This window comes from Oncorhynchus tshawytscha, linkage group LG05, assembly GCF_018296145.1.
Source record: "Oncorhynchus tshawytscha isolate Ot180627B linkage group LG05, Otsh_v2.0, whole genome shotgun sequence".
NCBI classification, from domain to species: Eukaryota; Metazoa; Chordata; class Actinopteri; order Salmoniformes; family Salmonidae; genus Oncorhynchus; species Oncorhynchus tshawytscha.
The window spans coordinates 25,655,977-25,799,414 of NC_056433.1; the positions used below are offsets into that span (position 1 = coordinate 25,655,977).

The 143,438-nt window shown below is 40.5% G+C and overlaps 8 protein-coding genes, 1 non-coding gene and 1 pseudogene across 11 annotated transcripts in view; 4 read left to right on the top strand and 6 right to left on the bottom strand.

The window, feature by feature from the left end:
- Positions 1–10,950, top strand: part of LOC112251496 — a 30,150-nt gene extending 19,200 nt beyond the window's left edge. The window contains exons 56-79 of the mRNA XM_042322696.1: positions 151–213; positions 579–656; positions 885–947; positions 1,315–1,392; positions 1,621–1,683; positions 2,049–2,126; positions 2,471–2,548; positions 2,767–2,817; positions 2,916–2,990; positions 3,181–3,255; positions 3,706–3,846; positions 5,110–5,219; positions 6,155–6,216; positions 6,304–6,446; positions 6,565–6,792; positions 7,064–7,264; positions 7,388–7,528; positions 7,606–7,781; positions 8,033–8,197; positions 8,478–9,851; positions 10,058–10,099; positions 10,192–10,251; positions 10,508–10,577; positions 10,708–10,950. Of these exons, the coding sequence (XP_042178630.1) occupies positions 151–213; positions 579–656; positions 885–947; positions 1,315–1,392; positions 1,621–1,683; positions 2,049–2,126; positions 2,471–2,548; positions 2,767–2,817; positions 2,916–2,990; positions 3,181–3,255; positions 3,706–3,846; positions 5,110–5,219; positions 6,155–6,216; positions 6,304–6,446; positions 6,565–6,792; positions 7,064–7,264; positions 7,388–7,528; positions 7,606–7,781; positions 8,033–8,197; positions 8,478–9,851; positions 10,058–10,099; positions 10,192–10,251; positions 10,508–10,577; positions 10,708–10,781 (3,689 nt within the window). The 3' untranslated portion in view covers positions 10,782–10,950. The remainder of the gene's footprint in view (positions 1–150; positions 214–578; positions 657–884; positions 948–1,314; positions 1,393–1,620; positions 1,684–2,048; positions 2,127–2,470; positions 2,549–2,766; positions 2,818–2,915; positions 2,991–3,180; positions 3,256–3,705; positions 3,847–5,109; positions 5,220–6,154; positions 6,217–6,303; positions 6,447–6,564; positions 6,793–7,063; positions 7,265–7,387; positions 7,529–7,605; positions 7,782–8,032; positions 8,198–8,477; positions 9,852–10,057; positions 10,100–10,191; positions 10,252–10,507; positions 10,578–10,707) is intronic.
- A 20,124-nt stretch (positions 10,951–31,074) lies between these two features.
- LOC112250367 (adhesion G-protein coupled receptor F3) lies at positions 31,075–50,615 on the top strand. The gene is made up of 18 exons (XM_024420452.2): positions 31,075–31,208; positions 42,395–42,455; positions 42,920–42,932; positions 43,132–43,260; positions 43,374–43,526; positions 43,757–43,821; positions 43,973–44,031; positions 44,174–44,295; positions 44,682–44,909; positions 45,099–45,335; positions 45,542–45,682; positions 45,862–46,058; positions 46,348–46,518; positions 46,601–47,923; positions 48,031–48,072; positions 48,225–48,260; positions 49,240–49,316; positions 49,503–50,615. Exons 1-17 carry the CDS (start codon positions 31,186–31,188, stop codon positions 49,303–49,305), a joined length of 3,066 nt encoding a protein of 1,021 aa, XP_024276220.1. The 5' UTR covers positions 31,075–31,185; the 3' UTR covers positions 49,306–49,316; positions 49,503–50,615.
- Positions 50,616–50,913: 298 nt separating this feature from the next.
- Positions 50,914–60,167, bottom strand: mep1a.2 (meprin A, alpha (PABA peptide hydrolase), tandem duplicate 2). The gene is made up of 14 exons (XM_024420454.2): positions 60,076–60,167; positions 59,945–59,969; positions 59,804–59,857; positions 59,628–59,668; positions 59,462–59,537; positions 59,254–59,371; positions 57,463–57,638; positions 56,981–57,202; positions 56,650–56,796; positions 54,776–54,991; positions 54,176–54,625; positions 53,762–53,938; positions 51,821–52,034; positions 50,914–51,298 (listed from the first exon to the last, which is right to left on the bottom strand). The coding sequence occupies exons 1-14, from the start codon at positions 60,136–60,138 to the stop codon at positions 51,148–51,150; spliced, it is 2,130 nt and encodes a 709-aa protein (XP_024276222.1). The 5' UTR covers positions 60,139–60,167; the 3' UTR covers positions 50,914–51,147.
- Positions 60,168–62,223: 2,056 nt separating this feature from the next.
- LOC112250371 (meprin A subunit alpha-like) lies at positions 62,224–66,391 on the bottom strand. Its single transcript, XM_024420458.2, has 14 exons — positions 66,281–66,391; positions 66,178–66,202; positions 65,910–65,966; positions 65,765–65,805; positions 65,443–65,518; positions 65,162–65,279; positions 64,783–64,958; positions 64,471–64,692; positions 64,164–64,310; positions 63,774–63,989; positions 63,486–63,620; positions 63,052–63,378; positions 62,649–62,819; positions 62,224–62,553 (listed from the first exon to the last, which is right to left on the bottom strand). The coding sequence occupies exons 1-14, from the start codon at positions 66,341–66,343 to the stop codon at positions 62,486–62,488; spliced, it is 1,842 nt and encodes a 613-aa protein (XP_024276226.1). The 5' UTR covers positions 66,344–66,391; the 3' UTR covers positions 62,224–62,485.
- Positions 66,392–68,380: 1,989 nt separating this feature from the next.
- LOC112250372 (meprin A subunit alpha-like) lies at positions 68,381–72,741 on the bottom strand. The gene is made up of 14 exons (XM_024420459.2): positions 72,571–72,741; positions 72,406–72,430; positions 72,264–72,308; positions 72,092–72,132; positions 71,886–71,961; positions 71,619–71,736; positions 71,214–71,389; positions 70,784–71,005; positions 70,414–70,560; positions 70,070–70,285; positions 69,506–69,970; positions 69,104–69,277; positions 68,784–68,861; positions 68,381–68,620 (listed from the first exon to the last, which is right to left on the bottom strand). The coding sequence occupies exons 1-13, from the start codon at positions 72,628–72,630 to the stop codon at positions 68,812–68,814; spliced, it is 1,815 nt and encodes a 604-aa protein (XP_024276227.1). The 5' UTR covers positions 72,631–72,741; the 3' UTR covers positions 68,381–68,620; positions 68,784–68,811.
- A 2,129-nt stretch (positions 72,742–74,870) lies between these two features.
- On the top strand, positions 74,871–74,952 carry trnas-gcu. Its single transcript has one exon. It is a non-coding gene; the product is annotated as a tRNA-Ser (tRNA).
- Positions 74,953–76,371: 1,419 nt separating this feature from the next.
- On the bottom strand, positions 76,372–78,899 carry LOC112250377 (protein FAM177A1). Of its 2 annotated transcripts, none has more exons than XM_024420467.2 (5): positions 78,263–78,899; positions 77,478–77,582; positions 77,326–77,380; positions 77,072–77,166; positions 76,372–76,711 (listed from the first exon to the last, which is right to left on the bottom strand). In XM_024420467.2, exons 1-5 carry the CDS (start codon positions 78,281–78,283, stop codon positions 76,517–76,519), a joined length of 471 nt encoding a protein of 156 aa, XP_024276235.1. In that variant the 5' UTR covers positions 78,284–78,899; the 3' UTR covers positions 76,372–76,516. The 2 variants fall into 2 exon arrangements, with proteins under 2 accessions (XP_024276235.1, XP_024276234.1); XM_024420466.2 differs by having other exon boundaries at positions 77,478–77,633; positions 78,263–78,890.
- A 211-nt stretch (positions 78,900–79,110) lies between these two features.
- On the bottom strand, positions 79,111–87,101 carry brox (BRO1 domain and CAAX motif containing). Of its 2 annotated transcripts, none has more exons than XM_024420464.2 (13): positions 86,964–87,101; positions 86,299–86,432; positions 86,110–86,216; positions 85,845–85,941; positions 83,531–83,626; positions 83,302–83,374; positions 82,914–83,019; positions 82,485–82,574; positions 82,258–82,343; positions 81,637–81,718; positions 81,370–81,520; positions 81,109–81,268; positions 79,111–80,906 (listed from the first exon to the last, which is right to left on the bottom strand). In XM_024420464.2, exons 2-13 carry the CDS (start codon positions 86,397–86,399, stop codon positions 80,817–80,819), a joined length of 1,239 nt encoding a protein of 412 aa, XP_024276232.1. In that variant the 5' UTR covers positions 86,400–86,432; positions 86,964–87,101; the 3' UTR covers positions 79,111–80,816. The 2 variants fall into 2 exon arrangements, with proteins under 2 accessions (XP_024276232.1, XP_024276233.1); XM_024420465.1 differs by having other exon boundaries at positions 86,299–86,429; positions 86,964–87,050.
- A 3,055-nt stretch (positions 87,102–90,156) lies between these two features.
- LOC112250375 (alpha-1,6-mannosyl-glycoprotein 2-beta-N-acetylglucosaminyltransferase) lies at positions 90,157–92,650 on the bottom strand. Its single transcript, XM_024420462.1, has 2 exons — positions 92,542–92,650; positions 90,157–92,444 (listed from the first exon to the last, which is right to left on the bottom strand). Exon 2 carries the CDS (start codon positions 92,153–92,155, stop codon positions 90,911–90,913), a length of 1,245 nt encoding a protein of 414 aa, XP_024276230.1. The 5' UTR covers positions 92,156–92,444; positions 92,542–92,650; the 3' UTR covers positions 90,157–90,910.
- Positions 92,651–140,153: 47,503 nt separating this feature from the next.
- Positions 140,154–141,247, top strand: LOC112251498 (annotated as a pseudogene).
- The last annotated feature ends 2,191 nt before the right edge of the window (positions 141,248–143,438 follow it).

Below are 143,438 nucleotides of genomic sequence, written 5' to 3' on the forward strand. Positions count from 1 at the left end.
CAGAACAAATTACTACAGCTGACCCCACAACACAACTGACCACAGTTACCAGTAAATACAATCAAGTACTGGTGAAAATAATTTGTTCAGAATTCCAGTTCTTCACACATTTGTCCCATCTCTCTTTCTCTCTCTCTCTCTCTGCTTTAGAGGCCAGCACTACAGAACAAAGTACTACACCTGATCCCACAACACAACTGACCACAGTTACCAGTAAGTGAACACTAATATATTTTAGTTCAGTACAAAGCTGCATTAACAAGTCACTATCTGTCACAATAGAACTGACACTAGTGACCATTAGACTAAGAGCTTCTAAAGGCTGGTAAAAACAATTCTAAACATAGTATGAGTTTATATTAATATGTTTCTTCTTCAATCTATCACTATGTTGCTTATCTCTTGATAGACTTTACTACACCTGCAGCCACAGCAAAACAGACCACTACAGCTGACCCCACAACACAATTTACCACAGTTACCTGGAAATACAGTCATTAACTGCTGAAAATGATTTGTTCTGATCTTCAGTTCATCACGCATTTGTCACAGTCTCTTTCTCTCTCTCTCTGCTTTAGACTCTACAACACCCGAGGCCAGCACTAAAGAACAAATAACCACAGTTGATAACACAACACAACTGATCACAGTTACCAGTAGGTATCATCTGGTTCTGGAGAACAAAATGTGTGTTTCTCCACTGCTGTAGACTCTACAACATCTGCACCCACAACAGAACAAATTACTACAGCTGACCCCACAACACAACTGACCACAGTTACCAGTAAATACAATCAAGTACTGGTGAAAATAATTTGTTCAGAATTCCACTTCTTCACACATTTGTCCCATTCTCTCTTTCTCTCTCTCTCTCTCTGCTTTAGAGGCCAGCACTACAGAACAAAGTACTACACTTGATCCCACAACACAACTGACCACAGTTACCAGTAAGTGAACACTAATATATTTTAGTTCAGTACAAAGCTGCATTAACAAGTCACTATCTGTCACAATAGAACTGACACTAGTGACCATTAGACTAAGAGCTTCTAAAGGCTGGTAAAAACAATTCTAAACATAATATGAGTTTATATTAATATGTTTCTTCTTCAATCTATCACTATGTTGCTTATCTCTTGATAGACTTTACTACACCTGCAGCCACAGCAAAACAGACCACTACAGCTGACCCCACAACACAATTTACCACAGTTACCTGGAAATACAGTCATTAACTGCTGAAAATGATTTGTTCTGATCTTCAGTTCATCACACATTTGTCACAGTCTCTTTCTCTCTCTCTCTCTGCTTTAGACTCTACAACACCCGAGGCCAGCACTAAAGAACAAATAACCACAGTTGATAACACAACACAACTGATCACAGTTACCAGTAGGTATCATCTGGTTCTGGAGAACAAAATGTGTGTTTCTCCACTGCTGTAGACTCTACAACATCTGCACCCACAACAGAACAAATTACTACAGCTGACCCCACAACACAACTGACCACAGTTACCAGTAAATACAATCAAGTACTGGTGAAAATAATTTGTTCAGAATTCCACTTCTTCACACATTTGTCCCATTCTCTCTTTCTCTCTCTCTCTCTCTGCTTTAGAGGCCAGCACTACAGAACAAAGTACTACACTTGATCCCACAACACAACTGACCACAGTTACCAGTAAGTGAACACTAATATATTTTAGTTCAGTACAAAGCTGCATTAACAAGTCACTATCTGTCACAATAGAACTGACACTAGTGACCATTAGACTAAGAGCTTCTAAAGGCTGGTAAAAACAATTCTAAACATAATATGAGTTTATATTAATATGTTTCTTCTTCAATCTATCACTATGTTGCTTATCTCTTGATAGACTTTACTACACCTGCAGCCACAGCAAAACAGACCACTACAGCTGACCCCACAACACAATTTACCACAGTTACCTGGAAATACAGTCATTAACTGCTGAAAATGATTTGTTCTGATCTTCAGTTCATCACATATTTGTCACAGTCTCTTTCTCTCTCTCTCTGCTTTAGACTCTACAACACCCGAGGCCAGCACTACAGAACAAATAACTACAGTTGATAACACAACACAACTGATCACAGTTACCAGTAAATACAATCAAGTACTCGTAAAAATAATTTGTTCTGAAATTCGGGTCTTCACGTTTGTCACAATCTCTCCCTCGCTCCCTCGCTCTCTGTCTGTCTGTCTGTCTGTCTGTCTGTCTGTCTGTCTGTCTGTCTGTCTGTCTGTCTGTCTGTCTGTCTGTCTGTCTGTCTGTCTGTCTGTCTGTCTGTCTGTCTGTCTGTCTGTCTGTCTGTCTGTCTGTCTGTCTGTCTGTCTGTCTGTCTGTCTGTCTCTCTCTCTCTCTCTCTCTCTCTCTCTCTCTCTCTCTCTCTCTCTCTCTCTCTCTCTCTCTCTCTCTCTCTCTCTCTCTCTCTCTCTAATTTAGAATCTACTACACCTGAGGCCAGCACTAGAGAACAAATAACTACAGTTGATAACACAACACAACTGACCACAGTTACCAGTAGGTATCATCATGTTCTGGAGAACAACATTTGTGTTTCTCCCCTGCTGTAGACGCTAAAACAACTGCACCCACAACAGGACAAAGTACTACAGCTGACCTCACAACACAACTGGCCACAGTTACCTGGAAATACAGTCATTAACTGCTGAAAATCATTTATTCTGAACCTCAGTTCCTCACATATTTGTCACAATTTCTGTTTCTCTCTTGTTAAGACTCTACGACACCTGAGGCCAGCACTACAGAACAAATGACCAAAGTTACCAGTAAGTTTCATCAAGTTCTGGAGAACAAAACTTGTCTGAAGCAGAGTTCACCACCAAACGATCTGACATTCAATCACCATGTTTCTTCCCTTCTGTAGACTCTACAACAACTCCCCCCACAACAGGACAAAGTACTACAGCTGACCCCACAACACAACTGACCACAGTTACCAGTATGACTGCTAACATATTTTAGTTCAGAACAAAATGGCATTTTTGTTGTCACTATCTGTCACAACAGAACTGACCACAGTGACCAGGCTAAGTGCTTTTAAAGGCCATCAAATAATACTTTCTGAGTCATTATGAGTTTCTGTTAATCTGCTTCTTTAGTTTATCACTATGTTACTTCTCTCTTGGTAGACTTTACTACACCTGCAGCTACAACAAATCAGACCACTACAGTTGACCCCACAACACAACCGACCACAGACACTGGTAAGTGTCATCAACTTCTGTATAACAAAACCTGTCTAAAGCGGTCTTCACCAAACAGACCTAACAATCTGTTACTTCTCTGCTGTAGACTCTACTGCACCCACAAATACATTAACTACTGAATCAACACCAGCATTAAGTACAAAAACAACACCACCAACTGTGATAATACCATCACCAACCACAATTGCAAAACCTGCCGGTGTGTGTAAGAATAGAGGATGTTTCTGAACACTTCTAAATGAATCCTGACCACATTCACCAGTAGGTGAACCATAGTTCACCAAACAGATCTAACAATGTAGTTTGTCTGTCACTACTGTATATTACCGCTTTGCTGTAGCCTCTGCAACACCTTAGCCCACAACAGAGCAGAGAACAACCACCACAGGTAGGTGGTTTTGTACTGTAGCTTTCACTTACTACTAAGCCATGTGTCTCTCCCAACAGGAACTACAGTAACTACTGAACCACCACTAGCAACTACAAAAACGACACCACCAACAACAATACCACCAACAACAACAATACCACCAACAACAACAATACCACCACCACCAACAACACCACCACCAACTACAAAACCAGCTGGTATGTGTAAGAATAGAAGATGTTTCTGAACACTGCTAGATAAATCCTGATTATGCCGTGATTATGAAAAATCATGAATCAATCATGAACCTTGATGGGTGAGAAGGTTACAGAGGCTACAACAAAACATGTTAACCTCTCAGCATTAGCAATAGCATTTTTGGGGTGTATGATGTGCCTCTGTTAATTTCTCAGTCATTATTATTCACGATTCATTCACGATTGTCCATAATCATGGTAGCATCCACATTCATGTAGAAGTGTTCAGAGACATCTTCTATTCTTACTTACAATAAAAGGGTCTCCAAAATGACACAATGCATTATTCACCATTCAGTTCCTATAGGGAAAAATATCATCTGAAACACAAACAAAATGCAAATGCATTCAATGAGTTTGTTGAGTCACAAGCTTGATTCAGTCGTTGAGTGCAAGGAATATGAGAACAAATACTACACTTGTGACTACTTTACTACACTATAAGTACATTTTTCTTATGACTTTCTCAAATGTGGGGACAAGATACATAAAGTGCTTTAATTTCTTTATTTTTAATTTTTAATTATTTTTTTTTTTTTATAAAAAACAAAAAAACATTTTCTCCCCAATTTCACGGTATCAGTCAGTTCAGTCAGACTCATCACTGCAACACCCGTACGGACTCGTTCGAGGCGAAGGTCAAGAGCTGTGCGTCCTCCGAAACACAACCCAACCAAGCCGTACTGCCTCTGGACACAATGCCCACTTAACCCGGAAGCCAGCCGCACCAATGTGTCGGAGGAAACACCGTACACCTGGCGACCGTGTCAGCGTGCATTGTGCCCGGCCAGCCACAGGAGTCTCTAGTACGCGATGGGACAAGGACATCCCTGCTGGCCAAACCTTCCCCTAACCCGGAAGACGCTGGGACAATTCTGCGCCGCCCCATGGTTCTTCCGGTCTTTGCCGGCTGTGACAGAGCCTGGACTCGAACCCAAAATCTCTAATCTCAGGGCCACTTGGGAGGCCCTGTGGTTTAATTTCTAAACAGTAAAACAGACATGTATGAAAATACCCTCAAATAACAGGACACATTCTGTACTGTTGCCTCATATGAAATATTTGATCTCAATTCCAAAAAGCTGGAGTATAAAACCAAATGTAACACTTTATCTCCACTGTCCAAATCCATATGGAGGGGAGTGAATAATAGGATATACAGTATAGGTAGCAACAATTCCATTCCATTTAAGCACGTTTGTCATTCTTCTTCTTTTGTTTCAGATATTCTGTTGCTGGCGATGTCCTTCAAAATGAATGAAGAGTTCACCAACGAACTAAATGATAAAAATAGTGTCAAATACCAAAAGTACAAAGGCGATATTGAACCAGTTGTAAGTACATGACTCAAGCCTATTGTTGGCCCAAGTAAATTATCAAATGCATTAAATAACTATTCATCCAATTATCTAGCCAGGATACATTTTCATTGTAATGATTATGAATGCTTCGGATGTACACTATATATACAAAAGTATGTGGACACCCCTTCAAATGATTGGATTTGGCTATTTCAATCACACCCGTTACTGACAGGTGTATAAAACCAAGCCATGCGCAATGCTAAGCATCGGCTGGAGTGGTGTAAAGCTCACCGCCATTGGACTCTGGAGCAGTGGAAATGCGTTCTCTGGAGTGATGGATCACGCTTCACCATCTGGCAGTCTGGCAAACTAATCAGGAAAACGCTACCTGCCCAAATGCATAGTTCCAACTGTAAAGTTTGGTGGAGGGGGAATAATGTCTGGGGCTGTTTTTCATGGTTCAGGCTCCTTAGCTCCAGTGAAGGGAAATCTTAACGCTACAGCGTACAATGACATTCTAGATGATTCTGTGCTTCCAACATTGTGGAAACAGTTTGGGGAAGGCCCTTTTCTGTTTCAGCATGACAATGCCCCCGTGCACAAAGCGAGGTCCATACAGAAATGGTTTGTCGAGATCATTGTGGAAAAACTTGACTGGCCTGAACAGAGCCCTGACCTCAACCCCATCGAACACCTTTGGGACGAATTGGAACGCCAACTGCGAGCCAGGCCTAATTGCTCATCATCACCTCACTATTGCTCTTGTGGCTGAAAGGAATCAAGTCCCCACAGCAATGTTCCAACATCTAGTGTAAAGCCTTCCAGAAGAGTGGCTGTTATAGCAGCAAAGGGGGGACCCACTCCATAGTTCGACGAGCAGGTTTACACATACTTTTGGTCATGTAGTGCATTGGAAATATTGCAACATTTTTTTTTTACATGATCAATGTCATTATCTCACACAGATCCAGGCCCAGTATAGGAAGAACATGCCAGGGTTTATTTCAGCAACATTGACAAGTTTCAGGTAGGTATCTACTGTTGTTATGGAAGTAAGCTGTTTCCATTCAACATGTATTTATTTCTGTATTCTCTCTTTGGTTCCTGTTAACAGCCGTGGAAGTGTTATAGCCAACTTTGATGTTAGGACCACAGCTGCAGATCCCACTGCAATTAACAAAGCTAATGCTGGACTTGCAACATCACTTCCAGCTTTGTATCAAGTTGATATTAGCTCTTTCAATATTATTTATAGCAGTAAGTCCTTAAAAACGTTCTCAAATCACATTATTGCAAATTCTTATGACCAAAAAAAAGATGCTTTAAATATCGGTCTAAAAAACTGTTGACCACGAATGTCTCAATCTTTTCCAAGGTAGCACAGTATTAAGGTATAAACCAACTACCATTTACACTGATGGCACCATGACTCTGGAGTGTGGACCACCTCCTGATACTGTAAAGATGGGTACTATTAAAAGCGTTGAGTGGAAACGAAAGGGAAGAGTTTTAACATCGACTGGAAGGTTCACCATCAATACAGATGATTTTGCATCAAAAAAGACAACACTTGGTATCAAAAATGTAATTGCTGATGATAAAGGTAAGTTGAAGAGTGCATTTTTTACGCTTTTTTAAAATACAATTAAACTACCCTGGCAGGAAAGCAGGAGTCTATAATCTAAATATGATCAATTGTGTAATGACAATTTTATTATCTTTTTTTAATCACTGTTACATTTTGGTTTCTATAACATTGAAATCTAAAAACCCAGAGCATACCCACCCAAAGTTAAAGAAGACAAAGGATGAAAAAAAAATTCTGTCCAGATATTGTTTCTTGACTCAACAATGTCAATATTGTTTCATCCCAGGGGAATATGAATGCACTCTGAAGAGTGACGAAATCTATTTCTACCAAAGGGGTCAAATTGACATCAAAGATGCTCCCATTATTCAAACGAAGACAGAAATCAATACCCATTGTTCGGCGGGGAATAGTCAGCCATTGGAGTGTTGTGTGCAGACTCCCTATAAACTAATGTGGAAAGAAGGCGATGTAGAATTGCCCACAAGTAAGTGTTTGTTGAAAATCAGACTTCCTTTTCAATATGACAAGAGACCAAATAAATAAACGCATAAACCATGTTATCTATATTATAACCATCTGACCTTTTTTTTACATGTATCATTTATAGATGAGACTCCTGACAATTGCATTAAATATAACTATCAAATTCAAAACTGTGATGTATCATCCAAAGTTGTCACATTAACATGCCAAGTGAAAGACCCAACAGGATATGAAAAGACTACAAAATTGACTATTTTCGTAGGAGGTAAGTACAGTATTTTCTGTCTTTGAATACAGTATTTGCTGTTTCAAATTTCTAAAAAAATAAATAATGTTTTCTAGATATAATTTGCTACGATCAGGAATATGGTAGTGGCCAAGAGAAAGACACATCAGTGGCACTATGTAAGAAAGGTGAGGATGGAAGAAAGACAGCGATTTGTAAAAGTGGACATTGGATACCTCAGACTGACACTTGTGTCTTGACTGCAATCAATGAGCTACTGATCTCATCTCAGGTAATACTTTTTAATAACACCTACCATGACTGGTAAACCCTAGCAATCGTTGTCTTGACTGTATTTATCATTTGGAGCATGATTTTCTGTTGTTGTTATCCATTTGAAGGAAAACTCATTTGTATGATTTGAGAGTTTTGTGAGCAATTATGATATTTATTTATTTTCAAACATGTTTCTCTTAGATGTCCTAAATGTAAGTGTATGACATTCAGGATAATTGCTAAGTATAATCATATCTTCCTCTGCAGGACTTGAAAGAGGCAACAGTTGAAGAATTTTTAACAAAACTTAATAATACCGCTGTTGATCTAAAAGAGAAAATCGTTAGTTCAAGTGCAACTATTTCGACCATTGTTGATATTCTGAGAATTGTTGCAAGCGTTTCAAAGAATATCAGCCAGTCTGAGATAAAGGTATGTTGAAAACAAACAAAACAAGCACAGATAAACTGTAGAGATCAGTGCAAGAGAAACAAAAATATACAGTATATCAGTTCACTTGGTTTTAGTATACTTTGAATGCATGAAGTTTGGAAAATAGGTTGATGCTTTAAATAAAGTAAAACTAATGAAATAGGCTTAAGTTTATTGATAGTGGTGAGATAAGCATAAGTGCATGTTTTGCTTTAAAAAATAACAACTAAAGTATTAACATTAAGTTTGGACCTAACTCAGATTTCTCATTGACTCCCAGAACATTCTAGAAACAGTGAATGTCCTAGTTTCTGATGAAGCAAAAGAATCCTGGGTCTTTCTCAATGCCGACCAAAATAAGAACACCAGCTCTAGTTTACTGGGCTCCATGGAATTTTTTGCAGGTTCTCTCCCAACGACGTCCTTTAATGTGACAACAAATCTAATTCAGTTAAACCAAGACACATTTGACAACTCATTCAGCACAAACTTAAGTTCAAGTGTGTTAATAGAGATTCCAGAGACTAATTCCAATCACCTCACCATCACCACTCTAACGTTCCGCACCCTCAGAAATGTGTTACCTGCCAGGAATGGCAGCAACCAAAGTGCCAATGACAACACCATCAATGGTGTTGTAGTGATGGTGAAGTTGAATGGAACGACTAAAAATGTCTCATTGAGCTTCGACAAGTTGAACAAGTCGCTCACATTCAATCCTCAGTGTGTTTTCTGGAACTTCAGCCTTTTTAACAGCCTTGGAGGATGGGATGACACAGGATGTAAACTGAAGTCTAATGAGAAGGGCAAGGTCACCTGTCACTGTAACCATCTGACCTCCTTCTCCATTTTGATGTCAACTTCCATTCCGAAAGAGATTCAAGATGCTTTGGATATAATCACTTATGTTGGAGTTGGCATATCGATGGGTAGCTTAGTCATTTGTCTCATCATTGAGGCTTGTGTATGGAAGGCCATGACCAGAAACAACACCTCTTACATGCGCCATGTCTCCATTGTGAACATCGCTGTGTCTCTCCTGATTGCCGACATTTGGTTCATTATTGGTGCATCAATATCAAAAAATACCCTTGAAAACCCAGGCGAAGACACCACAACACCTATACCGGCATGTACTGCAGCTACGTTTTTCATTCACTTTTTCTACCTTGCTCTGTTCTTTTGGATGCTGATCTCAGGCCTTCTCCTTTTCTACCGGACCATCTTGGTTTTCTCCCATATGTCAAAATCAACTATGCTGGCTATTGGCTTCTCAGTAGGCTATGGGGCACCTCTTATCATTGCTGTTGTTACTGTGGCAGCAACAGCTCCTAGTGGTGGATACATCAAGGAAAACCAGGCATGTTGGCTCAACTGGGACAAGACAATGGCTCTCCTTGCTTTTGTGATCCCTGCCCTGACCATAGTGGTCATCAACTTTTTGATCCTGATTGTGGTTCTGTACAAAATGCTGAGGAGAGGGGTGGGGGATGCTACCCAGCCAGATGAGAGAAATGCTGTTGTGGTCATTGCCAGGTGTCTGGCCATTCTGACTCCATTCTTTGGCCTTACCTGGGGACTGGGAGTAGGAACCATGGTTGATCCAACAAATAAGGGAATCCATGTTGTATTTGCCCTCTTCAATTCACTACAGGTAACTGAATACATTGGTGCATTATTTTCCATAATAGTGCCATACACTGAAATCTTTATTTCATTTTTATTTTCCAACTGAAAGTTGCAAGTAATGAGTTCTGATGTAAAATGTCAACATGTTTACAACTACATTTATTTTCATGATGTCGGACAACATTGGCAACATTGTATTATGTACATTAATCTTTAATCTTTCTTGAAAAGGGTTTCTTTGTTTTGGTGTTTGGAACACTTTTAGACGGCAAGGTATGTGTCTGAAAAGTCATAAATTTTTTGTTTATACCTTTTTGCATTTAAGAGTGTTGTGATTTTTTAATTAAATGGTCCTGTGCTTTCAGATCCGGTCAGCTATAGTAGGAACGTTCTCTTCCATCCTCCCAGGCTCTGACCGTACGAGGGTAAGTACATCTCTTCCCACCGTTTCTTCTATATTTACCTCAAATGATTCATGTTAATTACATGTGTACTATGTGCACTGATGATCCTTGTACTTAAACATGTTTTGCAATTTCAGAATTCTCAAGTTAAACCATGAGTTTAATGGGCTGCTTTTGGCCTTCCTCATAGATCCAGTTCTCTCTGATAAGACTTACTACTGTATCAGCAAATATTGATTGCCCAATGAGTGTATATCATTTATTTTGTCCATTCCAGAGTACTAGTGGTGGCGCGGCAACATCATCAACCAGTGCATTAAACTTCATCCGAAGAAGGATAAGGAGGAGTAAGCTCACCATTTTTTTAAATTTGAATTTTGAAATGATCACAGTTCTTTAAATATTTGTTTTCTTAAATAATCACCCTGCCTTGCTTTATATAACAAACCAACTGTTTGACTTCTCTTGCTTTGACAGATGTCTACAATGTTTCGGAAGTTGCAAATTCTTCCAACAGCACTGGTGCTACAGAGTCTTTCATCAACACCTAAAAGTACCCAATGGTCATACTTGAGTTAAAGTATAGATACCTTAATATGAAGTTACTGAAGTAAAAGTCACTCAGTGAAAAACTATTTGAGTAAATTGATTTGTTTTTAAATATACTTAAGTATCAAAAGTAAATGTAATTTATAAAAAATACTTACGTAAGTATCAAAAGTAAAAGTATAAATAATTTAAAATTCTTTCTTTTAAGCAAAGCAGATGGCACCATTTTATTGTTTTTAAAATGTATGTTTAGCCAAGAATTATAGCCTTTGACCTGGACCTGCCATAAAACATGGCTTGGTCCAACACACAATGAATCTATTGATGTGAAGATTTGTGGACTTTTCTGGAATAATGTTGTGAGTTCTACAGTGCCTTGCAAAATGATTCATCCTCATTGGCGTTTTTCCTATTTTGTTGCATTAAAACCTGTAATTTAAATAGATTTTTATTTGGATTTCATGCAATGGACATACACAAAATAATCAAAATTGGTGAAAGGAAATTTCAAAAATAACTTGTTTCAAAAAAATTGAAAAATTATAACACGGAAAAGTGGTGTGTGCATATGTATTCACCCCTTTGCTGTGAAGTCCCCAAATAAGATCTTGTGCAATCAATTAACTTCATAAGTCACATAATTTGTTAAATGAAGTCCACCTGTGTGCAATCTAAGTGTCACATGATCTGTCACATGACCTCAGTATATATACACCTGTTCTGAATGGTCCCAGAGTCTGCAACACCACTAAGCAAGGGGCACCACCAAGCAAGCGGCACCATGAAGACCAAGGAGCTCTCCAAACAGGTCAGGGACAAAGTTGTGGAGAAGTACAAATCATGGTTGGGTTATACAAAATATCAGAACCTTTGAACATCCCACAGAGCACCATTAAATCCATTATTAAAAAATGTAAAGAATATGGCACCATAACAAACCTATCTAGAAGGAAAATAAACGCACACCTATTTAGGCAAGGTGCTGGTTAGCGGAGTAGAAAACTTAAAAATAAAAGAGAGCGTTTATTCCGCACACTCTAGGAGCTCAGATGCAAAAATTTTATTACCAACGTTTCGACAGCCAAGCTGTCTTCATCAGGGTATAATCACAAACACTGCGGGATGACTCGTTTATATAGTGTCAAAAGACACAGGTGTCTGTAATCATGGCCAAGAGTGGCCTAATATAATTGGTTAATTATCAAATATTAAAATGGCATACAAAGAACAGCATACAAACCTGCCAAGAGAGGGCCTCCCATCAAAACTCACAGACCAGGCAAGGAGGGCATTAATCAGAGAGGCAACAAAGAGACCAAAGATAATCCTGAAGGAGCTGCAAAGCTCCACAGCGGAGATCGGAGTATCTGTCCATAGGACCACTTTAAGCCGTACACTCCACAGAGCTGGGCTTTACGGAAGAGTGGCCAGAAAAAAGCCATTGCTTTAAAGAACAAAATAAGCAAACACGTTTGGTGTTCGCCAAAAGGCATGTGGGAGACTCCCCAAACATATGGAACAAGGTACTCTGGTCAGATGAGTCTAAAAGTTTGCTTTTTGGCCATCAAGGAAAATGCTATGTCTGGCGCAAACCCAACACCTCTCATCATCCCGAGAACATCATCCACACAGTGAAGCATGGTGGTGGCAGCATCATGCTGTGGGGATGTTTTTCATCAGCAGGGACTGGGAAACTGGTCAGAATTGAAGGAATGATGGGTGGCGCTAAATACAGGGAAATTCTTGAGGGAAACATGTTTCAGTCTTCCAGAGATTTGAGACTGGGATGGAGGTTCACCTTCTAGCAGGGCAATGACTCTAAGCATACTGCTAAAGCAACACTTGAGTGGTTTAAGGGGAAACATTTAAATGTCTTGGAATGGCTTAGTCAAAGCCCAGACCTCAATCCAATTGAGAATCTGTGGTATGACTTAAAGATCGCTGTACACCAGCGGAACCCAACCAACTTGAAGGAGCTGGAGAAGTTTTGCCTTGAAGAATGGGCAAAAATCCCAGTGGTTAGATGTGCCAAGCTTATAGAGACATACCCCAAGAGACTTGCAGCTGTAATTGCTGAAAAAGGTGTCTCTACAAAGTATTGACCTTGGGGGGATGAGTAGTTATGCACACTCAAGTTTTCTTTTTTGTGTGTCTTATTTCTTGTTTGTTTCACAATAAAAAATCTTCAAAGTGGTAGGCATGTTGAGAAAATCAGATGACACAAACCCCCCAAAAATCTATTTTAATTCCAGGTTGTAAGGCAACAAAATAGGAAAAATGCACAGGGGTGAATACTTTCGCAAGCCACTGTATAAGGGTTCTGTCTGAGAGACTTGCCTCTTTTTTGTTGTACACGTTTATGAGTCTAGACGCTTCAGTAAATGATGGACCAGCTTGAACCAGCTTCTGAACAAGACACAGCACTTTAAATGATGTATGGTATTGAAGTACTTTTTCTTTTTTGCGATTCAGATTTCCAAAGAAACCGCAGCAATATTCAAATATAATAGATGACCAGACAAATACAGGAACTTATGAAGGTCAATTAGCTGCATTGGTACAGACAAGTGCTAACTGCATGACAGAGAATTCGCCTTTTTTAAAATACATTTTTACTTAATTTTTTACTCCATACTTTATATTAAGCTATGGTTTTCCATATTGTTGCCATTACCACTTCTGTGTGTTGTATTAAGTCATGTTATACAGCTGCTATTGACTTTTCTTATGTAATGGGCATATTTTAAATGTGTATAATATATTGTTGAAGATGCTTCTACAGTAGATCATGTTGGATACACAAGTAGTAACAAAGAGTTTTGTCTCGTTGATCCTGTCTCACAGACAGTGTTACTGCAACTCGATTAAAAAAGTCTTGGTTCAACCATCCACCCAATAAAGATGCCGTGTATGCCATATTCACTGTACGATTTCTGCTTTCCCAATGACTTTGCACCACACTGATCAAATTAAATCAAAGTGTATTTGTCACGTGCCCCGAATACAACAGGTGTAGAGACTTTATGGCTAAATGCTTACTTATAGGCCCTTACCAAAGGTGCAATTTTTAAGTAAAAAATAGGTATTAGCAACCCTCTCACAAGCCCAGGACCTGCATTTTGCTCTGATGTTTCCTTTCTTTTTGTTTTCTCCTTTTCGTTAATGCTAAAAAAAAAGGTAATGCTAAAATAGACTAAAAGTCATGTCATGAGTGAGATCAGTTGAACAGAATAGACGTTTTGTTTTGTATGTATATCATTTATATTCTTCTACTGCTTATGTCACTCTTTTCATGACCAACCTGACTTTGCATCAGTTGAAGCTTGTGTGTATGTTCTTATATTTCCTTGAGTTTCTTTTTCCTGATGGCCTTTTTCTCTCTTTCTCTTTCTTTGGGTAAATGGACAAAGGCAGGTTCCTCTAAATTTAGTTTGGTGGGTGCTATCTGGAATCCTTGGGACGTCGCCATGTTGCGAATGCGTTGGATATCATCCAATCACAATCCAACAGCCGTCTCTCAAGCTTTGTACGCGTTACCAAGTTTAGATGGCCAGAGATACAGTACTTAGACAAAGGAGTGGCTGGCTACTAAGAATTTTGCTAGATAGCTAGCTAGTTAGCAGAGCAATGCAGCCAATTATACCACAGACAGAAGGGGTAACCCAGACAGGTCACAGGGGCTATAAAGCTGAAGCGTCTGTTTAGAACATTTTCTCCGCCGTTTGGTGTGACGCAGACCCGGTGGTGACCATGGTGAAACGGAGAACACATTGTCTGTCCTGCTGAGTTTTGATGCAGAGTTTTGCCCAACAAGGTCAAGCTAGGATGTGTCAGTTATCCCGTGAGAGCTTTAATTTATGGGCTTATGTTGCAGCAGTGTGTAGGAGGGAGATTCGTAGATTTGAGAAGTGTGCAGGAGGGCATGAGATGAACGAATGTGTAGTATCAGTGGAGAAAGTTGTGTGTGTTAGCTGTGGGGGTGCCCATCCCAGCTAGCAATGAGGAATTGGCCCAGAAACGGCCCACTTCCAGGGTGGCCGGAACTGATTGAATCGGCCCGGAATCGGGTGTTGAACTCGGCCCAGAATCAAAATGAATGACTGTCCAGAATCGTCCCAAGTACATCGGCCCGTTTCCGTCTACCGGATTCAGCCGACTTTGCCGGCATCTTAACAGAATCCCCCCAGAAGCGGCACGATTCAAATTTAAATAAGTGTATACAAAATGACCCGATTTAGTGATTTTAAATATTACTATTATGCATTTTATATGTACAAATTATACCCATCCACAATGTTTTTAATGCTGATCATTTGCCTTGCACATAGTATCAAAACACTAAAAAACTACTTAAACAGGAAAGAATTTAATTGAAATGTACATTTTATTTTTTGATCACAGAACCAATGAGAAGTAATTTGATTTAGTCTATTTAAGCTTTCTTTCTATTTAAGCTCTGGTAGGCATTCCATTTTCTCCATCACTCCTCCAAGGTCTGGTCACTTCTCACTTGCTCTCTCCTTTTTCTCCCTCCATCTCTGTCAGGGGCTAGCTGCATCCATCGTTTTATGTATTTTTCTATATCCACATCCGGAACTTCAGAACGGCTGCGACGCACAGCACCTTTGTGCCTTAATCCTGGACCCATGATTAAGGCACAACTTCGGTCTCCTTCCAAGTCCATAATGTGAAACATGCTGTGTATATTGAGAATGAATATCATTTATAGTATTGAAAGTAAGACTCTCATAAGAGGACTAGCTCTGCTGACCATCCAAATGCAGGCTGTGGTGTTGATTGTAACCGCTGACCCTCACTGATTCTGATTGACCCACATTTATTGTGTATTTGTGTCATGGTTATTTTTTTAGACTTATTTCACTTTTCCATGCTAGTTGGTGATTTATGTATGATCACAGGTTTGTAGTGTATATGCATATTACTAAATATTTCAATAGTATATGAATGATGTAGTGCTCATTAGTTTTGACACAAATTCATACACTTTAAAAGACACATTTGTATTTAGAATAGTTCAAATGCTTATATATATTTCACACTTTTTATACAACCATTTACATACTGATGTTACCAAAAAAAAACATTTCTCAGCTCTGGCATCCAACTAAAATGCAGCAGTTTTATAAATGATGTTCGTAAAATACAATCAAGTATTTGGCCGTATCTGTTAGATTGCCTACCGTCTGTAAGCTGTTTGTGTCTTAACGACCGTTCCACAGGTGCATGTTCATTAGTTGTTTATTGGTCATTGTACAAGCATGTGAAACAGTGTTTAAACCCTTTGCAATGAAGATCTGTGAAGTTATTTGGATTTTTACTAATTATCTTTGAAAGACAGGGTCCTGAAAAAGGGACATTTCTTTTTTTGCTGAGTTTAGTTGTTCTATCCATGCTGCGTGAACTTTCTAGTACATGTAGGTCTTAGAAAGAGGAAGGTCTGGATTTCAATAAGCATTGCATAAATAATGTCACCTAGGGGTCATGATTGGGGCTGTTCCAAATGATTGATGTATTAAAACAATTGATTATGCTTATGTTGTATTAATAGTTATATGACCCCTCCCTCTTTACATTTATAGGGTCCTAGACTACAGATTAACAATATATATATATATATATATATATATATATATATATATTATGAGGTTTTAATATTGTTCCACAGTTGTTTTCTAGTTATCTCTCTCTGCCTCATAAAGAGATGTGTGACTGAGACAGAAGAGGAGTAGGAGATAGACTAGTCAGACATTCCACTATAAATCAACTTGGACATTTACTGCTAAGCTTTTAGATAACACACTAAAATCCTTGTTTATATAGCTGTATTGGCATGGTTTTGGTCTCATGAGTAAAATATAATGATGTAGGCAGTGACATCACACACAGGTTTGATACAATAATATGGGACCTTTTCTTTGATGCAGAACTTACTCGGAAACATGCATGCTATGTTCCTGATTGTCAACTTCTGTCTGCAATTGCATTAATAAAGGTTTTTGAATGATTTCATTAAAGATATTGTCATAATGCTAATTTTACCAATGAGCCAGGAACGGACCAAGGAACGAACCCTAACATTTGGCGAGCTAGCCAGGAGTGAGTGTCACCCCGGTTGGGGGAGATTCCACACCACGGTGCCACAGCTCAAAATTAAATAAGGTAAGCAGACACCCGTTTAATCTAAGTCTGTAATTAAATGGTATTCACTGGTGTGGTTTCCTTCTAACACGTAAGTGGCACCTCACTCAATCTAAAATATAGACATACACTTTGAATATGACATAGTCATATTTTTGGTAAACTTAATCCTAGTTTGGTAAACTTACGTAACAGGCTATTGGTGAAATGCATGTCAATACAGGATGAATGAAATGAAGGCTTGATGATTTTTATTTGTTTACTAGTTATTTATTGTGCAGAGGTGGTTTGACGAGGCCATCTAAGCCTTCCCTATCCTACGGGGGTTGCCGATATTATTTGATTGAGAGTTATTTTGCAGAGGTGGTTTGACGAAGCTATCTGAGGCTTGCCCTATCCTACGGGGGTTGGTCGGTTATGAGTTAAATACTAGTTCGTTTTGCAGAGGTGATTCAGCGTTAATCACCTCATTTTATTTGACGTAATTACCCAGATACTAGTTATTTTTTATTATTTTGTAGAGGTACCCAGTGAATGAGTTGAGTTGTTTATGAATAGTCATAATTTTGTTTGAGATTTACCAAGTGAATGAGTTGAGTTGTTTATGTATAGTGCGTTGTATGTTTCATTGTTTGTTTGTCTGTGCATTATGGCGGGGGTTATTGGGTAAAGGCCCAATAGTGGAATAAAAAGTTAGATATAGGACAGAAATTATTTGAATAAAAGGTTGAACGTATTTGTTCATAGAAAGTTACTTTGTATCACCACCAGGGGGCACTGGTATAACATACACCTGTCTATATAAGGTCCCACAGTTGACAGTGTATGTCAGAACAAAAACCAAGCCATCAGGTCGAAGAAATTGTTCGTATAGCTCCGAGACAGGAATGTGTCGAGGCACAGATCCGGGGAAGGGTACCAAAAATATCTGCAGCATAGAAGGTCCCCAAGACCACAGTGGCCTCCATCATTCTTAAATGGAAGATGTTTGGAACCACCAAGACTCTTCCTAAAGCTGGCTGCCCAGCCAAACTGAGCAATCGGTGGAGAGGGCCATGGTCAGGGAGGTGACCAAGAACCCGATGGTGGGGGATGAGGCCAATACCGTTCCACCCTTCCAGGGAGAGCGGTCACGCGTCATCAGAGTGCACAACAGGACACTGTACTGTCTACACTCGGTTTGTTGTTTACGTTAAAACTTTTTCATTAAATCGATTTTAATCCAAACTAAAGTTTTGTTATTAAGAATTCCATAACGTGGTTAGCCTTTAAGGCTGGGACTGCAAGTTTGTGCTCCTTTTTTTTGCGTGGATTCCACGAGTGCTAGCTGGCTGTACTACAGACACCTGTCGTCGTCGTGGGAAAGACTCGTTGTTATCTTTTCGTAAAACAACTGGTTTCAGTATAGAGCCAATCTGGATACCAAGGAGATCCTGAGGGAAATCGTCGAGTACCAACAGCTTTACGCTATGGAGGAACAACATACTCCTTCGTGGAAAGATCCGACCACCTCACAAAATAACTTTAATCCGACAAAAATAAGAAAAACGGATTCATCTACAGACACGGACAATTTACTTACGATTGAGGTAGAGGCTTATGCTCTGGCTGGAATCCATGCAACAATGGAAAAGTTGTGTGAGGAGGTAGCAGGGCTGAAGGGGAGTTTGAAGTTCAGCCAGAGTGAAATTCTCAAGCTCCAAAGAGAAAACAAGACACTCACAGCCAAGGTAAAAATACACGATTCCAACACGGATTGTATACTCAGGGAAAACAGGGTGATGAAGGAGACGCTACTAGACATACAAAGTCGTAGCATGCGTGAAAATATTTCTTTTTCTGGTATTCCTGAGGACGCATTCAATCATCCAGAGGGCGCAATCGGAGAATTCATGAAATCCGCATTGAAACTTCCTATAGAGACTGTAAACAAGGTGGCTTTCCACCGAGTACACAGACTTGGAGCTCGGAGCGACAAGACCAAGGGTCCCCGACCGATCATCGCAAAATTTGAACACTGCCAACAAAACGAGCTGATCAAAAGCAGAGGAAGGGAGCTTAAAGGGACCAAATTCGGTCTCAATGACCAATTTTCCAAGGAGATAAATGAACGTCGTAAGAGACTGTATCCGGTACAAAGACAACAAAGGGAGAAGGGTAAGCGTGCTTTTATCATTGTGGACAAACTCTTTATAGATGGACAGCTATTCCGAGACAGCTCCATAACACCGTGGCCCTACTAAATTCTACAGGGACTTCAGGTTACGAAAAAAAAGTACAGGAGCTGTTTAAAATATCTGAACATTATGAAGTGGATATGAATACACGTACTCAATTATATGTTTGCTTACACGTACAGACTTATACATACACACACACACACCTGATCTCGCTCTCTTCTCTCACTCTCTTTCCTCTTCTCTTCTCTCCCTCTCTCTTTTGTCAAGAACTGTTTTATAATTGAATGTGTTTATTGTTTGTCTATCTATTTAATGTATTTGTCTACAAGTTTATATATTTTTACAACACGCAAGGGGAAGATATCAAAATAGGGGCATTGGGGAATAATAACATATTGTACGGAATACATTTGTACTGTAGTAAAGCCGTCTCTAGAGTAATGCAAGGTCTCTTTCATGATCATGTGAAACGTCAATTGCTGTGGAAATGCTGGGATGTGTTTTTCAATGATGTTAAAGGTAATTATGATGCAACTATGATGGTGATACAATATGGATTACAATTATGAATATTAAGGCTATACTCACTACATGTTACACACAGACACTCAAACATGCAAATTGGCAGAGTTATTATTTATTTGGACATCACACATTATAGTCATACTCTTATACAGACATCATACACACTTTCATATCATATCCAATATCATACACATCAACCTACTCAGATTTGTTACACACATAATTTGTCTCAATTTTCTGTGGCATTGGCTCACAGGCAATGGAATAAATAAAAGAATTGCTAGAAACTATGTCTTGAATTCTAAATATCAGACATTTGAAAGCTCTAGTTTTGACCTTCATAATACCTCTGATGGCAGTAACTTCACAAGCACTAATTATGGTCAATTTAGCCTGAGAATAGTATCTAGATATGGTGAGGGGTGAAATAAGTATATTTTATTTTACCTTTATTTAACTAGGCAAGTCAGTTAAGAACAAATCCTTATTTTCAATGACCACCCAGGACCAGTGGGTTAACTGCCTGTTCAGGGGTAGAACAACAGATTTGTACCTTGTCAGCTCAGGGGTTTGAACTTGCAACCTTCTGGTTACTAGTCCAACACTCTAACCGCTAGGCTACCCTGCCGCCCCATTATAGCTTTTTATAATTGTAACGATTTGGCAGATTATGAAAAAAGAAGATCAGTCTTTACATGGCTAAAAGAAAGGGAATATAACCTATACTGTTTACATTAAACTCACTCTACATCCTTAGATGAAGTTGCGTGGAAAAAGGAATGGGGTGGTGAAATAATTTTCTGTCATGGACAAAGGAACTCAAAGGGTGTGATGATATTAATGAACAAAAATTTCGATATGTGCAAATAATCAGGAATGATTCGCAAGGAAGGTTGATCCTTTTGAATATGAAAGTGGACCAAAAAGAGATTTGGCTCATTAATCTATATGGTCCGAATCAGGATGATCAACACTTCTTCGAAAACATCTCTACCAATTTATTGAACTTACAGGTGTGGCAGTATAACTTTCGTCCGTCCCCTCGCCCCTACCGGGCTCGAACCAGGGACCCTCTGCACACATCAACAACTGACAGCCACAAAGCATCATTACCCATCGCTCCACAAAAGCCACGACCCTTGCAGAGCAAGGGGAACAACTACTTCAGGTCTCAGAGCGAGTGACATCACCGATTGAAACGCTATTAGCGCACACCACCGCTAACTAGCTAGCAATTTCACATCGGTTACACTCACCCCCCTTTTGACCTCCTCCTTTTCCGCAGCAACCAGTGATCCGGGTCACGGCACCAATGTAACAGTATAACTTTAGTCCGTCCCCTCGCCGATTGAAACGCTATTAGTCCGCACCACCGCTAACTAACTAGCAATTTCACATTGGTTACACAGGCAACAAATGATCTAATCATTATGGTAGAAGACTATAACACAGTGTTAAGTACCTCAATGGACAGTAAAGGTAATCACTCTACAAACTATCATCACCGTGCCCTTAAGGAAATCCCAAATATTATGGACACATTAGAATTAGTGGATATTTGGAGACTAAAAAACACCGACCTAGTGAGATATACATGGAGGAGACTTAATCAAGCTAATCGTCTTGACTACTTTCTGGTCTCTTTCTCTCTTGCATCAAAGGTTAAAAAATAGGAGACAGAATGCGATCGGATCATCATCAAATTGGCATTCACATAACTCTTATAGATTTTCCACGTGGACGGGGATATTGGAAATGTAATCAAAGTTTACTGGAGGACAACTTATTTTTAACTAAGACAAAATAATTTAAAACTGAATTTTTCCAGTATAATATAGGTTCAGCAAATCCCCGTATTGTTTGGAATACCTTTAAATGTACCTTCAGGGGTCATTAAATTCAATATTCATCAATAATAAAAAAGCAGTTTCTGGGTAAAGAGACAAGACTGACAAGGGAAATCCATGAACTAATAGTACAGGTAGATAGCATTAAAAACGACACTACAGAGAAACAAAATAAGTTATAAGAAATTATTCAAGAATGATTTAATGTAATCTATTACAAAAATAAAGCAAACTGGATGGAATATGGAGAAAAATGCACAAAATTCTTTCTGAATCTCCAATACAGGAACGCTAACAAAAAATAATTTGCAGAAACTCATTACTGAAGACGGAGTCATCTATGATTCTCAGAATTATATTTTAAAAGAGGAAGCTAATTATTTTAGGCAAATGTTCTCTTTTCCGTCTCATCCTCTCCCACTGAATGAAGATTACGGTAAGGAATTATTTTCAAATAATATAAAAAATGGAAAATTAACAAATGTACAGAAAGATCAGTGCAAAGGCCAAATTACAGAGAAATAACTTTTTGAGGCTATTAAATCCTTTCAGTCTGGAAAAACCCCAGGGCTTGATGGCAATCCGGAAGAGGTATATCAAGTATTTTTTGATATACTAAAAGCTCCATTGTTAGATTGTTTTAACTACTCCTATAGAAATGGTGGTCTGTCAGGTACTCAGCAGGAAGGTCTGATTTCTCTATTATTAAAACAAGACCCAGATGGCAAATATAAAGTCAAATATAATGTCTAAACACCCAGTCTATCTAAAAAAAACTGGAGTCCCCTTACACTTCAATGTTGTGATGCAAAAATACTAGCAAAATGCATAGCACTCAGAATTAAAAGGGTTTTACCAGGTATTGTTCATCCTGATCAGACAGTTTTTTTACATGGACGATACATTGGAGATAATATACGACAACTACTAGAAATACTAGAACATTATGAAACATGTCAAATCAAATCAAATCAAATTTTATTTGTCACATACACATGGTTAGCAGATGTTAATGCGAGTGTAGCGAAATGCTTGTGCTTCTAGTTCCAACAATGCAGTAATAACGAACAAGTAATCTAACTAACAATTCCAAAAAACTACTGTCTTATACACAGAGTAAGGGGATAAAGAATATGTACATAAGGATATATGAATGAGTGATGGTACAGAGCAGCATAGGCAAGATACAGTAGATGATATCGAGTACAGTATATACATATGAGATGAGTATGTAAACCAAGTGGCATAGTTAAAGTGGCTAGTGATACATGTATTACATAAGGATGCAGTCGATGATATAGAGTACAGTATCTACATATGCATATGAGATGAATAATGTAGGGTAAGTAACATTATATAAGGTAGCATTGTTTAAAGTGGCTAGTGATATATTTACATCATTTCCCATCAATTCCCATTATTAAAGTGGCTGGAGTAGAGTCAGTGTCATTGACAGTGTGTTGGCAGTAGCCACTCAATGTTAGTGGTGGCTGTTTAACAGTCTGATGGCCTTGAGATAGAAGCTGTTTTTCAGTCTCTCGGTCCCAGCTTTGATGCACCTGTACTGACCTCACCTTCTGGATGACAGCGGGGTGAACAGGCAGTGGCTCGGGTGGTTGATGTCCTTGATGATCTTTATGGCCTTCCTGTAGCATCGGGTGGTGTAGGTGTCCTGGAGGGCAGGTAGTTTGCCCCCGGTGATGCGTTGTGCAGACCTCACTACCCTCTGGAGAGCCTTACGGTTGAGGGCGGTGCAGTTGCCATACCAGGCGGTGATACAGCCTGCCAGGATGCTCTCGATTGTGCATCTGTAGAAGTTTGTGAGTGCTTTTGGTGACAAGCCGAATTTCTTCAGCTTCATCTCCTTAGTTTTGTTGACGTTGAGTGTGAGGTTATTTTCCTGACACCACACTCCGAGGGCCCTCACCTCCTCCCTGTAGGCCGTCTCGTCGTTGTTGGTAATCAAGCCTACCACTGTTGTGTCGTCCGCAAACTTGATGATTGAGTTGGAGGCGTGCGTGGCCACGCAGTCGTGGGTGAACAGGGAGTACAGGAGAGGGCTCAGAACGCACCCTTGTGGGGCCCCAGTGTTGAGGATCAGCGGGGAGGAGATGTTGTTGCCTACCCTCACCACCTGGGGGCGGCCCGTCAGGAAGTCCAGTACCCAGTTGCACAGGGCGGGGTCGAGACCCAGGGTCTCGAGCTTGATGACGAGCTTGGAGGGTACTATGGTGTTGAATGCCGAGCTGTAGTCGATGAACAGCATTCTCACATAGGTATTCCTCTTGTCCAGATGGGTTAGGGCAGTGTGCAGTGTGGTTGAGATTGCATCGTCTGTGGACCTATTTGGGCGGTAAGCAAATTGGAGTGGGTCTAGGGTGTCAGGTAGGGTGGAGGTGATATGGTCCTTGACTAGTCTCTCAAAGCACTTCATGATGACGGATGTGAGTGCTACGGGGCGGTAGTCGTTTAGCTCAGTTACCTTAGCTTTCTTGGGAACAGGAACAATGGTGGCCCTCTTGAAGCATGTGGCAGACTGGTGGTATAGGGATTGATTGAATATGTCCGTAAACACACCGGCCAGCTGGTCTGTGCATGCTCTGAGGACGCGGCTGGGGATGCCGTCTGGGCCTGCAGCCTTGCGAGGGTTAACACGTTTAAGTGTCTTACTCACTTCGGCTGCAGTGAAGGAGAGACCGCATGTTTTCGTTGCAGGCCGTGTCAGTGGCACTGTATTGTCCTCAAAGCGGGCAAAAAAGTTATTTAGTCTGCCTGGGAGCAAGACATCCTGGTCCGTGACTGGGCTGGGTTTCTTCCTGTAGTCCGTGATTGACTGTAGACCCTGCCACATGCCTCTTGTGTCTGAGCCATTGAATTGAGATTCTACTTTGTCTCTGTACTGGCGCTTAGCTTGTTTGATAGCCTTGCGGAGGGAATAGCACTGTTTGTATTCAGTCATGTTACCAGACACCTTGCCCTGATTAAAAGCAGTGGTTCGCGCCTTCAGTTTCACACGAATGCTGCCATCAATCCACGGTTTCTGGTTAGGGAATGTTTTAATCGTTGCTATGGGAACGACATCTTCAACGCACGTTCTAATGAACTCGCACACCGAATCAGCGTATTCGTCAATGTTGTTGTCTGACGCAATACGAAACATCTCCCAGTCCACGTGATGGAAGCAGTCTTGGAGTGTGGAGTCAGCTTGGTCGGACCAGCATTGGACAGACCTCAGCGTGGGAGCCTCTTGTTTTAGTTTCTGTCTGTAGGCAGGGATCAACAAAATGGAGTCGTGGTCAGCTTTTCCGAAAGGGGGGCGGGGCAGGGCCTTATATGCGTCTCGGAAGTTAGAGTAACAATGATCCAGGGTCTTTCCACCCCTGGTTGCGCAATCGATATGCTGATAAAATTTAGGGAGTCTTGTTTTCAGATTAGCCTTGTTAAAATCCCCAGCTACAATGAATGCAGCCTCCGGATAAATCGTTTCCAGTTTGCAGAGAGTTAAATAAAGTTCGTTCAGAGCCATCGATATGTCTGCTTGGGGGGGATATATACGGCTGTGATTATAATCGAAGAGAATTCTCTTGGTAGATAATGTGGTCTACATTTGATTGTGAGGAATTCTAAATCAGGTGAACAGAAGGATTTGAGTTCCTGTATGTTTCTTTCATCACACCATGTCACGTTGGCCATGAGGCATACGCCCCCGCCCCTCTTCTTACCAGAAAGATGTTTGTTTCTGTTGGCGCGATGCGTGGAGAAACCCGCTGGCTGCACCGCTTCGGATAGCGTCTCTCCAGTTAGCCATGTTTCCGTGAAGCATAGAACGTTACAGTCTCTGATGTCCCTCTGGAATGCTACCCTTGCTCGGATTTCATCAACCTTGTTGTCAAGAGACTGGACATTGGCAAGAAGAATGCTAGGGAGTGGTGCACGATGTGCCCGTCTCCGGAGTCTGACCAGAAGACCGCTTCGTTTCCCTCTTTTTCTGAGTCGTTTTTTTGGGTCGCTGCATGTAATCCACTCCGTTGTCCTGGTTGTAAGGCAGAACACAGGATCCGCGTCGCGAAAAACATATTCTTGGTCGTACTGATGGTGAGTTGACGCTGATCTTATATTCAGTAGTTCTTCTCGGCTGTATGTAATGAAACCTAAGATGACCTGAGGTACTAGTGTAAGAAATAACACGTAAAAAAACAAAAAACTGCATAGTTTCCTAGGAACGCGAAGCGAGGCGGCCATCTCTGTCGGCGCCGGAAGTCACTGTAAGAAGCCAGGAATGGTATTTATAGCGGATTTTGAAAAGGCATTTGATAAATGGCCTCCTCCACGTCTCCTGATGTACTGGCCTGTCTCCTGGTAGCGCCCCCATGCTCTGGACACTACGCTGACAGACACAGCAAACCTTCTTGCCACAGCTCGCATTGATGTTCCATCCTGGATGAGCTGCACTACCTGAGCCACTTGTGTGGGTTGTAGACTCCGTCTCATGCTACCACTAGAGTGAAAGCATCGCCAGCATTCAAAAGTGACCAAAACATCAGCCAGGAAGCATAGGAACTGAGAAGTGGTCTGTGGTTGCAGAACCTGCAGAACCACTCCTTTATTGGGGGTGTCTTGCTAATTGCCTATCATTTCCACCTGTTGTCTATTCCATTTGCACAACAGCATGTGAAATTTATTGTCAATCGGTGTTGCTTCCTAAGTGGACAGTTTGATTTCACAGAAGTGTGATTGACTTGGAGTTACATTGAGTTGTTGCCTTAATTTTTTTGAGTAGTGTATGATCCCCAATCAGAGACAACAATAGACAGCTGCCTCTGATTGGGAACCATACCAGGCCAACATAGAAATAAAAATCTAGAGTACCCTCCCTAGTCACACCCGGACCTAACCAAAAAAGAGAATAAAAGGCTCTCTAAGGTCAGGGCGTGACACTATTTATGGAACTATTTCCCTGATTAACTCCTTAGTCATATCTCAGTTTACTCACTTACTTATGGCTTCAAATATCTATTCGATAATATATCCATCGGGACAATTAGTTTTTCAGTAGGACCGATTGGAGTAATGGCTACCTCTGTATTTTACGTGAGAATCTCTCTGGGAGCATCAGGTGACCACTTGCGCAATGTAGCCGCCTACGGGTATTCTTCAGTAAAACTACGTCACAATGCTGTAGACACCTTCGGGAATACGGAGAAAGAGTAATCTGGTTGATAGCCCATTCACTGCTCAATAGGGACCCATTGGAATGCAGTGTTTTCAAAACATGAGGCACTTCCGGATTGGATTTTTCTCAGGCTTTCGCCTGCAACATCAGTGCTGTTATACTCACAGACAATATTTTTACAGTTTTGGAAACTTTAGAGTGTTTTCTATCCTAAGCTGACAATTCTATGCATATTCTAGCATCTTGTCCTGACAAAATATCCCGTTTACTACGGGAATGTTTTTTTTCCAAAAATGAAAATTACTGCCCCGTAGTCACAAAAGGTTATGGCGCTGCCTACTCCTGATGATTCGTTTTCAAATCATATGAGCAAAAAATATTTTGCTTTATCTGGGACGCAAAACCAGACAAAATAAAACAAGCCTATCTATATAATGAATATGAATTGGGTGGGTTGAGATGATTAAATATAAAAGCACTAAACCTCTCTCTAAAATTAAAAGCTTCACTCATTCAAAAGTATTATTTGAACCCTACATGGTTCTCAAGTAGATTAATAAGAAAAGCTCATCCATTGTTTAAAAAGGGCATTTTTGCCTTTGTGCAGATTGTCATGTCTCATTTTCGATTAATTGAAAATTATATTACTTTTATATATGATTTTTTTCAAAGTATCTCTCTTTTTCAAACAAGCATTGCAGAGCTGGCGACAATTTACATTTCATCCCCCTGAAAAGACAGAACAAATATTACAACAAATATTATGGCTGAACTTAAATGTGCTGGTTGATAAAATACCTGTATTTATGGGAAAGATGTTTGAAAAGGGTATTTTGTTCTTAAATTATATTGTAAATTGTAATGGTAGAGTTGTGTCCTTCATGGAGTTATCAGAATTGTACGAGAAGGTCTGCTCAATCCAAGAATACAACCAATTGATTACAGCATTGCCCCAAAAATGGAGGAGGCGGGTGGCAGCCGGAGGAGGTACGGAACTGGTCTGTCTGCCCAATATCAAGGTTCAAAACTGGCAGAGGAATAAAAATAGCATGAATAAGAAAGTATACCAGTTTCATTTGAGGACCACAACTGTGCCATACAGATGGCAAAATAGTTGGGAAGAGATTTTTGATGTACTGATTCCATGGTACAGGGTGTATGAGTTGATATATAAAACAACGCAAGATTCAAGACTTTTCAGCTAAAATTATCATATCGAATTCTTGCCACCAACAAAATGTTTAATATTTGGGGAATAAAATCACCGAAACTCTGTAGATTTTGTTGTGAGGATACAGAATCAATAGACCATTTATTTTGGTATTGCCCTCAGGTAGCCTGTTTCTGGTCTCAGGTTCAGGAATGGCTGAAAATGCATAGCATTGATCTAAAATTTACCCTAGAAATATCTGGAGATCTGGAGAGACCGGGTCAGTCAATTACTAATAATCTAATACTCTTAGTAGAAGTATTTATCTTCAACACGCAATCTGTAGATTATTTTTGATTAGATAGATTGAAATTGGACATTGAACATCACAGCATAGTTGAAAGATATGTGTTGCGTAGAAACACGAAGTGGGTGGCCAGCAGAGATAGATGGGATGGGTTGAGGGAAGCTGAGGGTTGGTAAATTGTAAACCTGCACCAAGCTGGGAAGACTGAATCTGCAATAGGTAAGCAGCTTGGTTTGAAGAAATCAACTGTGGGAGCAATTATTAGGAAATGGAAGACATACAAGACCACTGATAATCTCCCTCGATCTGGGGCTCCATGCAAGATCTCACCCCGTGGGGTCAAATTGATCACAGGAACGGTGAGCAAAAATCCCAGAACCACACGGGGGGACCTAGTGAATGACCTGCAGAGAGCTGGGACAAAAGTAACAAAGCCTACCATCAGCAAGGGCATTGAAGATGAAACGTGGCTGGGTCTTTCAGCATGACAATGATCCCAAACACACCGCCCGGGCCACGAAGGAGTGGCTTCGTAAGAAGCATTTCAAGGTCCTGGAGTGGCCTAGCCAGTCTCCAGATCTCAACCCCATAGAAAATCTTTGGAGGGAGTTGAAAGTCTGTGTTGCCCAGCAACAGCCCCAAAACATCACTGCTCTAGAGGAGATCTGCATGGAGGAATGGGCCAAAATACCAGCACAATACCAGTGTGTGAAAACCTTGTGAAGACTTACAGAAAATGTTTGACCTCTGTCATTGCCAACAAAGGGTATATAACAAAGTATTGAGATAAACTTTTGTTATTGACCAAATACTTATTTTCCACCATAATTTGCAAATAAATTCATAAAAAATCCTACAATGTGATTTTCTGGATTTTTTTTCTTCTCATTTTGTCTGTCATAGTTGAAGTGTACCTATGATGAAAATTACAGGCCTCTCTCATCTTTAAGTGGGAGAACTTGCACAATTGGTGGCTGACTAAATACTTTTTAGCCCCACTGTAAATCTGATATTTCATTTATTTTTATTTTTTTATACATTTGCAAAAAAAAAAAAAGTATTTTGTTTTGTCTTTATGGGGTATTGATGAGGGGGAAAAACATTTTCATCCATTTTAGATTAAGGCTGTGACGTAACAAAATGTAGATAAAGACAAGGGCTCTGAACACTCTCCAAATGCACTGTAGTTATGCAAATTTGTGAGGTCAGGAAAACACATAGGCCTACCCATAGACAGTATAACCACATTTATGGTTGACATTACAATAAAGTGGTAACTGAATACAAAGCAAAAGTTAATGCTAAAATAAGACTACAAGTCATATCATGAGTGAGATCAGTAAATTAGTCTAGCATGATAGATTTTCATGTTCAACCTGCCTTTTCATCAGTTGAAGATTGTGGAGGTATGAAAGTCAACTTATTTCAGTTTCAAGTTTTACTGTCACATACATAAGTACAGTGAAATACCTTTCTTGCAAACTCTAAACCCCAAAATGCAGGAATCAATATAAATGTAGTAGTAAAAAAAGGTAAGCCTTTACTTGACAACCAGAGTCATAACACCTTAATACACGGTCATAATCACGTCATAATATGTCATAACAGCTGACGTAACATGTCATAACCTGTCATTATATGGTCATAACACCGTCATGACCCATACATTTACACCTGTTGGGACGTACAGTATATTGTATTATTTTATGGCTGGTTATGACACCTACATACAATGTGTTTTTTCCCTGCCACAAAGTTTCCTTTCGTTTGAAAGTTTGTGTCTCAAGTCCTTTGTTGTTGTTGTTGCAATGCATATTCTTTACAGTCCTCTGTCGTTTGATCTCATGTTGTACATCTCTTACAGCCTGTCTATCACCCTCAGCATAAACTGCCTTCTTCCTATTTAAGTTGTAATTGAATATTTTTTGATACCGAAGGCTTATTGTTAGGGAAGATTTTACAGGTTTTAGTAGGCACAACTGTAAAATCTTACTTCATCTACCCGGCCTTTGAACTACTCCCCTCTGGGTGCAGGAATGCTCCTGCATTCATCCCAGTCATCAGAAACAGAGCATTGGGGTAGGTGCATGTCTGACATCAATGTGTGACCAATTATAATGATACTTTTATATGGTCAATTTCAGAAAATTATATATGTAACATTAACATACTGTTGGCAAGTAGGCTTTGGTGTAATGGGATATTTTGCCTTGTGTGGTAGATTTTGTGGGTTTTGTGTCATGACAGTGTTTTTAGCCCAAACGGTTCAGACGCTACAGACAGAAGTCGGCACATCAGCTTTACCTATTTCAGATGAGTCACGTTCCGACGCTACAGACAAAAGTTGGCACATCAGCTTTACCTACTTCAGATGAGTCACGTTCAGACATTACAGACGTTTTCATTCGATTTTCTGGATGTTTCATGGTCTGACAAACACCGGTGTAGCTTGACCACCTTCCACCGCGGATGCGGAAGTCTGACAGGCAGATGTGGTGGGTATTTTTGTATTACGTTGCTAAGACTGACACATGGGTGCGTCAAAAGACTCTTAATTAACCAGTGTTGAAGTAGCTACGAGGTAACTGTGGCTCAATACAGTCAGGCCTCATCAAGTACTGTGTTCTGTAATGTCTAGCTGGTAAATATTTGCAATAAAAGAACGAACCACATTGGGCCTCTCACTGTTCCACCTGTCTTTCCTCAATTGAGTGTATAATATTTAAATGTATAGGAATTACATGTAATGTCCAGGCAAAATGTCCTATTTATATAGTTTGTAACCTCCTGAAAGGAAATGCTGGATTTGGTAGCCAAATGTGGATGGAAAGTTGAAGGCCTGAAGGCCTGTGTTGACCAGTCCAGATGGCATTGGGAGATACCAGCCATGCAAATGGCAGGGAACACTTTTTCACTTCTTATCGTCATCTGACGCATCTCTTGTGCTGCTTTCAAGCTTTTTTCACTGTGAGTGTTCAGTCTACCCTGAAGGCCTCCTGGTGATCATGGATTACAAACTGCATCCCACCTGTTGATCACTGGTTTCACAAGTAAAATCCAGGTTTATGAGCAGATTTCTTAAATCAAGGTCAGTATCTCCTCTTCCTGATTATATATTATCTTTCATCATTTCTATGAAGGACTGCATTTACAAATGGTTCATACTGCTTAAGACTTGGTGGTTGCCCTGTATATTCTTATTCAAACGCATGCCAATATTGTCACGACTCCCGCCAAAGGTGGCTCCCCTCCCTGTTCGGCGGCGGTCCTCGTCACCGGCCTACTAGCCACCACCGATCCCTTTTCCCTTGTCTGTTGGTTTAGTCTTATTAGTTGCACCTGTTTCTTTTGTGTTTCTTGATTTCTGGTCTATGTCAGCCTGTTTGGCCCGTTGGGGTTTGTGTGGGATTATTTTATGTTCACTGTCGGTGTTGGATGTATTTTCTCTCTGGATCGTTTTGCCCTGTGTGCTTGGGCGGGTCAGTGTTTCTGCGCCCTGTGTTTGGCGTGACCGTTTTTGTGCCGGAGAGACGTCTGTTATTGAAGCCTCTGCTCTCTGCGCCTGACTCCTACCTTCCACAGCTAGTAACCCGTGACAAATATGTAGTTTGAAAATAACTTTAAACAGAACATTTTATTGTGTGAGTGAAACATTTTGAATATTGTGACATTTTTTAAAATGTAGTTAGCAATAATTAGTTAGGCTAGCAGAATGGCTGTATTGTATTGATGTTGAAAAATAGTTTACTTTTAGAGGAGATTTCCAAGACCCAAGACCTAAAAAGTGCTTTCAATTGAGACACTTCAGTTTATTTCTGCTCAAGTTCTTTTTAAATAAAGTGAGCTTCAATAGACCGAAAAGAGGTGTGTCTGGAATAATGTAGCCTGTTTATACAGGCTGCTTCTGCATAGTATTCTGTTCTATTCACACTGCCTGGTGTACCATCTCATTAATGCTTAAATTAATGTCATATTGAGAGGCCATACATTACTTTATAAAAGTGGCTTAATGACTTTTTCTGTGCTGTGATAACCTCTAAACGCACCAGGAGGTTTTGTACACACTAAAAAAAGTAGGGTTCCACAAGGGTTCTCTGGGAAGGGTGATGGTTCTTAATACAAATCACATTTTATTGGTCACATACACATGGTTAGCAGATGGTAATGCGAGTGTAGCGAAATGTGAGTGTAGCGAAATGCCTGTGCTTCTAGTTCCGACAATGCAGTAATATCTATATCTGCGGTAATAAAAAATGTGGAACCATACTGACTCAATGGTTCATTGCCGTTCAAAAAAGGGTTCTATCCTCTTTCAGTGATTATAAAAATGAAGGGGTGGCTTATTAGAATATTTGAGGCGTGGTTTTTCACGGCTCTTTTTGTCCAACCGTGAGTGAGACTGTCATTCCAGTTTATCTGATCTGTTGTGTTATGCGATTACATTTTGTACAGTATATGTCCAGTGATGGTGTCTTGTGAAAAACGAATGTATAGACTTGTGTCAATTGAGAATGTTTGACTAAGTCAGTAGTTCTCAGCTCTCTCCTCAGCCATTCCAGAGCTAACACACCTGATGCAATTTGTTAATAAACACAATAATACAATGAACACAATAATGAAACATATGGTGTTTTAACAATATAATATGGCTATTAAACCAGAATAAATGATGTTATAGTTCTAAAAATAACCTTTGAGATAGAGAACATCCATAAAGGTTCTATAACCCCTATAACCTCCATAAAGGTTCTAAAAGAACCAGTAAAAAAAACAACCCGAAAGGGTTGTAACCATCGCGGAACCCTTTTTTGGTGCTATGTAGAATTTTATATTTAAGAAAAGGATTCTATATAGCACCATACATTTCATTTAGAACCTTATGAGCATGGTTCTTTATATACTAGGGTTCTGCTATGGTTCCAAGCCAAATAACCCCTATTTGGCACTATGTAGAACAATTTGTTTTTTTGTGTAATTGTGCTAGCCCATAGGTTTAAGTATCATGTAAGATTGTGTAAGATCCAGCTGAATGTGTAGGCCAACCCTTTTCACTGTTAAATTACTTCAAGTAAAATGTTGAGGATTTTTAGTTAATAAGCATATGCAGTTACAGTGGGGCAAAAAAGTATTTAGTCAACCACCAATTGTGCAAGTTCTCCCACTTAAAAAAATGAGAGAGGCCTGTAATTTTCATCATAGGTACACTTCAACTATGACAGACAAAATGAGAAGAAAAAAATCCACAAAATCACATTGTAGGATTTTTAATGAATTTATTTGCAAATTATGGTGGAAAATAAGTATTTGGTCACCTACAAACAAGCAAGATTTCTGGCTCTCACAGACCTGTAACTTCTTCTTGTCCTCCACTCGTTACCTGTATTAATGGCACCTGTTTGAACTTGTTATCAGTATAAAAGACAACTGTCCACAAACTCAAACAGTCACACTCCAAACTCCACTATGGCCAAGACCAAAGAGCTGTCAAAGGACACCAGAAACAAAATTGTAGACCTGCACCAGGCTGGGAAGACTGAATCTGCAATAGGTAAGCAGCTTGGTTTGAAGAAATCAACTGTGGGAGCAATTTTTAGGAAATGGAAGACATTCAAGACCACTGATAATCTCCCTCGATCTGGGGCTCCACGCAAGATCTCACCCCGTGGGGTCAAAATGATCACAAGAACGGTGAGCAAAAATCCCAGAACCACACGGGGGGACCTAGTGAATGACCTGCAGAGAGCTGGGACCAAAGTAACAAAGCCTACCATCAGTAACACACTACGCCGCCAGGGACTCAAATCCTGCAGTGCCAGACGTGTCCCCCTGCTTAAGCCAGTACATGTCCAGGCCCGTCTGAAGTTTGCTAGAGAGCATTTGGATGATCCAGAAGAAGATTGGGAGAATGTCATATGGTCAGATGAAACCAAAATATAACTTTTTGGTAAAAACTCAACTCGTCGTGTTTGGAGGACAAAGAATGCTGAGTTGCATCCAAAGAACACCATACCTACTGTGAAGCATGGGGTGGCCTAGCCAGTCTCCAGATCTCAACCCCATAGAAAATATTTGGAGGGAGTTGGAAGTCCGTGTTGCCCAGCAACAGCCCCAAAACATCACTGCTCTAGAGGAGATCTGCATGGAGGAATGGGCCAAAATACCAGCAACAGTGTGTGAAAACCTTGTGAAGACTTACAGAAAACATTTGACCTCTGTCATTGCCAACAAAGGGTATATAACAAAGTATTGAGATAAACTTTTGTTATTGACCAAATACTTATTTTCCACCATAATTTGCAAATAAATTCATTAAAAATCCTACCTTGTGATTTTCTGGATTTTGTTTTCTCATTTTGTCTGCCATAGTTGAAGTGTACCTATGATGATTACAGGCCTCTCTCATCTTTTTAAGTGGGAGAACTTGCACAATTGGTGGCTGACTAAATACTTTTTTGCCCCACTGTATATGTGTGCCATGGCGGTCTACACTGGAAAAAATGAAAATTCTTTAATGGTTCATCCTCAGCTCTTAAGGTTCCTTGGAGAACTCTTATGTGATAAAGAACCTTTGAGTTAAGTGTGAGGTACTTGACGTGGCATCTACGGTTCTTCAGAATTCTAAAAGTTTCTTGAAATATACGGAAGCCTACAAATGTGTCCCTTTCATATCAGTTAAATTAACACTGTAAAGAAGTACAATAACCCCCAGTGTAGGTGTCAATAACCAGAGTTGAACCAAAACTACACCCATCCCTATATTTCCCAGTATGCTCTATTGCAGTTACATTTTTAGAATCGTTTTTATCAATATCGACATTGCCTTCAGAAAGTATTCAAATCCCTTGACTTTTTCCACATTTGGTTGAGTATTAAATTGAGATTTTATGTCACTGGCCTACACACAATACTCCATAATGTCAAAGCTTGTTATGGCAAGCCTAAATAAGTTCATGAGTATGAATGTGCTTAACCATAGTGATAGGCATTCCGGCTCTTTTCAGTGAGCCGGCTCATTCGGCTCAGAGGGACGGGATGTGGCCACTATTTGAAGGGGCTCCTCCAAATAGGATCGGACCTCCATTATGGTATCTGCTGAGGGATTCCTTCGTGCTGCATCCCCAGTTGCTCTCTCGTCAAACAACATCCAAACAGCAGACATTTGTGGCACTACTGCTGGTGCTTCTGCTCCATCTGATCCCTCTTCTTCCTGTTGCCCTGGTGCTTGAGCCAGCTGACTGTTGGGGCTGTCCCTCCCTGCTGCAGAGGTTATTCTTTGAAGAGCCTCATCAATCACTCTGGCATCACTGAAGGCTAACTTCTTAAACCTGGGGTCAAGTGCAGCGGTTTCTGATAGTGCGTGATTATATTCCATTCTGTGGAACTTTCTGTCCATTGATGAACATGGGTGTCAATCAACTATGTCACATGTCCTGTGGTTACATTTGCTTCTCTCTGGCGACTGGCTGTGATTCGCTGCAGACCCTTACACAGAAGTATAATTTTTGAGGCTGTCACATAGCTGGAAAGAGAGAACAGTAACTTATTAGTTCAGGTTCATGTTTTGTCTACTGATACTACATCCTCATCTACATATATACATCTCATCACATATACATATATAATTACTGGATTAAATAATGATGTAATAATAACTGCTTACTGTACTCACTGATCTCCACTGTGACCTGCTCAAAGGGCTCCAGGACTCTGCACACCACCTCCCATTCCTCTTGGGTCAGAGCATCAACAGGTGCATTGACAATGACCAGGATAGAGATGATGGCATCCTTTGACTCAAGAAACCGCTTGAACATAAAACATGTTGAATTCCACTTTGTAGTGCAGTCTTGTTTAGGCCTCAGCTCAGCCATCCCCATCTGGCGTTGTGTACACTTTAGTTTTTCAGCACCTACTGTTCTTCTGTGGAAATATTCCACAGCTGCTTTCACTTTGTCCACAGTGGGCTTCATCACCTTCAGAGCATCTCTTACAATCAGGTTGATTGTCTGGGCAAGACATGGGTGATGGGTCCATTTAAACATTTTCATGGCTTTGGTTATGTTAGCTGCATTGTTGCTAACACAACAGACCACTTTTCCATCTACTTGCCATTCTCTGGCCACTCTCATCAGTTCCTCTGCCAAGTTCTCTGAGGTGTGTCTGTCGCTGAACTCAAAGCAGTCCAGAAGACAGCTTGACATCGACAAATATTCAATGAAGTGACATGTAACCGACATGTAAGAAGTGGTTACCCTTGATGTCCAGCAGTCAGTGGTAAGGCAAACTGCAGCAGCTTTTTGGAATCTTTCCCGCACTGAAGCCTGTGTGCTCTCGTACAGTTGTGGAATAAGTGATTTTGAAAGTGTTTTCCTGCTTGGAATTGTGTACATTGGACTTAGACTATTGCTATAATTTCTAAAACCTCTGTCCTCCACGATCAAAAATGTCTGGAAATCAGTGGCAGTCATTTTAGCCAATGCAATATAATTTTGGCCTTGTTTTGCTACAGACATAGACTTTGGCATAAACTGGTCCATAGAAGACTGTGTTGCTGTGGGTCGCAGAGTAGGCCTACTTGACTGTGTGGAGGTGCTGGCTCCACCACTATCACTAGCAGGCCCGCTAGTTTCTCGAAGCTCCGCTACAGCTAGCTTCATAGTTGGGTGCACAGTTCGCATATGCCGCTGTAGATTGTGCATAGAACTGGCTTTATATGAGATTTTGTTTTGGCAAATTCTACACTGTGCTCTAACATTGTCTACATTATTAAAATGCATCCAAATTCTACTGTGCTTCAAATCAAATCACATCAAATGTATTTATATAGCCCTTCGTACATCTGCTGATATCTCAAACTGCTGTTCAGAAACCCAGCCTAAAACCCCAAACTGCAAGCAATGCAGGTGTAGAAGCACAGTGGCTAGGAAAAACTCCATAGAAAGGCCAGAACCTAGGAAGAAACCTAGAGAGGAACCAGGCTATGAGGGGTGGCCAGTCCTCTTCTGGCTGTGCCGGGTGGAGATTATAACAGAACATGGCCAAGATGTTCAAATGTTCATAAATGACCAGCATGGTCAAATAATAATAATCACAGTAGTTGTAGAGGGTGCAGCAAGTCAGCACCTCAGGAGTAAATGTCAGTTGGCTTTTCATAGCCGATCATTAAGAGTATCTCTACCATTCCTGCTGTCTCTAGAGATGTTGAAAACAGCAGGTCTGGGACAGGTAGCACGTCCGGTGAACAGGTCAGGATTCCATAGCCACAGGCAGAACAGTTGAAACTGGAGCAGCAGCATGGCCAGGTGGACTGGGGACAGCAAGGAGTCATCATGCCAGGTAGTCCTGATGCATGGTCCTAGGGCTCAGGTCCTCCAAGAGAGAGAGAGAGAAAGAAAGAAAGAGGCTAGTACTGGACTAATATGATCAAAGAAAAAAAGAAAGAGGCTAGTACTGGACTAATATGATCAAAGAAAGAAAGAAAGAAAGAAAGAAAGAAAGAAAGAAAGAAAGAAAGAAAGAAAGAAAGAAAGAAAGAAAGAAAGAAAGAAAGAAAGAAAGAAAGAAAGAAAGAAAGAAAGAGAGAAAGAGAGAATTAGAGAGAGCATACTTAAATTCACACAGGACACCGGATAAGACAGGAGAAGTACTCCAGATATAGCAAACTGACCCTAGCCCCCCGACACATAAACTACTGCAGCATAAATACTGGAGGCTGAGACAGGAGGGGTCAGGAGACACTGTGGCCCCATCTGATTATACCTCTGGACAGGGCCAAACAGGAAAGATAGAGCCCCACCCAGTTTGCCAAAGCACAGCCCCCACACCACTAGAGGGATATCTTCAACCACCAACTTACCATCCTGAGACAAGACCGAGTATAGCCCACAAAGATCTCCGCCACGGCACAACCCAAGGGGGGGCGCCAACCCAGACAGGAAGATCACGTCAGTGACTCAACCCACTCAAGTGACGCACCCCTCCTAGGGACGGCAAAGAGCACCAGTAAGCTAGTGACTCAGCCCCTGTAATAGGGTTAGAGGCAGAGAATCCCAGTGGAAAGAGGGGAACCGGTCAGGCCGAGACAGCAAGGGCGGTTCGTTGCTCCAGAGTCTTTCCGTTCACCTTCACACTCCTGGGCCAGACTACACTCAATCATATGACCCACTAAAGAGATGAGTCTTCAGTAAAGGTTGAGACCGAGTCTGCATCTTTCACATGGGTAGGCAGACAATAAAAATGGAGCTCTATAGGAGAAAGCCCTGCCTCCAACTGTTTGCTTAGAAATTCTAGGGACAATTAGGAGGCCTGCGTCTTGTGACCCTAGCGTACGTGTAGGTATGTACGGCAGGACCAAATCAGAGAGATAGGTAGGAGCAAGCCCATGTAATGCTTTGTAGGTTAGCAGTAAAACCTTGAAATCAGCCCTTGCCATAACAGGAAGCCAGTGTAGGGAGGCTAGTACTGGACTAATATGATCAAATGTTTTGGTTCTAGTCAGGTTTTTAGCAGACGTATTTAGCACTACCTGAAGTTTATTTAGTGCTTTATCCGGGTAGCCGGAAAGTAAAGCATTGCAGTAGTCTAACCTAGAAGTAACTAAAGCATGGATACATTTTTCTGCATCATTTTTGGACAGAAAGTTTCTGATTTTTGCCATGTTACATAGATGGAAAAAGCTGTCCTTGAAACAGTCTTGATATGTTCATCAAAAGAGAGATCAGGTTCCAGAGTAACGCCGAGGTCCTTCACAGTTTTATTTTAGACGACTGTACAACCATTAAGATTAATTGTCAGATTCAACAGAAGATCGCTTTGTTTCTTGGGACCTAGAACAAGCATCTCTGTTTTGTCCGAGTTTAAAAGTAGAATGTTTGCAGCCATCCACTTCCTTATGTCTGAAACACAGGCTTCTAGCGAGGGCAATTTTGGGGTTTCACCATGTTTCATTGAAATGTACAGCTGTGTGTCATCCGCATAGCAGTGAAAGTTAACATTATGTTTTCGAATGACATCCCCAAGAGGTAAAATATATACCTTGAGGAACACCGAAATTTACAGTTGATTTGTCAGAGGACAAACCATTCACAGAGACAAACTGATTTCTTTCCGACAGATAAGATCTGAACCAGGCCAGAACTTGTCTGTGTAGACCATTTTGGGTTTCCAATCTCTCCAAAAGAATGTGGTGATCGATGGTATCAAAAGCAGCACTACGGTCTAGGAGCACGAGGACAGATGCAGAGCCTCTGTCTGACGCCATTAAAGGTCATTTACCACCTTCACAAGTGCAGTCTCAGTGCTATGATGTGGTCTAAAACCAGACTGAAGCATTTCGTATACATTTTTTGTCTTCTGGAAGGCAGTGAGTTTCTGCGCAACAGCTTTTTCAAAACAAATTGAGAGGAATGGAAGATTCGATATAGGCCGATAGTTTTTTATATTTTCTGGGTCAAGGTTTGGCTTTTTCAAGAAAGGCTTTATTACTGCCACTTTTAGTGAGTTTGGTACACATCCGGTGGATAGAGAGCCGTTTATTATGTTCAACATAGGAGGGCCAAGCACAGGAAGCATCTCTTTCAGTAGTTTAGTTGGAATAGGGTCCAGTATGCAGTTTGAAGGTTTAGAAGCCATGATTATTTTCATCATTGTGTCAAGAGATATAGTACTAAAACATTTGAGAGTCTCTCTTGATCCTAGGTCCTGGCAGAGTTGTGCAGACTCAGGACAACTGAGCTTTGGAGGAATACGCAGGTTTAAAGAGGAGTCCGTCATTTGCTTTCTAATAATCATGATCTTTTCCTCAAAGAAGTTCATGAATTTATTACTGCTGAAGTGAAAGCCATCCTCACTTGGGGAATGCTGATTTTTAGTTCGCTTTGCGACAGTATCAAAAAGAAATGCTTCTGACTCATTTTCCAGCTGTTGTTTTCACAGCTGTCCTTCCTCTCTCTCCTAGGCTGCTAAGTGTGTGACTGTGAGTGAGTTGGCTCGGCCCTCCCTCACGCATCTTTGGTTCATTGGTTGACCATGCGTGTCTGATTGACAGGAACAACAGGTGAGGCTGTTAGTCTGAGCAGACAGTCAGAACGAATGTCTGCGCTTGAGAATTTAGGCCTATATTATTTTATTTATTTTTTTGTTCTTTGAATTATTTAATTCTATTCATTCAAATCTTTTGATTATTCATATCTTAAATGTATTATATTTTTATAAATACATTTGGCTCTTCTGATATGCGAGCCGGCTCCCAACGTTCACTTCCAAGAGCCGACTCTTAGAGCCGACTCGTTCACGAACGACCCATCACTACTTAACAAGTCACATAATAAGTTGCATGGACTCACTGTGTGCGCAAACATAGTGTTTAAAACATGATTTTTGAATGACTACCTCACCTCTGTACCCCACACATAAACTTATCTACAAGGTCCCTCAGTTGAGCATTGTATTTCAAACACAAAATCAACCACATACACCAGGGAGGTTTTCCAATGCCTCGCAAATAAGGGAACCTATTGGTAGATGTGTAAAAAAAGGGGAAAAAAGCAGACATTGAATATCTCTTTGAGCATCGTGAAGTTATTAAGTTATTACACTTTGGATGGTGTATCAATACACCCGGTCACTACAAAGATGCAGACGTCCTTCCTAACTCAGTTGCCGGAGACAAAGGAAACCGTTCAGGGATTTCACCATGAGGCAAACGGGTGACTTTAAAACCGTTGCAGAGTTTAATGGCTGTGAAGGGAGAAAACTGAGGATGGATCAACAGCATTGTTGTTTCCACAATACTAACCTAAATTATAGAGTGAAAAGAAGGAAGCCTGTACAGAATAAAACCATTTCAAAACATGCGTCCTGTTTGCAGTAAGGCATTAAAGTAAAACGGCAAAGAATGTGGCAAAGAAATTAACTTCATGTCCTGAATACAACGTGTTATGTTGGGGCAAATCCAACACAACACTTCACTGAGTACCACTCTTCATATATTCAAGCAATGTGGTGGCTGCATTATGTTATGTGTATGCTTGTGATCGTCAAGGACTAGAGAGTTTTTTAGGGATAAAAATAAACGGAATAAAGATAATCACATGCAAAATCCTAGCGAAAACCTGATTCAATCTGCTTTCCAACAGACATTGGGAGACAAATTCACCTTTCAGCAGGACAATAAACTAAAAGACAAGGCCAAATATACACTTGAGTTGCTTACCAAGACAACATTGAATGTTCCTGAGTGGCCTAGTTAGAGTTTTGACTGAAATCGGCTTGGAAATCTATGGCAAGACTTCAAAATGTCTGTCAAAGCTATTTTTTTATAATAATGTATGATAATGGTGTGCAAAACTCTTAGAGACTTATCCAGAAAGATATGTATTGACTCAGAGGTGTGAATACTTATGTAAATTTGATATTTCTGTATTTCATTTTCAACACATTTGCAAAATTTTATAAAAACATGTTTCACTTTGTCATTATGGGGTATTGTGTGTGGATGGGTGAGAAAAACATGTTTCACTTTGTCATTATGGGGTATTGTGTGTAGATGGGTGAGAAAAACATGTTTCACTTTGTCATTATGGGGTATTGTGTGTAGATGGGTGAGAAAAACATGTTTCACTTTGTCATTATGGGGTATTGTGTGTAGATGGGTGAGAAAAACATTTTTTTTATTCCATTTTGAATTCAGACTGTAACACATCAAAATGTGGAAAACGTTAAGGGGTTTGAATACTTTCTGAAGGGACTCTTCCGACATGTAAATGATTGAGAGGACATACAGAAAAGTGTACATAGTACGTGCATTGTTCTGGGTTTTGTTTATTGATCAGAGAGATTCATTGCACCATCAGCAGTTCAGCAGGACAAGCTCACTGCCTGCTGTGTTTGTGTTACGGGGAAAATGCAAAGTAATGCAAAGGAATGTTTGTCTAGTTAAATTATGACTTTTTGTACTTCAGGGAAAGGGGCACATGAGATAAGAGGTTAGTAATGGTTCTGAAGTGTATTCGTTATTTAAGTAGCTACCTCACAGGGAAATATTAAAAAATAAAATAAAATACATTCCCAGAGATGGATAATAACGTCTGAATAGAAGAATAAAAGCAACAAATAGACAGACTCAAATGAGACAAATATAACAACAATGGGAATGGACTATCAGAAAAGTGATGTTATGTCTTCACTTTTTATTTCACTCGACGAGCCAAACATTGTAATTAAGTAATGTGTCCAAATGATTGAAGCAGTGTCCATCTTCTTTACTTCCATCAGACAAACGATGTGGGCCAGAGCTGTAATACTTTTCATTGGTGTGTTATTCCATTACCAGCAGGTAAGCAGTACATTGTAATGGTATTTGAAATGAGCCGGTAAGAATTTACACAGGAGCCATGGATGTTAGCCAAGTAAATCAAGTATAGCACAGATAAAAACAAAACATGTTATAGAGAAATGGAAGTAACCTAATTAATGCATATTATCTCACAGATGAATTCTAGTGGTCAGAGAGGGTTTTGTATATGGCCAATATACCACGGTTAAGGGCTGTTCTTATGCACAACGCAATGCAGAGTGCCTGGATACAGCCCTTAGCCGTGGTATATTGGCCATATATTGCTATTATAAACTGGTTACCAATGTAATTAGAGTAGTAAAAATAAATGTTTTGTCATACCCGTGGTATACAGTCTGATATACTATGGCTGGCAGCCAATCAGCATTCAGGGCTCAAATCAGCCAGTTTATAATGTCCCTTTAGTGATGAAATATAATGTGTCTCTCTCTTCATTGACACAGGCCTTAGCAGTGGGTGAGTTATTTATGCATTTATGTCTGAATACATAACAAACCAAGCAGCTTACTCTCTATGAAAAGGTGAAATTACTAAGTAACTCACACAAGCAGATGCACACTTGGAGACCCTCTCCTCTTATCATTTAAATCAGAAGTCGAACAGGCTCTCATGCCTATTTGCCAAAATGTTTCCTTTATGTCACTGATTGTTTTAGATACCTACATGGCTGAGTTCATGATAGAAAGCAATGCTACATTGAACGTCTCTGGTGCTCTATCAGCAATCAAGCAAATAGCAACACCTAATACAACAATGACTATTGAACTGCTTGAACTAACAGCAGGTACAGTATCACTATTTCTACCAAATATGGTTTCATAGAGAAAAATGTGTTTAAAATTATTCTCTATCAGTGTTTCATCCATAGCCCGATTGATAATGTGTGTTTCTTTGTAGAATGTAAAATTGTCGGGAATGCTTCTACGTGTAACTGTTCATCAGCGTACATCTGGAGTAACGACGTGTGTGGCAATTTCCAGTGTTGCAATTACTCATATTGTAACGCAAATATTTCTGACTACCCAGCCCTCTGCATACCCAAAGTGAAAGGTACTATTGCTGATACTGTTATTTCTGCTATCATTCTTCTATATGATCAATAGCCTAGCCCTAGTTGATACTATTAAACAAGTATTGTTATGATTCCTTCTTCATTGTGTCCTTGTTGCTGTTGTTTCTACTAATTGTCATCCACTGCTATTATTAATGTAGTTATTGTTATTGTTGCAGTGTTACTGTATATTTTACACTATTGTAATTGTTTGTTTTTGTTGACATAGTTCGCTTTAATGGAACAGTCCAAGTGAGAATAACAATTAATCAAACTGATACTATCAAAAAACAGGTACATTTTAATTTTAATTTTAGGGAATTCAAATTCGCTGAAATAGTAGTTTTGGTTGTGATGAAAATTATTAACATTTATAGTGAGTTAAAGTGACACCTGAACACACACTATATGTAATATTGATGCTAAAATTTCCTTTTCATCTCAGCTTACAGATGGTTTTAAACAATTACATGGGTTTGAGTGCCTCAATGTGTCTGGACCGAGGTAATGAAATCTAAATATATTGGATGTATTTTCTCATTGCTTAATATTTGGCAGAGTGCTTGTTTTTCTCCCCAAAGGTGCAACATCAATTTCTGATTTTGTCTCCCTTTCACCCATTGGCAACTCAATACGGACACATAAGGGATGATGGACAAATTGTTGATTTCAAAGTGGATCTCAGTGTCATATTTCTGACTGATACACTTGCAAAAATAATAGCTGACCTGGAACCTACTGTTGGCAAAATAGCTGTTGAAACATCAGGTAAATGCCCTGCCCCTTCCTATACAGTACAGCCATTTCACGTAGTGATATTAAGACCATGAGTAGATCTGCCAAAAACACCGGGGCATTAGGCTCAGATAAGTCACACGAGAAAATATTATATACAGTATATATATATTTTTAAAAATGGAGTCTCTGCACACTCTAATCAGTTGTAGTTTCAGAGTTTAACTTGCTAAGCTTTCGATACTATGATGACCTTCGCCGGACCATACAAACAAGTGCAGAGACAGTTTCATACTGAGAAATGTGGCAAGGATTATGGTATGAAATAGATTGTTAGGTTGGAAATTATTATGTAAAGCGTGTAAGGATGTATTGTATTATTTATTGCATTGATACTGTATGTTTTTGCTTTTCCACAGGACTCGTGAGCATTCAGTATCCAATGGACACAGTGAAATTCTCCTCAACACCGACGCTAAACTGCAGATTTGAAGAGAAAACAAACGGCTCTTGGAACTGGAACCTGTTAAAAGGAAATAAGACATTTAATCTGAACACTGGAAGCAGCATAACAGTCTCATTACCCAATGAAACGCCACACAATTGTACCACAGTCCAAATTATAAAGTTGTCAGGGAACTGGGCAGGTGAGTCTGAGAGACCTATGATGCTTGCCAATATAAGTTGAGGGTGTAGGATTCTATTTCATGTTTATGAAGCCATTGTAAATATAGCATCTCATTTTGTTCGATGCTGAAATAGGCCTACTGTTGGTAATGTTTATTGCTTTTTGAGTGATGATTAACTATTTTATCCCTCTCTTAATGCTTCTGAAGGGATTTATAAGTGTGGATTTTCCAAAGGGTCCATTGTGCACGCAGCCACTGCAGAGTTGAAGGTAGCCCTGCTACCAGATAAGATCACCATGACGATTGACCCACTGACTGTAGAATGCCAAGATGCAGTGCCTCCTGTGACAGTCACCGCAACCATCGATAACAGCACAGAGCAATACACGGTCACTTGGTCATACCAAAATAATCTCCAAACTCCAAATCTCCAAACTCAACCAGGTACCAGGAACTCTTAGTCTTGTGTCTTGAACTATGTATCACCTTGTTTATTTTTGTGCTCAAAATGATTAAAGTTGCAGTAACTTGATAATAAATAAGCAGTTGCTTATCAACAGATAGTTTGCTGATAGTATGACCATCTGTAGAGCATCTACAGATGGAAAATCTTCACTATCCAAATAAAGTGTGACCACATTCTATTCTAGTACCACCAGCGGGGATAGCCTACACCACAGTGATATCTATAAATTGCAGTCCATCAAGCTCACCCCATGTTGTCATCGTCAGCTTTACAAACCAGATGGATGAGATCAAGAAAGCAAGCATAACTATCCCAGTGATATATGGTATGTTCAGATTGTATGAGTCCATAAAAAAAGGGAAAAAAGGAAAAGCCATTCCAGTTAATTACTATCCCTCAAATGTGTGAAATGATGTGATTGGTTAAAGTCCCCTTACATCCAGAAGGGATGAAGAAGATGAGGCTTAATTCCTATCAATACTCTTTACTGCTGTTTATATTCAGCTCATGACAGGAACCAGGCTTGTCCTGAAGACAGTAATGTTTGGCCAAAAACCCCAAAAGGTGTAACTGTCACCATCCGAAAATGTGAGGTGAATAGAGTTGGGTACAAAGAGCGGACATGCAAGGGGCCTGAGTGGATGGAGGTGCTGGATAACTGTGTAAATGAGGAGCTCATCAAAGTTGTCAATGCAGCAGCAGTGAGTATGACCTTTCACCTTCTGCACTCACACAACTCTTATTCTGCGAAGTTGATATGGAACATTGGTAATGTTTCGGTGAATGCCTACATTTTCTGTAAAAGTGCATTCCTGCCATTTAGTAATATGACAACACTACTCACGGGTTGGTCATATGATATATCACATTCTTCAACTACACATCCAGCCAATGGAATGCTGTGTGACCTGTGTTGAAATACTCTGGGCCTGTAGAATGTGTTGGTATAGGAAACCAAGTTACTATTCCATGTTTGTTTTTACATCACAGAATTTTAAAGAGGGACTTGGGGCCACTCTTCAGGTTGCTATTCAAATCTTTTCTGATTTGAAGAAGAGCATGGTTGCTGACTCAGTTGCTGATCTGAGTGCATCCATCAATGTGCTGGATACCATGTCGAGTGCATCAGAAACCATCACCCTGGATAACTCCATTTTAGATGTGAGCCATACCCCAGATAACTGTTATACAGTCGTGTACAATATATCTCATACAGAAACATAAATGTATATTTATTTTTCAGACATTTCTTGATGCAGCGAGCAGCATGTTGAATAACACTTGGAAGGCAGTCAACAAAACCCTTGAATACGACATGTCCTCAAAATACCTCACGTCTATCGAGGGTCTAGTGAATAACATCAAAATGAATACCAGTGAGGGAAATGACACCCCAAATATACAACTCAAACTCTGCAATGTTCAAAACGGCACATCTTGCAATGACATTGTGTTTGGTGTAGAGGTCAAATTGGCCCTGTCCTCGGGAATAGTGAAAACTGTGGGAGTAAAAAACCTAGCTGACAAATTAAACAATTCTAAATTCTCAGACTATAAATTCCCTAGCATTGTGGTGTCAGCCACACTGCAAAACAGCAATGACTCCAAAATAGACATCAAATTGGACTTTCCCATCAACCAGTCGATGACTCAAGACTCCAACATCCTCTGTGTGTTCTGGAACACCACATTGAACGAATGGTCTGAAGAAGGCTGCAAGTGGAAGAAAGGGGTCAACAATAGAAGCTATTGCGAGTGCACCCACCTGACCTCCTTTTCAGTGCTGATGTCAAAGATCCCGGTGACCCTGCTCTTTCTGGATGAGATCACCTACGTGGGCCTCGGCGTGTCCATCTGCTCCCTCATCATCTTCCTCATCATCGAGGCGCTGGTGTGGTCGGCCGTCGTCAAGTCCAACCTCTCGCACTTCCGCCACACGGCCCTGGTCAACATCTCTCTGTGCCTGTTACTGGCCGACTGCAGTTTCCTGGCCGCCTGCTTCTCCAGCATCAAAACCTCTACCTGGTGCCTCGTCCTGACCGTGACCAAGCAGTACTTCTTCCTGGCTATGTTCTGCTGGATGCTATGCCTCAGCATCATGCTACTACACCAGCTCATCTTCATCTTCCACCCGCTGAGGAAGAGGGTATATCTGCTCCTGTCCACCATCCTCGGCTACATCTGTCCCACAGTGATAGTGTCAGCTACCTATGTGTACTACAAATACACAGGGAAACCCTACCACAACACGGAAACCTGCTGGCTCACTTACGAGGGACTTCTGAAGGGGTCCATTCACGCATTTCTTCTGCCCGTCGGGACGATTATTTTGATGAATCTCTTCTCCATGGGTGTTGTCATTATGACACTCCTAAAGTCCACTGTCTCTGATGGGAGTAAAGCCGATGAGAAAGAGGCAGCCAAAAGCATCATGAAAGTGATGGTCTTTTTAACGCCAGTCTTTGGAGTAACATGGGTTTTGGGATTCTTTGTTCTGCTCATTGATATCAACGCACCAATGGGTGTTCTGATGAATTATGCTTTCACCATCATAAACTCCTTTCAGGTACTTTGTCATCCATTTTCCATTACAGATATTCCTGTCTGAAATTATTGAGTGAAACTAGCTGTAATTAGTTTTTACCATTGTATTCATTGTGTGATGTTTTTCAGGGCCTTTTCGTTTTGCTGACTGGATGTTTTGCAGAGAAAAGGGTATTTGTCCATCCTTAAAGATATAGATAGATATAATTTAGATATAAATGAAAGATATAATTTAATAGTGTTACAATAGTGAATAATGTATACTAACTGTGTAGATATTATGTACCCTTACTACTACTCCTTCTTTGTCATGTTAATACCAGGTGAAAGATGAGGTGTTGAAACTTTTCTTGGCTGGGGTGAGTTCTGCTCTTTTTTTCCCTGCTTTTGTTGTCTTTCCTTTCAAGTGGTGTTGGAGGGCCAGTAGGAGGCACTCTTTCCTCTGGTCTAAAAAATATCCCAATGCCCCAGGGCAGTGATTGGGGACACTGCCCTGTGTAGGGTGCCGTCTTTCGGATGGAACGTTAAACGGGTGTCCTGACTCTCTGAGGTCATTAAAGATCCCATGGCACTTATCGTAAGAGTAGGGGTGTTAACCCCGGTGTCCAAACCATCACGGTCACCTAATAATCCCCAGTTTACAATTGGCTCATTCATCCCCCTCCTCTCCCCTGTAACTATTCCCCAGGTCGTTGCTGTAAATGAGAACGTGTTCTCAGTGAACTTACCTGGTAAAATAACGGATAAATAAAATAAAAAAATACAAATTATTGAGCAGTCAAATGTGGTTAAATCTTTCTTCAAGTTGCTCTTATAACTGTGTAGAAATGCTATAATTACGCTAGTTACAACATTGTACTTCCATAGTACTATGGTATTTGTCTTGTAATGACATAGTAAACTTTTTACCAATTTAATTACAGCAGTAAAAATAAATGTTTTGTCATACCGGGGCGGCAGGGTAGCCTAGTGGTTAAAACCCCGAGCTGACAAGGTACAAATCTGTCGTTCTGCCCCTGAACAGGCAGTTAACCCACTGTTCCTAGGCCGCCATTGAAAATAAGAATTTGTTCTTAACTGACTTAAAATAAAAATTTAAAAAATACCCGTGGTATACAGTCTGATATACCACGGCTGTCAGCCAATCAGCATTCAGGGCTCGAACCACCCAGTTTATAAAGACTGTTAAATAACAAAAAACGCCCAATTATATTCCTGTAATTAGAAAGCAAAGCAAAATAAAATAAATAAATAAATAATGTATCAATATTGTAATGCCAACATAGTGTCATGTGTTACTGAAAGCACAGATATAAATCTGCCCACCTCTCTCACCAGGCACGTACTACCAAAGGGACAAGTGAGAGTATAAAAGACCTGACAAAGTCCACTTCAAATAATTGATGAACATCAAGGTTTGTACAGTCTTGATACAAGACAAACATGTCTGCTGCTAAACACCTAACTCTTAACTCCTCCAGCCCTTAATTAGTTAAATCAGGCATGCTAGTACTGGGCTGTAACAAAAGCCTGCACACTTTAAGGGTCTGCACGATTGGTGAATGAAAGACACCGTACTCATCATATGTTTTCTGCCTCAGAAAACGAGCTATATTCTGGATCAAGCTATATACTGGATCAGGACCAACCCATATGTCTGCCACTACTCTCACCCAGACAGAAACATCCACCTGGTTGTTTCCTCAAAGACAGGGATGGCTGTGGTTTAGGTGGTGTTTAGACAGGGCTTATCATGATTTCATTATATTATGTAAATTACCTATCAAGTTTCATATTAATATCTGAACTCCTAGACATGAATCAATTGCTAAACACATCTTTGTGATTTCCTGTACACTTATTTTCTACAAACAGTACAGTAGCATACTATGATGTCATAATATTACTGTTGTGTTGGTCAATGGCATTTGGTTAATAATACTAATGATTCAATTGATTGAGTTTTCCTGTACTTGCATTATTTATAACTGTAGATGAACTATGGCAATCAAAGTTATTGTAATAAAGGAAGGCCAGGATTCCAGGCATGTTGTAGACAAACACATTGCATACTGACAAAGTGCCTTTTAAAGGCTATTTCCCCAACATTTGCAAAGATCGCATTCACGGTAAACACTGCAGATATTGGCTCAAGCTGAGATTACCTTTAAAATGCCCTTCAAGTGCTGTGCACTTGTAGACAACGTGCCTTTGATTGAATCCCGGCCTAATTGTCTTTTTTAATCTAAACCCGCTGCCACCAATTCATTGTTTGGAATATAGGAGTATCATTTGTGGCTGTAGAGCAAATGCATTTATGTAATAGAATGAGAAACCTAGGGCTGGATTCAATCCATTTCGACAAAGTATCGTGGAAGATCCACATAAAAATGTTAAGATCTTCAGTGCTACGGAATGAATAGAGCCCCTAGATTAACTAGCTTTATTAGGGGAAGGTAGTATCTCCATTAGTCTATGGTCTCGATTCAATCCAGAGTGGGATTGACATTTAAAGGCAATGTTCCCACATTTCTCAGAGACTGCAGTCACAGTAATGTCAGTCCAATCGGAAATTGCCTTTAAATGTCAATTACGCTGTAACATGGATCTTCTGCAGTCTGAATTAAATCTAGCCCTATGTTAATGTTTATTTTTTACATTGTTATCTGTATGTGTGTGTGCTCTTGCAATCATCTAATAATCAATAAAATATAGAAACATAAATCTCACAGAAGCAATTATTTCATTATTTCAGGCTCCTGAGTGGTGCAGTGGTCTAAGGCACTGCATCTCAGTGCAAGAGGTGTCACAGTCCCTGGTTCGATTCCAGACTGTATCACATCCAGCCGTGATTGGGAGTCTCATAGGGCTGCGCACAATTGGGAGGCTGTCAATGTAAATAAGAATTTGTTCTGAACTGACTTGCCTAGTTAAATAAACAATCATTGAGCAACTTGCCACAATATTGTTTTAGTTCGTGTTATAGACAATTACAAGCGTCCAAACCTAACATAAACATAAGTAATTTAATAAATAATTTCACATACAGTGGAGAGTGAACTGGTCTATGAAAAGTCACTCTCTGCAATGAATTGATTGCATGCCAGCCATGGTCAAGGAGTTCTTATTGATTCAAAATAACAATATCAAATATACAATACGCGTGGCAATCTGTAATCACTGTTTCTTAGAGAGGCATTGGGATTGAGGTGGTACATAAGTATAGCTGTGAAGCAGTATGGTGACTCAGTGAACTCTCCGGATGACTGAGAAGATGGCCAGAGTCAGCACGATCGTCCCTGCCGCTCCACCAATCAGAACGCCCAGAATGCGGCCATCGATATGTTGCTTCTCACACGTCTCACCAGCATAGTATGTGGCCTGGCCAGTGGCACACCTTAGTGAGAATAACAGCCATTATGAGTCAGTGATAACAGTGAATACACATACTCACTCCTTGTCTCCCATACCATATTGTACTGTACTTTCATGGAAGCAAAAACCCTAGTAAAAATGCAGGGAGCATGTCAAAATGATAATGTACTATATATTGCAAGTAGTTACTCAGATGTGATGTGCCCATGTCAAACTTCACAATTACAGAATCAGTCAACACAGACAAAGATCAGGCAGATTTTGGAGTGGAAATGTGTGTATGAAAAAACAGAAAAGGAAATTAGTGTATGGTTTGTCACACAGTAACTGCACTATCAATTCAGCACTATAGCGTAATTAATATGTAAAGATAATTTCAGATTGAGCCGACATATGCAGCGTTTACCGTGAATGTAGTCTCTGTAAACGTGGGAACATTGTCTTTACATTTCAATCACGCTGCAGCATGGAATTTCCGAAATATAGATTGAATTGAACCCTAGGTGTTGGTATGGGGTTGTGCAGGTCATACTTGTAAACACACCTGCACGTGGCTTTCCCATGTTTCTCAACCACACACACTCCCCCGTTGAGGCAGGGGTCGGGGCTACACGGGTCACTCGGGACGGCCCGTGCCTGTCTGTGTTTGGGACCGTCAGCCATCTCCTTCTCCTGTCTGGGGGTCTCCTCCTCTGGGAGGTCACCACTGGGACTCTTTGGCTGGACAGGGACCTCCATCTTCACCAGGTGGGTCAAATCTGGAACACATCCACAAATAATAATTGTTTAGTGTTAGGAGAGAGAATGTTGTTGTTTTTGTTGTTTTGTGGTGTAATAATCCAACTGCTAAATTATTCAACTCTATTTTGTCTCTTGCTGTCAAGTGACCATGTCAATTGATTGCTTTGCACAGTTTTAGGGTGACGTGGGTTAGGTTAAATAGTAACAGTCAGAAACTGTTCAAATCATCACATAACAATATACACTATATATAAATGTACAGTGCATTCAGAAAGTATTCAGACCTATTGACCTTTTCCACATTTTGTTAAGTTACACCCTTGTTCTAAAATGGATTAAATTGTTTTTTTTCCCCCTCCTTAATCTACACTCAGTACTACATAATGACAACGCAAAACCACTGAAATATCACATTTACATAAGTATTCAGACCCTTTACTCAGTACTTTGTTGAAGCACCTTTGGAAGCGAATACAGCCTCGAGTCTTCTTGGGTATGACACTACAAGCTTGGCACACCTGTACTTAGGAAGTTTCTCCCATTCTTCTCTGATGATCTTCTCTAGCTCTGTCAGGTTGAATGGGGAGCGTCGCTGCAAAGCTATTTTCAGGTCTCTCCAGAGATGTTAGATCAGGTTCAGGTCCAGGCTCTGGCTGGGCCACTCAAGAACATTCAGAGACTTGTCCCAAAGCCACTCCTGCGTTGTCTTGGCAGTGTGCTTAGGGTCGTTGTCCTGTTGGAAGGTGGACCTTTGCCCCAGTCGTACTTTGCTCTGTTCATCTTTCCCTCGATCATGACTAGTCTCTCAGTCCCTGCCGCTGAAAAACATCCCCACAGCATGATGCTGCCACCTCGATGCATCACCGTAATGATGGTGCCAGGTTTCCTCCAGACGTGACGCTTAGCATTCATGCTTCTAATGGTCTGAGAGTCTTTTAGGTGCCGTTTGGCAAACTCCAAGCGGGCTCTCATGTGCCAAGCCTGATTGGTGGAGTGCTGCAGAGATGGTTGTCCTTCTGGAAGTTTCTCTCATCACCACAGAGGACCTCTAGAGCTCTGTCAGAGTGACCATGGGGTTTTGGTCACCTCCCTGACCAAGGCCCTTCTCCGCAAATTTCTCAGTTTGGCCGGGCGGCCAGCTCTAGGAAGAGTCTTGGTGGTTCCAAACTTCTTCCATTTAAGAATGATGGAGGCCACTGTGTTCTTGCGGACTTTCAATGATGCAGTAATTTTTGGTACCCTTCCCCAGATCTGTGCATTGACATAATCCTCTCTCAGAGCTCTACAAACCATTCCTTCAACCTCATGGCTTGGTTTATGCTCTGACATGCACTTTCAACTGTGGGACCTTATATAGACAGGTGTGTGCCTTTGAATTTACCACAGGTGGACTCCAATCAAGTTGTAGAAACATCTCAAGGATGATCAATGGAAACAAGATGCACCTGAGCTCAATTTCAAGTCTCATAGTAAAGTGTCTGAATACTTCTATAACTAAGGTATTTCTGTTTTAGTTTTTTTACATTTGCAAAAATTTCTAAAAAACCTGCTTTCGCTTCGTCATTATGGGGTATTGTGTGTAGGTGGATGAGTAAAATGTTTTATGTAATCCATTTTAGAATAAGGCTGTAACGTAACAAAATGTGGAAAAAGTGAAGTGGGTCTGAATACTTTTTGAATGCACTGTATGTCTCGCTATTTTGTATGTGGAGCAAATAAACTGATTTGATGTACAGGCCCTCACCGTCAAAGTCGGCAACAATGATGAGATCATCGTTCTTGAGAAAGCTTCTCCTGTGCAGCTGGTCATGAGAGAGGAACGTAGTCCATCCATACTCAGATCCTCTGTAGCAGTTGGAGCTCGCGTCCCACTCCGCCCCACTGGTGCTGGTGGGCTTGACCCAATATGGGTTAGTAGTATCTGGGGAAAAAAACAGTTTAAGGTATTAACATGTTACAAAGCCAATTATTTTACATGTATCAAAAGATTGCCTGGTGTATACTTTTGATAGTATATTTTATGGTGGACTAAGATCATACAAGCGTATACAATTTCACAGCGAATCAATAAATACTGAACAATACTGTGCCTGTTTGTATGCGATGCAAGACATATTTTACGTAAGGGACTCATAAGCACATGATTACATTAACTGACCGGTGGTGAAGCTTCTGGTGGCAGACATCCTCAGCTTAGCGTCAGGGTCCTGGTCCATGGCAGTGACGGTAGCCTGCCTGTTCATCACTGGCCACTCCATCACACCGTCGTTCTCCCCGCTGCATAGATGGAAGGTCACACCCACATAGTCAGGATATGTGCCATCTCTTCCCTTGGGGTAGAGGCTGATCCCGTAAGCATAACCCTCAGCGCTGTAGAACGGCTTGCTCCTGATGCGCCCTCCGGCTGGAGTTATGGCGAGCAGGCCAGTGAAGTTCTGAATTCTCCAAACGCCGCTGGGGCAGGTGGTTTCTGTTAATGTGATGTCATCAATCAAGATGGCCCCCTCTGCACTGTTGTTGGACCCTACCGTGCCCTGGAAGAAGTAGCGGAACCTCTCTTTGACCTTCAAGGTCACGTGGGCTACATTCCAGGAGTCATCTCCATCACCTGAGGAAATAAGACATCTGATCAGCTTCCTGATCACCTTCCTATACTCCTGGAGTAACATGCAACACAGACACTATCAAAACTCTACAAACCATATGTGTAACATATTTATGTATTTCGTTGAAAGCGGGGTCATCCTGAATACAGTACCTGTGATGGTATGGACCTTCTTGACACTGCAGACATTTCCTGTCCCATCGTCTGTTCTGACCCACACAAACAGCCTGTCCCCGGGGGCCCCGACCATCTTGTAGAAGAACTGCAGACACTGCTCCTTCCTCTTAGGGTAGAGGATGCGTGACTCTAGAAGAGCGCTTTTCCCCACTGTCGCTTCAGATGTGTCAAACCTCATGAAATAGCCAGCATCTACAGAGAGGGTCATTGATACAGTACAAATACTTAACCAACCATATATGATTGCTAACATCAAGTGGAAGGATTGTCATGACTGTCCTGTGAGGATCCAAATTTATAGGGGGAGGAGGGAATTGGTGTGGGGGGGTTGACACCTGGGTGTGCCCTGTTGTAAATTAAAGGAGAGGAGATCCAGTGTCTCCCTCTCCAAATTCACAAAGGAATGTGCTGTATCTCCAGAGACTTTTCCCGCGGAAACTTTAACTCATTCAAAAGCGAATACTGGAACAATACTCCCAACAGAGAACTTGGGAATGGTGACATTGTTGGTTATTTTGTGATGTCATTAAACATGTTATAAAGGAAATACTGTAACTTGGAAAGAATACCCACTACATGTGCGAAATCTCCATCCAATACGTTGTGCATGAAATATGAACAATGATGAAAGTGTTTTTGTTAAGAGAACGATGTGATGTTAGAAATATAAGAGAAAATTGTTTCTATAACTTTGTACAAGTGAGTAGTTACTGCCCCTTGAGGGAGGTCAGTGAGCATGTCAGCCTCTCGAACAACCCCATTTTGAATGAACTGTATAAAACGAGGGCTTAAGAATTCACATATGAGAACAGAAAGGCGTCTCAAGTGGTTCGAACTCTGAAATCTCAACACGAGGTAGAGACGATAGTCACCTCCCAGACAATCACTGATACAGCTGATCAGCTGTCCTAAGTAAAGTATCTAGAAAAGTGAACTTAAGCGGGACCATACTACTACTCTTCTTAATCTCATCCCCCAATGTATACCACCGACACTGCTGGCTAGCCTATATTCAAAGAGAAAGGTTCAGGAGCAAATGGAAAGTAGAATAAACTCTGTAGTTCTGTTCAGGACTATGCGACAAGTCAATGGATACTGGACAACGGCAGAGGACAACAGTAGAAGAGACAAGTGGGGACCCTTTTGGAGCATTACAAGCGTGCTTCGGAAAGGCCCAAACAAAACCCCTTCCAAGAAGCCTTGGTTCCAACTGAGATACCCAGCAAACCAAGGCATTTACACGTGAATACATTCATGATTTCTTACTCCAAACGGGCGGCGGTTCGTGTGCAAAGTATATGATTACTGTGAGAGTAGTTTCTAAATGTACCAAAGTGTTATGTCTCTGCCCCTCTCTCTCGCCCTCTCCATCTCCTTTGTAACAAGCTGCAATATTGTGACAGTCTGCTAGGGACCTGTTTCTAATGTATTGAGTGTGTATGTTTATCCTGTGTTATCATTTAGTTAGCTAGTAAATAAATAAGGAATCAAATTTGTGTAGTACTGAATCATAAGTAAGGCGGAGGTTTTTGCAGATGCAGGAGGTTTTGACTGTTCAGAATGATGATATGATACGAGGGGTTGATTCATACATTGACTGTTTTATGGATGTGATAAGTAAAGACCTTTTAGAGTTTAATTCAGGAGATGGTAACTAAATAAACAACCGCTCTCATGGTGGCCCAAATTTCTTATGCGTTAATTGTAACATTATTCATTTAATCGGGAAACAATTAAACGTAGTCAGTTGATTAGATGAATAACAGTCATCATATGAATAAAAGTAAAGTCACAACAGGATGAAGAATGTGAAAGATTTTGTCCATGTGTGTAGGTAGTACTGTAGGAACCTCTGCAGCGGCCTGCCAGTGTGTGGTCTGGCTCCTCAGCGCTGCTCAGGGTCTGGACCCAGTCTGCCTCGTCAGTCTCACCCTGGATCATACCACAGATGTTGATCAGCTCAAAGGAACACTGGTCCAGGAGAGTGTGTGTATTGGCTGCAACAACAGCAACTCTGTTAGCTGTTATTCATAATCATCATCATTAAATCTCTATCAGAATGGCAATGTCTAAGGCTGTGGTTGTTCATCATAATTTCCTTATACTTTATTTGATGCTCCGGAGCAAAGTTGATGGCTCTTGCAGTTTGATCATGTAGGTCATTCCATCTGGGTCACTTACTGCAGTCATACAGGCGGTTCAGCCTGAGCAGGTCTACTGCGCTGAAGTCCAGACGCTGTCCGATGATCTCATTGAACGCTGGGATGGCTGTGGTGATGGTAGGGATGGTGGCGTTCTTGTTGAAAGACAATGGCCTGTAATGCATGACGGACTCATAGTCATATGGCGTGTTCAGGTCTGTGATGAAGTCGTCCTCATACTTGTTAAAGTTGTGCTCCTTTCCTGTAGATATGCAGGTTACAGAATGTGTTATTCAAAATTGTTAGATGCTTGTAAATCACTTTTCCAAGTAAAGATTTGCAATTATTCTTGTGTGGATTGTGTGTGTTTTTTTCCCTATTTCTAGGTATTACTGCGCTGTTGGAGCTAAAAACACAAGCATTTTGCTCTACCTGTGATAACATCTGCAAATCTGTGTACACTTTGATACACAACTGATACTTGTATCTGCCACCGTCTGTGCTTAACTCCATCACACCCACCTTCTATGATTTGGTCCCACCAGATCTTGACGTAGTCGTCTCTGTCAGAGCGTGACTGCTCATGGTAGAAGCCCAGAGCGTGGAGGAGCTCGTGCTCCACGATGGCCTTGGTGTCACAGCGCGCCCCTATGGAGAGGTTCTGTCCTACCTTATCATCTCCTACAAATGACCAGCATCTGTGGCCGTCACAGACAGGATTACGCATTATGACACGAGAGTAAACACAAAATCAAATCAAATTAAAACAAATGTTATTCGTCACATACCGAGAAATGCTTACTTAATAGACCTTAATTATCCCTAAGTGTCGATTGACACAATCCCCATCAAAATCTGTCAATTTAAGAAAGAGATATCCGTTTTTTTTGCATTGGATGTTTCTCAATCCACCTCCCCAGATGTCGCGGTGAAAGGTGTTGGTCACACCATGAGACATCCCCAAAAAATCGGTCTTCTCACGAAAACGCCTGTAGCGTCTGAACTATTTTGCCTATTATATATCTATTATGACCCCCACAAGTGTCAGGGTACTCATCTGTCCAAACTGTTATGGCTACAAACTAATGTGACCCCACTGTGGAAAGGGGAGATTCTCACGAAAACGATGGTGTCATGGGACTCGTTTGAAGGTAACTGGTACTAGTTTCAAAAAAATGAATGGAAGTATGAAGGTAGTTTTCTGCCTACCACCCAAAAGGGGTTAAATATGTGTATAAAAAAAACGCAATATTTCTGAGCTCCTAGATATATGACAGACACTTAAAAAACAATTATGAATGTGTTTTTCAATGTGTTTCTATGGGCTATAGTAATAAAACCCTAATGTAATATTTTATCAATCATTTTTTATATATATATTTTTTGATCTGAAGGGGTTCTAAAAATCTAACTAAAATCGCTAAATGATCCATAAATGATCCCCTTAACCAAGAAGCCCTTAACCAACAATGAAGAGTTTTAAAAAAGTAAGTAAGAAAAATATGCTAAAGGAAAAATAGGAACAATACAATGTTTCCTAATTTGTTCTGTGGAGAAAACTGATTTACAATCGTACAGCTTACTTCATATTTCACCATAACATTACTTTACTGTGGTCCACACAGAATATGTATCTCATCATAACAATGGTGACATGAAGGACAGTACTCAACAAAATGCTTTAGCATATTCTGTCACATTCGTCGTATGAATCGGACCAAGGCTCAGAGTTGTTTGCGTACATTCTATATTTGTTAAAAGAATGAACACTGAACAAACTAACAAAACAACAAAACAAACCGTGAAGCTAATATGAATAATGCAGACAGGCATCTAAACATAGAACAAGAATCGACTAACACAAAAGGGAAAATGGCTACCTAGATATGATCCCCAATCAGAGACAATGATAAACAGCTGCCTCTGATTGGGAACCATATCAGGCCACCATAGACATACAAATGTCTAGACCTACAAAACCCCTAGACATACAAACACCCTAGACAATACAAAAACTAGCATACCCACCCTCGTCACACCCTGACCTAACCAAATATAAAGAAAACAGAGATATCTAAGGTCAGAGCGTGACATACAGTATTCCTCGACTTTACACTAAAAGAGGGGTCACCGTTTATTACAGGTTTGGAATCTGTAGACGCATAGAACACTATGATGAATGTCATTTCCTTAGATAAGCATTTTCTAATCTGTGCTCTCCATAAAACCTTGTATTTTATGCTTTGGAGCGACAGACGGTCCATAAAGTTAACCAAGAGCTCATGACATTACAGTGTACTTGGCTGAACTCACCCACTCAGCTTTGTGAAGGAGATGTATGTGCTTTCTCCCTCATAGGGCTTGAAGTCCACACAGGATTTCAGGCGGTATGCTTCGAATGCCTGGTGAATAACACCTTTTGCATTCAGCTCTGAGGGAGTGAATATGAACTGGTTTTCAGAATGTCGTCAATGACTGTATTTCACACAGCATTGAGACATGGTTGGTAGAGCCTACATACCCAAAGAATCTGTCAAGATGTAAGGAATGGGAAACTTCCATCTTCTCGTTTCATCCAGGATTGCATTTCGCCTTGGCTGCAAAATCCATTTAAAAAAAACGAGGCTAACTGATTTTGTTTAGTCAACTATTACATAGAACAAGGCTATGAAGAGAAGTGTACTTACATCACCTGCAATGTCTCCCTCAAAGAGATTTAGATCTGCTTCTGAAATATCAGGAAATAAACAAATCTATCACTCTCAGTAAAATAAATATTGCCAGATTTGTGAGATTATTGCACATACTATTATATAACTTCCATAATGTTACAGTTTAACTGAGAGAGTGTAGAGAAAATTACCTGAATTGATCTCAAGTATATCCTCTCGCAATTCACCTGCATCTGCATCACCACCTATTCATTCAACAGAGAAACCATACTGTAAGAACACAGAGCATTATCACACATACACCCTTATGCACGAGACGATTTAGAACTTACCATAACGTGTCGGAACAGCTTGCACCTACAACAAAAAGAGACACTGCTTGACTCACAACATATAATTGATCAAATGTACAATTATTATAATTAAGTCAATTCCTTTAAATAACATAGGATGTGTGCCCTACCTTGAACACAACCAGAATTGCAATGAAAGCGGTGATCCTCCATGGCGCATTGACAAAGCCCATGTTTAATCTGGAGGAGTTGGATATGTGTTTATCTGCTATTGTAAACAGGCCAATAAAGTCAGAGTCTGGATGAAACTTTGATCTATACAGATGTAGGATCTTAATTTGACCACCATTTTGTTGCTAAGAATTTTCTTGCACATCAGGAATGGCAAAGCTATAAATAATGTATCCACTTTACAATATCAGACTTGATTTGCTCTAATGGAAATGTATCAATCCCTACATAAATGTCCATTAATAATAATCCACATAATAATTCACATTTAGTGTTGCTGGAGGATAATTTTCCTGTTGTAACAAACTTGCTCAAATTAAGATCCTACATCTGTTTATAATGACTGTAATGAGTAACGTGAACTTAACACTTGACCATCACATCTCTCTCTCTCACTTTGCCGTTCAGTCAGATGTGTCTTGTCATATCATTATCTTCAATGATCTTATCTTGTAACCTTGGCAGATAAATATGTTATTGTGTTTTGGTACTATGTCAGCAACAGTTTCAAACATGATTTAGTGTTTTCGATTGAGTTTCTGACATGCAGGTTTAAGTTTCTTAAGTTTAAACCTAATTTCAAAATGATTTTAATATAAAACAAATAGTGTATTAATCGCAGTTGTGTTTTCTCCAGGTTTATGTATTTACTAGTCTTCATTTGTCCTGAGCTACATGGTGTTATTAAAGACAGGCAGAGTGGGTAATAGTGTGTCAGTGTGTTTGAACATACAGTGAGCTCCAAACGTTTGAACGTATGTAACAGTATAGCTTCCGTCCTTCTCCTCGCCCCTACCTGGGCTCGAACCAGGGACCTTCTGCACACATCGACAACAGCCACCTTCGAAGCATCATTACCCATCGTCCCACAAAAGCCGCAGCTCTTGCAGAGCAAGGGGAACAACTACTTCAAGGTCTCATAGCGAGTGACGTCACCGATTGAAACGCTATTAGCGTGCACCCCGCTAACTAGCTAGCTAGTGAGTTCAAAAGTATAGGGAACGTGATATATATTTTTAATGGCGCTCTACTCCATAACTTTTGGATATGAAATGATACAATGACAATAAGGTTAAAGTGCAGACCGTTAGCTTTAATTTGAGGGTATTTCCATCCCTATCGAATAAACCGTTAAGAGATACAGCACAATTTGTACATAGTCCCCCCGTTTTAGGGTACCAAAAGTATTAGGATAAATTCACTTATGTGTATTAAAGTAGTAAAAACGATGTATTTGGTCCCATATTCATAGCACGTAACAACTACATCAAGCTTGTGACTATACAAATTTGTTGGATGCATTTGCTGTTTGTTTTGGTTGTGTTTCAGATTATTTTGTGCCCAAAAGAAAGGAATGGTAAATAATATAATGTGCCATTTTTTAGTTCATTTTATTGTAAATAAGAATAGAATATGTTTATAAACACTTCTACATTAATGTGGATGCTACCATGATTACGGATAATCCTGAATGAATTGTGAATAATGGTGAGTGAGAAAGTTACAGGTGCACAAATATCATACCCCCAAGACATGCTAACCTCTCACCATTACAATAACAGGGGAGGTTAGCATTTTTAATAACAGGGGAGGTTAGCATTTTTTGAGGGGTATGATATTTGTGCGTATGTAACTTTCTCACTTATCATTATTCACGATTCATTCAGATTAAAGCTGACAGTCTGTATATATTATTATATTGTTATTTACAGTATGTCATTAATACTAATCATGGAAATGTTTTCAAAATTATTGATATTATACTAATAAATCATATGTAATTTAGATAATGAAAAAATGCTGGCAATTTTCTTTAATTATTAATTACCTATTTATTTCTTATTCTTGAAAATTTGTTGTTTTTTGTTGTTGTTGTTTGGTTAGTGTTGTAAAAATAATTGAGTCTGCACTTTAACCTTACAATCATTGTATCATTTAAAATCCAGTAGAGAGCTAAAGCAACAACAAAATGTGTCACTGTCCCAATACTTTTGGAGCCCACTGTACATCCTTATCTTTTATTCTGGTTATGGGTGGCAGGGCAAATGGTGGATAACTGGTGAACAGACTAATGTTGGAGACAATACTTTCAATAGTTTGATTTTAATCTGTTAAAAGCTGCATGAAGGTGCATTTCACAGGCTACAAATAAACAAACCAGTATCCAGATGGAGGCCACAGACAGATTGTCAAGACAGTGTTTAACATTACAACTGACACATTTACTTGTATAGGCCTGCCAATGTTTACTTCCACTGCCTTTCTGTGAATGTTTGGAATAAAAAGAAAAGTGAACATTGACATTTAAAAATGCATAAAGTCTGCATCTGATAGTTGTTCTGGACAGCCTCAGTCCTGACTCCGGAGCTGAACTGGAGACTTAATTGGAACTTCACTTTTGATCAGCGGAGTTAGATCTGGAAATACAAAACGACAGGGGACATGTTTAACACAGTTTCAAGTGTGATCCCCAAAAAATCTTAGAGCCCTTTGAAAGTAGAGTCAGGCGCACCTTCAAACTCAACGAAGAGAATGAGGTCATCATTCTTCAGGTAGCTCCTACTATTGAGGTGGTAGTGGGAGAAGTAGGCGTTCCAGCCCCAGGTCCAGCCATGATAACAGTCACAGGACGGGTCGTACGTCCCCATCTTGGACGGGTTATCCCAGTACAATATGTTGGAGTCTGAAAGATTGTTATATATAAGCAGATAATCTGCATATAGATTGTGAAGGCAATTGATTTCCATGTCCTGATTTATATTGATGTATAGATGTCTTGTTATGCTGACTCATAAAAATGTTGGTAATGCTATGACGATTGTTTAACCTAAAAGCTTTAATAGCCACAATAATCTGAGTGTGAGGGAAAAAAATGTTTATGTGCCCCTTTGAACCAACATTAGCCTGCCCCATACCTGGGATGAGATGAGTGGGACTGGTGGTGAAGCTGTAGGAGAAGGACTGCCTCTGCCTGACGTCAGAGTTCTGGTCCAGCAGTGTGATGGTGACCTGTCTGTTCCCTGCCGGCCACTCCAGGGCCTGGTCGTTCTCCCCGGTGCTCAGGTGGAAGAAGGCCCCAATGTACCCATCGTAGTAGGAGTTGGGTAGCAGCTGGATGCCAAAGGCGTAGCCCTCGGGGCTGTAGAAACGTGGGCTCTGGATGTACTCTCCTGTGGCGTAACTCTTCATGTACTCGCTGAAGTTCTTGATACGCCATGTTCCACTGGGGCAGCGTGTCTCCGCTAATAAGAATAAGAATAAAGACAATAAAAACTTCATTCACATAGCACCTGTCATACACATCAAAGGGTTTTACAGTTACTTAAAATGTTAAGACAGAGTACCGTACCTAGGGTGATGTCATCCACCTGGATCCCCCCCAAGGAGTTGGCTGGGTCGCCCCTGATCCCCTGGAAGGCATAGCGGAACTTGGAGTCCATCGTCAAAGGAACGTGGGCAATCTTCCAGGAGTGGTCGTCATCACCTGTGAAAACAGATGCAGGGTAATGATCATTTTTAAGGTTGAACATTTTCAAACTGTACCTGTTGAAGCTATATTATGATGCTACAACGCATAGCACAGCCATGGTTTATCAGATTATTGAGCATGGCTGTTCACCAGTTTTCTCAAGCCTACCTATGAAATTCCCAGCTGCAGTAGGGGATAAGACTTTGCCTTTAGCATCCTCCTTCCTGGTCCAGACCACCAGCTTGTCCTTGGAGCTTCCAGTCATCTTGTAGAAGAACTGCAAACACTGCAGATTCCTCTTGGGGTGCAGGACCCTGGATTCCAGAAAGGCTGAGTCGCCTGCCCGACCAGTGTCGGTGTAGAAGTTCATGAAGAATCCTGCGTCTACACAGATCACAAACAAGATGTTATCATAGATGTGTTATGGTAAAATAGTTATGAATGCCATTCAGAATGGTTGATAGACCTGTGTCCACCCTTGCGATGTGTAGGGGCAGGAGTTTTTTTCTGGACAATGTCAGGGATCCTGACCCTAGTATTACTGTATGTTAACCCTACCTTTGCACTGGCCAATGAGAGTGTGGTCATGAGACCCTGGCTGGCTCATGGTGCGTACCCAGTCACCATCATCGTTACGGTTCTGGATCATCCCACAGGTGTTGACGGTCTCAAAGGCACACTGGTCCAACAAGGTCAGAGAGGAGGCTACAGGACAGACATCATACACAAGCACACTAAGCAAACTTAATCAGTTAAACACAACATAAGTTAAACACAACATCAGCAGTTTTCTCTGGTCAAATCAAGTGATTAGGAAAAAAGTGATGGTCCTCCTGATCAATTGACCTGATCAGGAAAAACTCACAGCAGTTATACATCCTGTTGAGCCTCAGTAGATCCAGGCTGCTGAAGTCATTGTACTGGCCCAGCACTTTGGTCATCTCTGGGTCCTTGGCTGTGATGGTTGGGTACCGTGGGTCTTTGTTAAAGGAATATGGACCGTAATGCATGATAGACTCGTAGTCGTATGGCGTGTTCTGGTCGGTGATGAAATCATCAGCGTATTTATCAAAATTGTGGTCCATACCTGTAGAATGTACATACAAAGGTTGTGGTAAGTTTTACAATAAGGCTGGCCATGCAAAAATGTTTTGGGTGTTGAGCTCTTGAACCTTACCAGGCAGGACTTGGTCCCACCAGATGTCCACATAGTCATCTCGGTCGGTGCGAGACTGTTCATGGTAAAAGCCCAGGGCGTGGAGGAGCTCATGCATTATGGTGCCTTTGTAGTCACAGGATGGGCCCAATGACAGCTGTTGCCCTGTCTGTAGGTCTCCGACCATAGACCAGCACCTGCAACAATTCCGTGATGCCACAGCAGTGAATTATCTCTTGAACACGAGAGACCAATCTTATCCACATAGTGCCAGTGTGGGTGCAGACCTTTGTTCCAGCCAAGCAGTAATGCACAAGATTCAACTCAGGCTGTTAAGACTGTGATCATTAGCAGAATCGAGTGGAGGAGCAAACTCGTATATCAGAAAAACAAACTATACCCATCTAGCTTTTCAAATTTGATAAAGCTCTTCTCTCCTTCATAGGGTTTGAAATCCACACAGGATTTCAGCCGGTACATCTCAAAGGCCTGGAAAATGACCCCCTTGGCATTCAGGTCTGAAATACAAACAAGGGATTAACAGACTAGAAATATTATAATCTGTATGTGTATTGATTGTAATGGTATTGGTAGCAATACCCATAGTTCAGTATTCTTTAATCATGGTTTATCACCAGTGTAAATCATGTTATTAGGATAAGAGATGGTGCACATTTTTACCAAGGCTGTCAGCCAGTATGTAAGGGATGGGGAATTTCCACCTGCAGGCTGGATCCACAAGGGCATTGCGTCCAGGCTGATAGAGTGATATAACTTTTATTACAACACTTAATTATTGATTGCACCGGAAGTACTATCGTTGTCTTTATTGAAATCACATCAATCAAAAATCTAGATAGATAAAAGGTCAAAGTTTCATTTATAGAGTGCGGGCTATTTACCACACTTCTTTTTATTATTGAAAGCCCTATTTTTTCTTCTAAGTCGAAAGACAGCGAACATACTTGCAGACAATGAGAGGTTTAGCACAGTACTAACTTACATTCAATGCAATGTCGCCCTCAACAACAGGGGTCTTCAATCCTATGGAAAATCAAAGATTATAGACATGGAAGATAGTTTTAAAACACCACAAAATATAATAGCAAATACATACACTGTATACCAGTACGCACAAAGAAAGTTACCTGAGTTGACGAAGGGGATGTCTCGTCGTATCACCTCATCAGCATCAATGGCAAAGGCTACAGTAAGATCCACGATGTTAGACAATGAATGCATTTTTGTTTGGCTATAAACCCATTTGAACACTTTTTCTTAGACCTGTCTTGGATCTACAAATATGTCTTGTTATATAAAATAACTCACCAATGTGACATGAGCACCATTCGGGTGCATTACAAATGTATACATACGATTTGATTAATTATAGGTTAAATAAAAAATAGTTCTCACATTTCTCCTTTGACATCCGCCTAATCTGTGAAGTGAGATGAGAATGTTGTTTTCAAAATCACGCATTCATGGCAAATGTATTAGATAGAGAGAGAGATCTTACCGTGAATGCAGAGGACGGAGACAGCAGCAGTCCCAGACAGCACAAGACCCCCAGTAGTGACATTTTGGAGAGGTTGACCACAGACCTGATACCACAGCACTAATTAAAGCCCTTTAAATACTCTTAATACAGCAAGCTGGAAGGGAAACTTTGACCCACAGGTTATCATGTTACATATCAAAACTTCAATACAACACCAATACTTTATTGTCGTGTGGAAACTGTCTTGTCAGGTTCAGTGGAAAGTTTTGGTTAATAATCAGATATGGCCATGAAAGTGATAAGTGTTGATAAGTGTGTTCAAGAGTGCAATAGTGGGGTTTTGAGTTCTGCTAGCGTCCGTTGGCAACAACATAGTAATTACACTGAACCACAATATAAACGCAACATGCAACAATTTCAAAGATTAATTTCAAAGTTAATTTAAGGAAATCAATCAATTGAAATAAATTCTTAAAAGAAGGTAGGGACGTGGATCAGAAAACCAGTCAGTATCTGGTGTGACCACCATTTGCCTCATGCAGCATGACACAGCTCCTTTGCATAGAGTTAATCAGGCTGTTGATCTTGGCCTGTGGAATGTTGTCCCACTCCTTTTCAATGGCTGTGTGAAGTTGCTGTATATTGGCTTGAACACAATGTCGTATTTGTTGACCAAGAGCAGCCCAAACATGACATGTCTGGTGAGTATTCAGGCCATGGATGAACTGGGACATTTTCAGCTTCCAGGAATATGCTACAGATCCTTGGGACATGGGGCTGTGTATTATTTTTAATTTTACCTTTATTTAACTAGGCAAGTCAGTTACGAACAAATTATTATTTTCAATGACGGCCTAGGAACAGTGGGTTAACAGAACAACAGATTTGTACCTTGTCAGCTCGGGGATTTGAACTTGCAACCTTTCAGTTACTAGTCCAATGCTCACTAGGCTACCCTGCCTCCCCTAACGTGAGGTGATGGCGGCAGATGAATGCAACGACAATGGGCCTCAGGATCTTGTCATGGTATCTCTGTGCATTCAAATTGCAATCGATAAAATGCAGTTGTGTTCATTGTCTATTGCTTACGCCTGATCATACCCTAACCTGACCACCACCATGGGGCACGCTGTTAACAATGTTGACATCAGCAAACTGCTTGCACACACGACACCATACATACTGTCTGCCATCTGCCCGGTACAGTTGAAACAGGGACTCAAGAGATGGTTTCTGACAGCTTGTGCAGAAATTATTCACTTGTGCAAACCCTCAGTTTCATCAGTTGTCTGGGTGGCTGGTCTCAGATTATCCCGCAGGTGAAGAAGCCGGATGTGAAGGTCCTGGGCTGGCAGGGTTACACTTAATCTGCGGTTGTGTGGCCGGTTGGACATACTGCCAAATTCTCTAAAACAACATTGGAGGTGGCTTATGGTAGAGAAATTAAAATTAAATTATCTGGTAACAGCTCTGGTGGACATTCCTGTAGTCAGCATGCCAATTGCACTCTCCCTCAAAACTTAAGATATTTGTGGCATTGTGTTGTGTGACAAAACTGCACATTTTAGAGTGCCCTTTTATTATCCCCAGCACAAGGTACAACTGTGTAATGATCATGCTGTTTAATCAGCTTCTTGATATGCCACACCTGTCAGGTGGATGGTTTATCTTGGCAGAGGAGAAATGCTCACTAACAGGGATGTAAACACATTTGTGCACAACATATTATCGAAATAAGCTTTTTTTTGCATATGGAACATTTCTGGGATGTTTTATTTCAGCTCATGAAACATGGGACCAACACATTACATGTTGCGTTTATATTTTTTGTTCAGTATATATTTCTATGGGTAATATAACACGCTATGGTAACAATGCAAACATATTTTAGATTATGAATATGATGATTGAAGTGTGTGAGATAAAATGTATTACAAAATGAACATTTTGAGATACTAAAAGTGAATCATAATAATCCCCTGTCATTTAAGTGACATATAAAGGAGCCATGATCCTCATACGTATAAAAATATATATATTTTACTGTGATCATATCTACGAAGTGTTATGTGATATTGATTTTTATTCCATAACAAAAAAATCCTGTGCAACAGAAAAAACATAATGAAGCATTTATTTGAAGACTCAAACTTTAATGAAAGAATTTGTGAATAAGAATGTTTGAACAGTAAAAACAAATAACATTTCAAAGAGTTTTTAGTGATTTTATAAAGTTTTCAAACCAATCACATTTTCTACAAAATAATTTATAGTTACTCACAACATTAGTTTAGATAAATTGTGCTGTTATTTTCTGTACTCTTCTTGAGTCTGTCCAAATCCTCAGGACTGCCGGTTCTGCCAAAATATCAAATACAAAGACACGAAAAACTAAATTGGAACAATATTAATGAAAATACAAATGGCAGTCTACTTTAAAAAGTGACTCTCGGAAATATCTCACAAAATCCCCAGCACAAAAATAAAATACATTTGAAAGAATTTAAAATAAACAGCTTACCTCCCCTCGGTGGCAATAAAATACGTCCTCACTCCTTTGGGTTGATGGGAACCTCTGTTTTTATCAGAGATGTTATGTCTATAGAGACATTAAAAGCAGTGTGGCCATTTAGTCAGCTGACCTCAAAGTCTAACAAGCTCCTTTATTGCTCTGGCTATCGCAAAGCATTGCAGAAAGTCAAATCCTGATATCTGATAGTGATGTAAAACAAATGAGTGTTGTAATAGTGTGTGATCTGACCAGTAATGATACTAATCCTCCTCCACATTTTTTTGTAACCTTTATTTAACTTGGAAAGTCAGTTAATAACAAATTCTTACCTTCAAAGTCGATAAAGATGATGAGGTCATCGTTTTTCAGGTAGTTCCGTCGTCGCAAGTCGAAATGCTTGATCATGTTGCGCCATCCCCGCGACTCTCCCCTGTAGCACCCACACCCTGGATCGTAGGTCCCCACATTAGTTGGATTGTCCCACCACAGCTTTCCATCTGGAGCTGGAGAACACAGAAACATACTGTATATCATTAGACTATTAAATCACATTATAGCTGTTTCATTGCCGTCGTAATCTGACCAGATTTTGGGCCAGATATAACAAACAAAGCATTTCCTGATTTATCCAGATATGATTAAGTTAAGCAAAGAGAAATGACTTTAAGGTAAAGTGTACATGAAGACAAATCTAACCTAAAGTGTATTCTCTAAACACAGTAATGACGTACTCTTAATCAGGTCTGTAGTCAGACTGCGAGCAGACGACATCCTCAATTGAATGTCAGGATCCTGGTCCATGACCACGATTTTAGCCTGCCTATTCAGGGCCGGCCACTGCATGACCACGTCATTCTCCCCGCTGGCCAGGTGGAAGTACATCCCAGTGTAGCCCCCTGTGTGGTCACTGTAGTCAGAGACGGGACGCACACGTACACCGTAACGATAGCCCTCTGGGCTGTAGAAGACTGGACTGTCCATGACGGTGGTATTGTTTGCAGTGTTGAGGATTCCGGTGAAGTTCTTGATCTGCCAGACAGCGTTGGGACAGCGAGTCTCAGTCAGGCTGATGTCGTCAATGAAGATTCCTCCATTGGTTGTAGATGGATCTCCTCGGATACCTTGGAAAGCATAGCGGAACTTCTCTTCGATCTCCATGGAGACGTGGACAATCCTCCATGTGTGGTCGGCATCTCCTAGTTTACAAATCGAAATGAAATCATGCAGTAACAAAGTTTCAACCAAAGAGGATAAACAATACATACATCAGTGATTGTATATATGAAAATGAATACCCCAGATGGTGTGTATTTTCTTCAGTTTGCGAACTGTCCCAGTCCCATCGTCCATCTTCACCCAAATCACAAGTCTGTCCTTCGGTCCGCCTGTCATCTTGTAGAAAAACTGCAGACACTGCAGGTGTCTCTTGGGGTACAGGATGCGAGACTCTAGCAGAGCTGACTCGTCCTCCTTCCCAGTCTTAGTGTTGAAGTGCATGTAGTAACCTGCATCTAAAAGACCACAAAGATATCACACATACAATATGTTAGAGCTCTTCACTCTAATGGTTAGGATTGAGGGTATGGTAATCTACTCCTAGAAGTGGTTGATCTGAGGTGATGTATTGTTGAACTCTGACCTCTGCATTGGCCAATGAGAGTGTGATCCTCATTCCCAGTGCTGCTCTTGGTGTGGACCCAATCTGCATCATCAGTGGGGCTCTGAATCATCCCACAGATGTTGTTGTACTCAAAGGAACACTGGTCCAGGAGAGTGAGAGGGGAGGCTGGCAACGGAGGAGGGGCATATCTCAGTCGACACGTGGATCACAATGAAGCAACTATAATTTGATCATCTCATCTGACACTAGAACATTTTAACTTGACAAAAACGGAGAGGTGATTAGCTTGTTCTTAAAACGAGTAGTTTGCATTTTCCTACACTGCTGCCACACAGCTGTGTCAGGAAAAATAGGTAACACTCTCTGTCATATGTCTCACAAAACTTACAGCAGTTATACATCCTGTTCAACCTCAGCATGTCCAGTTTGCTGAAGTCCAGGTACTGGCCAATGATGTTGTTGAATTCTGGGATGTTGGTGGTGATTGTGGGAATGTTGGGGTCCACGTTGAAGGAGTATGGCCGGTAGTGCATGACAGACTCATAATCGTAAGGAGTGTTCTGGTCAGTGATGAAGGAATCATCGTATTTGTTGAAATTATGTTCCAGCCCTGCAAGAAAGGATAAAAAACATGTTATACTAAAATGTTCCCACTTAACTAATAATGGTATTGTATCTAGACAGTCACATGTTGTGAATAGTGCTAGGCTGAATAGTGTTAGTGCTGGGCAGTAACAAAACCCTCCACTTGGCCCTTTGTGGCCAAGATCCACTACCCTTGCTGTCTCTCATCAACCAGAGGGCTGACTGATACTGACCTGGAGTGACCTGGTCCAGCCAGATCTTGACATAGTCGTCTCTGTCCTGGCGAGACTGTTCATGGTAGAAGCCCAAAGCGTGGAGGAGCTCGTGTTCGATCACAGCCTTGTGGTCACAGCCATCGCCCAGGGACAGGATCTGTCCATTCTGCTGGTCCCCAACGCTGGAGAAACACCTGGCAAACACAGTTCAACGTTGAGTTATATGGATGTGTGAGGGCAGACATGTTTAAAGTCAAATGTTAAAACGTTGCAGCAGTTACGCAAGAAGACAATTGTTTTGCGTAACAAATTGATTGAGATTTGTTCATTTAGTCTGTCCTGGTGAATGCATACATGAAAGCTATAGAGCATTCTGTGTAAAAGCAATGGCCGTTGGACAATATGTACACTGTCAGCTCATACCCGCCTCTCTTTTCAAACTTGATGTATGTCTTCTCGCCTTCGTAGGGCTTGAAGTCTATGCAAGATTTCAGACGATACATTTCAAATGCCTGATGGACACAACCTTTGGCATTCAAATCTGAAAGACAAGGAAGAACAAAGCTAAGACATTACAAGTGGCTTACAGTGTAATAAATTGATAATATGCCTTGTATGCTGTGTTGCATGTAAATAAATGAATTCAAGTCATTTTAGTTGGACTCTATATCAAATTCAACTTGCACTTACCCAAGTCATCTGACAGAATGTAGGGTATGGGAAACTTCCATCTGTATTTAGTGTCAATCAAGGCATTGCGTCCTGGCTGTTAAAAGGAAGAAAAAGAGTCATGTACTAATTGGACTGAATCTTTCTGGACTCAGGGAAGACATTATAAAGATTATCAAAGGACAATCTGTTTTTTTTTACAGCAAAATAAAGCCATTGGTTCTTGCCATAATGAGCATATCCCCTTCAACCAAGTCTTCTTCTGCTCCTGTCAGGCCAAATATAATTTGAAAACAATGAATGGAACATTTGATCACTATTCATGTCATGAACATCAAACATTACATGTTTAATCAAAATGACCACATACAAACATCCTGTTAAGTTCCTCAAACTCACCCAAGTTAAGTAAGGGGTTATCATCTTCGCCGTTTCCATATACCTCTGCACATAAAAAGCATGGCTCAGATCAAGACATGCAGGTAGAATCATTTTGATGTATTTGGAATTGACTTTATGGTAAGATATTTGGTTGACATACCATGCACACGAGATGACAGAGGAATCTGTCCCCCCAAAGAGAAACAAATATTTAGCAAATAATAAATATGCTAGAATTTCAATTCCACTATTCCTTTAAGCACTACCTTTACATGTCTAGTAATCATCTTCACAATCATAATTCAAATGTATTGCCTGTACTTACAGTGTACGAACTGGACAGCGCAACCAGCCCTGTCAAGAAGAGAAGTGTCTGCATGGACATGATGAATATGGCTAGACTATAGTTTCTGCTTTGGTTTATGTGTCCAAGTGAACCAGAGGACCTTGAGCCCTTGATAAAGTTTATGTCTGCTATGGTAAAAAGTAACTGGGGGCCTTGAATCTACAGTGCTGCTGATATGTGGGACGTTATAAAACCAGTTCAGAGTGCCTCCCCAAACAACTCAGGGAAAACGAATGGGAGACAACACTCATTGGCTGTGGGGGAATAACACTTTTTTATATGACAATCAGTGAGACTGCCACCACCTGGTAAGTATTGAAAACTACCCCGCTCTGCTTATGTGTTAAAAACAAATACTGACTTGTGTTGGTGCTTCTAAAAAAGCATGCAAAACAGAGTCAAAGCTGGCTAGTGAGATCTTCCCTCCCCGGATTTGCCAATGATTTACATTAATGGTTAACCTTGCTTAACTGGTAGCATCACCATTGCCAATGGTTTCCACATCTGCCCAGAGGGAAGGGTGTAGTGTTTCATTATTCTGAGCATTTGGGAGAATTGCTTGCAGACACAGCAATCAATTCAGGCCCTCAAATATATAAAGTATTTATTTGTTAACAATTGACCTTGCAATCACCATAAACAACAGGCATAGTATCAAACTGAGTATAGAACAATAATTGGTAACATGACAAAATGTAGGCTTATGCTTTACAAAACACGGTAAACAGAATCGAGGAAAGGAGGGGGCGTGGCGGGGCAGTGGGTTATTGGAATGCTGCTTCATGTAAAAGTTGGTGTATTTTCAGTTTTACAGCATTCTTCTTTCCATGGGGGAGCTTCCTAAAATATGGGAGCAAACTAAAGAACATCTCATCCTCTATGTCCTCCATTCCATCCATCCCATCCATCTGCCACCTCCTCTTCTGGCTGGGCCCATAGGATCCTGATGCAGTGTCAGGAGAGGGAGCGTCCTCATCGTCTGCCTAGTCCCCCTCGATCTCGTGGATAATGAAGGCTGATTTGTCATCCACACCTTCTGTGGCACTTTCCCCGTTCCTCTCCATTTCCTTATTTCCCCTATCCTCCAAGTCAAGTGTGGTGTCTCCTTGCCAGCTCTTGGCCTGGATGAAGGGGGTGAGGAAGGACATTCTCCTGCTGTGCATCCAGTTCTTCTTGTAACTATCTGGCTCCCCAGAGGCTTTCCTCTGCTCTTCAGCCTGCTTGAATCTGACGAGTGTGTCCCTAGGGTTCTTCCATTTCTTCTGACAGTCATCAACTGAACACACCAAATGACACGTCAAACAAAAAAAAGAGGGGAGACAGGGAAGGATATCTGCATTTTACACAAATAGAGCAATCTCAATCTGAGCTATCAAAGGTTGAGGGAAATACACACCATGACATTTCTTGAATCTTATGTAAACATATATTTATTTCTAACTTACCTTATTGCAGGGATCACATTGTTGTTTTATTAGGTAAATAATACTTGGCAGGTAGCTAGCTAAGTATGTAGCTGGCTATGTATGCCGTTGGCTACCTAATAGGTGAGGGAAAGTTGTGTAATTGGTCAACAACACAGCTCAAGCAGGTAGCTAGCAAGTTGGCTAGTTTACTTGCGGTTGTGGCTAAATGCTATACTGCTACGGACGGAAGTGACGCAAATACCGTCTAAATCTTAAAAAGAAAATGTCGTTTCGGGAGAATTTCTGCATTTTAATTATCACTAAACCTAACAATTGTCCTACCCTTAACCTAATTATCCTAACCTGCTACGAAAAGTCCATTATCTTCGTAGTTATATACCATCTAGTCCTCACCCTTACGAGTTAGCTAGTTAAGGTTATCTTGCTAGCAGCAAGCTGTCCTTACCAGGCATTTCCACTTGCAGAGTTACAGCTCTCCGTGCCCTTGCCTTTCTCTGTGAGTCCTTGTAAGAGTTTAAAGTTATGTTATACAACTCACGATAATCCGAAACAGACTAAATTACTCTGTTAATCATTTGCATATTGGCTTTCAAAGCATTCGCTGCTGCTACTGGATATTTGTTGAATTCAGAATGCGCCAGTGTTTTCTTACGCTGATAGGTCCAGTTTAAAAATTATAACTGGCTAACATTAGCTATCTACCACAATGGAATGATTAAGACAGATGTAGCTAGCTAAAATGTATACATTTTATTTATACAAATCAGAACGATTCTGAAATTCAACGTTATATGTTGTGAAAACATATGTAGCTTCGTTTGATAAAGCTAACTGTTTAGCATTGGGTAGAACGACGAGGTGGCCGAGTGGTTAAGGCGATGGACTGCTAATCCATTGTGCTCTGCACGCGTGGGTTCGAATCCCATCCTCGTCGAATTATTTTGGCCCTGTCCTGAAGGTAGTCAGTCATATGTAGCAACTAGCTATGCTCTACAAAATATGTCTGACATTTGCTCGCATACTGTACAAACGTATTTTGTCAGAAATTCAATCAAATTGAAGGGATGCATGGGAAATGCCTTTTTTTTTCAAATCCAGCATTTTATTAACATAGACAGATAAAGTGCAATAGGTCAAATGCTATTTCAGGTATTTAAATTACTTTTCAATACATTTCAAAACAATTATTCATATCACTTTTATTTGAAAAAACAAGTCGTTTAATTTTGGAAAGTATTTGAAAATGATCAAATTCTGACTCCCATGAATTTAACCCAGTTATTTGAAATAAGTATTTGAAAATACAGTGCTTCCAAATACAATTTGGAAGACTATTTGTTTGTTTTGTCAAACAACCATTCAAATACTAAAATAACCTTCTGAGAGCTGGGAGAAAAAATAAGAGATATATTATATATATACACTGAACAAAAATATAAACACAACATGCAACAATTTCAATGATTTTTCTGAGTTATAGGTCATATAAAGAAATCAGTCAATTTAAATTAATTAATTAGGCCCTAATCTATGGATTTAACATGACTGGGAATACAGATATGCATCTGTTGGTCACAGAAACCTTTTTTTTAAAGGTAGGGACGTGGATCAGAAAACCAGTCAGTATCTGGTGTGACCACCATTTGCCTCATGCAGCGTAACACATCTCATTCACACAGAGTTGATCAGGCTGTTGATTGTGGCCTGTGGAATGTTGTCCCACTTCAATGGCTGTGTGAACTTGCTGGATATTGGCGGAAACTGGAACACGCTATCGTACACGTTGATCCAGAGCATCCCAAAAATGCTCAATGGGTGACATGTCTGGTAAGTATGCAGGCCATGGAAGAACTGGGAAATTTTCAGCTTCCAGGAATTGTATGCAGGTCCTTGCGACATGGGGCCGTGCATTATCATGCTGAAACATGAGTTGATGGCGGCAGATGAACGGCACGACAGTGGGCCTCAGAATCTCGTCACGGTATCTCTGTGCATCCAAATTGCAATCGATAAAATGCGATTGTGTTCATTGTCCGTAGCTTATGCCTGCCCATACCATAACTCCACCGCCACCATGGGGTACTCTGTTCACAATGTTGACATCAGCAAACCGCTCGCCCACACAGCGCCATACATGGTTGTCGTCATGTTGTGTTGCTACTATGCGTGATATCATCGAAAAGCCCAGAATGTCCTCTCAGAGGGACAACAGGACTTAATACAGTGGCTTGTATGGCCTCGGTGATATGGACCAAGAACTGATGTCCACTAGAGAGGACAAAAATGTATTACTGGGTCTCAGGAGTATAAAAGTACTGGTTTTGGGCAATACTCAAATACACAGAAACAAGTATTTTAAATATCAAATATACATGTATTTGAACCCTGGTTTGGTAGAAACCATAGCGAGAGGAACAGCAAAAAATACAATCATCAACATGAATATTAGCTTTCTTAACACATGTTAATATGTTTAATTCATAATAGCTAGTTCTTTCTCAGTGCTCATTATCATTTTGATAGCCCTTGTTGTGGGATCCTGTAGTTCTGTGCTCAATGTTCTGGGAGGCTTGAGAACCAGCAGGGGGTCTGTGGGAGCTTGTGGCCCCATATTCACTGCTCATCCTTGAAGAAAGGTGAATTCTCTCTGTTCCTTCCTCATAAGAGCATTCCGTTTCTTTACTGGCTGTGGTCTAGAAGTGATAAAAACTGTTGGGTTACCAATGTTTCAATTATGTTTAGAAACTCAGACAGAATTGAGTTTTGTCTGAGTTTGATTGCTAAATTATTAGAGTTGATATGTCTAATCAAGAGCTAAAAATGACTGATGAATGGAAACATTCATATGTGGCTTACATTTCTGAATATGTCGTGCAGGCTTTATATGTAGGTCTAGGAGATTTTCCTGGCCACTTGACCAGAACAGGAACAACTGTTGGGCCTAATGCCAATTGTACCTGGTCAGCTCACATTGTCAGGAAAAACTCATGCCTGGCCCTATGTGGTCAAGAAAGACTATGTGATGTGTTATGTTATGTGTACAACTACCTTACCTTAATGGAACGTTGATATTCGTCTACAGCATACTGGTATTTGGCAGTGTTAAGGCCAAGTAGACCAGCCAGTTTTTCCCCAAGAAAATCACAAGCTGAAGACAAAAATACTTTTTGTAAGATCTTTTCAAAATGTATTTATTGTACATACAGTGGTAAAGCAGTATTTCTATACATTGACTGAATTATATGGAGTACACTGCCTTGCTGAATTTTAATGTTTCAAGAGCACACTGGAATGGAATGCAACTTACTGCGCAATGACTTCCTGCCCAGAGACCAAGTATATGCTCTCCACGGAAGTTTAAGCTAAAACACACAGGTTAGTGCTACATTTAGATGACTAATGGACAAAAAAGTATTTCTACTAAGAATCTAAATCTTATCTGTTTGAATACTTCCATACCATGTCTTCAGGCTCCCTAAACACCTGCTCATGTGATGTATCCTCCTCTTCCTCACTGTTATCTTCCTCTAGAGTCTCACCGCTGGAGAAATGGATGACCCTCCTCTGCTGGGACAGAGAAGGACCCCTGAACTGTGTTCCCTGAATGTCAGGGCCCTGAGAGACACACTGTGAATTACTCCATATCCTCTCGAATACCCCTGTTCTGCATAAACAATTCATATAAGGTCTGTGGTTGTGTTGATAATGGTGTCTGTGTGCGTACTACATTCACTTATGGTTAGCAATTTCCAGTGGCGCCATCTATTAGTCAAGGGATAGTCTTAAAGCTAGAATCTGCAGTTGAAACAATAACAAAGTGGATACCCCACCTCTGTTTTGGTAAAAAGCTGGGGGAAGGGCCTAGAAAAATGCAACCACTCAAAAACATAGCTCTATGGATGCACCCATGATATCGATATGATAGTTTTAACCATGTTTTGAGGCTATACAGTGTTTGTTTACATTAACAAGCTTACATTTTTGATTCTGATAGGGTATGACAGTTCAACTAAGGTCATGAGGCATGTAAACGTTATATTCAATGAGTATATATCATACATCTATAAATACAAAAATTGATGTAGCAACTGCAGATTCTAGCTTTAAAGAGCTATTAGCATGATCCATACAGGTAGCAAACATAAAAGTAGCTCTGAATTGAGATACTGAAAAAGTAATTATAAAGAAAAGTCTGTAACCCTCCGACAGGTCAACCCTTTAGCATTCATATGAAAAGCACTTACTTCCTTGAAACTTTCGCTCATTCTTCACTGAAGAAAATGTTTTCCTTTCCTTGTGCTGCTGTCTGTAGAGTATAAATGTTTTCTCAGCTCAGAGTAAATACATTTCCTCCACTTTGATGCTACTGGAATGGTCAATCAATGCAAAAGAAAAAAGCAAGATACCGAGTCCTTCGTTAGTTTTGAAACCTGATACACACCAGAAACACACATTTGAGTCATGATTACTGTGTACACAAGTCAGACGCTGCCTTTGGATGACAGGCTACTCATTTCAGTTCCTTCTAAGACTGAGGGTTGGGCTTTTTCAAATGTCAAGGTTTATTGATAACTGTTATATGCAGTACTGTTGTTCCTCTGGCTAATGATACTAACCATAGACATAGAAAGAGGATGCTAGTGCCCAAAAGCCATTGTTTTTGCATGGGCAGAGCCATTGAGGACTTTCACCATTTTGAGGTAGTCAACTGAGTGGGACATCCTATGGTTTAAGGAAGGATCACACGAGGAGTGATCAACCAATGAATTGTACTCTTGAGCAAACATTCAATAAATATAGGTGGCAGTAAATCACCAACCTTGTCTTTATACCTGTTCAAGCAACACTACAGGTGGCAGTTTGTTTGCTAACCCATAAAAGTAGAACAAACTTGACTACTTCAAATGGAGATAGCCTCAATGGCACTGCCCATGCCCTCACATACACCATAATGGGACATACAATTATGTGATGTCTATCTAAGGCTGGGATTTCAGGAAAACCAGGGATTTTGAAAGTTCCTGAAATTTTGCAACCCTAACTACAACACGCACCAGGAAATGTAATGTTTGAACTTAGCATAAAATAGTAATTCAGGTTTCTTGATGTTTTTATTTCCATTTGAAACACATTTTCAATGAAGGACACCATTCGAAGAAGAGTAATGTTAGACTGGTGTATACATTATGATACAGCAAATGACGTGTTCATTAAAATAAATACAATTGGTCCTTGATTGTGAAAATCCATTGTTCCAAGAATAAAAAGGGCTTGTAAAGATAATATATAGTCTGTGTTATTTTCATTCTAATTTAGAGCTGGATACAGTACATCTACACTGAGGTCTGACATCGGTGTGACTAATAAGATTTCAAATGTAAAGCCATTCAAATGGGCTCTGAGGTTGCACAGAAAGAATGCCAAATTGTCTTCCTTGATTGGCAAATTAGTATACTATACTAGTGGTTACTTGTCCCCCTATTGTACTACCTTAGTAGAGGCTAGTTGTCATTAGTTCTAAAAAACTGTTAGGAAATGATGGTGAATCAGTACTCTGAAAGCTATAGTAATGCATACATATGGAGTATATCAGTCATTTACAGAAAATAAAACTGAGTAAATGAATTTGATAGATTTCCGTACATAGTGTAAAACCATGTGCCAAAGTACATTATTCCCTTCACTGAAATGGTTTGAGCAGGTTGATTGACATCATATTTGAATTTCATTAACCATTATTCTATTGTTCCTGCGCTCATCAATCAGACTTAACAGCAACCATGGCCACTAGTCTGGGTTATTTAAAACAGTTTTTGGAGATCACAGGAAGATCCGCAGGGTACAATGTTATGGAACGTTCAGAGAAATATTTTGAGTAGAACAGGCATGCTCATATCAGCTTTTTAAATTACATTTATTATCTGCAACATTCAGCACATTGCGCTCTCCTGACTGCTTCCCAGATGTTGTTCCATGTTCCTGCTGAACAGTTGGCCTTGCTATGGTTATTATGACCCAAGACAAGCACCGCCTTGTCCTCAAATCTCTAATAAAAAGAGGGGAATATTTCACAATGGTTACTATAATAAATACAGGCCCTACCCAGCAATGGAGAGTCTTGAGAGAGTATGAATAGTCTCTGTATGTACAGGAGTGTCCTTTCAGTTAAGAAAACTGATTAGAGAATCGCAGAGACAGAAAAATAAAATAAATGAAAACATATGATTTGCTCAAATGATTAGATATTCATCATGGAGTGTTAAGTTCTTACTATACGATTTGTCAGTTTCTTAAATGAGTAATAAATAAAGATCCAATATGACGGGGGCTTTTAACAAAATCCCCAACAGCACTAGTGAGAGAACAATTCAGCTGTAAGTCTGACCCAATAATATTTTGTCCCAAAAAATGTGAAAACAGCTACGTATAAAATTAAGTACAACAGATGCTACCGTAAATCACTGACCATAAAACACTACATGTAAAACAAGCCAATGCATGAATAAATCCATGCTTTTCTTTTGTTCCTTGTTGATTAACATTTCTACTCCCATATCTATTATGTTATCCCCCCCATCACCAATAACCTTTTCTCAGAGGCCATTTTATACTCAATGACTGAATAGTCTGGCTTGGTAGCACTGCATATCAGCATAATGTAAAACATTTTACCACAAATCAAAGAAACAACAAGGACTTTTCCTATGGTTTACTTTTCATGGAAAGGAAATGGGACTCCATATCTGTGTTAGGTGGAATTTAAGCCTGTGTACAGTATGGGAGTAGTCTTCCTGTTGTTTAAGAGATGATGCAGCCTGTATCTTTCTGAGGCTTCAAATCTGGTTCCTTCATTGGCTTAATAACCTCTTCTTCCCGTTTTGGTTTGGCCTGCAATCAAAATAGTGAGGGGGAAAAATGTGAAACCTTTTGTCCCAGACAAGCAAATGAACAAAACTCTATCAGTGTCTTTATATGATTATTATCAGTAACAAGACAAAATATGTGAAGACATAACTTCAAAACAAAATCAGAGCACAAAAACTATAGTAATCAAGTTATGTTTCAGTGCCAAATGGCTGAGCAGCATTACCTTCTCGTCTTTGGCCCCCTTGGTGAGGTCAAAGGTGGCGTAGACTTCAGGGGTGCATTGCTCGCTGAGCACTGGGAACTCAAAGGAGATTGGCTCAGCAAGGCCATAGCTGGCCTTCAGCTCCAGCTGGGGCGCCTCGGCTGGGACCTTGTGGAAGTATCTGGAGAAATGAAACATTTGCGTATAAATGCTACAATTGCTTAATGTTATTTACTCTAAACAAATCAATGTTCTTCGGGAGGTGTGTGTGTGTTGACTCACATGAATCCGTTTTCTCTCTCGCACTTCTGCAGGGTATTTTTGATCAAGCCACCCAGCTTGGTGAAGAAGAGCTGCTCAGAGGGCTTGGCCGTGCTACCCGGCCCTTTGGTCTGACGGTACTCTTTGCACAGAGTCTCAGCTCTGGAGTAGCCTTAACACAGTAAGCAAGACCTGTAAATATTTACACTTCTTAAGATGAAGAGACACCTGTTAAGTGCTTCAAAAAGGCAAAACATGATGTATCATCTCTAGAACAGAAATACCAACATTTTTCTGCCTCTTGGAGAGATCTTATTGACTCCCCACACTTGTCACTAGAGAGGAGAGTCTGTCCGTGGTAGCAGTATGCCTGAAAAAGTGACAAATGAAGGGCATAAGCATCATTAGAAACACATTTTACCTCCCGAGTGGCGCAGTGATCTAAGGCAGTGCTAGCTGTGCCATTAGAGATTCCTGGTTCAAGTCCAGGCTCTGTCGCAGCCGGCCACGACCGGGAGACCCATGGACATTGCACAATTGGCCAAGCGTCATCTGGGTTCGGGAGGGTTTGGCTGGCAGGGATGTCCTTGTCCCATTGCGCACTAGCGACTCCTGTGGCAAGCTGGGCGCAGTGTACGCTGACACAGTCGCCAGGTGTATGGTGTTTCCTCCGACACATTGGTGCGGCTGGCTTCCGGGTTAAGTGAACATTGTGTCAAGAAGGAGTGCGGCTTGGTTGGGTTTTGAAGGACGCACGGCTCTCTACCTTCGCCTCTTCCGAGTCCGTACAGGAGTTGCAGCAATGAGACAAGACTGTAATTACCAATTGGATACCACGAAATTTACAGAACAGTCAAAAACAAAAACGAAGACTTTCTCTCAACTGTCTAGAACTGCTCAATGACTTACATAGGACATGTAGAAGTGCTGTTTCAGCTGGAGGTACTTCCTCCACTTACTGCTGCACTCTGGCTCCAGGGTGTTCAGTGTGCCGTCTGGGAAGACAGAGAGGATAACCTTCATTTGAATGATCAGGAGGACCAACAATGGTTAGATCCAGACATTCCAACACAATTTAAGATCTTGACTTTGTTGCATTTTTGTAATGAAGTGACAGGACAGACCTAAATACTTACCAGCTTTCTGGTAGAAGTTTGCCGTCTCGAAGGCCAAGGCTGCAATGAGAGTGGCGTTATGCTTGAGCTCAATCGCTCTGGCAATCGTCACTGCAAACAGAAAAAAATTGGTTAATAATTGCTAAGATCATATTCATTGCAAACACTTTCATAAGTAGGCTATTCTCCCTCTCTCACATACACACCAATTGTTAGGTTAGATTACTTGTTAGATATTACTGCATGGTCGGAACTAGAAGCACAAGCATTTCACTACACTCGCATTAACATCTGCTAACCATGTGTATGTGACAAATAAAACTTGATTTGACTAATACATGGGAACATGAGTTTCCCCTAAGGCCCGAGAAGTTTTCCTGACCAAGTCACATTGTCAGCTCCCGACCCTAGTCATCATGCAGAACAGTTGATTGGGTCCAGTGTAGCTACCTTCCTGTGCCTCTGCTTGGCACTGGACAATGTAGGTATCAATGACTCTGGGTTCCAGGTCCCGGCCCTTCTCTGCTGGGGTGATGAGGCGGGGGATGTGGACCTCCTACAGAGGAGAGACCAGAGAGGAGAATGTGTCTGCTGCTAAACACAACCATGCACCAACAACCAGTAACCTGTGTCCAGGTTGATGATACTGTAATTTATTCACCATGTGTTGAGGTTAATGTAAAGTGGGCAATATAGGAACCATATGTTAGGTTTATCAGAGTGTACTTTTTAACTTGCTGATTATCTCTATGTAAAGTGACTTTGGGTGTCTTGAAAAGTGCTTAAAATAAAATGTATTATTATTATAATAACAATAATAATGATATGAGCTTATCACCTTGAGGTGTTTGAAAATCCCAGCAGCAAATTTCAGGCTCCTGTGGACATCTTTTGCATCTACCTCTGTTACACTGAAAAGGAAAGAAAATTACAATGTCAATGTGTACCCTTTAAAATATCGATATGTAAATAGAATGAGTGTGAATTGACATCAGTCATAAATGACCTAATTTGCATAATCAGATGCATTGTAAGATAAATTAGTAAAGCAGAAAATAAACACTTACTTTTCCTTTCCTGCAAGTCTTGAGGCAAACTTGGTGTGCCAAATTGCAACATTGTAGGCCATGGAGATCAGTTCAAAAATAGCATCTTGTTGGGCACTGTAAAGAGGCAATGGGACAGGATATTAATAACAATATTGGAGAGAGACTGTATTTCTATAATGAACAGAGACATCTGTTTGCAGTGAGAGAACTATGCAAATGTTGAACCTGAGTAATGATGTAATAACACATGTGTGACTTGTGTCACTTTACAGGAGAGGCATTTGAATGTAAACATACATTTTCTATCAAAATGTGTTTGCCAGAAATGCCTTCTGGAACATGTGAACTTTCATGTCTTAATAACAAACTTGTATGCCATCTGTAAATATGAATACAAATGTTAAATTACAAACCTAGTTGGTTTAGCCACGGGGAAAAAAACAGGAACCTTCCCACTAGCCATGATTGGCTGAGATAATGGCTGGGCTGGACATGCTGACATGTACCACGCTTCTGTCTATAACATGAGCTGCTTGGTATGTGTAGGTAATCCTTTCTAACACAGCTTTTTCAAAAGACATCACGCAGAACTGCACAAGTGTTGCTAGCTAATGCTCTCCACTTCCTGGAGGACCAAGTTTTGAAATCAGTGGAATATCCGGTGGAAGCAGAGTATGATAACTAAGGAGATGGAGAATTCTGCCGTTTGATTGCAAATATGCGGAGGGAGTCAAAAAGAGAACATAGAAGGCTTTTGTATAAAACACTTGTCTCCAGATTACATCTTCAAAATAAGGGCAAACATGGCATCCATGACAGAGAGGGAGAAGCATTCATCCATGTATAGAGAGTCTAGCTGGCTGTGTATTAATATTAGTTGTATCGCAGAGCCATTTGTCTTGCTTGTCATAGCCTAATGTTAGCTAGCTAGCTAACATTGAACCTAGTTGGTTAGTTTAGCTACCAGCAGATTCATGCAGGGTAGTTACATTAGGAGTTGGGATTATGGTTCAAGTACATCTGGCGCCGACAGAGATGGCCGCCTCGCTTTGTGTTCTTAGGAAACTATGAAGTATTTTGTTTTTTTAATGTATTATTTCTTACACAGTTACCCCAGGAAATGTATTACTTGTTAGATATTACTGCACGGTTGGAACTAGAAGCACAAGCATTTCGCTACACTCGCATTAACATCTGCTAACCATGTGTATGTGACCAATAAAATCAATTTGATTTGATATGGTTCATTGTTTAGCTAGCTAGATGTCTAAACAAAAGACTCCACTATGCAAGTAACCATTCCACTGTACCGTGTACACCTTCTGTATCCTATGCATGTGACAAATACACTAATTTTATTTGATATAGTGTGTGTTTACCAGAGACCTTAATTTGAAAAACAACATGACCTGCACCAAAGTCAAAGGAGGATATAATGTTAGGCCAACGAGACCAAGTTCTAAAATTCTCTAAATTGACTTGTAAATAATGATCTTGTGAGTTTATTTTCCTGTAATAATTAATACAAATTAGCTAAAGTTAAGACGCTGTCACCTATATGATCATTATTTTAACTGGCTAACTTAAGGTGTGAAAGATGCGGAATGGGTGTAGACAAAAGCTCTCCAGTATGTAAGAATATGTCAAAGATAAATACAGAATGCAGAGACAGAGGACGAGAGGTCAAAAGGACGAGAAGTCAATAGAGTAATAACGATGAAGGGAAATAGTGTTTTTTCTGTAATAGGGAATTATTGATCAATGGTTCAGAGACATCTTCTGAAATAGGATACTTGTTATTTGGCCATTGGCTAGCTTTAATGGAAGGAATTCTAATTGGTCAACCACAGGCTAGGGATGGGTTATAAAATGACATGCTGTCCCTTTGCTCTGGAGACAGAATCACTGGAGAGAACCAGTGAGGACAGGGGAGAATGTCCTCTTTGAATAAACCTATTTTCCTCCCTCTGATTTGCTTGGAGTTTGTGTTATTGAAGAATGACAAAAATTGCTAACAAGTAGGTGTACCAAAACATTTAAGAGCCAACTTTCAAAGCAGAATTACTTTCACATTGTTACTCAACTGTAGAGTTTGATATACCATTGTCTAGCTCTAAGTCTTTACTTTTAAACCAATGTAAAAAACATTTCACATTTTGCTTCATAAGACCGAATCGAGCCACTCGTCACATTTATAAAACAGGGTCAGCAGGAAATGCAAGACAAGCCTATTGTAACTAAAAATGTATGTGTTGACTGGAGACCTGACTGTGGGGCTGATGGAGGTAACCAACCACCTCTGTGAAACCACCTATGGGCTAGAAGCCTTTACCTTGGGATGTTTCCTTGCAAAGTGTCAGTCCACTTGAAGTTCTGCATGAACCGAAGCTTGTTCTCTTGTGTGGTGCCATCCAGAGATGCAATGAATCCTGTGTCATGTCAATCAAAAGAGTGCCAACTAATTGTTAATAACAACAAAAGGAAAATAGTTAAGCATGTTGAGCTGAGTGTAGCTAAAAGACCACACAAAAACACAACAAAACAGTGAGCCCGGCTAAAGAGAGGAGAAAAAGGCACAAACAAAACAGCAAATTCACCTTGTAAGAGGGAGAAATAAGCATCGGTGGCATTTTTCATGATTTCGGGATTGCAGGTGGTATCTGTGAACATCTCTAAGAGTCTTGCCCTTGTTGTTCTCAAGTCACTGATGAGGAAAATATACATGTAAGCAAACTTGTTTTCAATTGCCATACTAAGAATGGATATCAATTGCCAAGTCTACATACTTGCATATCTTGTTTGCTGATGGGCTTCCAGCAACTCCATAGAAGTTGAAGGAGACAGGTGCAGTTGCTTTCAATGGGTTTCGGTGGAACCAATGAGTCATTCTGTGGCTTGGATGGTAAAAGCTGGATGTCTGCTAGATGAGGCACAGGGACATGAATTAACTATTTAATAAATAAATAAATTGGACATATAAAGGCCTGATTAGCTACAAATAAAATACTTATGTTATGACAGTAAACGTATCTTAACTGCTGACTGTGCCTTGATGAGACACAAATAGTTAGCTAGCTACAATAGCTAAGCGTAGGTAACGTTAGCTAGCTAACATTAGTTTCCATACAGGCTAGTCGGGTTAGCATATTGCAAGACGACATAGCTATTGTAAACACATTACACACCACATTGTTCGTATAATGTTACCAAAAAATAAATACACATGAATATTAATAAGTGGTTTGTTACGTAACCTCTCTCCAAATGTGACAACAGCAACTCCAACTAACGTTAGCTAGCTAGCTTGCTAATGTAAACAAATTGGCATCTAGCTTGTTGTTTGCCTAATTGACTAAAAATATCGAAAATCTAAAGCCACAAAATTCAGATATTTTTCATGATGGATCATTAAGCTAGTTTGTACAATATTGTGGAAGTGATGTTTACGAACCTTGGATCTGGGAACTCTTACAATCTGAAGATGCACTTCCGGAAATAAAGGCACAGAATGGTTCTTGACCAGTGGAAAGAACGTATTGAGTCATGTGACCATACGTTGCTTTTTGCGACAGGTCTAGGATCCGTTTTTCTGCTCTAGCTGTAATGTTAATCAATCGAAGTTAAAATGTTAAAAATGATCATAAACCAGTTAAAACTATAGGCTGTACCAAATATGGGAGAGTTTTGGGCATAAAGTAATTTGCTCACATCGAGACATGTTATTCAAACCAAGCCCATTTACAAACCATGCATTCTGAAGAATGGTATCACTGATTGACAATGCCATCTTTTATTTCCCCATATTGTTAAACATTAAATGATGAGATGAGAAAGCAAATAGACAGCTATAATGCCTATAACAGAACTATAATAGCCTACAAGCTTTTTGTCTGAACATAATTTCATAAAGCAATTTCCCAAAAGGAATGTGGATCAGCCACCCAACAAGAAATCGTGGTAAAATGAAAAATCTCAGAAATATTTTGCTTTATAATAAAAAAGTGGGTGAGTAACATTTTGCATTAACTTGCATTCAGCATTCATATAATATATTGCATATGCAATCTTAAACTACACATGATATAAGAAGCAGAAAGGGGCATCTCTACAAGGCACAGATGTTTTTTTTTTAAATAAGAAAAAAAGTAACTGCATCCTACACATTTCCACCACTGAAGAGAAAATCGTCAGAGCACTGCAGGTTAAATTTCCACCTCTATTTAAAGACAGATCCAATGATGTCATCTGGTTTTCAAAAACACAGGTACATTGTCAAATTCACAGGCATAGGAGAGGGAAATACAAATATTTCCCTTTTAGGCAAATTTTGTGAAAATAATGTTTGCCAATAGAGGAAGATCGTGGAAGCCCATGGAAATATTTGCTGAAAGTTAAAATAGCTACAGTGCCTTGCAAATGTATTCATCCCCCTTGGCATTTTTCCTATTTTGTTGCATTATAAACTGTAATTTAAATAGATTTTCATTGGGATTTCATGTAATGGACATACACAAAAATAGTCTAAATTGGTGAAGTGAAATTTAAAAAATGACTTGTTTCAAAAAGTTCTAAAAAATAATAAAGTGGTGCGTGCATATGTATTCACCCCCTTTGCTATGAAGCCCCTAAATTTGATTTAACCTTTATTAACTAGGCAAGTCAGTTAAGAACAAATTATTATTTTCAATGACAACCTAGGAACTGCCTTGTTCAGGGGCAAAACAACAGATTTGTGCCTTGTCAGCTTGGGGATTTGAACTTGCAACCTTTCTATTACTAGCCCAAAGCTCTAACAAGTAGGCTACCCTGCCGCCCCAAATGAGATCTGTTGCAACCAATTACCTTCAGAAGTCACATAATTAGTTACATAAAGTCCACCTGTGTGCAATCTAAGAGTCACATGATCTGTCACATGATCTCAGTATATATACACCTGTTCTGAAAGGCCTCAGTCTGCAACACCACCAAGCAAGGGGCACCACCAAGCAAGGGGCACCACCAAGCAAGGGGCACCACCAAGCAAGCGGCACCACCAAGCAAGCGGCACCACCAAGCAAGCGGCACCACCAAGCAAGCGGCACCACCAAGCAAGCGGCACCACCAAGCAAGCGGCACCACCAAGCAAGCGGCACCATGAAGACCAAGCAGCTCCCCAAACAGGTCAGGGACAAAGTTGTGGAGAAGTACAGATCAGGGTTGGGTTATAAAAAAATATCCTAAACTTTGAACATCCCATGGAGCACCATTAAATCTATTATTTAAAAAATGGAAAGAATATGGAACCACAACAAACCTGCCAAGAGAGGGCCGCCCACCAAAACTCACTGACCAAGCAAGGAGGGCATAAACCAGAGGCAACAAAGAGACCAAAGATAACCCTGAAGGAGCTGCAAAAGTCCAATCTCTGCTGTGGAGCATCTGTCCATAGGACCACTTTAAGCCATACACTCCAGAGCTTGGCTTAACGGAAGAGTGACCAGAAAAAAAGCCATTGCTTAAAGAAAAAAATGTGGTGTTCTCCAAAAGGCATGTGGGAGACTCCCCAAACATATGGAAGACGTACTCTGGTCAGATGAGACTAAAATGTTGCTTTTTGGCCATTGAGGAAAACGCCATGTCTGGCGCAAACCCAACACCTCTCATCATCCCGAGAATACATCCCCACAGTGAAGCATGGTGGTGGCAGCATCATGCTGTGGGGATGTTTTTCCCATCGGCAGGGACTGGGAAACTGGTCAGAATTGAAGGAATACAGGGAAATTCTTGAAAGAAACCTATTTCATTCCTCCAGAGATTTGAGACTGAGACAGAGGTCCACCTTCCAGCATACTGCTAAAACAACACTCGAGTGGTTTAAGGGGAAACATTTAAATGTCTTGGAATGGCCTAGTCAAAGCCCAGACCTCAATCCAATTGATAATCTGTGGTATGACTTAAAGATCTTTGTACACCAGCGGAACCCATCCAACTAGAAGGAGCTGGAGCAGTTTTGCCTTGAAGAATGGGCAAAAATCCCAGTGGCTAGATGTATCAAGCTTATAGAGACATACCCTAAGAGACTTGCAGCTGCAAAAGGTGGCTCTACAATGTACTGACTTTGGGGGGTGAATAGTTATGCACGCTCAAGTTCTGTTTGGTCTTATTTCTTGTTTGTTTCACCAAAAAATATATATTTTGCATCTTCAAAGTGGTAGGCATGTTGTGTCAATCAAATGATACAACCTCCTCTCCCTCCCCCAAAAAAAAAAAAAGTATTTTAATTTCAGTTTAAGGCAACAACAGGAAAAATACCAAGGCGGGTGAATACTTTCACAAGCCATTGTAATCAAAAGGGGAATGCGCTCTGCCAGAAGTTTGGTTGGTTCAAACACATATATATTTTTTATTAAGTAAGCTTTATGCAACATTTGAGTGTGGACCCATCACACTCTTTTGCTCTAACAAGAATAGGTCAGTGATCATTGTAAGGTCATAATGATAAGAAATCCTAACCATCACAATAAAAAAAAAAACACCAATATCAGTAAATTCCTGTTGTTCCCATGTAAAACATGTTGTTATTGTACTGACACATTTGTCAAACAAATTACATACTGTAGGCTTTGTACAGTAATTATTGTACAAGTAAAACCAATAGTCAGATACAAAGTGAACATAGTTTAATATATTTGTCAATAAACCAGTCATTTCAAGATTAGGTTCTATTGTACAATAAAAGTGACACAGGTTTGTTCATTATATACCGAACAATGACTGTTGCTGTTATTTTTCTATTTATACCGTATGCACCACATACAAATTAAAGGAAAAATATTAGATTCTAGATTTTGTGTGAATTGGTAAGAGATCCTGAAGTTGGATAAGCATCACCACATTAAATGGGAAAATGGCTCAACTCTCTTATTTGTTCTGAAGGATGTATACAAATGGCAATGATCTAACATGTAGTCGAAACCAAGAATGTATTACTCTGATTTAGTTTTATTTTCAATATGAAGTAATTCATGTGTACCATAATAATTAGCTGCTGGCGTTGAAACATTGTTATTTTCATGAAGTCTAACACAGTCATTTTACATCAACAAAAATGTGGTCTTCATTTTTAGAAAATATAAAGCAAACGATGTTACAGTCCATAAGAATAGGCTTGCATAATCTGTTAAAAAAAATAAAGAAATATATTTGGCAATCATGGTACTTTCGGTAATAACAACCAAGCTATAAATCACACTGCTGCATACACACAAACATTCCTAATCAAATGTTCACTAACCCTTGGAAGACCTCATTAAAAACCACAATTAAAACACACTGCGGTCTTTGGAACTCAATGTATGAATGGCACTTATTTCCTCAATCCTCAGTACATCAAAAAGATGAAAGTGAGAAACCCTTAGTTCACAGACGTTTAGCATAGTTATTACAAAGAACATGGTCACGGATATCACCCCACCCGCCATTTTTCATGTGAGCCTTGTGCTCCATTGACTCTGTGTTTGTTAGGGCCAGGGACTGAGGGAAGAGGGAGACTTTGGCAAGCTTAAGAGACTCCTGTGCTTTCTGTAGGGCCAGCTCAGGCAGACAGGCCTCCTTGTTCTGGTGCAGCCCACAGTTCCCAGTATGGAGAACCCTGGATCCCTGGGCCACCAGCACTTTGAGTGGCTTGGAGATGCAAGTCCCTGACAGGTGCTGGAGGGTCCAGTCCCAGTTGTAGTCATCATAGGTGCAGAAGTCATCATTGCAACCCATCAGCTTGTAGTACACCTCTCTGGAAATGCCCATGCCAATGTTGTGCTTAGTAGACATCCACCCGGCAGTCTGCACCTTGTTGCTGAGCTTATCAAACTCTGCCAGGCCGTTGTGGTTGCCTAGCGCCAGCATGTCACAGTCAGGGCAGCTGCTCTTCCTGTATCCAACCATCTCGTTGTAAAGGTGGTAAAGGTCGGGCAAGATGTAGTTGTCCTCCTCGAGGAAAACTGCAAAGCCACTGTAACCATGAAGAGCCTGCACTCGCTCCCACACAAAGTGAAGTTTCCACCACCAGTGGTGTTTGGTCTGTGTGATGGAGGCTTCCCTATAGTGGCCATACGAATCTGGATGCTCAGCGTTGAGGCAGCCTGTTTTTAAAGCATCATCCTTGGATATGTCTCGTGGACAGTCCCGTGGATCCTGCCCAGGAAACTCACTGGGATAGAGCTGTGTGCTGTAGGGGAAGTATATTTGTACAACCTTGCAGAAAGTTATCCCTTGCACTATGTCATTGTTTTCCTCTGAAAAATAGTCATGGCTGAAAATCAGCAAAAAGTTGTGGACCTCAGCTGCATTTTCCAATGACTTGATAAGTATTTTGAGGTAGTCTGGTCTGTTGTGAACCTGAATAACCAGGACCAGTTTAGGCTCCCCAGGATACGTGTCCGCATTCTGAACGTATTGGTGATAATTGGCATTGTAAACAGACTTCATCAATATAGGAACAGAACCATACTGAAACTTCGCCATGTCACCGGACAACATGTTTTCCTGAGCGACAACACCCGTGACTTCATCATAAATTAATACACGTGTTATGATCATGACAGTGGCAATAATTAAAGAAACACCCATGAGAATGAGCAAGTTCTTTTTAAAGAATCGTAACCTCATTTTCGTAACGATAAAGGCTAACTTTGAATACAATAACAATGACTTGAATCACCTGACTATTGAAAGCGTCCACATCGTGTGTTTCATCCTACTTGCAGTTGCAACATTGTAACTTTCGATGGAACCCAGAGCCAAGAGGCAGCGGTTTCCGCAGAACGTTGCAAACTGGCACGCGAAAAAATATAAGTCTATTGATGATGACTCCTTTTGCTGCCACAAATATCTGTCAGTTCGGTTGATATAATCTGTTGCTATTGCAGTTTAGAAGTTTAGCGTTCGGTGGTATCACCTGAGAAAAGTAACAAGATAATGAAATAATGTATTGTCAGACATATTAGCTTTGTTTCCATTCAGGAAGTTCATTTACAGTAGTTGAGTCGACTTACCAACAGAGTGTCATGTGTCAGTAAACCGCTATCAGGAAGTAAGGGTGTTTTAGAACTATTGCAGCGTTCAAGTGATAGTCGGGAACTAGAAAACTCAAATATATCCGACTTTCTAACTGGTTAAACGCGGCACGTGTATAACTACAACCTATTAGCAAGTCGGAGATTTCTGAATTTCATAATTACCATTAGCATTTGAACGTGGCATATCTGCCGTATAGCGTACGAGTAACCTACAAATTGAGTGCTGACGTGTACTTTTCAGCCAACAGGAACAGACTGGCTTCTTCGTCAAGGAATAAGTGTCCTACCTATGCTTATGTAATCCTACACCATAGCATCCATTACTTTGGAGGAGATATGTTGAGAGTAAAGGAAGGTTTAGGACCAGCAAGTCATGGTATGATTTATGCTATTAAGTGTTATATGAATTCAATGAATAATGAGATTCCAGTCTACATAAGATGACATTTTCCAGGCTTTGGTCCAGGCTTGGCAATAAGGGCCTCTTCAGTCAAGCTGAACTGGTTAACGCTACCCAGCTGGTAAGAATGAGGTTGTCTAATACCCACATGGGGTGTATGTGTTAGAGTATGTTGATTAAATCAAATCAAATCAAATCAAATTTTATTTGTCACATACACATGGTTAGCAGATGTTAATGCGAGTGTAGCGAAATGCTTCTGCTTCTAGTTCCGACAATGCAGTAATAACGAACAAGTAATCTAACTAACAATTCCAAAAAAACTACTGTCTTATACACAGTGTAAGGGGATAAAGAATATGTACATAAGGATATATGAATGAGTGATGGTACAGAGCAGCATAGGCAAGATACAGTAGATGATATCGAGTACAGTATATACATATGAGATGAGTATGTAAACCAAGTGGCATAGTTAAAGTGGCTAGTGATACATGTATTACATAAGGATGCAGTCGATGATATAGAGTACAGTATCTACGTATGCATATGAGATGAATAATGTAGGGTAAGTAACATTATATAAGGTAGCATTGTTTAAAGTGGCTAGTGATATATTTACATCATTTCCCATCAATTCCCATTATTAAAGTGGCTGGAGTAGAGTCAGTGTCATTGACAGTGTGTTGGCAGTAGCCACTCAATGTTAGTGGTGGCTGTTTAACAGTCTGATGGCCTTGAGATAGAAGCTGTTTTTCAGTCTCTCGGTCCCAGCTTTGATGCACCTGTACTGACCTCGCCTTCTGGATGACAGCGGAGTGAACAGGCAGTGGCTCGGGTGGTTGATGTCCTTGATGATCTTTATGGCCTTCCTGTAGCATCGGGTGGTGTAGGTGTCCTGGAGGGCAGGTAGTTTGCCCCCGGTGATGCGTTGTGCAGACCTCACTACCCTCTGGAGAGCCTTACGGTTGAGGGCGGTGCAGTTGCCATGCCAGGCGGTGATACAGCCCGCCAGGATGCTCTCGATTGTGCATCTGTAGAAGTTTGTGAGTGCTTTTGGTGACAAGCCGAATTTCTTCAGCCTCCTGAGGTTGAAGAGGCGCTGCTGCGCCTTCCTCACGATGCTGTCTGTGTGAGTGGACCAATTCAGTTTGTCTGTGATGTGTATGCCGAGGAACTTGAGAGTAAAGGAACAGTAGTTAGTTGCCTAAACATACTTGTTAGAGTTACACAATGAAAACAAAGTTGTTTTTAACACAACTATTTACCATCTCCATTCACTGTGTCAGTTTGTGGGTGTGTCTGAGTGTGATGGATGCTGCAGTGCTGAATGAATGATATAGTTGTGCCTAAATTTTCCCGAAGACAAATGCTCCTCATCAAACTAAGCCTCCTGTAACTATTCAATCCAACATTTAACTAGTCTCGGTACACATGTACACTTGTAGTCTTCCACACTAGTGATTACATAGGGTGACCGGGCTGTCTACAGACCAGGCTGTCTACAAATTCTGTCTACATTTGGATGATATTCCAGAGGACAGAGAAACACCCATATTCATTTGATGATAATCACACCCACATTTACATGGAGTTTTGTTTTGGATTCCATAGCAGAAAGCGGATCTGGCGTGGATCTGTTAACACCCCACCCGGCACTGCTGTCATCTGTCATTTTCCCCCACCCATACCCTAATCAGCATGGTCAAACCCACCAGTGGCACCAACCCGCGTCAGTATAGCCAACTTTCCAAGTCAGACTCAAGCGTAAAAGAATGTTGCTGAGTCATAAGTTACTAAGTAACGAGTCACTAGTGAAAACATGTTAATCACTTTCACCTCTAGATGGCGACAGCAGACAGAAAATACAGTAGCTAGACCAGGGTTGGGCTATTGGCGGACCCCCTTTTGTAGGCCCCAGGATCAATCCCCCTTGCTCGGGTCTCAGCATACTGTTGACAGAATAGTAGAATAAACAAGGAGAAATTTCGAAATTTGATTGTGTATCAGCAGTTTTCCTCATGGTGTCAGTCACTGTCAGTCACTCAATTAGCCCATGTCAGCATTTTTTTTTTAGATACCTTAATTAGTCTAAATTAGCGCATTTATTTTAATAGAGGCTAAGCTTTCGGTCAGTCAACCTTCATCAGAGCATATCTCCACATCTCTACAGAGCTTTCCGTCACATATACAATTATTAACAGTAAGTACAGTTATTTTAATAGTAACTTTTCATCTTAGGGAATAACATTGGAGAAGCATTCAAGTAATTTGTATTTGCTTAGCTAGGCAAGTCAGTTAAGAACAAATTCTTATTTTACAATGACGCCCCCCCCCCACAAACCCAGACGATGCTGGGCCAATTGTGCGCCGCCCTGTGGGACTCCCGATCATGGCCGGTTGTGATACAGCCCTGGATCGAACCAGGGTCTCATGCCTCTTGCACTGAAATGGAGTGCCTTAGGCCCCAAGGAAGGAGGCAAATGACTGTACCTGTTTAGCAGCAGGAAACTGTACCCAAGAAACAATGAAATCCAATTCTTAGACGCCACCACCCCACTCCAAATAAAAACAGAACATGTATGTCAATGTTTGCACGAACACGTCCATTCTACTTCTTGATGCCCATATTGTGAGGCTGATTAGCTAGGACAGTCAGGTGTGAAACACAGACAGCTGTGCACACAAAGTGAGAAGACAACATTTTTATTTGACCTTTATTTAACTAGGCAAGTCAGTTAAGAACAAATTCTTATTTTCAATGACAGTCTAGGAACAGTGGGTTAACTGCCTGTTCAGGGGCAGAACGACAGATTTGTACCTTGTCAGCTCGGGGGTTTGAACTTGCAACCTTCCAACGCTCTAACCACTAGGCTACCCTGCCGCCCAATGATTTGGTTTTGGATGGGGGTGTTACCATGTTAGCATCTAGCAATGTTAGCATCTAACATTTTTATTTATTTATTTATTGGGCACTGCTCAGCGACGCAAATGACAACCTCTTAATCAGAACTGTCTACAAAATGGGAAATGTGTTGCCAAAGAGTCAGAGGCACGGGTCGGAAAACAACTTGTAAGGTAGGTCCTCAGATCCTCAAAAAGTTCTACAGCTGCACTATCAAGAGCATCTTGACTGGCGGCATCACCGCTGACTTCTTTTCACTGACCCTATAAACACCCATTAGACTTTATATACACACCATATACACTACATTGTCATTCCCACACAAAACCCACACACATTCACATACACTACATAAACACACACATAACACACGCATACGGACACAACACAAACACACAGACAGTACATACTGTACACACACCCACACTCACACACGCACACACTTTTACACTCATCATATGCTGCTGCTACTCTGTGTATCATGACTCAGGATATGTCCCAGAGACGGGAGGTGGATAGTACAGTTCTCAGATTATTTAGAAACAAAGGGTAGGTCAGGGCAGGCAGAGTTTCGTGATCTGGTCAGAGTCTGGCAGGTACAGGACGGCAGGCAGGCTCGGGGTCAGGGCAGGCAGAGTTTCGTGATCTGGTCAGAGTCAGGCAGGTACAGGACGGCAGGCAGGCTCGGGGTCAGGGCAGGCAGAGTTTCGTGATCTGGTCAGAGTCAGGCAGGTACAGGACGGCAGGCTTGCGGTCAGGGCAGGCAGGGGTTCGTAGTCGGGTCAGAGTCAGGCAGGTACAGTACGGCAGGCAGGCTCGGGGTCAGGGCAGGCAGAAAGGTCAGAACCGGGAAAAACTCTGAAACAGAACTAGAGAGACAGGAAGGTGGGAAAGACTGCTGGTAAGACTTGACAAGTTTAGACTAACTGGCAACAGACAAACATAGAACACAGGTATAAATACATGGGACAATAGGGAAGATGGGCACCTGGAGGGGGGCGGAGACAAGCACAAAGACAGGTGAACTGTTATTATTATCTATCCTGATGCCTAGTCACTTTACCCTGTCTTCATGTACATATCTACCTCAAATACCTTGTACCTCTCCACATTGATCTGGTACTGGTACTCCCTGTATATAGCTCCACATTGATCTGGTACTGGTACTCCCTGTATATAGCTCCACATTGATCTGGTACTGGTACTCCCTGTATATAGCTCCACATTGATCTGGCACTGGTACTCCCTGTATATAGCTCCACATTGATCTGGCACTGGTACTCCCTGTATATAGCTCCACATTGATCTGGCACTGGTACTCCCTGTTTATAGCTCCACATTGATCTGGTACTCCCTGTATATAGTTCCACATTGATCTGGTACTCCCTGTATATAGCTCCACATTGATCTGGTACTGGTACTCCCTGTATATAGCTCCACATTGATCTGGTACTGGTACTCCCTGTATATAGCTCCACATTGATCTGGTACTGGTACTCCCTGTATATAGCTCCACATTGATCTGGCACTGGTACTCCCTGTATATAGCTCCACATTGATCTGGCACTGGTACTCCCTGTTTATAGCTCCACATTGATCTGGTACTCCCTGTATATAGCTCCACTGGTATTGTTCCACATTGATCTGGTACTCCCTGTATATAGTTCCACATTGATCTGGTACTGGTACCCTGTATATAGCTCCACATTGATATGGCACTGGTACTCCCTGTATATAGCTCCACATTGATATGGTACTGGTACTTCCTGTATATAGCTCCACATTGATATGGCACTGGTACTCCCTGTATATAGCTCCACATTGATATGGCACTGGTACTTCCTGTATACAGCTCCACATTGATATGGCACTGGTACTCCCTGTATATAGCTCCACATTGATATAGTACAGGTACTCCCTGTATATAGCTCCACATTGATCTGGTACTGGTACTCCACATTGATCTGGTATATAGCTCCACATTGATCTGGTACTCCCTGTATATAGCTCCACATTGATAGGTACTGGTACTCCACATTGATCTGGTACTTCCTGTATATAGCTCCACATAGATCTGGTACTGGTACTCCCTGTATATAGCTCCACATTGATCTGGTACTGGTACTCCCTGTATATAGCTCCACATTGATCTGGTACTGGTACTCGCTGTATATATCTACACATTGATCTGGTACTGGTCCTCCCTGTATATAGCTCCACATTGATCTGGTACTGGTTCTCCCTGTATATAGCTCCACATTGATCTGGTACTGGTACTCGCTGTATATATCGACACATTGATCTGGTACTGGTACTCCCTGTATATAGCTCCACATTGATCTGGTACTGGTACTCCCTGTATATAGCTCCACATTGATCTGGTACTGGTACTCCCTGTATATAGCTCCACATTGATCTGGTACTGGTACTCCCTGTATATAACTACACATTGATCTGGTACTCCCTGTATATAGCTCCACATTGATCTGGTACTGGTACTCCCTGTATATAGCTCCATTCCTGTGTATTTTATCTTATCCCTCTTGTGTCACTATTTTCTTAAACAGGCATTTCATGGTAAAGTCTACACCAGTTGTATTCGGAGCATGTGACACATAATTGGATTTGATTTGTAACTTTAGCCACATGGTGTTTTTAATCTAAAGGTTAAACAGGCTCTCTCTCTCTTTCTCTTTCTTATATATATATATTTAGCAAGTGTTTTCCAAAAGTATTACTGACTGTATGGATAGAGTTATATCTAAACATTAGTAGTTCTGATGCTTTCTCACTTCAAGACTGCTTTAAGCCACACAAGCATTCTTATGACTACACCGAATGCATTATACTGTAGGTATTGCTAATAAGTTAAAGTTTTGCTTCCTTATTCCTGTAAACAATTCAGAGGCAGTGATTGGAAACATTAAAGTACGGAACACATGCCACTCCCAGCATTTGGAAAATTTTACTGAGTTTTTCCCCAACTAAAATAATGTTCAAAATATATTGGTTTTAATTTCTGGTTTTATTGTAATGGAATAATTGTTTGGAGAGCCAAGGACCCTACTGGCAAATACAATGTTTATGAAGCAGTTTTTTTCTGCCTAGTCTAAAACTGCCTGGGTTTAACATTGCATGACTGTAAACTGCCAATTGTAGTTATGATCAACAAACATTTGACATACTATTAAATTGCTTTTGATGGACACTTGATCTTTTACAACACTTTACATTCAATTGCTCTTATACATGTGTAGTAACAATGTAATTACTACAATACGTGTTGTTACATAGGCTAGTACTTGTAGAATAATCATTCAATTGCAAAAAGGACAGTTCAGACATTGCCACATCAAATGTAATGTCATCAAGCTCATGACAAGCTATTCCACTATACACTAACCAATTTACAGTCCAGGTTATGGCCCTGAAGAGTGGAGTCAAATGAGTGAAAATAGAGACGTGTTAAGAGATCCAGAGGCCACAGCGGTGGATCGTCTTTCCAAATGGCGTACTTTCCACAGGGCCTTATGGTAATGGATATTGCCTCATAATAAGGAACTGCAACAAATAACAAAACAAGCATGATACATGTCATTTTAGAACAATAATATCTCACTCTCAGCAGAAACACATCAAAATGTTCTATGAGTACACAATGTCCCTTGACCATTAACAGGAAGAATGTGGAACCAATTAACAAAGAACATGGCTGTGCTTTAAAGCAGATTGGTTTAACGTCATTCATAGATTTCTACAAAGGCACCATGCTATAGGCTACACATATTATAACATTTGACATGTTATGCAATAATGTTGGCTACTCTGTTCATCATGAGTTTGCTATCAAATACATTCAAATGATGATGGATGGTTTTTGGCAGGCTTCCCCAACTGAAGTACCGAAAGTCCTTTTTAGATGTTTTAATGTTGGTCACGAAAGACAATAAAACACCAGCAAATCAGCTCCAATTGATTTACATTTTGGAAATATGTAAGCAAGGTTTGAGATGATTACGTTTTAGTCAAATATTATATCTGTCTGGACTTCTTGTTATCAATTTGCAGTCTACAAATGATTTGTAATTATGTTCCATCCCCCTGACCAAAGAATCGTCCCGAGTCTGAATCTAATTGATGTTCCCAGGTTTATGGCATTCAATCGGGCCACATTCTGCAAATGAATGTAAGTCTATAGCAAGCACTTACATTAAGGGGGTTTGAAAAGTGACTTGCAGTTATATGAACCAGCTGGAAACTCTCTCTCCCCCTCCTTCTGACTTTTTGTGTTGGATAAACTTTTTATGCACAAGGTTATTGAGTGTTTTCCAAAACTATTACTGTTGCATAAAGTAGTATGTAAACATGTTCAGTTATGAAGAATTGCCCATTGTGCAAAGACATATGGTATTTCCTCGCATAATAATTTGTACTTTGTTTGGTGTAAACTCGCTCATGATTCTATGGAAACATAAAATTATGTTGTTTTGTATTACATTTCCTTATTAGCTGAACAAATGGTAGAGAATAAACATGTTCCTTGCGTTGTCTTAGATAGAGAGCAAAACTGTAGGCACAAAGTTACGAAACACTTTGCATGATCAAGGAACTGTAATGTACCTTCCCTCAATTTGACATGAACACAGAACCAGCCTCTATAGCTCCCAAATTGAGAAAGTGGATCCAAAGGTTTTAAACATTCTTGATTGCAGCTGATGTTAGGAACAAAGCTAGAGAAGAGCAATGCTATACAGTACAAACATGTTCGAAATACTTATGTAGATTGTAATTTATGGGCATAGTGACAAACCCCCATCTCTCAACCCATGTGACCCCAAACTGTTCACACCCCTCTTGTTGGTGGAGAGAAAATAATGCATTTTTAAAGACAACTTCCTGCAATTGTACACATTTTGCCATGTCTTATGTGTGTTCATTCATTCAGGCCCCTGGGCATGTAATCTGGCCATGTTATTTGTCAGGTTTAGACAGCGGGTTAGCCTAATTTACCGATCTAGCTAACATGGGCTAGTAGTTGATCATCTGGACATTTCTGACAGGTTATATAAATAGCTCTCTAAGGTCAACGTCTGTCAGTGAATGACATAATAAGAGGGAAACTGCCTATGCACTACCAACTTTCGAAATTGCATATTGTGCATTCTACTAATGCAGCGCTCAACATTGTAGATTTCTGTTTTTGAATTGACCCCATTCTGGGTCCAGATCCGGACCGCGGTCCGCCTGCTGAGTATGGCTGATATATACACTGACTGTACAAAACATTAGGAACACCTGCTCTTTCCATGACATAGACTGACCAGGTTAATCTAAGCGAAAGCTATGATCCCTTATTGATGTCTTATTAAATCCACTTCAATAAGTGTAGATGAAGGGGAGACAGAGTTTTAAGCCTTGACACAATTGAGGCATGGATTGTGTATGTGTGCCATTCAGAGGGTGAATGGGAAAAACAAAAGATTTAAGTGCCTTTGAACGGGTTATGGTAGTAGGTGCCAGGTGCACCGGTTTGAGTGTGTCAAGAACTGCAACGCTGCTGTTTTTTTAAATGCTCAATTAGTTTCCTGTGTGTATCAAGAATGATCCACCACACAAAGGACATCCCAGCTAACTTCACTCAATTGGGGATCAATGGAGTCAACATGAGCCAGCCTCCCTGCAGAATGCTTTCGATGCCTTGTATAGTCTATGCCCCGATGAATTGAGACTTTTCTGAGGGAAAACATTAGGAAGGTTTCCAAATGTTTTGTGCAATCTTCTCTCTACTAGTAGTTCTCATTGTCACGTTCTGACCTTAGTTCCTTTGTTTTGTCTTTTGTTTGAGTATGGTCAGGGCGTGAGTTGGGTGGGTTGTCTATGTTAGTTTTCTATGATTTGCTATTTCTGTGTTTGGCCTGGTATGGTTCTCAATCAGAGGCAGCTGTCAATCATTGTCCCTGAGAACCATATTTAGGGAGCCTTGCATATTTAGGGAGCATTGGGATTCTCTGCCTCTAACCCTATTACAGGGGCTGAGTCATTGGCTTACTGGGGCTCTCTCATGCCGTCCCTGGAAGGGGTGCGTCACCTGAGTGGGTTGATTCACTGATGTGGTCATCCTGTCTGGGTTGACGCCCCCCTTTGGGTTGTGCCATGGCGGAGATCTTTGGGCTATACTCGGCCCTGTCTCAGGATGGTAAGTTGGTGTTTGAAGATATCCCTCTAGTGGTGTGGGGGCTGTGCTTTGGCAAAGTGGGTGGGGTTATATCCTTCCTGTTTGGCCCTGTCCGGGGGTGTCCTCGGATGGGTTCACAGTGTCTCCTGACCCCTCCTGTCTCAGCCTCCAGTATTTATGCTGCAGTAGTTTGTGTCGGGGGGCTAGGGTCAGTTTGTTATATCTGGAGTACTTCTCCTGTCCTATTCGGTGTCCTGTGTGAATCTAAGTGTGCGTTCTCTAATTCTCTCCTTCTCTCTCTCGGAGGACCTGAGCCCTAGGACCATGCCCCAGGATTACCTGACATGATCACTCCTTGCTGTCCCCAGTCCACCTGGCTGTGCTGCTGCTCCAGTTTCAACTGTTCTGCCTTCTTATTGTTCGAACATGCTGATCATTTATGAACATTTGAACATCTTGGCCATGTTCTGTTATAATCTCCACCCGGCACAGCCAGAAGAGGACTGGCCACCCCACATAGCCTGGTTCCTCTCTAGGTTTCTTCCTAGGTTTTGGCCTTTCTAGGGAGTTTTTCCTAGCCACCGTGCTTCTACACCTGCATTGCTTGCTGTTTGGGGTTTTAGGCTGGGTTTCTGTACAGCACTTTGAGATATCAGCTGATGTACAAAGGGCTATATAAATAAATTTGGATTTGATTTGATTTGAGCCTGTTTTCTATTGTGTTTTGTGGGTGGTTGTTTTCTGTCTTTGTGTGTCTGCACCAGACATAACTGTTTCGGTTGTTATCTTTGTTGTTTTTCTATTCAGTGTTCAGTTTACATTAAAAAAGATGAACACTTACCACGCTGCGTTTTGGTCCTCACCTTCTTCCACCGACGACTGTTACAGTCATGCTTTCTCACTTCAAGACTGCTTTAAGCCACACAAGCATTCTTATGACTACACCCAATGCATTATACTGTAGGTATTGCTAATAAATTAAAGTTTTGCTTCCTTATTCCTGTAAACAATTCAGAGGCAGTGATTGGAAACATTAATGGAACACATGCTACTCCCAGCATTTATAACATTTTACAGAGTTTCCCCCCCCCCCAAAAAAAATGATTCATTTCTTGTTTTATTGTAATGGAATAATTGTTTCGAGAGCCAAGGACATTACTGGCAGACACTAGTGTACAAATACAATGTTTATGAAGCAGTTTTTTCTGCCTAGTGTAACGGCCGTTGTTGGTGGAAGAAGGTGAGGACCAAGGTGCAGCGTGATATGTGTCCATATTTAAATAAATAACAAAACTAACAAAGAGAACGACCTAAAACATTTCTGGCTGGTACAGACACACAACAGAAAACAGAAAATGATCACCTTCAAAACATAATAGAAAACAGGCTCCCTAAATATGGTTCTCAATCAGGGACAACGATTGACAGCTGCCTCTGATTGAGAACCATACCAGGCCAAACACAGAAATAGCAAATCATAGAAAAACTAACATAGACAACCCACCCAACTCTGACCATACTAAAACAAAGACATAACAAAAGAGCTAAGGTCAGAACGTGACACCTAGTCTAAAACTGCCTTGGTTTAACATTGCAGTAACATCTGTAAACTACTAATTGTAGTAAACACAGCACTGACAAAAGTTGTTGTAATCAACAAACATTTGACATACGATTACATTTATTTTGATTGACACCTGATATTTTACAACACTTTACATTCAATTGCTCTTATACGTGTGTAGTAACAATGTAATTACTACAATAACAACAGTATTGTTACATAGGATAGTATTTGTAGAATAATCATTCAATTGTAGAAAAAATAATAATAACCTATTTTCCACAGGGCCTTGTGGCAATGGTGATTACCTCATCATGCACAATACCACAACAGTATTCTACAATGTGAAATTCTCTTTGGACTTAAGCAGCTGTTTCTACTCAGCAAACTAACCACTGTTATGTGTCTGCATAGAAAAAAAGAGGAGGGGGGAACTGGGCCGCGGTGTAGCACCAAGCCAAACAGAGAATGGCGGCATCATGACATGAGCTGGTGAGGCGTAATTGAAAGCAGATGCGAGCAGAGCACGCTGGAGTTGGAACACAGAGTTATGCAGACCCGCCCCTCTGACACTTGAACTATCACTCGAGCCAGGAAATTGAGAATGGGGAAAGTGGGGTGTGCGTGCGTGTGTGTTTAGGTGGGGATTCCACTTTAATATCGTCAGAGAGCAACTGAATCATGAGTAGAGGGCAAGTCATTCTCATTATTTGTACAACATAAATTATGAATGTTTTCCAGTTTATTTCAAGGGCCTTATTACTATACAGACTTTCTACTGCATGACGTTTCAGTCACAGGTGGGATATTATGCAAAAACATGTTTATTTTGCAAGGGGAAGTCAACCAACCGATTCAGGTTACTCAAACCAAGTCTCACTGTTTGATGCAAAATGGGGTGGAAAGGAGTGGCCTCCAATTCAACCACAGTGTTTCCCCAGAAGATCATTGTTATATCTTATGGGGATCAAATTGTATGGATGTGCCGTAAACCTGAACCTTTCAATACGTTTTCCAAATCCCTCCAAAGTCCTCCGTTCATTGGGGAAAAAATCACCAAGGACCATACACACTATAGTTGTGTTATATAGTGTTTTGTACACTCAGAATATATAAATAGTGTGTAAAGAGTATTTTTGTTGTCTCTTGGTGTCTTTTTTTACATTTATTTTATTTTATGTAATATCTTATGTTGTTCTTTTCTATTACTGTTCTATACTTTGTCATGTATTTGTATGTTTTATGTGGAACCCAGGAAGAGTAGCTGCTGCATGTGCAGAAGGTAATGGGGATCCTAATAAACTAAACTATTCTATCTTTCCTTCCTTCTCTCTCAAATCAATCTAACTACTAACACTCTGTTTCTACTTCATTTGAACAGCAGATGTTATTGCCACTCTAAATAAGATAAAAGCCATTGACAGATTTTCCAACCATCTTCAGTTGTACTCCCCTCCTCATGACTGTATTGGAAGGTCAGGAAAACAGTGCCCTTTAAACTGGCTTTGATTATGACAAGAGTCCACCTAACAGTTTGTTTGAGCCACAGGCTTGTTTTGATCCAGACAATTATCCTTAACAAAGTTTACTCTGGTCCTAAACATGAGGACACTTTGAGAGTCAGAGAGTTCAGCTTATTGGCTCTTTAGAGCCAGAGAGAGCGACATTTAATTGAACCTTTATTTAACTAGGCAAGTTTGTGAAGAGCAAAATTCTTATCTATAATGACATCCTACCAGGGAACAGTGGGTTAACTACCTTGTTCAGTGGCAGAATTACAGATGTTTACCTTGTCAGCTCAGGGATTCAACCCAGCAAACCTTCGGTTACTGGACCAATCCTCCAACCACTAGGCTACCTGCCACCCCACATCTGGTTTGAGGTTGCTCCCCCTCTCTGCATGTAGGCTTGTTGTTGTCAAAAGGGCCTTTTTCTTTAATGCACTAAAACTACTACAGCTGTGAGAAAGCAGTATTGAACTGTTACCCAGTCTTGTGAGTCCTAGAGGGAGAGGTATGTTTGAAAGCCAGCGGATTTGGGCAGTGTGGCTAACGTGTACTAAAGAAACATTCCCATTTGGGGACTGAGAGCAGCAGTCGTTGAGGGAAACAGATCATCTCATGGAGGTGACAGAATAAACATGTTAATAAGTTCTCTCTCCTTGGTAACAGCTAAACAAAATAAAAGTTTGTTTGTTATTTGTTCACAAAGCTACGGAAGCAATAGCTTCATCTACGTGTAATGTACAAATACTGAGGATTTGTCCCACATCTGGACACTGAATGATAGTGGACCAATAACAACTGGTGGAGGTTTTAGGTGTTTATTAAATATGTTGAATACATTTACAGTTTGACATGTCTGTCATGACCTTCTGGGCAATGTGAGTAAAACAAATGTGTGTTTCAAATGAGCAAATAAACAAATTGGTGAGAAAGAGACAGACTTTCCCCGGGGTGTAGTAAAACTGTCACATTACATAACAGAAAAGTAAAACAAACTGACCGGATTTGAAACCCCTTCTAGACCACTCGTTGTCTGCCAATTTCAATAATGTCAAGAGACTCATTTCCCTAAATATCTCATTTTGATTGTATGTTTTGATGGAATTCAGAAACAATTTCTTTCTACATCCCTCTAGGTTAGCCTGTCTATTAGATAAAGAGGGAGTAACTGAGGTAGCTACAATTAATAATTCCATGAGTCTGGGTGTTTAGGAGCCTCCTTGACATATGTTGTACTCTTTAAGATATGTATGTGGGAGAGCTTCACTACATAGGCCTGGCCTGCATATAGTAACATGTACATCTGGTACCACTCTGTGCCAGACAGTGACATTTGGGACTGGCCACCTTTTAACCCTGAGATACTCCTCTCTTTCCTTACAGTATATAGAGATTTATCCTTGCAGATTACCTGTGGAACCAAATGCACAAACTTACAAAACCTGTAAATTGTGAAGTGTCATCACATGGCGTACTTTAGTAGGAATGCAAAGGTAAACTCCTCGCTCTTTTCGAGGCTTGATGTTTCGAAAAAGTCTCAACAAAGAATCAGGACACAGATAATGGAGGATTCCCAAAGAAAGCAGCTGGCCCTGTTGAGAAAATGCCAGCTTCTGTAGAACACGCACGGCCTGCAGAACACTGGCGTGGTAAACCAGCGGCTACTGTGGAGAAGTTCTGGGGAAACAATAGAAGAGACATCTATTACTTGAACATCAACAGCTCCACTCTCATAATTCATCATGGTCTGGAGGGGCTCCAAAAGCCAAAAGGTCATTTTGGTTTTGAAAATGAGCTGAAATGAACTGATGGTCACGTTGATTATAGACTCTGGTAATCTGAAAGGAATTAGAGTTTTTTTGTCTACCAATATGTCTTTTGACTACCAATATGTCTTTTGACTACCAATATGTCAAGCTCAACAAGGCAAGAGCATCTGATGACCAAAACTATATTTTTTCTTCTAAACTACTTATTTAAATTGTATCAAATATATCTGGCCTAGTTACACAGATGGATCTGACTTAGCTGCACATATATTTGAGAAAAGCCTCAATTGACCTTTCGCTAAACCCCACCCCAGAATTTTGGGCAAGCAATCACAGCACTCCAATGGATAGCAACTACCGTCAATTTCGACACCTCGGACAAGCTCACGTTTAAATCACAGAAAAGTCAATGAGGGCTATGATAAAAACAGAGTTTTCTTTAAAAAATCTATGTTTAAATGTATAAACAATTGAACAGCACACCAGGAGTAATTGTGTTTAATTTCATTGTGGGGTTGAATGGGGAATTGGGTGTTCATGGAAAATGCTGTCTTAGGTTGCACCAGTAACCAAGGGGGGCGGGGCTTAGCCAAGGGTCAATTGCCCTTTAAACTAGGGCAAACTTTAAATTTGGATTTCACAGCAAGAGTGCAACAATGTGTTACTGTGGGGATTGAAGCACTTACTGTAAATTACAGTGTTCAAATGAGCATAGTAATTTCATGTGAAAACTTATTTTTAGGGACAGAGTTTTTCCTGCTCATGTCTCATAGTCAGTACCAACTCCTGGCTCTAGTGTAGGTACACCATGTCATTGGCTGTGCTTTTAGAACAGATGACTCATCATTGCTATTTCCATGGTTAAGCCTCACATTAACTGAAACAAATCAGTGAAGCCAACACAGAGACAGAGTGATATCAGAAAGGCTGCCTGGGCTGCTGCGATACAACAGTTTCTGACTGGTGGTGAAGTTGGCAACAGCCCTGAGAAAGAATAGAAAGGAACTTCCTGTTTCAAAATTTAAAAAATATGTAGTGGATGGAACTTCTCATGAATGTTTGCAAGAGCTCATTCTACCTTCTCTCTTGCACACACAGACTCTCTCTCACTCTCTCTAGAAGAACATGATGTCAACACTAATGGGTGCGTGTGTGACCTGAGTAATGTCTGCAGCTGTTCCTAATGTCATCCTAATATTTCTGTACTGAATGTTCTGTTACATCCCCAATGCATGTAAGAATTCATATGTGAATGTACTGTGTGGTAATATATCCAACGAAACACACACAGAATGTCAGAAACTCACTGAGGAGTGCAGTAAGTAAGGGGTAGCTGGAGTTGTGTTATGACCTTAATAGTTTGTTATAGTTTGGGAGCGTACGTTAAGCGCTCTTGTGGCATTTACATAGAAGTCGGAGCAAATATTGTGTGCTACAGTTGTATACACATCCATTTATGAGTTCTTCTCACATTCTAAAGGAGGCATCATGGAAACAATGGCAACCCAAATTCAACCATAATCGCTCCACTGAAGATGTAGTTAAAAAGTCTTAAGATTTACAAGGAACATTAGTCTGCTGATCTGAAGTCTTACATTTAACAAATAAATTAACTGGAGCGGAGAGCAGCTTTCAACCCGTCTGTTTAAAATGAGTTTAGATGAGAATTTAGCTGATACTGCCATGTTGTTGCTTCCAACACGGTATTAGGAAATATTCTGTTATTGGTCTCCACCGTCTCCTTACTGATTTGTTAGTCACAAGATGAAACACAGGGATGAATTAAGCTCAGATACACAGCCAGACTGTTTGGAATCATTCCCAAGACTGGGGAATTTTGAAACTTTTATATGGAGACAATTTTGTGCCAAGTCACTATCCTCTGTTCTTCTAGTCGTTTGTTTTTCTTCCAATAAATGAACAGACGGGAAGACTAGCAGGAGACTGTTAGGTGATTTCATACTTCGGTTCAGTTTTGAAAAATAAACCTTTGACATTTGAACACCTGGAAATCTAAGTGTTACATTCTGTTGACACAGGTTCAAGATATAACACATAAAGGATATCCTGATGGGGACACAGTAACAATGGTACATTTCTTTGTGGAAGGACTCAATCATCCTGTCAGCTGCTGGAAAATATCAGTGAATAAATGACAGAAGTGGACAAATACGTATTTATATGGTATATTTATGGAGTTCAGCAGTCCCTATGCAGGTTGGATTCCATGTACAAGGAAACAATAACTTGGCATAGGGATGCTTGAGGATGTGTTGGAATGTGTTCAGACTTGTGCAAACATTTCCATGGGTTTGCTTGTCATCGCCAAACACAACACCCAAAGGACATTGGCATTGAAAGTATGTTTGTCAGGCAAAGAGGGCCATTTCTCCCACTCACAATACTGGAAAGCTCAAGTCAGAGCTAAATTAACAAGAGCTTTGGGCAAATAATTGTTTTAAGGTTTTTTAATGGGGTTTGATGTCATTTAAATCAGTCATTAAATCAGTGGTCAAGTCGTCAAGACAGGATAATTGTGGAGTCCAACATATTGTGCGCTTGAAGGATCTGAAATTCTCTTCTTTCATGAACTTTACGTGTAAGTCTAAGGCACACATTTTCCTCCTAGTGCCCAAAGGAATACTGAATCACTGACCAACCCAATGTATCTTCTCGGAAATACAGAAAAGAATGCCAGGTAATGCCAAAGAAAATGTAATGATTTAACATGGTTTTGGACCAAATGTGAGAGGTTGTAGATCTCTAAGTGTAAATGATTAGATTAGCGTTGTAATATCAATACCTTGTAACCATGGATTGGTCTGTCATCTGAGTAATTTGGCCACAGTTTGACTCCAAACTTCTTGTCATTACTATCATCTTACTGTTAGTCTTGCAGTGGAGGCTGCTAGAGGGGAGGACGTTCATAATAATGGCTGGAATGGAGTCAGTGGAATGGTATCAAACATGTGGTTTCCATGTGGTTGATACCATTCCATTTACTCCATTCCAGCCATTACTATGAGCCGTCCTCCCCTCAGCAGCCTCCACTGGTCTTGTGTGACATAAAACTACAAGATCCCCGGGGGAGTAGGAGAGAACATTGTAACTTATGCTGTAGTGAGCAAGTGGGAGAATAAGTATTGCTTTTCTTGCCAAACTCTGATGACGATTATAATTGTGTGAATTATTTTTATAATTATAAAAAGGAAGTGATTTCTCCACGCTGTGACGTCTCAAAGATGTCATAATAACATCTGTCCAGGGTAGTAACACAGACTGTCTGTTTTTTCCCCCCCTCGGTGACATCACCAGATACATACTCACTCTTTACTCACTGCTTCTGATTAGACCCGATCGGCCGAAATGTGTCCACTGGCACACGGCAAGATGACGCAAGCCAGACAGAAGCAGTGGGTCACTGATGACAACTGCTTACATCACCACCAAGTTCTGAGAAAGAAGTCTGTGGGGCGCGTGGGTTTCTTTGGAGGTGACAGAATCTTCACTCTGTTGCCAAACCAAATCATGTCAAATGTCCAGGAATCACCACAACAGATGTAAACAGACCTAAACCACGGTAATGTAAAGTCAGAGGTGACTGTTAAGTGAAAGTCCCCATTTTTGTTGGCTTGTAACAGAAGTGTGTATTTCCCCATCCGGCAGCAGTCTGAGCAGGACGGTGTCTGGGTTGGGGTGCCCACAGGGTTCCAGGCTCCTGGTGGTTTGAGATCAACAGAAGAACATGAACACAACGAAAGAAAACCAGTGTGTTGTGTTCACCATGCAGAACTGGGAGAGGGAGAAGACCATATTAAACTGGACCAAGCGTTGGGCGGAACAAAGTGCCTGCTTCATTAACAAACAATACTGTAGCAAACACGTGAACAGGCTTGCATAATATGCATATTATATACTATAACACACACAGGTGAAACTGTGTGAGTCCTGTGCCATAGAAAACCCTAGAAGGCAAAGAACACACTTGGGCTCATGTAAACCCAATATGCAACATGTATATTAACATTAATGTGATGTCATATGGCCTTGCTACCCTTACAACAAAAATTCAAGAAGATGTGGATGTGAACAAATCACATGACATTTTCACATGAATCAGACATGTGGTTTTTGGGCCCGTGTGAAGTTTCGCATGTACATATTCCCCACGTGATTATTTCTCACATTCATTTTTCATTGTTTCCAGCTGCATCTGTTCTCCAATACAGGGACCGACCAGGACTGACCAGGACTGACCCTGCTTAGCTTTAGAGGCAAACCAGCCGTGGTGTCACGTTTGTTGAAATGAGTGGACCAAGGCACAGCTTGCGTAGAGTTCCACATTATATTTAATAATGAAATTTACAACCAAAACAACAAAGAAAATAACAAACGTGCAATAATACAGTGCTCAAGGCAACTAAACACAAAACAAGATCCCACAAACAACAGGTGGGAAAAGGCTGCCTAAATATGATCCAAGATCAGAGACAACGATATACAGCTGCCTCTGATTGGGATCCATACCAGGCCAACATAGAAAACGAAAAACTAGAATGCCCACCCTAATCACACCCTGACATAACCAACTAGAGAAATAAAAAGGCTCTCTGAGGTCAGGGCGTGACAAGTGGGATGCAGGATGCTATGTTGCTTGAATGAACGCACCAAAACTTGTAACTGGATAAAAGGCAGGGAAAGGGAAGGCCAGGGTAACATAATCAAGGATAGGGAAAATTGCAGGAAAGAGGGAGGTGTTTTATTTAATTACACTATTTATTTTTTTTGATCACCGAAGTTCATTTACAATTCTTCTGCTCTCGCATTTGAATGTTATTTCCTTGCATTGTTTTGCTATCTATAATTTTGTGTTTATGTTTTGCTTTCAATGTCATTATTTTTGTCATTATTTAAGTAACTCACTCACTAGAGGACTGCACAATATAATACTATTAATGTATTAAAGGTGTTTAAAGGCAGGCAAGGGTCAAAACCGGGAGGACTAGCAAAAGAGAAATCAGAAAAAGCGGGTGCACGGAAAACGACGCTGGTTGACTTGACAAGACAAGACGAACTGGCAACAGACAAACAGGGAACACAGGAATAAATACCCAGGGACTAATGGGGAAATTGGGTGACACCTGGAGGTGGGTGGAGACAATAACAAAGACAGGTGAAACAGATTAGGGCGTGACACATCCATGATATTAAAATTGTAGTTTTAACCATGTTTTTAGGCTATACAGTGTTTGTTTACATTTACGTTGTTCACAACATTGGAGTAAATGTGGAGTTTTCTTAAAAAATTCGATTTTCACTTTCAGATGTGGAATTGCAAGTTCACATGTGAAAAACAATCACTTGTAAAAATCTAATATGCAGTTTCATACGTGAAAAATGTTCACGCTAAAATATCACGTTCACATTTGTGAACTTGCAATTCCACATAAAAGTGATTTTCACATGTGAAATGCCTTTTCTTTACGCGACATGTTTTTTGTAAGGGCAATGATAAATCCTTACATTTGAATGCATAGCAGGGGTTTAACAACTGTCAAAATGCCTAAAATACCTCTTGGAGAAAGTGAACAGTGATAACTTTACAGGAGTCTTGCTTCAGGCATTTTGCTGGGATCACATCTTTTTTCCAGATGTTGCAGGGTGTATGAAAAGATCTGACCGAGTTCACTCAGTCCTGCTGAATTAATAAATATTGTTTCCAGATGAGGAAGGAATCTTTTCATGTTGCTCTGGGGGAAAGGGTACACAAGAATGTGCCTGCCTCAACCTCCCCAAACCATTAGAGGTGCATCCTCATTTCATTGGATTAGGTTTTTTCTAAATTCCCATGAGCTTGATTTTGTCTGAGGGTCGAATACCTACAGTGGGGCAAAAAAGTATTTAGTCAGCCACCAATATTGCATGTTCTCCCACTTAAAAAGATGAGAGAGGCCTGTAATTTTCATCATAGGTACACTTCAACTATGACAGACAAAATGAGAAAAAAAAATCCAGAAAATCACATTGTAGGATTTTTAATTAATTTATTTGCAAATTAGTATGGTCAGGGCGTGAGTTGGGGTGGGCAGTCTATGTTCCTTTTTCTATCATTTGGGATTTCTGTGTTTGGTCTGGTATGGTTCTCAATCAGAGGCAGCTGTCAATCGTTGTCCCTGATTGAGAACCATACTTATGTAGCCTGGTTTCACCTTTGCGATGTGGGTGATTGTTTTCTGTTGAGTGTTGGTATCTGTGCTAGACAGAACTATTTTGTTTGTTCATTTGTTCGTTTGTTCGTTCACGTTCTTGTTTTTGTTCAGTGTTCATTTACTTTATTAAAAAGACAGACACTTACCACGCTGCGCATTGGTCCTCCGATCCTTCCTACTACTCCTCCTCATCAGGAGGAAGACAACCATTACATTATCTGGGAAGAGCAGAGCAGGTGGGTAATTTCCAAAACAGCAATATAATCATCAGGGGACAACCCTAGGCTCTCTGATACTAGTTATTCTAAGAACAATGTGGGTTAAGTAGCGGTTAGCTATAGGCCTCCCTGTTCAGGGGGAAGTGTTCCCAGGCATACATGGAGAGGGGTCAAGCATTCCAGAATGTGCAGGCCTCTGATAATTACCCATTACCCAGGGCCTGTCTGGGTACTGAGTAATTATCAGAGGCCTGTAACTTTCATCTAGAGTCAAGTTCCTCCCTCAAGTGCTCTTCCAAGAGGACTCCTGTCCTCATATTTCCCACACACTGGCCTAGAATCCCAGGCATGGGATCATGGACACAACGGTAGTTAGGTATTGGAGACTTTAGAGATGACATCATATTTATGAAAACATGTCCAAAAAGGGGAATACAAAGGAACATTTCACTTCCTCAATCGACTAGTCTTGTGAAACATACAGGAGGAGCCGGTACAATAAACTACAAATCCTTAGTGCTGTGTATGCCGCCTTTTCACCCTTCCCTGCCATGTCTACTCTCACCATGTAATTCAGCCTCTTTAAATAATGTAATTCCCAGTAGGTGAAAACAAATGTGTCCTTGTGTTTGTGTTGACTTTCTAGCCTCTGAAGTTATGTGCTGACTATGAGTACCCCTCATCTCCGACTTGAGTGTTGAAGAGTTGTGCATGGTCCAGCTGAGGCCCAGCCAGATGTGTTTGTTCTTGTAACAGGGATTGTCACAAGTTCATAATATTCCTGTCATCTTGCCAGACTGGCCAACTCTCGGGAAGGCTTATTTTTCACAGAGGGGAGATGTTGAGAACTATAGGGTTGTTCCTGCTCCCCATGCTCAGGGGGATGGAAACGGTGTGTAGGAAGAAGGAGAAAGGAGAAATATTTACTTTAATGTGGAATTAGTCATGTCTAGGGAAAATAGTATCTTGGGGGAAAGAATATCCCAAAACTTTTTAGGGCGCTAGTTATAGGCGATTCCTGGTCAGTGTTTTTATTTTTGTTTCACCTTTATTTAACCAGGTAGGCAATTTGAGAACAAGTTCTCATTTACAATTGCGACCTGGCCAAGATAAAGCAAAGCAGATCGACACGTACAACAACACATGGAGTAAAACAAACATAGTCAATAATACAGTAGAAAAATAAGTCTATATACGATGTGAGCAAATGAGGTGAGATAAGGGAGGTAAAGGCAAAAAAGGCCATGGTGGCGAAGTAAATACAATATAACAATGGTAGATTTGCAGTGGACGAATGTGCAAAGTAGAATACAGTAGGGGAAGAGGTAGTTGTTTGGGCTACATTATAGATGTGCTATGTACAGGTGTAGTAATCTGTGAGCTGCTCTGACAGCTGGTGCTTAAAGCTAGTGAGGGAGATGTGTTTCCAGTTTCAGAGATTTCTGTAGTTCGTTCCAGTCATTGGCAGCAGAGAACTGGAAGGAGAGGCGGCCAAAGGAAGAATTGGTTTTGGGGTGACCAGAGAGATATACCTGCTGGAGCGCGTGCTACAGGTGGGTACTGCTATGGTGACCAGCGAGCTGAGATAAGGGGGGACTTTACCTAGCAGGGTCTTGTAGATGACCTGGAGCCAGTGGGTTTGGCGACGACTATGAAGCGAGAGTGGTGGGTAGTATATGGGGCTTTGGTGACAAAACGGATGGCACTGTGATAGACTTCATCCAATTTATTGAGTAGGGTATTAGAGGCTATTTTGTAAATGACATCGCCGAAGTCGAGGATCGGTAGGATGGTCAGTTTTACGAGGGTATGTTTGGCAGCATGAGTGAAGGATGCTTTGTTGCGAAATAGGAAGCCAATTCTAGATTTAACTTTGGATAGGAGATGTTTGATGTGAGTCTGGAAGAAGAGTTTACAGTCTAACCAGACACCTAGGTATTTGTAGTTGTCCGCATATTCTAAGTCAGAACCGTCCAGAGCAGTGATGCTGGACAGGCGGGCAGGTACAGGCAGCGATCGGTTGAAGAGCATGCATTTAGTTTTACTTGTATTTAAGAGGAGTTGGAGGTCACGGAAGGAGAGTTGTATGGCATACAAGCTCTTCTGGAGGGTTGTTAACACAGTGTCCAAAGAAGAGCCAGAAGTATACAGAATGGTGTCGTCTGCGTAGAGGTGGATCAGAGACTCACCAGCAGCAAGAGCGACATCATTGACGTATACAGAGAAGAGAGTTGGCCCAAGAATTGAACCCTGTGGCACCCCCATAGACAACAGGTCCTCCGATTTGACACACTGAACTCTATCAGAGAAGTAGTTGGTGAACCAGGCGAGGCAATCATTTGAGAAACCAAGGCTATCGAGTCTGCCGATGAGGATGTGGTGATTGACATAGTCGAAAGCCTTGGCCAGGTCAATGAATACGGCTGCACAGTATTGTTTCTTATCGATGGCGGTTAAGATATCGTTTAGGACCTTGAGCGTGGCTGAGGTGCACCCATGACCAGCTCTGAAACCAGATTGCATAGTGGAGAAGGTGCGGTGGGATTCAAAATGGTCGGTAATCTGTTTGTTGACTTGGCTTTCAAAGACCTTAGAAAGGCAGGGTAGGATAGATATAGGTCTGTAGCAGTTAGGGTCAAGAGTGTGTCCCCCTTTGAAGAGGGGGATGACCGCAGCTGCTTTCCAATCTTTGGGAATCTCAGACGACACGAAAGAGAGGTTGAACAGGCTAATAATAGGGGTTGCAACAATTTCGGCAGATCATTTTAGAAAGAAAGGGTCCAGATTGTCTAGCCCGGCTGATGTGTAGGGGTCCAGATTTTGCAGCTCTTTCAGAACATCAGCTGACTGGATTTGGGAGAAGGAGAAATGGAGAAGGCTTGGGCGAGTTGCTGTGGGGGGTACAGTGCTGTTGACCGGGGTAGGTGTAGCCAGGTGGAAAGCATGGCCAGCCATAGAAAAAAATGCTTCTTGAAATTCTCAATTATAGTGGATTTATCGGTGGTGACAGAGTTTCCTATCCTCGGTGCAGTGGGCAGCTGGGAGGAGGTGTTCCTATTCTCCATGGACTTTACAGTGTCCCAGAACTTTTTTGAGTTTGTGTTGCAGGAAGCAAGTTTATGCTTGAAAAAGCTAGCCTTGGCTTTTCTAACTGCCTGTGTATATTGGTTTCTAACTTCCCTGAAAAGTTGCACATCACGGGGGCTGTTCGATGCTAATGCAGAACACCATAGGATGTTTTTGTGTTGGTTAATGGCAGTCAGGTCTGGACAGAACCAAGGGGTATATCTGTTCCTAGTTCTAAATTTCTTGAATGGGGCATGCTTATTTAAGATGGTGAGAAAGGCATTTAAAAAAAAAAAACCAGGCATCCTCTACTGACGGGATGAGGTCAGTATTCTTCCAGGATACCCGGGTCAGGTCGATTAGAAAGGCCTGCTCACTGAAGTGTTTCAGGGAGCGTTTGACAGTGATGAGTGGCGGTCGCTTGACCGCTGACCCATTACAGATGCAGGCAATGAGGCAGTGATCGCTGAGATCTTGGTTGAAAACAGCAGAGGTGTATTTAGAGGGCAAGTTGGTTACGATGATATCTATGAGGGTGCCCGTGTTTACGGCTTTGGGGTGGTACCTGGTAGGTTCATTGATAATTTGTGTGAGATTGAGGGCATCAATAATAATGACTAAAGACTCTAAGTAATGACTAAAGAAAAACATGACAATGATATGACTCTGCTTTGAACCAAATAATCATTGATTTAAGGTTGCAAGTTAAAGTCCTTCAGAGAGGCTGGTAAACGAGATTACAATGCATTTCTCTCCTAAAAGTCTGGAAATTCTTAAATGAAATGTGTGAGTCAGCAAAAGACCGCAAACTAAATTATTTGTAGCTCAGTCTGACATATCTACTTGTCTACCGACATCACTCTCCAAGCTATGAGTACATAGGTTTGCCTGCAGCTACCGGTAGTCTGTTTAGATAGGATATGATAAAGCAGAGGCTATGACATGTCAGAGTTTGTTTTCCTGTCTCTGGAGTTCTGTCAACCTGATTAAATGGCCCGTTTCTTTGCATGTACTGAGTGGCACAACACAATTGCTGGAAACAGATTATTACAATGCGTCCAAACCACTCCGTTCTATTCTCAGTAGTAAGTGAATGCTGGCAATAGCAAGAGTCTCTGTGTGATTGCTTGTTGGAGAGGCCCTAAAGTACTGTGTGTGAACACACATTCCAACACAAGCACATCTCTTAGAATCAAGTCAGACCACGCTGCCAACACAGACAGCCTGCTAATAACCTGGCTTTATTCAGCAGGCCTTCTGAATTAAATCAACCAGATTCCAGCAAATAAAGTGCCACAAAGACCCACTGGACACAGACGTCAGTTCAACCTCTAGTTTTGATTTACATTTGGTTGAGTCTAGGTAGCTGTTTAGCTTGCTAGCACATTCACTCATTTGTTTGTAAACAATTAACAAGCTAGTTAGTTACCACATGTTCTCTTCACACAGTCAACAGAGTAACTAGCAAGCAACAAGATATGTCAAATAACAGTCTACAAACCACTTGGGGGCAAATAAATCATATTTGGTCATTTTTGGTCATCATATTTGACCAAGTCGCATGGCCAGGAATCAGATTTGTATCTGATTTCAAGCCCCCTATGAGTGTCACTTCAAACTGCCAGTGTGAACAGGGCTTAAGAATCCCGTGAAGCTATTTCCTGCCATTGATGTCTCAGGCGGCGAAATACAATATCCTAACAGTCAATTCCTTAGGATGAAGCAGAAAGGGTTGACAAAAGAAAGTAAGGTAGGCTGTGGCAGAAAGAATAACAAAATATGAATGGCTGGGTTGGGTCACTAGCAATAGCCTGAGGAATGCCAAATTAAATTGAGCGGAATTGTATACACTAGAATCAGATTACGTGGTTGCTGGGTTTGGCACTTCCAAGATAATAAATGTGCGTGAGTAAGATTTCTAATTTCTTTATTACACATGGTAAATAGAAATGGAACTTCCTTGTAGCCTACATGTATGTGGGATCATAATCACTGTCTATAATGACATTGCTATGCAAGTTATGAGCAGATTGCAGATTGCAACTCATAACATGCAATGCTTTTGACAAAATTCTGCCAAAATGGTCACTTTTAAACATAGGAAAATATTCAAAATATGACATGTTTACATACTATTTAATAAGTGTCTTCCATCATTCTCCACAGTCTATAGTTTTCCATTACGACAACATGAGTGAATCTAATTTAAGGTCATTTCGTCCATTTTCATAAAAGTTATCATCAATGTAGAGTTGGTTGGGAGTAGCCATCACAGGATATGGCTGCCATCTTCTGACAACGCTGACTCAGAGAGAAATCACTCCCGGGGGTTTTGATACAGGGAAGGTCATCAGTACAGACCTTTTCCCTTTCTCCTTATCCCCGGCTACACGCTGCAGGGGAAGACCTCCCATTTCCTCCATCCCATATGAAAGACTTGTCCTGCAGTGGACTCAAAGAAGTGGGCCCCTTTTGAGGTATTGTTTACTCAATGATAGGCTTCGGATATGTTGTTAGTGGCACCAATGAAACTGGCTCTGTCAGAATGTGGCTATACAAACATAAGTGTTGGAAAGAACAGGCATGTTTTTTTCCATTCTGGATATCTTTGGTTTTCCAAAAATAAACAGTCTACAGACACATCTTGAAGTTTCCCCTTGTAAGTTTTAAATAAATATGAGAGACATGAGACATGACATTTTTTCCAGGTATATCAAGCAGCCAATAATTATCTACAAATGCCACTACTTATCATACAATGTAGCCTACATAGTGGACTTCATCATGGCAGCATACCAATCAGTAGGACTAATCAAATATGAGGGTTGGACAGGTTTTATTTTCCGTTGCATGAACAAAACCACACCCACTTCCTCTCCATTTCCCATTTCTCTCACTCCGCCCATTTTATTAAAGGAAAAATGGGAGCGCTGAAATAACATGCCTTCTCTATCTAGTAACATAAAATGTGTGGTGGGTATAGAGGAAGTAAGCCCACCTTCCACTCCCTGGGTTGCATTTGTGCCACTCATGATTCAATCTCCCCCTGAGTGATTATGTTCCTACTCCTCCTAGGCTACCACCTCTGGACAAACAGAGAGACCCAGATATTATCTTGAAAACATATTGTCTTTAAATGACCTCATGAAGATGGTGTCTGTCTTCAGGATGTCTATTTGTGGATATACAGGGGTTCTAAAATGAATCCTAAAATAGCTCAGAATGTGACATCTGAGGTGCGATAAAGGCATACTCATGAGAGAGAGACCTGTAAATACTAGAAAAGTTAGCAAATTAAGCAGCAAACACTGAAATATCTATGTTATCTACGTTTTTGGATTTTGCAATGATTTAAATATATTTCTACCTTAAATTTTAGGCCTTACATTTAGCAATTTGATTATTGGACTATAGCCTACTACAAATATCAATTTGGGGTGTGTGCCTGTGTGTGGGCGCATGCATCAGTGACACGATGGCACTAGTAATACGGGATGATGGGCCAGCCTGGTCTCATAGACTAGACGTAACAAAGTAATAGTAAAATCGGGACATTCATATTAGTATGATACAGTATGTTAAGTTTGGTATGGTTACATAAGACAGAAGGTTACTTAAGGCCAAAAAACGAAAGTAGGGTGGTTGGCTGAGGTGGACAGGTGGCCGTATAACGCGAACATCTCGCGTTATATGGCGCAACTACTTACCATGTTAGCTAACCCTTCCCCTAACCTCAACCCTTTAACCTAACTCCTAACCCTAACATTAAACCCTAGCCTAGCTAACGTTAGCAACCTAGCTAACATTAGCATTAGCAACCTAGTTAACTTTTGTCACAACAAATTGGAATTCATAACATATTATACATTTTGCAAATTCGTAAGATATTGTATGAATTGAAATTCGTAAGATATTGTACAAATTGCAATTCATAACATATCATACAAATTGTAATTCTTACAAAATGGATAATGGATATTCACAAATTAAGACATACAACACAAAACGTAACATTTCGTACAAATTTGAGTGTTACTACTTTTACTTTTACTATGTTAAGTCTACCCCTGAGTCCAGGTTGCAGCCTGCCCAAATACAGGTTGAGAGAACTTGTTTGTTCTTAGTCAGCAACTACGCCATCCAAAAAGGAACTTCCTTCCTTGATCAATCGAAAACATGGAGGGAGGCTTTTATAAATGGCAGTTATCAGCAGTCTTAACGTTCATTCTACTAATCAAACCGTGCTTTATAAGCAGAGGGGCCGAGTAGCCTACATCTCTAAATTATATGCGAAATTGTTATATTTGATTTGAGGCGTAGGCTATTGTTAAAAAATGAGGGATACTGTAGGAATACTCGTTGCGTTAACATTCCTTTTGAGAGTCAAAGGGGAAGCCCCTCGTGGCGGATACTGCATCGAGAAGCAGTGCTTTGTGGTTTTCCAGGACCAAGTCGACTTTGGAACGGCACAAAACCATTGTGAGGATAATAATGGACATTTAATGACAGTGCGATCTTTGATATCGCATAGCATCCTTTTAATATTACTCGGTATCCATACTGGAAATTATTGGATTGGTTTGCAGCTACCGAGCGGGCAATGCCCCGACCAAGCGTTGGGTTTACGAGGGTACAGGTGGATAACTGGAGATAATGAAACGGAGTTCCAGAACTGGGGACACTTTGATGACGTCTGCTCTTCAAACTGCATTTCAGTATCAAAATACGACTTTGAATGGAAGGAACAGCCATGCAACAGTAAAATAGATGGATTTATTTGTGAATATAAACTTGACAGGCCTTGCCAACATGTAATGGTAAAAGGGGACGAATCCGTTATGTACGACAACCCATTGGGATTCAAGGGAGACAACCTACTGGTATTACCCCTGGGAACCATTGCAACGCTCAAATCCCTCGGATCGAAATACATATGTGACGTTGAACAGTGGATACAAGCACCATGGAATTGCGACGTATTTAATGGTGGCTGTTCGCATGACTGTTCCTCAGTTAACCATGAACCTGTATGCACCTGTCCACCTGGAAAAACTCTCCAGGACAACAACGTCACATGTGAATACGCGCTAAATGACCCCTGCCATGACTCAGGGTGCGCGCATCTCTGCCAGAAAAAAGATGACAGCTACGCTTGCATGTGTCACCATGGGTACGCACTGGCAGAAGATGGGAAGGAGTGCAAAGACATTGATTATTGTGTCGAGGATAGGCAGTGCCCGGGACAGAACAGTGAATGTGTCAATAGGCCTACTCTTGGTGGATTTGAATGCAGATGCCAGAAGGGATATGAGTTGGAAAATGACAAATGCGTCGATGTGGATGAATGCTTCATGGGTCCATGTGAGCACGAATGCACGAACACGATAGGCAGTTACATTTGCTCCTGTTTTGATGGATTCATTTCAAAGACAGAAGACGCCAACAGGTGTCAATTACTTTGTTTAGCAGAAGAGTGTCCCACAGAATGTGATCGTAGTAAAACATATCAATGCTACTGTCCAATAGGTTACTTACTCGATGACAGAGACGGGTCGTCAATTTGTGTCGACATAGATGAATGTGAGATGGCTTCTTACTGCCACAGTAATTGCACAAATACTTATGGAGGTTACCTGTGTTCTTGTGACGAGGGATTCGACTTGGTTGGTGAACATGATTGTGTTGAGAGAGAATCAACGGAGGGTTCAGGTTTTACGACACCATATACACCAAGTGCCAAGCATCCAACTGAGCGTCCTTTCACTGTAAAGGCGGGAGGTCTTCTTGGAATGATAGTATGTATTGTCGTTGTTATTTTAGTGATGGTTGTACTTATTCACCTTATACTGAAACGTCGAGGTAATTTAGACATTGCTTTCGAAAGCCAAGGCGTTGGTAATCACGATTTGCAGCAAGTCTCAACGGATAAGTACCACAAATTGTCATTTGACAGACATTTTATAATATGACAATTAATATGATCGTTGGATACTTTTGCCATTTTCATTGTCATGCCTTGTTTACACGTCTGCAAAGGAGAATCAGCTGGTTTGAACGTGTAATGTGTTTATTTCATACAGTTTTAATAAGCATATATCAGAAATGGCTCACCTCATCACAAAAAATTCAAACCAAGCTCATAAGTGAACAAAGCCAGTAACAAAGTAAGCCTATAGGCTAACTTGCAATATATATATATATATATATATATCCTATCAAATGATTATAAAAGAAAACATAATAAATTATTATTTAACTTCTTTGAGATTGTTTTTGTTATTTACTCACTAAAACTCGTTATTGAAATGTAGCAAAAGCAAATAACAGCCTACTGTTTAGCAAATGGTCAATTAATCAGCCATGCATGGAGGTATCTGCTTGCTCCACTTCCACTTTTATTTGTGCCAACAAGTTGAATATAGGCCATGAATTATATCAGTGGAAAAACTAGAATGTACCTTTGGAGTAAGGCTGTGTGTGTGGACGGCCTATATTGGGCTATACTGTCATTAGTTGGAGAAAAATAAAATGTTCATTCCTTCTTTATTGGAGGCATAGTTTGGTATTTGTAACTTAAAAGGTCTAATCGAATTTCATGCAAATACCTGAAACCATATTATGTGTAAATCATCTAAAAGGGGCAATCAGTAATTGCTACATTCATTTTTTGACTAATGAATGTATTATATGAACCCATTGATTCTTGAATAGTATAACTTATAAATGCCTGTCATACCCCACCAGAACCCAAAATATAGACCTAAACTTTTTTTAACTTCAATGTTTGTAAACAAAGTAAATGTAAGCAAACACTATATAGCCTCAAAACATGGTTATAACTATAATTTTGATATCATGGATTGTCAGTCCTGCATTCAGCTTTTTACCAAAACAGGAGCGGGGATGCCTTTTGTTTATCGTTTCTACTGCTGATTGACATTTTAAGAGCCTTGGGGTTCTGTTCCCATGGTGCCCATTTCTGGATGGGGTTCTAAAATGTATCCCAAAATAGCTTGAATGTGCCATCTGATGGCTCTCTATCTCTCTCTGCTACCAGAGAGATAGAGAGCGCGCGAGAGAGAGGCGGGGGAAACAATAACATGTTAGGCTTCTACAAATAAATTGAACTATATCCTAATTCCATTTGTTGAAATATTGGCCTATTCAATTGTAGAGGTTATCTACCAACGTGTATTTCATGTTCGCAGTTTACTAGTGTAGACATTTGTTTATGTGCCAAATGTTGGCTATTATTTGCGCCCACTCGGGTGTGGATAGGCTCGCGTGTCTGCGTCATTCGAAATATAGGCTATAGTGATGTGCACCGTCGCAGTGGGAGAGATAACGTTTTGGGAAGGGGATTAAAACAAGCAGCTGAAAACCAGCTTCCTTCCAAGGAGGAACTTCCTTCCGTGACCAGAGCGCAAACATGGAGCGAGCCTTTTATAAGCGTGAACTATCAACAGGATTATCAGTCTAAACTAGGCTATAGCCTACATTGACTTCTAATACGCGCAAGAGTTGTAGGCCTAATTAGAAAGTTGTAACAACTGAGTTTTAAAAATGAGGGACATAATAGTGATGGTGTTTGTTACTCTAACATTCATGATGAGAGTGGGAGAAGCCCAGCATAATGCATACTGCGAGGGGAATCATTGTTTTGCTGTTTTCCAGGATCCAGCCGATTTTGCAACGGCTCAAAAACATTGTGAGAGCAATAATGGACAATTAATGACAGTGCGATCTTTGGAATCACATTACATCATTTCGATTTTAATCGGTATTACAGGAGATTACTGGATTGGTTTGCGGTTACCGAGTGGACAATGTCCCGACAGTGCCTCTGATTTGCGGGGGTACAGATGGATAACGGGAGATAATTCAACAGACTTTCAAAACTGGGGGCTCATTGACAATGTCTGCTCTTCAAAATGTGTCTCGGTGTCCAAAATCGAATTGAATTGGACAGAACAATCATGCGACAGGGAAATAAATGGATACCTTTGTGAGTATAATTTCCCAAGTTGCTGCAAACGTATTGACATCAAAAGCGAGGAATCCGTTCTATATGAGACCCCATTTGGATTCGAGGGAGAGGATCTACTGGTGTTGCCCTTGGGAAGCACTGTAACGCTCAACCCCTTTGGTTCCAAGTATATATGTCTCTCTGAACAGTGGATGCAAGGACCATGGAATTGCGATGTATTGAACGGTGGTTGTGAGGATGAGTGCTTATCGATTAATCAACAACCTGTATGCATCTGCCCACCTGGAAAAATTCTGCATGACAATAAATTGACATGTGTTGTTGTTGTGCAAAACGATCCCTGCCTTAATTTCGGGTGTGCACACGTTTGCTACCAGCAAAATGACAGCTCCATCGCCTGCATGTGTCACCATGGGTACGCACTAGCAGAAGATGGGAAGAAGTGTAAAGATATTGATGATTGTTTCGATGATAGACAATGCCCGGGACAGAACTATGAGTGTGTCAAAAATATTGGTGGATTTAAATGCAGATGCCAAAATGGATTCAAAATGATGAATGACGTTTGCATTGACGAAGATGAGTGCTACATGGATGGACCATGCGAGCATCTTTGCGAAAATACATTGGGCAGTTATAATTGCTCCTGTTTTGAAGGATATATTGCAACGAGAAAAGACCCTAACAAATGTCAACTGCATTGTCCTTTCGAAGAGTGTCTTGCAGAATGTGACCCAAATGATCCACAGCAATGCAACTGTCCCGAGGGTTACCTGAGCGATGTCAGAAATGAAATTAGACTTTGCATTGACATTAATGAATGTGATAATGGTTACTGCGAACATAATTGCAATAATACGTATGGAGGTCATATGTGTTCTTGCTATGAGGGATTCGACTTGGTTGACGGATGGAAATGTGTTCAGAGAAAATCGTCGGAGGGTTCAGGCTTTACGACACCATCTGATTTTATGACACCAAGTGTCAAATATCCAACTCAGCGCCCCTCAACTGTGACAGCAGGTGGTCTAATTGGAATAATAGTGTGTATTGTCATTGTCGTTTTGGTGATGGTATTTTTACTCCAGCATATTCTCAAACGTCGCAGCAAATTGGAAGTTCCAAGTGCGCCCAAAACCCAAGGCGATGATGGACACGATTTGGAGCAAGTAAGGACAGAAAAGTACCCCAAACCATCTGTGGACAGGAATTTCAAACAAGACACTTAGATTACGGTATTATGTGTGTCATTTTCATTGCCATACAGGGAGTTCACAATCAACTATTGGCAATCAATTGTTTTTTAAATTTCATTATACGGTATCCAGAGTGCAGGCCATGGCATATACATGTAAATATCTCATCATCACATCCTCACCTTGTCACACAGCCAAGAAGGTATCTTTCAAAACAATGTGTGTAAAGAAAAAAATATATAACATCTTTATTTTCATTTTGTGCAAATAAAATCCCAATCTTTTCAAAAGTGTGACCCCTTGTGGGACTATTAAAGAGACTGCTATTTAATTATGCTTATTTAACCTTATCGAATAATAGTCTGCTTTATTTCATGAATTCAATGTATTCTCTCTATAACCTATTATTCCAGATTTTTTTAGTGTGCAGGATTAAGATTTTGTCACAATTGCAATTCAGATCATTTGCTCTCCTGCTCTCAAATACATTGCTATTACAAACCTTCCTTCTTTTTTAGTTAGGATTAATGTTATTTTGTTCTGAGAGTCTAATATGATTGAAATAACAAGACTTGACCATTTTGGACTGTAATTGGAATAACAATTGGCATGTAGGCCTAAATTGTAACGTTTTGAGCTGAAAGCCCGGTGATCTGAGAGGGTGATTGGAAGAATCCCTCTAAGATCAACCTATTTCACCCCTGATTGTATTTGGCCTACAGTAGCGCAGCCGTAGGCTATTGGACTATGGACTAGTCTCCTAGACTATATGGAGTAGACTATTGAGACAGAAGGAGAATTCCCCTGATTATACACATTTAATTAGCATAATGTGTAATAACAATGTAATCTTGCAAACAACTTGATACAGCTCTATCCAGGAGATCCAGGAGGAGAGGTTTTATGTAAGAATGTACTTTTCGTAGCAGGTTAGAATTTACGCATTAGGTTATGAGAATTAACGTAGCAAGTTATGAAAATTAGGTTAAGGGTTAGAAAAAGTGTTAGGGTTAGCGTTAGCTAAAATGCTAACAAAAATCTCATTTTGATGGTGGAGAGACAGGCAGAACAGGGCTGAAAGGACGGTTACCTACGGATCCGCAGACTGTCTTTCAAGAGGACGGTTTGAAACTGTAAAACCACTGGACTATAAAAACAACTTAAAGTCCGTAGAAGTAAGAGGACCTGATATACTTCATTCTCAAACATGGTTGGATTTGAAAGAGTCAGTTGGTTTCCAATAGAGACTAACTGCAGACATAATCTCTCAAGCCCATCTCTCAGGGCCCTCTCTATACTGCCACGTACTGGTGGGGCATGTTTAGAAATCATGTCTTTCAGGCCCATCATCTCTCAGGCATAGCCGAAAGTACAGGTGCTGGAGGTGTGCATATGGTAAAACTGCAAGAATTTGTGTTGCAATAAAAAACTATTAAACCATTTTCTGTTGCATTATTGAAATAAATGATAATAGAATTGAAGTAGGGGAGATTACATTTTTGGGGGGATATTTATATATGGGCCCCATCCTGCATGGAGAGCTCTCAGTTCTGTTTTCTAAGCAGTATGCTCTTATCTAGTCAGTTGTAGGGGTTTTGAGTCGGACACGCTCTGCTGTAGGATAAACGGTTTAGTTTGAGTTAAGTCGGGTCTCTCTCTCTCCCTCTCTGTTGGTCTCCCCTCTCTCTTGCGCCCTCTTCTCTCCCTCTTGTGGTGGATATCAAGTGATCTAGAGCAGTGCTCATAATTTTTTTAAACTTCTATTTTCTATTAGTTTAGAATTCTAAACTTGGCGAAAAGGGAATGGGACTAATATCAAATAAGGAACATGACATTCTCTCTCCCTCGGCTCGGAGGCCTGCTCCTGCCCATGTCAAACACAGGCGTACTAGCCCTCTAGTCTAGCAAGCAACAAAGTGCTGGGTGTGGCCCAGCAAGTGGTGCTTTCCACCCACTGGTGTTGGAACAAGTTGAGCGCTTTTCTCCGCGATGGATCACATAGCTGTCCTTTTGTGCTCAGTTTTAATATACACAATCTTAGATACAACACTCCTCTTGTTCTCTCTCTCTCTCACTCACTCACTCACTCACTCACTCACTCACTCACTCACTCACTCACTCACTCACTCACCACTCACTCACTCACTCACTCACTCACACACACACACACACACACACACACACACACACACACACACACACACACACTCACACACACACACACGTTGTCATTATGTAGTATAAGAAACGTGTGCTATGTTCTCAACGGTCTATTCCTAGGCGGCATGTGAGTTTACATTTTGTTAGTTTCAAGTTTGGGGAAACTTAAAATATATCTTACAATTTCTACCGATCTGCATGCCAGTTATGATTTTCGTATGCACATTTTCATGGAACAGTTTCATTTCAATAATAACGTTTTATTAATCAAAATGATTGTCACTTTGTCAATAATACAAATCGGAATTTATTATTATTATTTTTTTAAGTTACAATTCCTGTTCGTCTAGGGAGGGAGCGAGAGTTTAGCTATGTCGAATGCATCTTTAGTTTGTCAGCAGGCATGGGCTGGCATTTTGACTTGGGATGTATACTTTTGGGGTGATTCTGTAGTTGGAATGAGAGGTGTCTCAGATGGGGAATGGTGCTTGCTAACGTTAGCTATAGCTCCGAGATGGCGAACTCCTTTGGACACCTTTCTCTAAGTCTAAATATATCTAGTTAGCATTAGCTATATTCAGTTTCGGGGTATGTGTGATTTAGCAAAAGTGTAGTGGAATATTCTCACTGCTTTTGTTATCCTTTTGTTATCCTTAGTCCATTAGTCCATTAGTAGTCAGCAGGATGTCACCCTGCATACCACTGCTGGCTTGCTTCTGAAGCTAAGCAGGGTTGGTCCTGGTCAGTCCCTGGATGGGAGACCAGATGCTGCTGGAAGTGGTGTTGGAGGGCCAGTAGGAGGCACTCTTTCCTCTGGTTGGAAAAATATCCCAATACCCCAGGGCAGTGATTGGGGACACTACCCTGTGTAGGGTGTTGTCTTTCGGCTAGGATGGTAAACAGATGCACAATCGAGAGCATCCTGGCGGGCTGTATCACCGCCTGGTACGGCAACTGCTCCGCCCTCAACCATAAGGCTCTCCAGAGGGTAGTGAGGTCTGCACAACGCATCACCGGGGGCAAACTACCTGCCCTCCAGGACACCTACACCACCCGATGTTACAGGAAGGCCATAAAGATCATCAAGGACATCAACCACCTGAGCCACTGCCTGTTCACCCTGCTATCATCCAGAAGGCAAGGTCAGTACAGGTGCATCAAAGCTGGGACCAAGAGACTGAAAAACAGCTTCTATCTCAAGGCCATCAGACTGTTAAACAGCCACCACTAACATTGAGTGGCTGCTGCCAACACACTGACACTGCCTCAACCCCAGCCACTTTAATAATGGGAATTGATGGGAAATGATGTAAATATATCACTAGCCACTTTAAACAATGCTACCTTATATAATGTTACTTACCCTACATTATGCATACGTATATACTGTACTCTATATCATCGACTGCATCCTTATGTAATACATGTATCACTAGCCACTTTAACTATGCCACTTTGTTTACATACTCATCTCATATGTATATACTGTACTCGATACCATCTACTGTATCTTGCCTATGCTGCCCTGTACCATCACTCATTCATATATCCTTATGTACATATTCTTTATCCCCTTACACTGTGTATAAGACAGTAGTTTTTTGGAATTGTTAGTTAGATTACTTGTTCGTTATTACTGCATTGTCGGAACTAGAAGCACAAGCATTTCGCTACACTCGCATTAACATCTGCTAACCATGTGTATGTGACAAATAAAATTTGATTTGATTTGATTTGATTTGATTTAAACAGGTGTCCTGACTCTCTGAGGTCATTAAAAATCCTATGGCACTTATTGTAAGAGTAGGGGTGTTAACCCCGGTGTCCTGGCTAAATTCTTAATCTGGCCCTCAAACCATCACGGTCACCCAATAATCCCCAGTTTACAATTGGCTCATTCATCCCCCTCCTCTCCCTGTAACTATTCCCCAGGTTGTGGCTGTAAATGATAATGTGTTCTCAGTCAATTTACCTGGTAAAATAACAAATACATTTTTTTAAATTAATTAATTCAGCAACAACAGTCACAGACTGATATTTTGCCCTGCAAGATATTAAAGTTATCTTTTATTTAATTTTCTTCAGATTGTGTTGTTAGCTTGCTAGCATTATTCAGGGCGATGGTCGTGGCATTTTCCCTCGTGAGTTGAATTTTCCTTGTGCTTTTGCTAATCTTTAAGAAATTATCCTTATCCAACTATTAATTAGGCAACATTAAATTAATGATATCTGAAACATCAGGCACAGACTGATATTTTATTTAGCGTTGTAGTCTATACATTTTTGGGGGGAGATTGTGTGGTTGGCACGAGTTGCATGGTAGCATATAGCTTGATAGCTCTTTTGGTGTGTGCATGCAATTTGGTGGCTGGGGTTGTGTAATTTTCATATTGCAGGCTGGCTGGTAGCTGGAAGTAGCTTTATTGGGAATGTACAGGTGTAAATCCTGCAATTTCTGTTTCCTAAATATTAAAGCATTCATTACTCATGCAAAAAAACATAGAAATGTGGCTACTACAGTTTTGCTTGTGGGGTAGAGTGCCCTTGCACCAAGCATCACTACCTGTTACACTTGGGCAACTCATTCGTTTGTGGACACTGAGGTTTGAGAGCAAGCACTCCTACTTCAAGGAGTGTGCCAGAAAACTTGTCTGAGAGGCACCAGTTACTCAAGTCTTACTTATGCAGCGACCAATTGTTTCCACATAGCATTGAAGTTGTTGGTGTCATTAATTAATTTGAGGAGCAATTATATAACAACGCCATTCAGAGAGCTGTACAGTCAAGAGGGTTCACAAAGCAAAGCATTGCAGAGGTGTCTAAACTGGTATACAAAGTAAAAACATACACATTTGGAAAGATGTCAGTGATTCTGGTCACAGGTCTATTTAATTGTTGGCGTGTATCAGTCTGTGTCACTGGTTGATCTCAGGGTTAATTTTATACCAGATTCTCTGATTAATTATGTGTGTTAATGCAGATAGTCTGAGTGATTATTACCCATTACCAGTTTATAAAGTGTTAGGTTTCTCTGTTGTTTCCTTGCATCACTCAGTGAGTTCTCCTTAAACCAGTGTAGGCATAGAGGGTCTTCAAGATGCAATAAATACCAAATGCCCGAGTTGGAGACCGAGACGGTGAGATCTTTGTCGGAGCATCTGAGGGCAAATTTTGGAGTGGAGAATATTAAAGACCTTGAATATGTTCAGCCCGCAGGACTTAAAAGACCATTTGACTCAATATAGTGCCGGGAATTGCTTCAGTCTTTCAACCAAAGAGGTGTGATCTTGATTGATAAATGTAATATATTTATGTAATTGTTATGAAAAAAGGTGCTATCTAGAACCTAAAATGGTTATTTGGCTGTCCCCATATGAGAACCCTTTGAAGATCCCTTTTTGATTCCAGATACACGTATAACCGTTTTGGTTCCAGGTAGAACTCTTCTGGGTTCCATGTAGAACCCTTTCCATAGAGGGTTCTACCTGGAACCAAAAAGGGTTCTCCTATGGGGACAGCCAAAGAACCCTTTCGGAACCCTTTTTTCTAAGAGTGTACGCACACACACAAGGTTAAAAAGGTTTTGTAAATAGTATATTTGTTTGCCCTCAAAATAAATGGATGCTATGAGGGAGCGAGGCATATGCAATAAAGGGGACAGAAATTACAAAAAGACATAGAAGTACAAAAATATACAAATGTTTCTGTAAATTGTTTGTTTGTCCTCTTGTGCTGGTATGGAGTGCAGCGCATAGCCTAACAGAGTTTTTCATTGAATTAAAAAAAAAGAAAATTAAGAATGGATAGGATCTGTAACAATGGATAGGACACTTGTCCTCCTCCAAGCGTCAGTGACCTCCAGGAACAGTGGCCTTTGCTTTTCACCAAGTTATGGCTCTGCGACCACTTCAATACCCCCACTGGCATCGTGATTGACAGTCGCCTGACTCAAGCTCTCCTGAACAAGGGTAAGAGAATTGTCAACTTTTTTAAAAGCCAAAAGACCAAGCTGAGGAGAGAGATCCAGCGCCTGCTGAATGAACATCAGAGGCAATGACGATCTAACAGACACTGCTGCCATTCTTCTGTTGATGACCCACTTCAAAGAGAAGGACGAATCTCAGTTCCTCTTGGAAGATGTAAGGAATAGTGTTTTTATATTTATAATGTTTATATGATTAATGGTTTTATTATACTATTACACATCATTTGAATTTTTTTTAATATGTAGGTTTTGTGATTTTAGATCATTGCAACTCGGGTTGATGCTGAGGCGCAAATTCCTTTGCCAGACACACTAAGGCTGATCATGCTTGGCAATACATTTATTTGATTTAAGGTGGAACAGAAATATATAGTATTGTGGTACCTATCTAGAGATATCTAGTAGGTATACACTAACACACACACTTTTGTGTATTTCAGGAAATACTCTATTATATTCCTCAAAATGAATGGCGTCGATCGAGGGGAGAGTGGTCTGTGATTTGGACAGTGAGTCCAACTTTGCTGCTGCCCTTTGTGCTCTTCAGCACCTTCTATGTTTTTAACATAGAATACCAGGAGTTGGCCTCTGCAACCTTGGGGCTGATACAGAGGTAAGCATTGAACATTCATTGATCCAACACTTACATTTAGCATTTGTTAGTTACATTGCAATGACATTTCTTATTGTTATTTTTTCAATGCCTCAACTGATTTAATATATTCTATGTTGGGTTGTGCAGGTTCCTGGCTTGAGCAAACCCTGAAGGAACCAAATGCACAGCGAAAGCAGGAGTGAGCCGCAAGACCAGAAAGGTCGTTCAGAGGAAGCCGTTGGCAATTAACCCACATGTTAGACACTTTCTCGCAGACCTGAAGGAGTTCGAGTGTAAAACATTCCAACACATAAGTACACAAACAGACACACCTGATGAACACAAACTTTATTTGTCTGTTGTCATCTGCCTTTTTACCCAGTGAGTAATAGTGATAGTAATAATGATAGTAATAGTGATAGTAATAGTAATAGTGATAGTAATAGTGACAGTAATAGCAATAGTGATAGTAATAGTGATAGTAATAGTGATAGTAATAGTAATAGTGATAGTAATAGTAATAGTGATAGTAATAGTAATAGTAATAGTGATAGTAATAGTAATAGTAATAGTAATAGTGACAGTAATAGCAATAGTGATAGTAATAGTGATAGTAATAGTGATAGTAATAGTAATAGTGATAGTAATAGTGATAGTAATAGCAATAGTGATAGTAATAGTGATAGTAATAGTGATAGTAATAGTAATAGTAATAGTGATAGTAATAGTAATAGCGATAGTGATAGTAATAGTGATAGTAATAGTAATAGTGATAGTAATAGTAATAGTAATAGTAATAGTGATAGTAATAGTAATAGTAATAGTAATAGTGATAGTAATAGTGATAGTAATAGTGATAGTAATAGTGATAGTAATAGTAATAGTGATAGTAATAGTGATAGCAATAGTAATAGTAATAGTAATAGTGATAGTAATAGTAATAGTGGTAGTAATAGTAAGTAATAGTGATAGTAATAGTAATAGTGATAGTAATAGTAATAGTGATAGTAATAGTAGTAGTCATAATAATAGTAGTAGTGATAGTAATAGTAGTAGTAGTAGTAGTCATAGTAATAGTAATAGTGATAGTAATAGTAGTAGTCATAGTAATAGTAATAGTGATAGTAATAGTAATAGTGATAGTAATAGTAGTAGTAACAGTAATAGTAGTAGTGATAGTAATAGTAGTAGTCATAGTAATAGTAGTAGTCATAGTAATAGTAATAGTGATAGTAGTAGTAGTAGTCATAGTAATAGTAGTAGTCATAGTAATAGTAATAGTGATAGTAATAGTAGTAGTCAGAGTAATAGTAATAGTGATAGTAATAGTAGTAGTGATAGTAATAGTAGTAGTAGTCATAGTAATAGTAGTAGTGATAGTAATAGTAATAGTAGTAGTAGTGATAGTAGTCATGGTAATAGTAATAGTAGTAGTCATTTTAATAGTAGTAGTGATAGTAATAGTAGTAGTTATAGTAATAGTAATAGTAGTAGTGATAGTAATAGTAGTAATAGTGTTTCCTCCGCACCAACGTGTCGGAGGAAACACCGTGCACCTGGCAACCCTGGTTAGCGCCGGCCAGCCACAGGAGTAGCTGGTGCGCGATGAGACAAGGATATCCCTACCAGCCAAGCCCTCCCTAACCCGGATGACGCTAGGCCAATTGTGCACCTCCTGGTCGCAGCCGGTTACGACAGAGCCTGGGCGCGAACCCAGGGTCTCTGGTGGCACCCGGGAGGCTAGATTTAATTTTTTGCTTACATAATCCTGTATTTTCAAGAATGACCTATTCTGATGTTTTGGTGTGTGTATGGTGAAGTACATTATTGGCCAGTATTTGTCAATGTTCTTATCACTGTATCTCTCTCTGTTCCTCTCTTTCTCTCCCCTGCTATCTGGAGTTGTATTGCTCTTTTCAAATGTTGTTCTTTGTGGTTATTGTGCATTTCATGTGAAATTCATGTTATGTTCACGTATATTTCTTCACATATTGTTTTTCTTACAATATTACATTTCAAGGAGCTTCTAAAGACAACCTGCAATGCTGCTTAGTACTGTAAAACAATTGTATATTACTGTAGGTATTTCCCTGCATATTTACAGCGTTATACTGGCACCAGAGTTGCCAGTTTAATACTGTGATTTTGCTTTACAGCTGTGATGCTGTAATATAGTTTACAGTATGATTTTCCCATCTTTGCTGTACATTTTGGATGTTGTATCAATACACCCAGTCACTACAAAGATACAGGCGTCCTTCCTAACTCCGGAAAGGAAGGAAACCGCTCACGGATTTCACCATGAGGCCAACATTGCAGTTACTCCACAATACTAACCTAACTGACAGATTGAAAAGAAGAATACAAATATTCCAAAACAATAAGGCATTAAAGAAATACTGTAAAAAATGTGACAAAGCAATTCACTTTTTGTCCTGAATACAAGGTTTGGGGCAAATACAATACAACACATTACTGAGTACCACTCTCCATGTTTTCAAGCATAGTGGTGGGTGCAATATGTTATGGCCATGCTTGTAATTGTTAAGGACTGAGGAGTATTTCAGGATAAAAAAAGAAACGGAATGGAGCTAAGTACAGGCAAAATCCTAGAGGAAAACCTCTTCCGTATTTAACCCAACCCCTCTGAATCAGTAATCAACATCCAAGTCTTTGGCGTCCGGGAAACAGTGGGTTAACTGCCTTGCTCAGGGGCAGAACAACAGATTTTTACCTTGTCAATCCAATTCAATCCAGCACCCTTTCGGTTAATGGCCCAACACTCGAACCACTAGACTACCTAAAGTGGCATCCTATGACGGTGCCACATCGAAAGTCACTGAACTTTTTGGTACGGGCCATTCTACTGCCAATGTTTGTCTGTGGAGATTGCATGACTGTGTGGTTTATTTTATACACCTGTCAGCAACGGGTGTGGCTGAAATAGCCGAGTCTGTGTATGTAGATGGGTGAGATGTTTCTTTTATTTAATTCACTTTGAATTCAGGCTGTAACACAAGAAAATGTATAAAAAGTCAATTGGTATTAATACTTTCTTAAGGCACTCACTGTATGGGATCTTCAGAGCATTACATTTTGCTCTCTCACACTGAGGCATGGTGATTATTGGGGGGAGGGGGAGAGATTTTTCATATGCTATGAGGAACTATTATCATTCACAAAGTATTAGAAAAATACAATTATTTGACTTACTGTGTGAGGTGAAGACAAAATGACTGAGAAGCTCAGCTTGTGGTGGCGAGTTAAGACACTCAGAAATCAGACAAATCCCCAAATGGGCACATACCTACATTTGTGCGCAGGAGGACAGTTAGCTTATATCTATGCGTGCACAGGCACGCATGCTCCGTCAACATTAAAAGGACAGAGAAACCAGACACATGCTCATTGCTCACATGGAGGTCCCAAACAAAATACAATGAAAAAATTGACAACGCTTGTAAATGATGGTATGAAATAAACCAAATGTGTTATTCACAAGTGTAGCAGGTTGTGAGAATGGTAAATGGCTGTAGGCCTGATTAATCCATGCATTAACAGAAATTAACAGACATTAATGCAACCAAATGATAGGAATTAACGGTAAATTTACAACTGGTGACATTCATAATGTGGAATGTCTAAAAAATAAACCATCAAAAGGCAAAGAATTAACACAATAAAACAATGAATGAGCAAGAATTGGCGGGAGACAGCTCTGCTCATTCTGGAGAGCTGAGCGTATTTTGAAGAGAGACATACCAATATCTTTGTCACACACCTCTCCCCTTCTTGTCTCAACATTTGCAATTATATTCAAGACACATTATCTTCACTAACAGCCACATCTCAATAATCAACTAGGCCTAATGCCACGAGAGCTACTCAAATTGCTGGCTTCCCAACTCGGTATATAGATCTACACGCTTGTGATTTGAACCAATTCACAGCTTTAAAATAAGCTAATGCTGCTCTGTGGCTAAATCATGGTCTCTGGTGAAGTATGTGAATGTATTTCACTTATTTCTGTATAGTCAGGAGTAAAAAATGTATTTTGGCAAATGTATTTCTATTTACTTCAGTTGCCGAATATTGTCCTATGCTTAGTGTACTCATCACATTAGGAATTGTATTTTATTGTTAGCCTGCAAATACTTTATTATGAAGGGGATTTTTTTCCAACCCTCTCACTCAGCACTTCCTACTCAAAACATCTTCCTGTGGCAATTCCCCTAGGCCACTCTCTATACTGCCACCTACTGGTGGGACAAGTTTAGAGATAATCTCTCAGGCCCCTCTCCGACGCCAGGACCCGTCGATGATATGACTATACTCTGACGAGCTTTCGGTGTTGAATGAAAATGACTAAATGAATGTTAGCATAGTATTACAGATTGCATGCTTTGTTGAGGGGATCTTAATGCTTGTGTTTAACTCACACTTGATATTCTGGTTTCCTATTTTGTCAATGCGTTTCAAATGTGGGTCAAAAGGGAAATAAAATTATCCAAGTTTTTCATTTAGGCTATGCCAACATTGTAGTATAATTAATGTGCAATGTTTTAGCTTAAAATGTACAGTGCCAGTCAAAAATGTGGACACACCTACTCATTCAGTGTTTTTTTTTCTTTATTTTTACTATTTTCTACATTGTAAAATAACAGTGAAGACATCAAAACTATGAAATAACACATGTGGAATCATGTAGTAACTAAAAAAGTGTTAAACAAATCAACATATATTTTATATTTGAGATTTTCCAAAGTAGCCACCCTTTGCCTTGATGACAGCTTGCCATTCTCTCAACCTATTTGGTAAAAGACCAAATCCATATTTAGACAAGAACAACTCAAATAAGCAAAGACAAATTACAGTCCAACATGACTTTAAAACATGAAGGTCAGTCAATGCAGACATTTTCAAGAACTTCCTCAAGTGCAGTCGCAAAAACCATCAAGTGCTATGATGAAACTGGCTCTCATGAGGACCACCACAGGAAAGGAAGACCCAGAGTTACCTCTGCTGCAGAGGATAAGTTCATTAGAGTTACCAGCCTCAGAAAATGCAGCCCAAATAAATGCTTCACAGAGTTCAAGTAACACACACATCGCAACATCAACTGTTCAGAGGAGACTGCGTGAATCAGGCCTTCATGGTCGAATTACTGCAAAGAAACCACTACTAAAGGACACCAATAATAATAAGAAACTTGCTTGGGCCAAGAAACACGAGCAATGGACAATTGACCGATGGAAATCTGTCCTTTGGTCTGACTAAATTTGAGATTTTTGGATCCAACCGCCTTGTCTTTGTGAGACGCAGAGTAGGTGAACTAATGATCTCTGCATGTGTGGTTTACACCGTGAAACATTGAGGAGGAGATATGATGGTGGTGTGGGGGTGCTTTGCTGGAGACACTGTCAGTGATTCATGGCACACTTAACCAGCATGGCTACCACAGCATTCTGCAGCGATATGCCATTCCATCTGGTGTGCACTTAGTGGGACTATCATTTGTTTTTCAACAGGACAAGGACGCAACATGCCTCCAGGCTGTGTAAGGGCTATTTGACCAAGAAGGAGAGTGCTGGAGTGCTGCATCAGATGACTTGGCCTCCACAATCACCCGACCTCAACCCAATTGAGATGGTTTGGGATGAGATGGACCGCAGAGTGAAGGAAAAGCAGCCAACAAGTGCTCAGTATATGTGGAAAGTCCTTCCAAGACTGTTGGGAAAGCATTCCAGGTGACGCTGTTTGAGAGAATGCCAAGAGTGTGCAAAGCTGTCATCAAGGAAAAGGGTGGCTATAATATATTTCAATTTGTTTAACCCTTTTTTGGTTATTACATGATTCACAGGTGGACTCCAATCCACAGGTGGACACCAATCAAGTTGTACAAACATCTCAAGGATGATCAATGGAAACAGGATGCACCTCAGCTCAACTTCGAGTCTCATAGCAAAGGGTCTGAATACTTATGTAAATTAGGTATTTCTGTTGTTTTTTTACATTTGCAAACATTTCTAAAAACCTGTTTTCGCTTTTTCATCATGGGGTATTGTGTGTAGATTGATGAGGGAAAATAAATAATCCATTTTACAGAATAAGGCTGTAACATAACAAAATGTTGTAAAGGGAAGGGGTCTGAATACTTTCTGAATGCACTGTATGTATTATGTATTATATTTATCTATGTTTATAAAGGAAATATTGTCTACTCGAGAAATGTGACATTATAGTATTTCAACGTAGCCTTCAAAAGTCATTGGAAAAGGTGAACCATCTGTTCTACCATTAACTGCGCTTCGGACTGGGTCAAATAGAGCAAAATACTTGAAATAACTTATCAATTTACTACTGTGAAGTGGGTCCAATTAAATGAGAGATGGGACGAATGGCCTTCCTTGGCCAACTTGTTGTTGGCTATTTAGCTCATATGAAACCATCAGTCAGTAAAGGTGAGGAATTTATTCTGCAATGATGATGGAAATGAAATACATCATAGGAAATAGACTCCCACTTTTGCATGAAACTGGCCCACGCATGTTTTAGGGGCAGATTTTATGCATAAACAACGTTTATAAATGAGGCCCCTGGAATTGGAGAGGGGCCTGAAAGATTAAGGGCCTAAGAGATGATGTCTATAAACTATTCCCACCAGTAGGTGGCAGTATAGCGGGGGGCCTGAGAGATGATGTCTGCAGTTAGATCCTCCCCGTTTCTGGGGAGGAATTTATGAAAAACAGTAGGGGGATTCGTTCCATTAGTCGTAAAATAAAATCTCCACCTACACGGGGCACCGGGCCATGCTAAACGGACTCGCTCAGTGCTTGACTTATCTGAGAGGGGTGTAACCTATCCCATAAACATACTCACCAGCTCGACGCATATTTGGGTTATCAGCGCGCGCATGACTTCAGTTAACACAACTTTTACCTTTAACTTACTGTTTAGGCCTACTATAATAATTGCATTATTGTGTCAGCCAATAGTTGATATATCAGAAGAAGAAAAAATGGTAGCCTGGTTGCCGTCTCAGTTTAGCTATTACCAGTCTTTTTAGTTAACGTTCCAATCCTTACTACTCCTGTGCCAACACAAGTGTCAATTGTGGAATGTTAGCTAAAAAGACTGGTACCCAGACTATTGTTTTGGGGGGTCGTATGTCGACTATAACAAATTAGACCGTAAATTATAGACGTGAATGGTTACAATGCAAAGACACCAATACGCATTGAAGCACCAGACATGAACAATTGCTGTCATCTTGGAGTCAATTAACACATCACAGTTCTTTGGATGGCAACTTTATAAAATGTCCCAGAATTGCAGCCTCTAGAGAAGTACATTTAAAGGGGGAATCTAGGATTGGTAGGCCTACATCCATTTTCTGATTCTTGAAAAATATAATGAATACATGCCTCACGAGCTTATGTCTAACTAACCCCATCATAACCCAACATGTAAGCTTGTCTAACTCAATTGTTTGCAAACACTGTAATTGTAAAGTAAAATTGTAGAGCGTCAAAACTCTCAGATGGTCAGTCCTTGTTCCATCAATGGTTACATTTCTCGAACCCGATCACTCAGCTGTTTACCTAAAAAGTCAGGATACCCCTTTTTACTCATATGATAAGAGTTATGCCAAATCAAATCAATTGAAGCCCTAATTGAATTGCCCAATGCTCTCATCCCACTGGGCACAGACATCATTTCGATGTCTATTTTTGATTTACATTTGGTTGAGCTGTCAACGAACGTGAATTCAACGTGAATTCAACGTGAAATCAACGAAAAATGGCACCATGTCATTGGATTTATGTTCAAAGTTGAGTGAAACGGGGAGAGTATATGCATGTATTTGAAAATCTTGGCAAGCTTTTAAGTCTGGATTTAAGCTTTAACTCCCTGCAGGCTCTCCCAGATGGTATATTTAAAGGCCTCATCTCTATGAAAGAGATGGCTCTTCACTTCAACTCACTCACATACCTCAAACATTTTTCCAGAGAGTCTCAAAACAGTTGACCTCTGTTACAATTTCCTGGCCTCTCCTGACCCAGAAGCTTTCCATTCTCTCAGCTGGATCAACCTGTATAGGAATCAATTTCACTGTGAGTGTGGCCTTTCTGACATGGCTGAAAGGGACAAACGTGACTTTTCCTGACATGAATGAAATCAGCTGTGAGTTTCCTTCAGATCTCCATGGCATCAGCCTGTTGAATTACAGCTCAGTCAAATCGTGTGAGGAGGATGATAAGAGGCTGGTTCAGGAGCTGAGGCTCTCGCTCTTCATCGGCTGCACAGCGCTCATCATCCTGATCAAGTTCGGATCAATCGTTTTTGCTCGTCTCCGTGGATTCCTCTTCAAAGTTTACAAATAGTTGACCGCCAGGATCCTTGAGGGCCCTAGGAGGGATCCTTCTGCTGATGGGCCTCGGTACAACGCTTACTTATGCTTCAGCAACAACGACTACAAGTGGGTAGAAACCGCCCTGTTGAACAGACTAGACTCTCAGTTCGCGGAGCGAAACGTCCTCCGCTGCTGCTTCGAGGTCAGAGACTTCATCCCAGGTGAAGATCACCTGTTCAATATTAGGGACGCCATATGGGGGAGCAGGAAGACAGTTTGTATCGTCTCTAAAGAGTTCCTCAAGGACGGCTGGTGCCTGGAGGCCTTTACCCTGGCTCAGAGCAGGATGCTGGAGGAGCTCAGAGATGTTCTCATCATGGTGGTCGTGGGGAATGTCCCCCATTACAGACTGATGAAACATGAAGGCATTAGGACCTTTGCCCAGAAGAGGGAGTACCTGCAGTGGCCGGAGGACACACAGGATATTCAATGGTTCTATGAGAAGCTCATGTCCAAGATTCTTAAGGACAAAAAGAACACTGCCAAAGATAACAATGGGGATATCACACTTGCAAATATGACAGTTGGAACTTAATGTTGTTGACTCATTTTTCCACAGCCTGTATGCTTAAGTGAAAATCTTATTTAACTGTACTGTGAATTCGTACATCAGTCATTTTTATTTTGTCTGTATAACATTAAGAATTTTTACCATGTTGAATACAAGCAAAATGGAGAGGGTCCTCTGTATTTTTGCATAGCTTGTTTTTGACCACTAGGTGGCAGTTAACCTTTATTCACTAATATTGGAACTGTGAAACGTTACCTTCTGTATAAATAACAACCCTTTATGGAAACCTTGCCTGACCTGTGTTAATTAACACAGCACACATTTAGACATCTACTGTTATTGGAAAGGTTTTTGAATGTACATGTAAACTAGGTCTACCATATAACAACCATTTCAGTTTTCTAACTATCTCATATTTTCATTTAAAACTCTTAAAGTACGATACCATGTTTCAGTAACAGGAATGTATCTCTGATGGAGATAATGTAAAAGTGTAACCTTAATGATCATGTGATTTTTCTCCTATAAGTATGAGAAGATGCGGTTCTACAAAAACTGTACCTTAACTTTTGGTGACAGGGGGCAGTATTTTCACATCCGGATGAAATGCATGCCCAAATTCAACTGCCTGCTACTCATCCCCAGAATATAAGATATGCATATTATTAGTAGATTTGGATAGAAAACACTCTGAGGTTTCTAAAAACTGTTTGAATCATGTCTGTGAGTATAACAGAACTTATTTAGCAGGCCGAAACCCAGAGGACTGGGTGAATGTTTAGTCCATAATGTTGCTTGATTGGTGGTTAGGCCATTAGTTAGCTGGGCAAAACTAGGTTACATTAAAAGTCCAATACTATTAATATTTTTTGTGAATCTATGTACATTGCGAAGCTCATCTCATTCCTGCAGTGCAGGAAAATTCTCAGCAACAAGAGTGATCAAATTTAAGATCCTACAATTGTATTATGCTTCGTCAAATACTGAATTTGCAGGAACCTTAGAGCTCAAATTGAGAAGATTAACAAATATTTACCAAGGAAATTAACGTCAGGCTTTACAGTTATTTCAGGGATCCGTAGTATTATTGGAAGAGGCGCACACTGGTCAGATTCCCCTCACAGGAAAATTTCATAAATGCTTCCCCATAACCATAGCAAATATTTGACCTCAGTTAAAAACAAATATAATGATATGCTTTCCGTTCAAGCTGAGGTGAAATCCATTGATCGGAGTGGTCAATCTACTGTGAACTGGCTTGGTGTATAGAGACCAGGGAACACAGTCCATCCAATCTGGGTCATATGAAGCCAGTTCAATATAACAGGATCTCTCATGCAAATAGCTCTAACCAACCACACTTTTCCCCCTGGTGGGTAAAATTAAGCAATGCGCTTTTAAGGGTTTGTGTTAGAGGTCTACCGATTAATCGGAACGCCGATTAATTAGGACCGATTTCAAGTTTTCATAACAATCGGAAATCAGTATTTTTTTTTTTTACACCTTTATTTAACTAATCAAGTCAGTTAACTTCTTATGGTATAGGGGACGCTTGCGTCCCACTTGGCCAAAAGCCAGGGAAAATGCAAATGATATAAAAATCTAACTTTCATTAAATCACACATGTAAGATACTAAATTAAAGCTAAACTCGTTGTGAATCCAGCCAACATGTCAGATTTTAAAAAGGCTTTTCGGCGAAAGCATAAGAAGCTATTATCTGATGATAGCACAACAGTAAACAAAGAGAGTAGCATATTTCAACCCTGCGACGCTACACAAAACGCAGAAATAAAATATAAAACATGCCTTACCTTTGACGAGCTTCTTTTGTTGGCACTCCGATATGTCCCATAAACATCACAATTGGTCCTTTTGTTCAATTAATTCCATCCATATATATCCAAAATGTCCATTTATTTGGTGCGTTTGATCCAGAAAAAAACAGCACTGAACACAGACCTCAAAACGAAACAAAAATTCTGAACGGTTAGTCCTCTGGGTTTTGCCTGCTACATAAGTTCTGTTATACTCACAGACATGATTCAAACAGTTTTAGAAACTTCAGAGTGTTTTCTCTCTGAATCTACTAATAATATGCACATCTTATATTCTTGGCATGAGTAGCAGGAAGTTGAATTTGGGCACGCATTTTATCCAAAAGTGAAAATGCTGCCCCCTATACCTTAAGTTAAGAACATTCTTATTTTCAATGA

What these genes read in the sequence shown, in the direction of transcription:
- LOC112250367 (XM_024420452.2), top strand. Translation starts at nt 31,186, where the DNA reads ATGAGCAGATTTCTTAAATCAAG. An exon ending in ACTGCTTGAACTAACAGCAG is followed by an intron (nt 43,261 to 43,373) that starts GTACAGTATCAC and finishes GTTTCTTTGTAG; the next exon opens with AATGTAAAATTGTCGGGAAT. An exon ending in AACTATCCCAGTGATATATG is followed by an intron (nt 45,683 to 45,861) that starts GTATGTTCAGAT and finishes GTTTATATTCAG; the next exon opens with CTCATGACAGGAACCAGGCT.
- mep1a.2 (XM_024420454.2), bottom strand. Translation starts at nt 60,138, where the DNA reads ATGGGCTTTGTCAATGCGCCATGGAGGATCACCGCTTTCATTGCAATT. An exon ending in AGGGAGACATTGCAGGTGAT is followed by an intron (nt 59,538 to 59,627) that starts GTAAGTACACTT and finishes TGGATTTTGCAG; the next exon opens with CCAAGGCGAAATGCAATCCT. An exon ending in CATGGGAAAGCCACGTGCAG is followed by an intron (nt 51,299 to 51,820) that starts GTGTGTTTACAA and finishes ATTCTCACTAAG; the next exon opens with GTGTGCCACTGGCCAGGCCA.
- LOC112250371 (XM_024420458.2), bottom strand. Translation starts at nt 66,343, where the DNA reads ATGTCACTACTGGGGGTCTTGTGCTGTCTGGGACTGCTGCTGTCTCCG. An exon ending in AGGGCGACATTGCATTGAAT is followed by an intron (nt 65,519 to 65,764) that starts GTAAGTTAGTAC and finishes TCACTCTATCAG; the next exon opens with CCTGGACGCAATGCCCTTGT. An exon ending in AAATTTGAAAAGCTAGATGG is followed by an intron (nt 64,959 to 65,161) that starts GTATAGTTTGTT and finishes GAATTGTTGCAG; the next exon opens with GTGCTGGTCTATGGTCGGAG.
- LOC112250372 (XM_024420459.2), bottom strand. Translation starts at nt 72,630, where the DNA reads ATGTCCATGCAGACACTTCTCTTCTTGACAGGGCTGGTTGCGCTGTCC. An exon ending in TCTCATTGGCCAATGCAGAG is followed by an intron (nt 70,286 to 70,413) that starts GTCAGAGTTCAA and finishes GTGGTCTTTTAG; the next exon opens with ATGCAGGTTACTACATGCAC. An exon ending in GAAAATACACACCATCTGGG is followed by an intron (nt 69,971 to 70,069) that starts GTATTCATTTTC and finishes TTTGTAAACTAG; the next exon opens with GAGATGCCGACCACACATGG.
- LOC112250377 (XM_024420466.2), bottom strand. Translation starts at nt 78,283, where the DNA reads ATGAGCGAAAGTTTCAAGGAA. An exon ending in TGAGCGAAAGTTTCAAGGAA is followed by an intron (nt 77,634 to 78,262) that starts GTAAGTGCTTTT and finishes TGTGTCTCTCAG; the next exon opens with GGCCCTGACATTCAGGGAAC. An exon ending in GGGCAGGAAGTCATTGCGCA is followed by an intron (nt 77,167 to 77,325) that starts GTAAGTTGCATT and finishes TTTTGTCTTCAG; the next exon opens with CTTGTGATTTTCTTGGGGAA.
- brox (XM_024420464.2), bottom strand. Translation starts at nt 86,399, where the DNA reads ATGACTCATTGGTTCCACCGAAACCCATTGAAAGCAACTGCACCTGTC. An exon ending in TTATTTCTCCCTCTTACAAG is followed by an intron (nt 85,942 to 86,109) that starts GTGAATTTGCTG and finishes GACATGACACAG; the next exon opens with GATTCATTGCATCTCTGGAT. An exon ending in GGATTTTCAAACACCTCAAG is followed by an intron (nt 83,020 to 83,301) that starts GTGATAAGCTCA and finishes TCTCCTCTGTAG; the next exon opens with GAGGTCCACATCCCCCGCCT.
- LOC112250375 (XM_024420462.1), bottom strand. Translation starts at nt 92,155, where the DNA reads ATGAGGTTACGATTCTTTAAAAAGAACTTGCTCATTCTCATGGGTGTT.